The sequence below is a fragment of the Lissotriton helveticus genome, chromosome 2_1, assembly GCF_964261635.1.
Source record: "Lissotriton helveticus chromosome 2_1, aLisHel1.1, whole genome shotgun sequence".
NCBI classification, from domain to species: Eukaryota; Metazoa; Chordata; class Amphibia; order Caudata; family Salamandridae; genus Lissotriton; species Lissotriton helveticus.
Genome location: NC_136059.1, coordinates 2,109,962,500 through 2,110,106,678, shown reverse-complemented (window position 1 = coordinate 2,110,106,678; position 144,179 = coordinate 2,109,962,500).

Here is a 144,179-nt window from a genome sequence, read left to right as displayed (position 1 = left end):
GGAAAAACAAAAAGGATATTGAAAAATCAAGGAGAAAGTTAAACTGCATAATTAAGGAGGAGTGCAACAAGAAGACTTTCAGAGGTGGCATGGCAAAGTCATGTCTGTTTCCAGAAGTTACCTACAACAACAAGAGCATAGCTAAGAATTTGAGCGAGTTAGCACTGAGCACACACACAGCAACACAGCATTTTACAAATCAAGGTAAAAAAAACAATGCACCGCCGTCAGTCATATCACACTTGCCAACAAGTCTGGTGTTTTTGTTTAACTTTAGGTCAATTCATGCCCTGAGTTATTCCACCAATCATCTCCAATACTCCTGACTCCGTCTATGAGTGTGGTATGGTATACCAAAAGAATCCTGAGTGAATCAAGACCTGTCCCGACTCAAAATGCAATGGATCGGCCTGCAGTAATACAATTTGTTATTGAACAACAAGAAGGGAAAGATTGACTTGAGTCACTTTTTTGTGTGTAGAATAGTAGACAACATGCACAACATACAACTCAAGACTTCCGGCTTACGATATACGCCAAAGTTCCGGCAAGAACAAAGGTGAGCAGGATGATTCTCGGGTTGACCAAAACAGAGTTGGAATTGCGCTCAAAAGCTAACTTCTGTCCCCGCTTGTCCACACAGGGCATAATGAAAGGTCCCTGCCGACCGAATTGATTCACTCGTTTTTCGAGCTGTGCCACACAGAGTCAGGGTGGACCATTGGATGACCGCATTTAAGCAGCGCATCGTACTGTCACGCAATCTTTATATTAACATCCACCAGTTTTTCAACCGTTGTCTCCCAGGTGCTCATGACCCCTCACACGATTGGATGGGTGCGTGCCGGGCAGATTGAATTGGTTTAACAAGTGGGACAGGCAAACCAAGGTATATAGTAACACTATGTCTGGTTGTCTTTTTGTTTAGTGATTTGTGTCTACATAACCCGACCTCCCCCAAGGGACTTCATTTCCACATTAGATAAGGTACGATTTTGGAAGCCGTTTGGTGGCTGTTATGACAGAAACCTAATTTGATTTTTGAGTTGTCTTAATTTGGCACGTTTGTTTTGTTTTGTAGAAATCTCTTGTCCTGATGAGAACCCCGCAATTGAGGGTTCGAAACGCGTCGACCTGACCTAGCCTACTGTCAATGATAATAATTAGGACCTAACCTAGCTTATTGTCAATGATAATAATTAGAAGGACTGTGTAAGGAACTAAAGATTGGTTTCCAATCGACATTTCCTGCTAAATAGCATTCACAAATAAGACATTTTGGTTGATTGATTTGTACAACTAAATTGCGTTGACAAAGGCCCACATTTTATTTGTTCATGTGGTATGTGTGTTTTGGATTGAGTGAGGGATGGATGTATTGGCCAAAGTTTGGAATGGATGTGTTGTAAATTTGTAAATTTGTAAATAAATTGTATGTAATTGTAATTCGCATTTTTTTGTATTTTTTTTGTATATGCACAAAAAATTTTCAAGTTATTGAGAGAGAAAAAAAGTCTGACTAGTGAAATAAATGAATAAATAAACTAGTGACGTAATTCATAAAACGGACCGGGATGTTTTGTTCATAAAGGTCATAATAGAAAGGAGAAAGTAAAGTCCAGTATTGGCAATTGTGTTTCTTTTTTTATGTAGATGTTTAACAGCATCGAGCTGAGGGATGAGCCCTGGGGGATGCCGCAGATGATGTTGGTGGCCTCGGATCGGAAGGGCGGGAGGCGGACGCTCTGGGTTCTGCCCGAGAGGAAGGACGTGGTCCAGTCAAGGGCCTTCTCTTGGATTCCGGCTTCTAGGAGACGTGTCTTTAGAGTGCGATGGCAGACCATGTCGAAGGTGGCTGAGAGGTCCAGGAGGAGGAGGGCTGATTTTTCGCTGTTGTCTAGTTGGTGCCTGATGTCGTCTGTGGCGGCGATGAGGGCTGTCTCGGTGCTGTGGTTTCGTCTGAACCCGGACTGTAACGGGTCCAAGATGTTGTTGTCTTCCAGGTGGCGGTTGGCGCTGGTGGTGTTCACAGGGGAGGTGGGGTCTGGCGTAGTCGGGGTGGTCATGGTGTTGAAGCTGTCATGGATGTCAGCGATCTTGTGGTGGGAGAAGATGGCCAGTGAGTTGCACAGTTCTTGTGAGGGCAGTATGTTGTTGGCGCTGGGGTTGGAGAGTTCCTTTACGATGCTGAAGAGCTCTTTGCTGTAGTGTGCATTGTTATCCAGGCGGTCTTTGAAGGAGGATCTCTTGGCTAATCTGATGAGGTGGTGATGTCTGCAGGTGGCATCCTTTCGGGCTACGTGGTTGTCCGGAGTGCGTTCGCCGAACCATATCTTCTCCAGTTTCCGGCAGGCACGTTTGGAGGTCTGAAGCTCGTCAGAGAACCAGGTGGCTCTCTTGCTGGCGTGGTTGTTGGAGGGTTTCTTGAGTGGGGCAAGGATGTAGGCGCAGTCGTCGATCCACTGTATGAGGTTGTGGGCTGCGGTCTCTGGGTTGGTGGGGTCGGTGGGTGGGTTCTGGGCGAGGGTGGTGATCAGCTGGTCTTCGGTGACTTTGCTCCAGCAGCGGCGAGGCAGCTGTTGGGTGCGGTGGTGCGTGGTTGGTTTGTTGAAGGTGAAATGGATGCAGCGGTGGTCAGTCCAGTGGAGTTCAGTGGTGTGTTCGGAGGCGACGTGGGTGCCTGTGGAGAAGATGGGGTCCAGTGTGTGGCCAGTGGCGTGGGTGCGGTGACGCGTTGTCTGAGGCCGAGGTTGGCGAGGTTGTCGATCAGGGTGGCGTCATTGTTGTTCTCGAGGTGGAAATTCAGGTCCCCGAGGAGGATGTAGTCCGTGGAGGTGAGTGTGTGGGTGCTGGCGAGGTCGGCGATGGAGTCGCTGAATTGTGCTCGGGTCCGGTTGGTCTATAGAGGAGTGTTCCTCTGAGGGTGGTGGTGGGGTCGGTGTTGATCCAGAAGTGCAGGTGTTTGGCGGTGTTAAGGGTGTCGTCCGTGTGTGTGGCGACCTTGAGGGTGGACTTGTGGACGATGGCTATTCCTCCTCTGATTACGTTTGCGCGATCCCTGCGGGTGATCTTGTAGCAGTCTGGGATGGCTATGGCGATGTCGGGCGCGGAGGAGTCGTTCCACCAGGTCTCGGGCAGGAAGGCCACGTCTGGGGCGGAGGTGTCGAGCAGATCCCAAAGCTTGACGGCATGTTTGCATGCGGAGCGGGTGTTGAGGAGTATGCACCGTAGGTGTTTTGGTCCGGTCCTTGGAGGTTTGGTGGTTCTGTTGCAGGTGAAGCTGCAGGTGTGGCAGGTGATAGGTCCGTGAGTCCATTTCGGTGTGGCTTGGAAGCAGGTGTGGTTTCGGCCGGCGTTGAGTTTGTGAAGGGTGCTGGCGTCGTAGCGGAGTCTGGTGTTGTGGCGTTCGGCGGGTCCAGGGGTTCTGGTGGTGGACACGGTCCTGGCACGGGTGGGTGCAGACAGGCTTGCCTTTGGCACACCTTTGGCGCGCCAGCGGCGCGTCCACTGCGCGGCCACTGCGCAGCCTCCATGAGAGGTGGGTAGGGAGGGAGGAGCAGCTGGGAGGTGGGAACAGGGTGGCCAATGGGTGTCAGGGGTGGGGCTGCAGGGATGCAGCGGCGGGAACAAGGAAGCCGGAGACGGCGGCAGCAGGAGCAACGAGTCAGCTGGCGGCTGTGTGGTGGCGTGGGGAGCGACCTACCTGCGAGCAGGGTCAAAGGTCGCTCCTACACCACTATGTAGCCCCCTTAAGAGGTGGGTAGGGAGGGAGGAGCAGCTGGGAGGCGGGAGCGGGGTGTGCAATGGGTGTCAGGGGGGCGGGGCCACAGGGACGCAGCGGCAGGAACGAGGGAGCAGGAGACGGCGGCGGCAGGAGCAACGAGGCAGCTGGCAGCTGTGTGGTGGCGTGGGGAGCGACCTCCCTGCGAGCAGGGTCAAAGGTCACTCCTACGCCACTGCGCAGCCCCCTTAAGAGGTAGAAGTGAGGGAGGAGCAGCTGGGAGGCGGGAGCGGGGTGACCAATGGGTGTCAGGTGGGCGGGGCTGCAGGGACACAGCGGCGGGAATGAGGGAGCGGGAGTCGACGGCGGCAGGAGTAACGAGGCAGCTGGCGGCTGTGTGGTGGCGTGGGGAGCGACCTGCCTGTGAGCAGGGTCAAAGGTTGCTCCTACGCCACTGCGCAGCCCCCTTAATAGGTAGAAAGGGAGGGAGGAGCAGCTGGGAGGCGGGAGCGGGGTGGCCAATGTGTGTCAGGGGGGTGGGCCACAGGGAGGCTGCGGCTGGAACGAGGGAGTGGGAGACAGCGGCGGCAGGAGCAACGAGGCAGCTGGCGACTCCCCAGGCCTACTAAACTACACCTATGCTAAAGACGATAATTACTTCTTCCCACGTACTAGACCTAGGTTTGGTACATTGGGGTAGGCATATTTTAGAAGCACCAGTTGAGTATTTTAGTCTATGTTATTTATGTATGTATTTTTATATGGCTTAGAAACCATACAATGCTATTACAGTATTATTTTATAATACTATTCTCGCTGTACGCATTATACTTTGCATTCTGTCTAATGATTGTAGCAGTTCACCTCTCTTGCATGAGAAAGAAGACTGTTCAATAAACCTTTTATTGAAAACTCCCGTCTCACTATTTCTCTGCAACTCTGTAGAAACAAAGCATGCACGATTGACTGAGTAAAATAGTTATCTATTGTTTCCACGACTCTGAGAGATATGTTCTTATTCTTGGGGAAACAAAGTTGTCATGTTTGTGAGGTTGTCAATAACGAATCCCTTCTTGTGTATTTGAGAAATGTCTAGTGACCTCTGAGCTAGCTAGCACTCACTATTACGTTTAGTATATTCGATAGAGACCTATTGACTTAAGTCCTACGTCAAATATATAGGATATATTATTGCAATGCGCAGAGCCTATTGGGAATATAGGAACTACACTACATGGCGCCCAACGTTTGGTAAGGCACTAATTTAACTCTAGATGCTAAAGTAACTCAGTCGTGCTTTTCTCAGAGACCCTTTTTCCTTAATACTCCAATAGACGTCTGGAGTGGGTAAAAGGATAATATCCGCCATAGCTGAGAAGGACGAAAAGTCCCATGTATTAGCTTTTTGGTTTGTTCAACATTGAAGGATACAGTGTTCCAAAATATTGTGCACCTTATCTTTGTTTCCATGAAACTTGCTCTGCAAACTTTCAGTCAACAAAATGACGGATAGCGACACCGAGAACGGTGGAGCTGCAGCATATCCAGCAGCCTTTAGCATAACAGGTTTACAAGAAACCGAATGGGATGCTATAAGCATACCTCTAAATTTAAGGAGAACAATCACTATAAAACTTATGAGAAATGACCTATCAGCAAGAGGTGTTAGGGTAGTTTTAGTGATAGAGGCACATGAATATCATCTGACAGAGGTATTCTACTCATGGATAATCTTCCCCGAAGCAGATCCAAGAACACAGGTGTTTCACTTCTGCAAAGAAGATGAACCACCAACGGAATACATTCCTTTCGAGGATATTAAAATTCCACTAACTTACCAGGAGCATGCGCTCTGGTTCAAAGGCACCCTAAAACATATAAATCACATTACCAGGCTCGGTCCACTAGGTAGACCAGGAGCAGCATGGCCGGTGTTAGCCAGCTATACTCCACATCCTGAAATTAATGAAATGACAGATGTGGAACTACAAGCTCAACTCAAAGAGCTAATCAAAATCTATACACACTTGGTTCAATATGTCATGCAGACTCTTACAGTACAACCTGCAATAATGATTCAACAGCATCTCTCCCACCAGGGGAACACAAATAAAATTACACCACATACACTACATTCGGTCGCTGGTGAATAACCCGCAAAACGGAAACAAATTCCATTCTGGATAGCTCAAAAATTACTCAAATTGAGGCTGTATTTCCTAATACTACCCCTCATGAGAAACACAGAATTCTAACAATCTGCTTACCAATGAGGATCGCACCACACCTGGAGGACTACGATACTTGGGGTACAGTCTTTACTGCTATTTACACTAAAACACACGGTGTTCCATCTATGGCGGTAATACCAGATCTCCTGAAACAGATTCAAAATGAATAATGGGCAGATCCTGCTTTAAATCTAGGTATGAAATTACTGAAAGATTTCAAACAGGGCTCAACAATAATATTAGCCAATATTAAAGGTGAAGTAGCATCCGTGGCTATCCACCAGAAATTAAAGGAATTTGATTAAACTGAGCAACCACAAGAACTGGCCAGAATAATTGAAAACTCCTATGAAGAATAAGACAGAGACAGTTTGGGTGGGAAACCAGTTAAACCCCAGCTGTCAGAAAGTCCTGAAAAGGTCTTTACTCAATACACTCCTACTCCTATTAAAAAGAAGTAGGAGAACACTAAACAAACTTCTAAAGAGAAGCGTTCTTAATCCCGGGGTAGGTCTCCTCAAAAGGAGCACTCTGAAAGGAGGTATAACCTCAGGAACAGGGATAATTTGAGAAAACCTGATAGATAGCAAGATGCTGATACACATTCCTCTTGTACCTTTCAGACTTTGTCACAGAAATCCAAAAGAAGAGGACGATCAGAAAACAAGGAAAAACGCGTGCAGTCCAAAGATGATCAACTGGTTCAGAAAAACAAGAAACCTCAATTCACCAAAAAGAAGGTAGCAGGTCTAAAAATCTGACATGCCGAGGATCTTGAGGACACAACTCAAGAACAGGGAATGGGCTCAGACAATGTTGGACAGTGCAGCAGAAGTCACCATAGCTTGTAAGAACTTGGAGGCTCATCTGTAGACAGTGGACTTGAATGAATTCATTCAAGTTGAAACTGCAGATGCCAGGGTTAGTTGTCCACATAAGTTATGTGAAATAACACTCTCCGTATGGAGGGGGACATACCTAGAAAAGTGAAAGCACTCTTTTGGGAGCGACTTTCTAAGGGTTATGACATTCTTCTAGCTGAACAAGACTGGCCACCGGAATTTGTCAGGGAGTGCCCACATGCCGAAGACATCATTATGCCAGCCTTCTCCAACCATATTCAAATTCATTTAAAATATATCTACGCCAGGAAATGGGCAGTTTCCCAAGCTCCTGCATTATTCAAAAATCATGTAGGATCGGATGAGGACTCGCCTCACCATAAAATCCAGTTGAAAAATCAACCAACTGCACAAAGGCAGTACCCAATTAAGCAAGAACCTAAAAAACAGGTCAGGGAGTTCTTAGATCAACTTGAATAACAAGGGGTGACTAAAACATGCACCTCGTTAATGAACAATCCTTTGTTTCCTGTGTCCAAACCAGACAATACATATAGTTTAGTATTGGATTACAGACACTGTCCGTAAAAAGTATAAAACCACATTAGATATTTCTACAGCTTATTTTTACTGTGGACGGCTCTACTGCTTCTGTCAAGGAATTCCAAGAGACTATGTTACACATCTGTCATTGGATGGATTCGAACCATCTAAAATTGAATCCGGGAAAAACAGAAATCATTCTCAATGGCAATAGCAAAATATTCTGGGGCCCACATTATTGGCCCCCTGATTTAGGCCTCCCGCCCACCCCCTTTTCCTCAGTTAAGAGCTTGGGAGTAATTATTGACAGTGAACTTTCACTGAAGGCCCAGGTGAGCTCGGTGGTATCCTCCTGCTTCTACCAGTTACGTAGAAGAAGGAAGATCAGCTGGATGTTAACCCAATCGGCCCTGATCCAGGTGGTGATAGCGCTTGTACTATCCCACCTGGACTATGCCAATGCCATCTATTTGGGCCTCCCTCTCTATCTGGGTAAACGTCTCCAACTGGCTCAGAATCAGGCTGCCTGATTGATCCATCGACAGCCCCGCTGGCAGTCAGCTGGGCCTCTGCTGAAAAAACTCCACTGGCTCCCTGTTGGACAGCGAGTAAAATTCAAAGCAGCCTGCATGGTTTTCAAATCCCTCCACGTCCGTAGCCCTCAATTTATTAACATCCTTTTGCCTAGGTACGCCCCTTCCCGCAATCTTCATTCTGCTAATCTTCATTTTCTGGTAACGCCAATATTCAAACTACAACGCCAAGGCGGTCGCAGGATCGCTACTCTTGCATCCAGACTTTGGAATTCTCTCCCACTGGAATTGCGTTCCTGCCCCGACCTTTTGGCATTCAGGAAACAGCTTAAGACCTGGCTCTTTTCATCAGCTTAGGCCCTCCATTTTTTTCATCAGGATGTTCTGTTCTGTTGGTCAGCGCCATGAAGCCCCTGGGTGTCCGCGCGCTTTACAAAAAACTGTTAACATAACATAACATAACATGGTTTCTTCTGTCAAAACATTCCACTAGAAAGTAGGTATATGACCGCTTTCTCAATTATGGGGACACAGGTCAATTCTGTCGTCTCCCTCAGGGATTCAACAATAAGTCCTGGGTTATTTTCAGCAAGAGTAACACAGTTACTACAGACTTATAATGACAAAACATTGTCATATGTCGATGACATCTATCTAACAGACGATGACTTGGATAGGCACTTGAATAGGATGAATACAATTATAGTGGGATTCGCCTCTGAAGGGTACAAATTCAATTTAAAAAAATCTAGAATTGCCCATTTAAACATCCTCTTCCCAGGATATGGACTTGGATATGGACTTTCAAGTGAAGGCAAAAGCCTGGCAGATAACTTTCTAGAGAAAAGTGTGCTGCTCCAACCTCCAAAAACTCTGAAAAACTTACTGTCAATTCTAGGTTTCCTAAATTTCGGAAGAACATACATTCTAAACTACGCAGAAAGGGTTAAACCTCTCTACGAATTAATCAAACCTGATTTCAAAACAGTAAATTGGACACAAAAACACACAGAAAGTTTGCGTTCATTGCAAACAGACGTGTTAGCAACAAAACATTTGCAAACATGAGTAAACGTACGCAACTTAGTGATCTGAATCATTCCAGGACAATGCGGACGTAACTTTGAACAAAGGTGAAAAAGTACCAATAACTTACAAATCACACTTGTACACACAAGCAGAAATGAAGTTTATTTCAACAGAAAAAATTCTGACAGCGTTTCAAACTGCAGTAGCCAAAGAGAGAGCCCTCGCACAGGGTAAGCGCATTATGGTCGTTACACATGTACCTGCCTTAGGGGCAGTGATGAAAGCGAGTATTCCAAATGCTAAAGCTTTACATCCGAGATGGATACCATGGGTTAATTTTTTTGCTGCAACAGACGTTGAATACGTTTTTGACCCTTATTTGAAGACACAAGCATTTCTACAATACGAACAAGAATGTCCTCTGCCTATTGAAATTCTGCCTCTAGAGCAGTATGAACGTATAATTTATACTGACGGATCAGCTCAACCCGCTACGGGGGTAAACAAGCCTACAGTGCGGCATGCGCGATCGTTAAAGGTCATTGGCGCGATGGCGAATTCGGACCAATGGTCACTAAAACACAATCTCTAGGAGATTGTACAGCTCAGCGAGCTGAACTACAAGCATTCAAGATGGCACTTATAGTGTGCGATTCGTATTATTGTGTTCAATCTTACAATGACTACTTGCAAAACTGGATTCAAAATGGTTACAAAGATGAAAAAGGTGGCACTATCAAGCATAAATTGCTTTGGGAACAAGTAGTTCAGTTACGACAAGGGCTACAAAACACTCATCTGATAATAGACTGAGTCATCAATGTGATGTCGTTCACGTTGAAGGGAATTCATTGGCTGATGAAACCGCGAAGGCAGCTGTTCAAACGGCTTCCATAGCTGCAATCACTCGTTCAAAAACAAAAATAGACGGCAAAATAATGCTAGCTGTCAATGCTACAAGCAAAGACAGTGGTAAAACATTACCGAAAGGCTTTCCGCTCAAATATTGTATATAACTAATGCAAACAATGCTCCGTTTGCTTGTATCCCTAGAGTGGGGGATAGAGTAATTCCAAACATGGAACATAGATTAGGACTAATCTTAGCAGCACATGAAGGGCTCGCCTCTGCCCACGCAGGTGTTTCCGCCACAGTGTCATTATTAAAACAGAGATACTGGTGGCCACGCATGAGGAAACAGACCAGAAACTATGTTTTGGAATGTGAAATCTGCCAAAAGATGAAAGTCTCTACAGTGAAACGTCCTGCGCAGATGCCCGTGTTAATTTCAGATAAACCATTAGCTTGTGTTTACCTGGACCACTGCGGTCCCTTACAGAGGGATTATAACTATAAATATATCATGGTCGCAGTGGATTCGTGTTCAAGATTCATTTGGATGTGACCTCAGCGCTCGGCTGACGCTCAAACTGTTGTAAAAGATTTGCGAGTCTTTATCGGCACATACGCAGTCGGCACGCTACATTCTGACCAGGGTCCTGTGTTTAGCTCTCGAGCTTACAAAGAGGCCATGGCGTTGCATTGCGGTACTCTAGTCCATTCCATCCTGAGGGAAATTTGGTAGTGGTGAGAAAAAACAGGGACATAAAGCAATCTATAACAGCTAGGGTATTAGGCTCGGTTGACGTGTGGGTCAAACATCAAATAAGTGTTCAACGTAGTCTTAGCAATCTGCTAAGAAGTTCTCTGGGGGTATCACTCCATATGAAGTCCTTTTTGGGACCAGAATGTTAATATCGATTGTCAGACTTCAGTGGTAGACCAGAAACCCTTTGATATCAAAGATCGTTTGGCTGTTTTACAGGACTTAAATGAAATAAGAATGAAACAAAGTAACATGTTCCTGAAGCCAACCACCACTGAAGAGAAACCAACCATCCCAGCAAGGCCTGTCTGGATTCCTAAGGTTGGGGTTCTAGTCAGAGAAAAGATCGCGGACAAGAAGGAATTTGGGCCTTCTTACAGACAACCAGTACCTGTCCTAGCAATACACGGATCAAGAACAGTATTACTGCCGCCCCTTTCTGGTAAAAAGGAGAACAGAATCATGTGGCCGATCATAAGCAGTAGGCCAAGTGGACTCCGCCAATGTAGTAGACGCCCTAATCTGGCTACTATTCAAGAGGTTCAAACTGAGAGACTCATCACCTTTGAAGAATCTGCAGTGCGAAAAAAAAGGTCTATCAATAAAGCTATGGAACTTGTACCTCTTGAAACCCAAATAACAGTTTGTCAAGAAACACCTGTCTACAATGAAGTAACAAGTGATTGTGAGGTTCCAGCGATTTCAACGAATCCTGATGCAATCCCAACAATTGACAAAACTGCCTCTGGCTATTTCATTAACTTTGATACGTTTTCTGAGGATCCCAGTGAGCCTGAAACAACGCCAGTAAAAAGAACTTTGAAAGAACAAGCAACAGACCTTTTTCATAACTTGGAAAAGACTTATCTGGTTTCACCATGGATTGAACTTTGGATTGTGTTGGGTGTACTTTTTCTTCTACTTTGGTTGTCTCTGGTAATAACTTTGGGAATGCTGATATATGGAAGATATGTCAAAAAGGATACAGCAAGTAAGAACATCAATTTACTACTCAAGCCTCACAAATCCTCTTATCGTGAAGAAAGAGACTTGTGATCAGTGAACATCACAGCCATTCCTATACCTGGTGGTATAGCTTGGGACAGAACTGACTATGACATTTTTGGCCTGTCAGAGTTGTTGAAGATTCGACACCAGTTCAAGATTTCCTTGAATGACTTTGTTTCATCTAGTACCTTTAGTGATGATAGGGACTTCAAGACTGTTAATAATATGATATCAGACTTAGAAATGTTTGCTGTATTTACAAATCATGAATACTTAGAAGGTTCATCAGATTAAGAACAAATGCATTGTTATAATCACTATGGTCATCATTTCATGAACAAATCTGCAAACCCTAGAAATGTACTGATGTATAACCAATGGAAACATTGTCCTATGCCACCAAAGGGAAGCTTGAAAATATTTTTGGGAAAATTTCCATACCTTTCAGGTTTTAATGTTTCCAATCCAGAATCCCTTTACTTTAAACATGTTAATAAGACAGGAATGAAAAAGTATGTTGACAAATACCAAGCAAATTTATTCTGCAGACTTTTATGCTCAGCTGTCCTCACTAGGTTTCGACTTTTGGAAAGACAACATTGAGACAAAAACTGTCTGGGGCACAAAAGATTGGCAAGTGCAGGGGATAGAAGCTTTATTTAGAGCCTGCATCATCCCAGAGCAAATTATGTTTTTGAATGACACAGTCCAACAGACATCTTGTCTTGGGTTAGCCAAGATAATAGTCCTAAATATTCCATTCATACCTACACCTAAACCTGATAGCAATAACACTTCAGAGGGGGAGGTCGACGTACACACTATTTTGCATCACAACAGAACAGATCCAGATTGGAAAAAATGGTTAATATGGCCCACAGACACAAACAACTGTCAAGATATATTCCTGAATAAAGCACAGGGGTTCACATTCACTAGGCCAAATCCAAGATATGTTCAGAGACAGCATCCAGGAATGGTAACAACATATAGTGTAGGGAAGCTGTGCCTTGAATGGCTACATAGATCTACACTAAAGGATGTAAAGCAACACTTATCTTTACTTAAAGATGGTGCTGATATTAGGGAATTCTTGCTAGGACCAAGAACACCGCGTCATAAACGTTTTATATATGCCGGTTTCTATGCTGCTTATAATGAAGCATGGAAGATTACACAAGCAGAGACTGCAGAAATAATACGAGAAATTAATCGTATTAATTTAGAGAAAACTCTCTCTGTAGTTGACAATGGGTTAACGACTCTGTCATCTAGGATATATTCTTTGGACAGCATAGTATCCTCTGCCGTAGACTTCATGGAACAGGACTTGGTCATGTTGCAACATGGTCAGTCGCAATTACGTTCTATCATGCTATTAGGCTGGACATTACAAAAGCTTCGTTCAGGCTATGTGCCTTAGCATTTAATCAATACTACGTCACTGTTTTCAGAATTCAATCTCACTGATAAACAGATGAAACTGGCACAGTGTGGAGCAGACCATACGGTACTGAGCTTTGAAAAACTGGAAAGATTGCATCTACTCTCGCTGAAAAGCCTGCCACAGAATGGATTATACATGGAACAATCACTCTGCCTGTTACGATTTTCCATTTTCAATATTGCCTAAAACACATACTAGAAGGCACATATGAAAGGTTGGGTAAAGAATACATCAAGACATCCTGGGAATTTCCATACACACACAGATGTTGAGTGGGGGAAAAGAAGTGTTTCTTAGTGGTAAAAATTGTGAAAACGCACTAAGCGTGTCTCTCCTTTGTCAGGGTATTAATTTACATGGGGCCTGCGATGGTTCCTCTAACAACTTATCCTGCCACCTGCAAGGTTCACCATCTGCAGTGATTGATCCAATTTTTTACAGCTTTCTAATGGAAGTTACCTCATGTTGAACGATCACAGCTGCTGTGGCATGTTGCCAGGTTTACCCTATCTAGTAACTGTGTCAGAAAGGGTCACTTACTGTTGCAAGTATTATTTCCAAAAACCAAGACAGACCGGGAGTTGCAGTTATGGCCTTCACTGAACATCTCTTCTATACGAATTGATACTTTAAGCAGAATGAAAGCCATTCTTTAACAGAAAACTGTGCCACAGACCTCGGCCAAAGAAACCTATGATCTGCAAGTCCCAAGGACTTCTGCAGATACGTGCCCTCTTAACTACAAATTACCCAATACATTTCTCAGAAATTTTAAGTCGTTTCTTAAACATGTCTGATACGAGTGGTATTGTACATGTATTGAAGACAGTATTTTCGGGACTGTTAGCACCTTTTGAAGCAGTCCTAGGAATATTTCCAAACTTCGTGCACTCTGTGTTTGACGGATTGCCTCTCATTTTGGGACTCGCTGCAGGGATACTATTTTTGCTCCTACTGCTTTGATATGGCAAGCCAACCGACAAGCGATACCCAGTTCACCGTGGAGACAACTCTACTGGCAATCAAGTGTCGTGAGCACATCGTAAAAATTTGGGGACTACCTCGTCTAAGAGAATTGAATACCACATGGTTTCTATCATTCAGACCAATTTGGCAAGATTGCATCTTACCTGTTCTACGCTGCCTGCTATGCAGAGAAGAATGCGTGCTAGACACATGTCTGACACTCCCATCAGTCATGCCAACGGATGTTGATACTTTGCTTGAACCAGTAATGGCCCATGCACTGTGTTGTCCCCAGCGGCTACCAATTCTGATGATGGCATTCATTGAGATCTCACAGACGCAAAATGCTGACGGTGAGGTACAAGAGGAAAAAGGCACACAGGTATCATCCACTACGAACATTGCTAATGTTATCAATGCTGACGGCGATGCTTCACATTTATATGCGGTTGATCTTCTTAACGAGGTAATTCAACTTTCACCTACACTGGTAGACAAATTCTTTATAGACTTAAAAGATTTGATGTTTTCTCCAAACAATAACACTGATTTTTGATTTGGCACACCGTGTTCTGAGAGACTCTGAATTCAACCTTCATTTTATCAAAACAAAGTTCTAACTTTGGTAATCTTTTTTTCTATGATTATTAATTTTTCTAAATTTGTATTTTTCATTTTTTGGCACAAAGTAATCTGCTTAAAGTAGAACTATTCATTGAGAACTGGAATTCCTTGAAAAACTTCCAGAAACAATATTTGACCTTGTCCTCATAGAAACAGTTACATGTAATATGACATGGAACGGTTTCAGCACCTTTTTCTTCTGTATTTACGAGCCATTTCATAATTGTATTTTAGTGATTCATTTAGACAGCATTTACAAATTTCTACTTTATGCATAGAATGAAACATTGCTTTGAATGCGTACAGCACCAATGCTCTTTTCATGTACAACCAGTAACAATGCATTTTATGTGTTTTGGGTGGGTTTTTAACACATCATGTTTAGATATGTTTAACGTGTTTAGAACTTAGAAATGTGGTACATAAGTAAGTGGAGTGGGTGTTGCATGGCGTTTTAGATTCCAAATGGATTTTCCCAATTCATGCCCTTAAATAGGTAAAATTCATGTTGCTGTTATATAATCATAGAAATCAAGCCCTTATTTAGGCATAGCCCATGCTACCCAACTACAGGCATGGCTACTTCCATCCGTTCACCAAACGTCACAATGATTACTTGGAAAACCAGCTGAAGCTGTTAGAGAGTTCCTCTCGCTTGAATATTGATTTCTCCAAGAACTCGAGTAGTTATACAATGAACATCTATTCCTTAGGGGTTCATTCATGACGTTCATATGCCCGACTTTACGTCAAACATGGCATTCCTAAACACCTTCAAGGTATAAATATACCTTCACTTGCTATGGCAAAGCACGGTGGTTCGGAGCAGTTCGATGACCTACTTGCCCGACGCAGCTCTCTACAGCAAGTGTTGAAGTAAGCCGACTCTCCAGCTGATGCACTGATCAGGAGGCTGCCTTCCTCTGCTGAGAAATTCAGCTCCAGTGTTTCTGACTCCCATTGCGGGGTGTTGGGAAATCGAGTGCCGAAACAGAGATACCAGACCTCCTTCATTCTAAACGTATGGAGCTGATTAGAACCTAGAGAAACCTTTGGTAGGTTCTTGGCAAAAAACGAAACCTATGCTAAAGACCATACTTACTTCTTCCCACGTACTAGACCCAGGTTAGGTACATTCGGGTAGGCGTTTTTTAGAAGCACCAGTTGAGTATTTTAGTCTATGTTATTTATGTAAGTATTTTTATATGGCTTAGAAACCATACAATGCTATTACAGTATTATTTTATAATACTATTCTCGCTGTGGGCATTATACTTTTCATTCTGTCTATCGATTGTATGCATGAGAAAGAAGACAGTTCAATAAACCTTTTATTGAAAATTCCCGTCTCACTATTTCTCTGCAACTCTGTAGAAACAAAGCATGCCCGATTGACTGAGTAAAATAGTTATCTATTGTTTCCACGACTCTGGGGGAAACAAAGTTGTCATGTTTATGCGGTTGTCAGAAACTAATCCCTTCTTGTGTATTCAATAAAGTTTCTAGTGACCTCTGAGCTAGCTGGCACTCACTATTAAGTTTAGTATATTCAATAGAGACCTATTGACTTAAATCCTACATCAAATCTATAGCATATATTATTCCAATGCACAGAGCCTATTGGGAATATAGGAACTACACTACACAATGTCTGGCTTGAGGGAAATGGCTTTAGGGAGAGTCAGGAGTGGACTTACTTCTTCACTGAGTGCACAAAGTTGCAACTCCAATCCGGCAATAAATGAGTACGATGGTGGGGATTGATTTGTTGTGAACCAGAAAGACACTGACACACACAAATATTAAAGCAAATAATGTTCCTCAGCTATATCTTATTTTTGTTTTTCTTTTTTGGGGCATCAAAGAAAGAAAGAAAGTAAGTCACTGGAAAATAAAAAAGCCTAGTAGTTGTCAGGGAAGTAGAGCTCGTCCTCAAAATCTGGTGGTTTGCCCAGAAGTAGGTCACCTAACACACTACTTCCATGACCTGCGTTGCTGTCATTATCTTTCTGCTTTGCTACTTCAGGTATGGTGTAATCCTGTGGTATAAAGTGCTGATTATTTTTTATCATGGTTAACCTCTCCACATTTTGGGCGAGAGACTGGTCCTTCTCACTGTCAGAACAGCACCAGCAGCACTGAAAACACGCTCAGCAGAGACACTTGCTATGGGACAAGCCAGATAGTTTATTGCCAGCCTGCGGAGCACTGAGCACTGGCACCTTTTCCTACACCAATACACCAATAGGTTTTAATCAAAGTAGACCTCAGTTGGGTCATCCAGATAGGCCTGGACCATCCGCTCAATGGTCATTGTTAATCCGCTTTGCTTGGCCTCTTTTGCCTTTGCCTCAGCCCTGGACTTAAGCCCTGCCTGTAGAAACCATTCTTGTGCCGATTTTGGGGCTGATGCTTCTGTTCTTGTTGTTGTTGATGTTGTTCTTAGTGTTGTTGGTACTTTTGGCTGCTGTGAGCCAACCGCACTGCCCTCAGGCTCTGAAGTTAAACTTGAAGGCTGCCCTGCAGTACTTGTTGTACCCTGGAGGAGCGGGCCTCCAATTCCTGGCTGTTCTTTTTCTAGCTGATTGCCTTGCATAGCTATTCAAGTTTTGTAGCTGGCAACATACCTGTCTGAAAAAGGAATGAGAGTGTGAAATAATGGTTTGTACCGTGGATCACTAATTGTGGCACAAATGTAATGGTTGGATGACACAATGCCTGTTTGAACACTTGTATGTTCAGATAAGTGAAGTGTTAAGCTCTCCACTAACTCATATGCTTCTTTTGTTCCTCTACACCTGCTTACATTGCAAACACCTCCTTCAGCTGTTTCTGTAGCATGTGCAACAATGGGATAGCTTGTCCCATAGTACAGTCCTCCTTGCTGACTTCACATGTGAAGACCTCGAAAGGAAGGAGCATCTCTGTCAGGCATTTGACTAGGCCCCATTGGTCCATCTCAATGATCATGCCTTTCACAGTAGCATCCCCTCTTTGCATGACATATTCATTGATTGGTCTGTACTGCTCAACCAGATGTTCAAGCATGTTATATGTTGAGTTCCAAAGTGTTGGCACCTCCTGGATGAGTGCTTTAACTGGCATTCTATTATCATGTGGAATGATCCTCAGCTACTTTAGGGCTTTAAAAGATTGGCTGAAATGTGTGCAGATTCTTCTGCAGGTGGTCAGTAAGTTGCTGACTTGGTCTTCTTTTTTCAGAAAGTCTTGAACAATGATGTTAATGCAGTGCGTCAAGCACAGGACCCTGAAATAGCCACCATCGGCCATGGCCTTAACTATATTACTGCCATTGTACATGGCAACACAACCAAAGTTAAGCTCTCTTGGTCACAGCCATTGAAAGACCTTGTTGTCAAAGACTTCCAAAATGCTTGCAGCAGTATGAAATTTCTCCATGGCGAACATGGCTACAGTTGAATGTCTCAGAGAGGCTTTCAAAATCTCAGCAGTGTCAACACCTGCAGCTATCTTTTCTCTAACCCCCACAAAAGAGATCCAGTTTGCAGTGATGCACATGTAATAACATAACATAACAGGTGTATTTGTAAAGCGCACGTTCGCCCCAGCAACGGGGCATCTTGGCGCTGAAATAACAGATGTATATTGTTACCCAACTCATTAGTACTCATTTTATCGACTTCAAATGGATGAAAGGCTGAGTGGACCCACCTGGATTTGAACCTGTGACCATGAGGTCAAACACTGGCCCCTGCAGTGGATGCATTAGTCCACTGAGCCACCAGACCCGACCAGACTGTAATCAGTGGCTTTGCAACTGGTCCACATGTCTGTTGTCAGGTGGATAGGGTCAACAGCACTCTGCTGCAAAGATTGTCCAAGCAATTCCAGCATGTCGTGATGTAGTGCTGGAACAGTAACTAGGGCGAAATAGGACCAGCTGGGAACCTTCCATTTTAGGCAGATGGCTGCCACACATTGAGGAAAACCCACCCCTCCCACAAAGGAAAAAGGGGGAGGTCCAGCTCTAACATTTTAGCGAGCTTTGTGTTGTACAAACGTGCCGTTGGGTGTTTGCGTTGGTACTGCCCCTCCGACCTAAACATGCTGAGAATGGTAGCCTGGATATTTTTCTTTTCTGGTGCCACTGAATGGTGACTTCTTGATAACAGATGTTAGACTCAATGCAAGTTTTTTTCATTCCGGTACACTCTTGCCTTGAACCCCTTGGTGTCTCTGCCTGACTCTTGTGCCATTGAGATGTTGCTGATGATGATGTGGCCGTACCACTGCAGTGCTGGGGACAGTGCTGCTTTGTGTACCAGAAAAAATGTTTCCCTCTTGTTCATCTTCCACCATGATCGTACTTCTTCATCCCCTCCACCAACAACACTTGCAGTTTTTTGGCCACTAAGGTGTGCCTCCCACTGGATCAAGTGGTGTTTTCTCAGATGGGTTTTTGGCCTCTGGTATCATAGTTTGTACCAAGCTTACTCCGACTAACACTTCACAAATGGAGCATATAGAAATGTTCACCTCCTTCCTGCTAACCAAAAAAGGTCCCAAACTGGGAAGGTAAACTTTCTGACGCTGCTGGTGCCACTTGCAATGTCAGATGAACTGATAGGTGGACGTGATGTTTGACTCTCTGCAGTACCTCCTTCTACTGAGGTGGTCGTGGTGGATGTAGGTCACTGCCGGGAGTTTGTAAATATGGCAGCTGGGAGTAGTTTTGGTTGTATCTGTGGTGGTGGCATCCGTGCCACATCCCTCACAGCAATTTGGGATTGGGTAATGTTGGTCTCCACTGGGGCGGGGCTATTGTTCATGTTGACAGGCTTGTCATCATCCTCCTCCTCTTCTGCATCTACCTCCATAACTCTAATGCTTTCTGGAAACTTCCTTTTCCCTATCCTTGTATTGTGGCCTGTCTCACTCTCAGACTGAGATGGGACCCAAGTGACGTCTAGGTCATCACAAGGGGGGCTTGCAGAAGAAGTTGATGCACTAACCCTCCTTTTCCTTGCTTGGGATCTGGAAGACAAAAGATCTTCTGAAAGAGTGGCTAGCTCTTCTTCTTCCTCAGCAGGAAGCTCGAACTCCAGAACTGTCCCACTTTGGGATGAACAACTACTATTGGGAGTGGTTGCGGCTGTTGTTACCCACTTATCTGAGTTTCCTGCATTGATTGGGTACTCCTTGCGATGACGATAAGTCAATCTCAACATCACTGCTCATCAGCGTTGTCTGATGAGACTGGCTGCCTCTGCGACAGACATGGGCTTGGGCCTACGTTGGTGGGGTGGGTCCACTGATGAGGGGGTACTTCTCCCAGCGTGCTCCCAGCATGCTCCCAGCGTTCTCACCGGACACCGCTGCTATAGGCACACTTTTTGGTTTCCTAGAAAAGGTCTTGGGTGACATACCGGTGGTGGTAAGTGGCAGTGCCTTCTTGTTCTCACTGGCAACTTTCTTGGTACTGGACCTGGTACCTTTCTTTGGGCAATCTTGAAGATGTCAGCTAGCATGCAGGTGCACAAGTTGAGGAGGTGTCTGTCTGTGGTCACACGTCACGTGACATGGTGTGCAGGGAGCAGGCCTTCTGTCTGGCAGTACAATGGGTGATGTTGTCTCCTCCGCTTTCCTGCACCTAAAAGCAAAGAAGCAAGAAGAACATCAGTGAAACGTGGCATTGTTTTGTTTCAATTACTAGTACAAACAAATATAATATAATTTACTGTGTGTGGTCACACTTGTTAGGATTCTTACCTCAGTTGTAAAACAATTAACAATACAGTGTAACCATTTGTGAGACTTTGGGCTTTCATGGTGTACTGTGTACACTACACTCAGTAAGGATAGGAAAGAAGAAGAAGAAGAACAAAAATACAAATGTAACGGTTTGGCATTGTGCATCACGTGTGATGTAGCACTCGGGGAGCCCCAGCTAACAAATGACAACAATGGCAGCAACATGCCAAGGGGAATGAAGGGAAGACAGACATGCAGGCCTATATGGCAAAAGCAGACTAACTGCCTCCACCAAATGGCTGCCACCCACATGGTCACACAGCAACAACAAGCAGGAGGCCTGGAAAATTAAAACAATGAACTCAAGCAGGCCTACATGGAGTACGGACTGTGGACAGAGACTTTACAAAATTGCCCCTTGCCACATGGGGAAGCTCAGCCAAGGCAAATGATGGCCCACAATTAAAAACACACTCGCACACTGGTCAGACAAAGGAGGCATGCTAAACAATACATCTTTAATGCAACAATGCCAAAAACAAAAATCCACAGGGCTCAAAAGGTGTGCAAGTTACAACCACACATGTCCAACAAAGGCATTTAATTTAACAATACACATGGAAAACTAGGTGAAATAATACCACAAAAGAAACAAAGTATTTTTAATCCAATGCCATCCATGGCCAAAATTATGTTTAAATTCAACCGACGCCACAGAAACAGTTGTTTCATGCACCCATGAATAGTTCTGTGTCTATTGGTTAGGAAACCCATTGGCAGACTAGGCAATTCAGTGAATCCATTTAAATCAATATTGCAAATTTATTAAAAACATGGAGAAAATGTTATAAACTGTCCTACATTTATTGCTGAATAAAAGAAGAAAAAACCGCATGCAAAACAACGACCAGCAAGAAGACATGGCCACCACAAAGAAGGCATGCAGGTCTATTGCAGAAGCACACTGACTGCCTTTACAAAATGGCCACCAGCCACATGGCCAGGCCACAACAACAAGCAATAATAATCCTACAAAGGAAAGACAGGCAATGCAGGCCTATGGCAAAGGCACACTGGCTGCCTTCACAAAATGGCCACCAGCCACATGGCCAGGCTACCACAACAAGAAGCAAGAAGTCAAGAGGAACAAAGGAAAGACATGCAGGCCTATGGCATAAGCACAATAACTGCCCCCACAAAATGGCTGCCAGCCACATGGCCACATCACAACAACAAGCAGGAGGCCTGGAAAACAACTCAAGCAGGCCTACATGGACTCAGACTTTACAAAATGGCCCCTGGCCACAAGTTTGAGGCTCAGCCAAGGCAAATGATAGCCCACTATTACAAATTCCTGTTTTAAACGCTGCATTTCTGTTCATTTGAGCACTGCAACATTACTCATTAACGCTCAGTTTTTAAATGCTGCATTTTTGTCTATCTGAGCACCGCAGCATTGCCACTTACCACTGCACCCTCAGCACTAGGCCCCCGGTCCACCGCCGATTCTTCGGTTTGCGTGGAGGGGCCGGAACGTGCCACCGGAAGTGAGTACGACTTCTGCTCACTCCCCCAATCAGCTGCTCCCAGCTGATTGAACAAGCCAACTAGAAAAAGAGTGGGGTTTTGCGTATCGCGCTGAATACGAGCCGGACAGAGACAGAGCCACTGCGAGCTGGAAGAGCACCTAGGAAGGGCTCCAAGCACCGGGTCTGCCTTTTAAAAATTGTTTTATTTTACTTAATACGATCTGTTTTAAACGCTGCATTTCTGTTCATTTGAGCACCGCAACGTTACTCATTAATGCTCAGTTTTTAAATGCTGCATTTTTGTCTCTCTGAGCACCACAGCATTGCCACTTACCACTGCACCCTCAGCACTTGGCTCCCGGTCCACTGCCGATTCTTCGGTTTGCGTGGAGGGGCCGGAACGTGCCACCGGAAGTGAGTACGGCTTCCGCTCCCAGCTGATTGGACAAACAATTTAAATCACGATGCATCCCATCCCGCGCAGCGGACGTGCGTAATGGACGCGCGAAAGGGGAGCGCCGATGGCGCAAGCCTGTCTTCGCCCGTCCGCGGCCGGCCGGGGCCAGGGGCCAGAACCCCTGCTGGTTTCTATCCTAAAAGGCAATACAACTCCCAGCATTTGCACGCTTTATGCCCTACATTGGGGGAAAAATGCAAGCATAGCATGGAATCAAATAATCATGTCAAAAGATGCAATAAATCCACATTTGTAAAGCGCACAATCACCCGTAAGGGTCTCTAGGCGCTGGGGGCCGTCGGGAAGATTAAGCAAGCTATTGCCCAGAGTCACATGGGGCTTGGCTAATCTGCCGCCGGTGCCGGGGATCGAACCGTGATCCCCAGATTCTGGAGTCAGTCGCCCTGGCCGCGGCGCCACACCTCTTCCACCACTGCTCCTATGCCATAAATTGCCAGCTGAAGTTTAGAGACAGGGGTCAGACACTGAATCTCTCCCTAATTAATTGTTTATTTATCATAAATAACAGTTATTACAAAAAATATAATTAATAAAGAGAAGAGTTATTTATCATAAATGACTCTTCCCTTTATTAATTATATTTTTTGTAATAACTGATTTGTCCTTGTTTATGTATGTCTTTTTATTAATCTGTATTTTTGGTTAATTTGTATGTTTTTAATTGACTGTGAAATAAAAAGAATTGTTTTAATTACATTCCTTTTGGTGGTTTGACAATTGAATACTGTGCTCTTTCACCTGCAATTGGTCCCCTACCTTTCTATTATTGAATAGACAATAACTCACAAACTGCCTAGGTAGTTATTTTCTCAAATGTTTTTTTCCCTGACCTAGCAGTTAATTCATCTATTGTCCAGGGGGTCCTTGTTTTAAATGTAAATTGTAAATTGATACTTGTAAATTGATACTTGTATAGCGCACTACTCACCCGCAAGGGTCTCAAGGCGCTTGTACGAATACCGCTGTGGAACCCATCCTGGCTTTCCCTGTGAGGTGTCCACTCCTGGGCACCCTCAAGGTGGAGGCCAGGCATCCTTAGCGTTGTGGGGGCCGTTGTAGAGATTAAGCAAGCTATTGCCCAGAGTTGCAGAGTGGGACTCCATGATTGGAATAGGCACCGAGGCGAGAATTATCAGGTCCGTGGATTTTTTTTTTTTTAGCTCAAGACCCGCCGAGGCGGGGAATTGAACCCTGGTCCCGGGCTAGACCTCTGCATCAGGGTCTGCCGCTCTAACCATTGAGCCACACTTCTCCACACTTCTTGTTTTATACGTGATAATCTGTATGTTGCACCAGTAGCAGAGATCACGGACAAATTTGCGATGGAAGTCGTGTCCTATGCAGACGACACGCAACTGGTTGTGGCTTTGACACAGCCAGAGGAACAGGCCGCCAGCAACTTCTGTTCTTGCCTGCAGGAACTGGATGGCTAATAACTGCCTCAAACTGAATGGAAACAAGACTGATGTACTGATTGTGGGGAAGGTGTGGACCTCGGCTTGGTGGCCTCCAGCGTTAGGCCCTCTACCCACTCCTAGCGATCAAGTGAGGAATCTGGGAGTATGGCTTGATACCAAAATCTCATTCGAGCACCACACCAAACGGGTGGCAGGCACCTGCTTTGGCATACTGAGGGTTCTCAGGAAAACACTGGACTTACTGCCACTGACAGCCAGGAAAACCATGGTCCATGCCTTAATAACATCAAAGCTGGACTATGGGAATGTCCTCTGTTTGGGAGCCAATGCCAAGTGCACTCAGAGGCTGCAAAGCATACAGAATGCGCCCGCACGCCTGGTCTTGATGCTACCTAGGAGAGCGCCTTCGAAGAGAGCACTGAGAACACTACATTGGCTTCCGATTAAGGAACGTGTGATGTTTAAAGCCTTATGTGTTGGCCACCGAATCTTACAGGGAAAGGGCCCACCTACTTCCACAACCTGTTAACCCGGTACCACCCTACCCGACAGCTGAGATCTAGCGGGACGGGGCAGGTTCAGGTTCCAAAATTCAGAAGAGTGAGAATGGGAGGGCATTCCTTTCGTGTTTTGGCAGCCCAACAATGGAACAGACTTCCTCTGAATCTTCAGCTGGAGACGTCAGAGCTTGTATTCCGCAAAGATTTGAAAACTCACCTGTTTCCCAAAGAGTAGGGCGGGATAGGTTTTGGGGCAGGTGGAAAGCAACAGCAGCAGAGTTGCTCTGGCTCTGCCGTTGGTCTTTTATAGCGTGGGGACACACTAGTACAGTGTAACCAGACGCTTTATAAATTAAATTATTATTATTATTATTATTATTATTATTAAACACACTTACACACTGGCCAGATAAAGGAGGCATGCTAAACAATACAACTTTAATGCAACAATGCCAAAAACTAAAATGCACAGGGTTAAATAAAGGTGTGCATGTTAACCACACACATCAACAAAGGCATATAACACATATAAAAAAAAGTTAAATACCCCAAAAAAACACATTTTGTATTCCAATCCAATGCTGTCCATGCCCGAAATGATGTTCAAATTCAACAGACACCACAAAAACAGTTTTTTCATGCACCCAGGAGCAGCTCTGGGCCTACTGGCTGAAAGGCCTATTGGCACACTACTGGGATACATAGTGAATTAAATGAATATCACAAATTGATTTCAAAAGTTTAAGAAAATGTAGTGAACTGTGCAACATGTTTCCTTTATAAAAGAAGAAAAACTACTTACAAAACTTGGGGCCCGATGTAGGTAGCCAAATACCGGTCGGTAACGTCCGATTTCGGCCGTAACCGACCGGTATTTGAAGATGGAGATGTAGGGGCATGTTAAAATACAGAATCGGTAATTTTACCGATTCTGTAAAATACCGAATCAGTAAAATTACCGATTTTGTATTTTGACCTGTAGGTAGCACTTAAATCAGTGCTACAGGGGTTTAAGAAGTCGTTATTTACCACCAACTAGAAGTTGGTGGTAAATAATGAAAACCCGTACAAAAGCCTTTTTTCTGCTTTTAAAACGGTGCCATGTTGCAGACATACATGCCCTAAGGGCCCTAAGGGCATGTATGTCTGCAACATGTGCACCCATGCACAATTGAGGGGTGCAACAGGGTGTCAAAGTGACACCCTGCCACCCTTCAATGTTTCCCCCAATTACCGAATCGGTATTTACCAATTCGGTAATTGACATTCATTGCTATGGGCCTACAGGCCCATAGGAATGAATGGCAATTACCGAATCGGTAAATACCGATTCGGTAATTACCGAATTTTACCGATTCTGTAATGAATTCGGTAAAATTACCTAAATCCCGATTGCCAGTTCTTAAATACCGAATCGGTATGATTCGGTATTTAAGAATCGGTAATCTGGGATTACCTACGTCGGGCCCTAGGTCCCTACTGATACTACGGGACACTCACCACAATAAATTTATTTAAAAAATGATGAAAAGTACAAATAAATCTAGGTGCATGGCCTTAATAAAACAAACAACACCAATTTTCCAACTTACATGTGAAATCTCAAATTCAAAAGTCCTCAAATCCAATGATATATGATCCAGCAGACACAAAGAGTGATCCTTCCAGCTCCAAATCCAAATGCAAAATGACCAGGAGATGAACAAAGCATTGGGAAGAACCTGCTGGACTGGAACAGGAAGACACTGGGACACTAACTTTCTCTTAAAAAAACAGTGAATAAAGAAAAATGACTCCTTGCACAAAACAATATAGCCAAATGTCACTTTGAGGATTTTTTTTTATCCAAATCGGCATTTCAAGAAGGTTATGATGCAGCTCAGGGAGAGAACCTTCTCCAGATTGCAGTTGTGGTAGATTCTGTGCGTTCAGGATCACGTTCTTCACGAAAGCCCGATGGTGAGCCCGAATGAGGTGGCCGCCTAGCAAATCTTGTGGCAGTCGTGAATGGCTCGGGAAATCTCTTTGCCGATTGTAGGCACCCAGTAAGTCGCCCCAGCATGCGAAAACGCATTGCGGGTGCGCAAACAAAAAAAAATCTCTGCTGCATTGCTTAGTGCAGAGTTTTTCGGCAACTCAGCACTCTACGCGGAACAGGGGAGTTGCCAAAACTCTGCAAACTTAGCGAGCGGAGCGGAGTTCACGCCCAGTGTTAGTAATGGGCCGTGAAAATTGCAAAATTACCCCCTTGCCATGAAAGAAATCTCCCATGGTTAGGGAAAAGAAAAAGTTAAAACGTGGAAATATGACTCCATCAGTTTGTTGGAGTCACTCGTCAAACTTTCAAAGCATTACAGGAACCGCTTTGATGGTGTGTCCTGTAAATGCAATAGATGTCTGCTGGGCTGGCAGACACCTCAAAATTTGGTGGGTGTGTACTTCCTCAGAGCGACATAGTACTTTACTCCACCACTCTGACTGAGTAAATTCCCATCCCCAAACTCTAAACCATGCCCTTTGACTTAAAACTGAGTGTCATTAAAGTATTTGTGTGAGTTTCAAGGTATAGGTTGAATCATTGTAGAGAAAGGATTCTCACTTGAGGCATGCCACATTCTATAGGTTATGATAAAGATTTGAGAGAGCTGAGTTTCCCAGATTGAGATCTGGCCTTCCTCAAGGATTGAAACCAGTTTAGCACTTTCTTTTTTTTATGTAATTGTCATTTTTTAAAGTTGACAAAAATATTGCTACAATACAGCACAAGAGAGACAAGAGGGAACAATACATTTTATGCACAATTTCACTTCAGTTTTGTGCGTTATCAACAAGAATAAGGGCTAACACCACTCCACTCACAATCTTGTTATATTTTAATATTGTTCTTCTTAGTATGCACTCAACTGTTCATACCTTTTTAGTATTATTGGACATTATCGAATAATTTTGAAACGGTGTCCAAATGTCAGGTGGTCTCAAGGGTTCAGGCAGCAGTTCATTGTATACTTCAGTCTGCTCGCTGCAGTATGAAAGCTCTTGTATCCAATGTCCACTGGTCAGCACTTTACTCCATATTTAGCCACCAACCTCTAAGACAGCAATAATGCCAGGGCAACAACTTTGCAGTTGATATAGGGAATCTTTAGAACGAGCAATGCAATAAGTGTGGTCGGTTGGTTCATAATTTCAATTATTTCCTGTAGTAATTGTACAGTTGTTGAAAATTAGTACGTTTTGGTGAACATTATCTGCGCCATCTTGCCTCTTCCCCTGATGCCACACTTTTGCCGTGCGCGCCCGCCATTTTCTAAGATGCCCCGATCAGAACGAACCCTTTTGCATGCCGCTGGCCCCTGACATAGCCCTTCGCCTTCACTAAGCCTGCACGCTATCCACCCCCTGCTTGCACCTGCCTTGAGTCATAAACCCCTCTTCGGCGCTGCTCTGCCCCAGGCCCTCATCCTGTTCCCAGCGCGACACCTCCCTGCTTTCCTTTCATGATCTCCGGCCCTTAGATGCAAAACCCTTTTTCCCCGTGTGCCCGTTTTGTCCTCCCCGTTCCCAAGCCGACACCCAGCTCTGCCGATACCATCCTTGCCCCTCCCCGTACAATAGAAAGCTTCCCCCATCAAAGAATCCCCGGGTTGATCAAAGCCCCCACCCCATGAGATCCGATCAAACCCCCCACATTCCGTGAATCGGCGGATTATCCAGCTGCGCGATGCTCATCACCTGTTGTGACTAGGGTGGGGACTTCAACTGTAAATGTGTGTGGGAACGGGCCCAAAGGGGAGTTCCGAGAATGTCTTTTCCGTACATCAAAGCTTTAACATGTATGTGTAATCTACAATAAAGTCATAAATGTGTGTATAAGAGGCCAGGCCTCAGGAATACAGTTAGAGCACCTCAGAACGATACCTTCTGTCCGTTTCGTTGTGTTCTCCTCCGGAGAGAATAAAAACCCTTGTTTCCTGCTTTCCAGTCTCCAGCGCCTGCCTCTTCATTGATTTAAATAACTAGAGGGTCACAGAGGCAATACTGCCGGGCAAATGTCGATTGTCCCTGACCCGATTGAACTTTTTACAATTGGCGTCCCAAGCGTGGGGCCCATCAGCGACTCGTGGATCCAGTGGGAGAGGTCCCGACGACAGAGTGAACGACTGCAACGATCGGGAGAGCTCTTGCCCAATAGACCCTCATCTGGCAGCCGATCATCCGAACTTCACTAGTTCCGAACAGACCTCTCTCGAGTGATCTACGGTCCTGACTGGGAACCATCAGGAGTGCCGTGAGAAATACGAGAAAAAGAGGACGATCGGGCGCTGGATTCGGAAGACAAGAAACTGTCCATGCGGTCCGGGTAAGGTCGTGTTACCACGACAAGTTGCGAAAAATTTGCTTGATTGTTTGTTTGTTCAAAAATACTAGTATTGCTCTGTTTATTTTTATTTGGAGATTCACTGTCTGCAAACGGAGAAACAACAGGCTCTCTCTCTCTTTGCAAACAGTGGAGGATAGGTAGGGTAGCAGCCGTGCTTATTTTTTTCTCCCCCACTCAATAATTGCTTGAAACTGAACTGTTGTTCGCAAACTATTGTTTCCTGGAGATTCCCTGTCTGCAAGCAGGGAAGAGACCACCCTTTTTGCAGATAGTGAAAAGGGTAGGTAACGCAGATCTTTGCGGACCTACTCATTCTCCCCATTGTTATTTATTGGTCGTTTGGTTTTATATTTTTTTTTGATCCATGAGGTATTCACTGCCTGCAAACAACGTTGAATAGAAATATTCTGTACGGTCTTTGCACCTAGTGATAAGATAGGCAGTGCTGACTTTTTAGTCCCTCGTTACGAGCCGTCATGTCTGTCTTCTCCCCACTGATAAATAGCCTGTTTAGTCCGGACCGCGTATTAGAGGTGGACCATATAGCTCCATTAGAAGGCACCCCTAATAAGGACATGTTCATAAACTATGGGTTAGTCACCATAGCCTATAATAAATTATGGCACAGGTATACCGAAGAGAGTCAAGACAAACAGTGGCCACTGGCAGGATCCTTTGACCTTGATAAAATAGAAACGTTAGAAATAGCCCTTCGAAATAATAAGACAACGCCGATTATGCTCGACAGTCTCGGTATGTGGCGCAGAGAGGCTACGAAACGACAGAGAAAAGACGAGGATAAACCAAGTAGGGAAATATACCGACAGGACAACCCCAGGACACCGCTACCCACAACTTATCCCCCGACACTATGCAAAGGACGACCAGACTTAGGGTCAGACCAATGCGCTTTTTGTAGGTATGTCGGACACTGGAAAGCCCAATGCCCGACTCTACTGAGCGTGAGTAAAGGCAAAGGGCCGACAAGAACGACAGACCGACAGTACGAGAAAAGGCGCGAGACAAAGAAGAACCCGACTTACATAGACAGACCAGACAGAACCACCACGTTTGATTATGCCCGATGGCACAGATTTCGCCAGGAAAATCTCAGCGGCATGCTCACGTTCTCCTAGGTCGGGCAATGTCAAGACGGGAACCCAGCCTCGTTTAAAAATTCACAGACGGAAAGAGATAATTATGACCAATAACTGTTTTTATATTTGTCTTGGGTCTTTGTATGTCGTACTTGTACTGTCCCCCGTCTGAGTTTGTGTGTATGTAATGTGCAAATCTGCGTCATCCCTCTACACGTGTTTCCGTGTTACTCGACCTCTGTTAGCAGAAACTTAGCATAAAAGCAACCTGGAAAGAAAGAAATGGTGAAACAAAATCCGTAGACCATTAATGAACTTGAACTTTTAATTTAACACAACAAACAAGGAATAATAACGATAAACTGTAGAAAATGAAAGTCAAACAGAACATTCGCCCCCCCCCCCCCATTCTGGAACCTTCCAAAGTAGGGCAGGGTTACGGCTACGCCCAACCAACGGCAACCCATATAAGGCGAGCCCGGCCGCCAACTCTTGGTCAGGAAATCTTAACGTATGGGGGAGCCGGAGGAGAGGCAGGAGCCCGCAGCCTGGGCATTTGCAGGTAGTCCCGCCACATGTCTCCTTGGCCGGCCGCAACGGGCCTGGAAAGACTAAGGTAGTCCCGCCACATGTCCAGAGGAGAACGAGGCACCTCTTCCTTTTCTCTTCCGTCACAGCCGCAGCAGTCCTGGACGGCGGGATGTCCTGCACGTACCTCCACAACAATTTGTCCAAGTTGGGCTGGGAGGGAGAGGCGACGCGGACGAGCCTCTCCCACCTCCACCGGTAGGAGGTTTCCCAGCCCCCAGCCCGACGCCGAACACCCCCAGTCAGACGATGGTGCCAATACTTCCACAGCACCGAACGTACAATGGTGGCACCCCAGTACTTGCGCAGCACCGAACGTACAATGGTGGCACCCCAGTACTTGCGCAGCACCGAACGTACAATGGTGGCACTTGGGGAACACCGGATGTGGAGAGGCCTTCATGCGGGGCGATGAAAAGGAGCGGCATGGAGTACACCGGGAGAAGGAGACGAGGCGAACGAGTCTCCCTTGCCCCCAGGTGGGGGCATCACAGCCGCACCCCAGCCGAACATCCCGCTTTCACAAAACAGGGACCTCTTCCTTTCACTCCGAAGGGTCTCTTCCACTCTTGCAAACTCGACGAGAGTGGCCCCGGTAGGGCCTCAAAATGGCGTCTGGGTCCGCTGGAAGGTGGGCCCCGGCCACTAGAGTAACTTTGACCAGCAATATAACTCGAACATTTGCCCTCTGGAGCACGAGCCCCCATCTCCGACAGCATCTCCGCAGCCTTGAAGATCCTACAAGGGTCCCCGGCGGAACCTTCGGCCTTTGCAGGTTTCCGGTAAGGGACGGCTGCCTTGATCGCCAACGAAACAAACATGACATTGCCACACCTTCTGTTAGCGTGAATTCTAGAACTGCCGAAAGGGACTCTGGTCCAAACTGCCAGTAATGGAAACATTTCCCCCTGATGCTGCTTCCGGACTGAGCCGGCCCCGCCCAAAATGGCGCTGGTATCAATCGGAACTTACGAACACCTCGTGGTGTTCCTTCGCACTAATATAAACTTGATGTTCTGAGATTTTATATGATCCTTTGTACACTTGGCTAGAAAAGACAAGGAGAACTTACTCGACGAACAGTATGAAAAGATCCCCGTTACAAATGTTGATTACGAATGTACAATGTATTATATTTTTATAACTGATGTAAACCCCATTTACGACGCACACGTACGGTATGCATATAGGAAATCTGATTACAACTGTTATGATTATGCTTCTAAATTATGAAAATATATGCCCCCGAACCCCCAGCCAATTAATAGACGTTTTAGTCTCTTACAAATGAATGAGTAAAACTTTCCGATGTTTTTATTGCTGCAAACGACACCCCCCCACTGTACGCACTTTAGCCATTGCCACGACCGGCCAAATACGACCGCACCCTCATAATCCATATGCTGAAATGATTTTGCAAAATAAAGTCTTTGAAACTATGGACGGGTATTGCATGCTTTATTTTAAAAAAATATGGGATGGGTGGGAAAGTTCTTTTCTGTGCACCCTACTCTGCTCTCTCTTTAAGGTTAAAAGAAGATGGTTGCCCAGCCCTGGAGGACGGATCGGATCGACAACACGACACTCCGCCTTCAAGGTACGCGTCTGACTCATGAACTCTCGCGTAGAGGAAGACCTTGACTTCCAAGGATGGGTAAAACGAATGGTGTAAATGAGGGAATGTAAAAGGAGGGTGAAATGAAATAATGTAAATATTATAAAGTACAACGTTCCAAAGTAGCAGGGACCCAAGAACCGAAGAACCTTAGAACACCACAGCGTTGAAAGAGGTTTAAGGACCCCGATAGTGAGATACATCCTTTGACTAGATACCTCGCACTAGGCACCTCTGGTTTCCTTTTTATGTTTCCCCGCACACGCCCTACATGAACACACTACCCCCCCCGACTCCAGAAACCATATCCCCGGGGACCCTGCCCCAAGGAGGAAAGACGAGTAAGAGGTAAGTAAAGGACTTATGAATCCATGTATTTGAATGCGCGCGAATGCTGTCTCCCCCACCCCCCCCCCTTTTTTTCCTCCTTCTGCAGGTTACATCAGAGATTACAGCCGAGGTGTGGCGAAGATCTGAAGCCTTGCCACGTCTAATACACGAAGCGGACTAGCGCCGCAAGGTGGTGTCTAAGCACGCCTGCAGACTACTCACGTACCGAACAAACCCGAAAAATTAGCACAACCTGATAAAAAGTGATCACCCTTAAACCAGACCGGACGAATGAACCCATGTCACGTATGATGCGAAACTATGAGGGAATGTGTGTGTGTGTGACTGAGGCATTGGCCCAACTGGTCGAAGGACCGAGAATGCGAGAAAGTGCGACAACATGGTACCTCCTTTCTTCTTTCCTTTTTCTCAAGGCACGTCCCCTCTACCCTGTCTAATGCTCAAACTGCATGATTACAAGATTCTAACGCAGACTCGTGAATGCCCTTTACTGTGTAATGCACTAAATAGTCTTTCTTGAATACACTGCCACCCTCTCTGTTGCACGTGTACTATTTAGCCTGCCGTTGCACTCCCTCTCTCTCTCTCTCCCTCTATTTTTGCACTCCCACTCTTCCGAGTGGTTAGCCCCGAAATTGGCAGACTGCCACCCCTAGCACCCCACCTAATTGGCTTCAAATACCGTCAGTATTTGCACAAAAACTTGTCTTTAATACAATCACCCTGAGACCGCGTCATTACCTCTCCTTTTCCGCTAGAAGTCAATGAACCCAGGTTGGGCCGTAAGGGAAAGGACAGGTAAAACGACAGAGGTTCCCTAATCTGACCCGAAAATAAGGGAACTACATGTCAACGGCTCCTATAGTATAAGACAAGGACCTCAGAATACGCGACCCTCCCCTCCCCGAATTGTCGCAATACCCAAACCGGAAAAATGACCACCCCCGTTACCTCCCCTGTATATGTCCCTGGTTGTTTCCCATAAAACCCCTGTCCTTCCTAATTAAGTAATCGGGCTGTAAAAGGTTACGTAGGACCCAGAATGATGTTTTACAAGGTTAACAGACTAGTTCAAGGTAAAGAAATCATCGAAATGAACCCCGCAGTAGTTGCAAAACAGGATGCACCGATAGAAAGGAAATGTTTAGCCATGTTCGTCTCTCAGCAAAATACCTGTGTAGTACCATGTTGACGACTCACTGCACCCTTTTGTAAATGTAAAACTCTAGAGAACGGCATATCTTCGCCAGATTTGTCTCACAAGGGTGGGTTACCATCAGATGAACTGCCATGCCTGTAATAAATAATTATGAAGGAAAGTCATAGTAAATCCAACAGAACCCGTCACCGGTCATTCATATGCCAGTTGTGAACACTAAAATAACGGGCATTTTTCATTCTTTGCCTGGAGCTGGGAGAGAAATAGACTTTTTGATTATCTTCATCTGCAAATTTTCTAAAGACTGTCTTTTCAAACTTGTTTAAGGGTACCGCTGTTGGAGGAGAAAAGGACCGGATGTGGGAGCACGAGGCCCGACTGCAGACTAAGGAACACCTGCGACATTAGCCAAGGCGAGACCACGACTGAAAAGAGCTGCAGGACGAGGCACTGTTTTCGACAACATGAGAAGAAAGGGTCGACCTGATGCCCCTGCTCGATGTCCAATGCCTGTCGACAAGTCCCCGCTCTCTGAATTCGGTCACACGCCCGCCTATTTGAAGTCTCTCGTTCCCCTAGTTTGTTCCTAATTTGGCCTTGCTCCATCCCCCTTTCCCTCTGACCTACCCTATGGACTGTTTTGTACGCTCTTCTTCCATCCGAACTTTCTGACAATCACCTCAAAGGACACAGGGCGAAAAGGACCTTTCCGACCAGAAACGCGAGGAAAGGGTCGTGCCCTGCAACGCAGAACTTAGAACAGAGCTGGACTTGTAGCTCCACCGCCGGTGCTCAACAGCGCCAACGAAAGACCACAAAGAACAATGAGAACTCGTAAAACTTCGAACATTTGACATCCTCAATCACCGTTTTTTTATGCCTCATTTCTCTCCCAGCCGCCATTGTATTGATCCTGCTCCAATCCGAATCTGAAATATGTATTAACCTGCCAGTTCACGTTATGATATGTACTTGCTGCTCGCCGTTTTTGTATTACATTCCTATGACTTTCCTGCTGAACAAGTTTATCAAAGTTTATCAAATAGGCCCGCCTCCTGAAAACTAGAAAAGTTAAAATGTATCGTTTACAACTCTTTTTATCTAGGGTTCCTACCATTTTCCTTCTCATGCCCACCACAATAGAACCGAGTAGAAAATGAACCAGCAAGATGTCTTGAATATGTTAAAGGGAGGACTGTTGAAAATTAGTACGTTTTGGTGAACATTATCTGCGCCATCTTGCCTCTTCCCCTGATGCCACACTTTTGCCGTGCGCGCCCGCCATTTTCTAAGATGCCCCGATCAGAACGAACCCTTTTGCATGCCGCTGGCCCCTGACATAGCCCTTCGCCTTCACTAAGCCTGCACGCTATCCACCCCCTGCTTGCACCTGCCTTGAGTCATAAACCCCTCTTCGGCGCTGCTCTGCCCCAGGCCCTCATCCTGTTCCCAGCGCGACACCTCCCTGCTTTCCTTTCATGATCTCCGGCCCTTAGATGCAAAACCCTTTTTCCCCGTGTGCCCGTTTTGTCCTCCCCGTTCCCAAGCCGACACCCAGCTCTGCCGATACCATCCTTGCCCCTCCCCGTACAATAGAAAGCTTCCCCCATCAAAGAATCCCCGGGTTGATCAAAGCCCCCACCCCATGAGATCCGATCAAACCCCCCACATTCCGTGAATCGGCGGATTATCCAGCTGCGCGATGCTCATCACCTGTTGTGACTAGGGTGGGGACTTCAACTGTAAATGTGTGTGGGAACGGGCCCAAAGGGGAGTTCCGAGAATGTCTTTTCCGTACATCAAAGCTTTAACATGTATGTGTAATCTACAATAAAGTCATAAATGTGTGTATAAGAGGCCAGGCCTCAGGAATACAGTTAGAGCACCTCAGAACGATACCTTCTGTCCGTTTCGTTGTGTTCTCCTCCGGAGAGAATAAAAACCCTTGTTTCCTGCTTTCCAGTCTCCAGCGCCTGCCTCTTCATTGATTTAAATAACTAGAGGGTCACAGAGGCAATACTGCCGGGCAAATGTCGGTTGTCCCTGACCCGATTGAACTTTTTACACAGTCTGAATCCCAAAATTATTGGTCATTCACAGTCATGCGAGGTGTAGAAAATCTGCCTTCCTCCCACATCTGTTGCAGTTGGAGTCTGTCCTTAATCTCCACTTTTCTAGTTTCAAGGTGTGTGGTAGAATCGGGGGAGGAATCAGGAATGTATTATGCACAGCCTACTCCTAGGGAGCAGGTCTCCCGTGTGCGTGCAGTAATACACCCAAATGTCATCAGATATTGCTTCAGATCTTTTACTCAGGCAAATGTAGCAGGAATGGGGATCCCAGGAAGTGATTTCTGTATGGCACAGTATAGTGAGGAAATAAGTTTACCAGGAATGTAAGTTGCAGCCAGTATTCCAAATGGGCCCAATTTCCCAGGTTCTCCTGGAAAGTCTGGGATACGTTTTTACTAGTCATTTTTATTCTGTGGAGTAAATAATGGTTCAATTGTTTAGGAGAGTGTCGTGTGGTGAGTGTTTCCATTGTAATAATTTACTTGTCTTTGTAGAGATCTCCCTATTTAGTGATATTGACTTTGCATAGTTGAGTGCATGCTGTTTGCTCTGTTGTCATATTAAACTGCAGATGGGACCATAACGGGATAGTTGGGGAATATAGAGGTGGTAAAGTCAATTTTTGCCTTACCTTATCCAACGCATGAACTGTGCATTGTATTGTGTTTCTTTTATTTGTGAAAGGGGTTATTTTGGTCCAGAGGGTAACATTTAATGGTCTTGTATAAGCTACATTTGTTTCTATGGCTAAGTGGGGTAAGTATTTAGAAGGTTTTAACCAGTGGCAGGCAAAATGGACATGGGCACTTAGTATAATTCCATATCTGTTATAGCACACCAGCCCAAGTGTTACGGTAAAGTTAGGATGGTCCAGGCTATTCTTGGTTGTTTGCCTGCCCAGGTTAAGTGAATGAGCAAAGAGGTGAGAGTTATAAAGAAATATTTAGTCAATGTAATGGGTATGATTACAAAGACATAGAGGACCCTTGGTAACACTACCATTTATGTGAAGTCAATCCATCCTACCATAGACAGCGGGAGTTATAACCAGCAATTTATTTGGTCCTCTAGCTGAGAGCTGGCTCTGCTGTTGTTCAGAGATAAGATTTCAGAAGTGTCCAAACTAATCTATACACCCAAATATTTAATGGGGAAGTCTGCCCATGTCAGCAGGTATTCAGTCAAATTTGACAGTGCTAGGTGTAAGGAGAAAGGGAAATATTTTTGACTTTCCCCAGTTAATAGAAAGTCCCGACCATTCCCCCAAAAAAATACATTCTCTCAGGAGAAGATACAGCCCCTACTGTGCGTTCCTTACATTTACAGTAATATCATCCACATACAGGGAGATCAAAAGAGGCCTACTGCAGAATCCCTGAGAGTATTGGGCATATTTGTGGCATAGACTGGCTGACATGAGTTCCAGTGCTATTGCAAATAGAATGGGTGATAGTGGGCAAGCCTTTTGAGTCTCTCTGTTAATTGCATTAGGCACCAAAATGTACCCATTTAAGTATACCCTAGCCTCTGATTGTGTGTATAATAATCTAGTCAGCTATAGAAAGGGATGGGGTACTCCCATAAGTAGTAGTATAGCCATCAAAAATTCCCATTCTAGTTAGTGAAATGCCTTTGTGACGTCAAGAATTTTGCAGCCGCTTCTGTTTCCTGGGTTATTTTGTGCTGTAGTATGAAGAGTGTGTACAGATTGTATGTGGGCTATTTGGTGCTGTAGTGTGAAGAGTGTGCACATATTGTGTGTAGTTGATAATCCCCGTACAAAACCTGCTTGGTCAGGAAGTACCAAGTTTGGCAACAATGGTGAGAGCCTATTTGCAAGAACTTTAACTAGTATTTTAGCATCACAGTTTAGCAATGACAGTGGCCTTTAGGAATCACAATTGTTAACAGTTCGATTATGTTTAAGCAGGGTACCGAGTATGGCGTTGCGCATTGAGGTGGGCAGTTCTCCCTTTTCAAGTGCTGCTGCATAGAGTGGAGTCGAGGCACTAATAAGTAAATGCAGGTTTTGTATATTTCAGTGGGAAGACCATCTGAGTCCAGTACTTTATTGTTGGGGGCAGCTCCTTAATGACATCAGTGACTTTACCCAAATTATGGGCCATGCCAAGAATTCCCTCTGGGCTTCACTAAGCCAGGCCAGAGTGATCTTGCCAAAGTAGTTTGCAAATCTGTCAGGGCCGTAATGTTTTTGTGATGTATATAATGCTTCAAAATATTCTAAGAACACCCTCTCTATATCTATAAGGGCATATTGTGGTCTGCCCGTTGTATCATTTATTTGTCTCGCTGCAGTAGCTGGCCAAGGTTTTCTAATGGCATTAGTTAATGCTTTATCTGATCTAGCTCCCTGACAGTATGTATTCGCTGTTGTGTATTTGCCCAGGCATTTCGCTTCTCTCTCCCCAACCTCATTATATTCAGAGATCTTGGTGCGTAGTTCTTCCCTAATTCCCGGGGTATTAGTTCCAGTAATCCCAGCAACTAGCTGTTGAATTTCAATTTCCAAGTTAGTCAAGTGGGTTTGCTGTGTTTAAAGTACCCTATGCAGATTCAAGATGTGTTCACCTCTCAGCACAGCTTTGAAAGCCTGCCATAAGGATACTTGTGTGTCTATTGTGCCCTCATTTTCTTGGAAATTGCACCCAATAGTTGTACAGACGCCATCCCCAAGAACTAGGTCCAGGAGTACTCTAGGTGAAATCTGCCATATTCAGGCATGTAAGGGGTTGCCTGGGGGTTGGAGCAAGAGGATTGCTGGGGAACAGTCAGATAATGTATGAGCTCGATGTGTTACCTTCGATGTCCATGTGCTGACATATTTTGAAGTAAGCCACAAATCCAGCCATGACCACATGGTGTGTGTAATATGAGCCTTGTCTAAGGGTAGGGTTTCACTGTCTCCAGATGTCTGGCAAATTACATTGTTCCGCTATATTACTCAGTGTGGTACTTGAATTTACATACCCTCTAGCTAGGGCATGTGACCTGTTTCGCTGTGGATCCAGTGTTGTGTTAAAGTTCCCTCCCCATATTATTGCACCAGTATTGTTAGCTGAAATGAGACCCTGGATGGTGTTACAGAAGTCAGGGTCATCCACAGTGGGGTCATATGTATTCACTAATGTCTAAGGCTGTGATCCCAGCACATCTCATAGTATTATAAATCTCCCTTCTTCATCTATTTTCCTGCTCACGTGGTGGAACGGTATTCCACGTTCAATGAGGACTGCCACACCTCTTGCGTAAGATGAGTAGGATGCAGTGTATGCCAGACTTTACCATTTTTACTTAAGGTGTGTATAATTTCTGGGCAATAAATGTGTTTCTTAAAGGAATGCAATATCGATAGTATGTCTCTGCATGTAAGTGGTGATTGTCTGGTGATTTTTGGATTATTTAATCCCTGTACATTCCAAGTGAGTAGGAAGTATGTTCGCCCTTGGTCATTGTCACTTATGTGGTGGGTCAATGGTTTGAGGAGCCATATGGAGTGGTGTGTGTTGTGATGCCATACTATCCCCATCCATGCTCTTTCTCACGCCGTACCAGTATGGTACAAAAACATCAAAATTGAACATTTTACTTCATCTTAACACCAGCCCCTAAACTTCACTGACAAAATATAGCCCTCCCTTGTGGCACTAAAAGGCAAATAGTGGTGTCCTATTGGGACACAGTTTGTTTTTCAATGGATCAAATGTAGGGAACAATACAATCAAAATCCTCTTGAAAACCATTGTGTACCACAAGTACACTCACTCCACACTCACAACACTCTTTTCCTGGTCAGTCACATTTAAAAAAAAAAACTCAATCAAACTAGCACCACAATATTATGGAGAAACTCCAAATTTTTATGATGTGTTTTAAAGAAACCATATATTATTACAAATAGTTGCAATCTATCTCAGTATACATACTCTCATTCATAACTTCATTCTTATTCTGGTTCTTTTCCTTCTTCCTGTAAAGAGGAAAGTAAAATCAAGAAGGAAAATCGACTGGGTATGAATGTAGTTATGAATGAATGATATCTTTGAGAGTAGTACCTCTGCAGTATTGGAGACTGCAGTAAAAAGGTTTTCATGATATGCCTTGAATAGGTTTTATGAATTTCAAGAGCAATACTACTGCAGCATTGGGCAGTCTGCAATTAAATATGATGGTACAATGTAGTTGTACGTTTTTAGGTTTAAATCTTTTTATTGATTTAAGAAAGAGAAGGACAACACAAGATGCATCAAGCAAAAGTACCCAACACGTGGGCCGTAAACAGTCAAAATGCTATACAGTGCATCAAAGACAATCAAAAGAACCCCTACCAACCACCCCCCTCCCCGCCACCCCCCTCCCCGGTCCTACCCCTTCCCCCTCATCCCCACTCCCTTGCCCTCATTGCTCGTAGAAAATGGCTGGGCGTGACAGAAGACAGATCAGTGGTACTAAGGTTGGGTGGAGTTTTGCAATAGGCGCAGATACCTAGGACAGGTAAATTTGTGAAACTCAGAGCTTAAGAGAGCTACAAAGGGGCACCACAGTTCTGCAAAAGAGGTCCACTTGCCTTGAAGAGAAAAGGATGTACGCTCCATACCCAGCACGTACCACAACCAATGGAGCCATCCCTAGATCAAAGGTGCCTTATCAGAGCCCCAAGTGGACAGTATGTTCTGTAATGCCGCCCTTAGAGCTATACCCATTTGTCTCCCTTTGAGTGATTTGGGGGGAAGTGTGTGTCTTTTGGAGACGCCTAGAATGATATATTCGGGGAAGCGTTAAATAATAGTGTAGAAATGTCAGTCTACCTCATCCAAGACCTGTGTCCAGTAAATCTGAAGAGTGGGACATTCCCATAATGGATGCAGCAGGGTGCCTATGGCTCCACATCCCCTCCAGCAGCTCAGAGAGTGGCTTGGGTCACTCTTATATAGCCTGGGAGGGTTAAGGTACCAGTATGTCACTATCTTGGTAGCAGACTCTATGCTAGAGCTATTACGTGCTGAGTGTCGAGCCCTATAATGAAAATCATTCTACTCTTTATGAGTCAGTGTCCAGCCCAGCTCTGCCTCCCACCTTTTCTGACCTGCAGATTTGAACGCTTGTTCCGGGGGGCGTAGGATCGGATAGAGTTCTGTGATAAGTTGTTTGGTAGATTGCTTAGAAAGCAACCATCTGCCAATCAGGGGTAGGATGAATAGCTGGAATAGGGTGCCTTATCTCTGCCCAGTTCCTGGGGACACTACACTCTTAACAGACAGTTTGTATACACAGTTGGTCTGCAGTCTATTTTAATCATGCATTTTTGCTCAAGCAACATTTATGGGCAATTTGGATTTCGTAAATTACAAATTACTCCAGCCTTCTCTCAGCTGCCTGGCACACCTGAGGTTGCATCACCCAATGCCGAATCTGTTGATACTGGTACCGCTCAGTTTCAGGCATGGCGAAATTTGATGGAAAATCTTCAAAGGGCGTGGGATCCCCTTCATTAAAAAAGTGCCCTATAGATCTACGCCCATCTTAATCCCAATGGCCAAAAGCTGCTTGATCGAGGCCCGGGGTGAAGTCAGTGTTGTTGGTGATGGAAGTAAGAGGCAATGGGAAGGTGGTGAGGCCATTACGTGTGGCCATACCATCCCATGCATTAAGGGTTGCCTGCACTATTGGAGAGCCATACAAAACCGGGAGGTCTAGAAGCTTTGCAGAGGAAGGGAACCCTCCACAGAGGTTGGCCAGCAAGAGTTCACTCCATAAAAAGCCAGTGCTTCTCGGACTCCAGTTGAGGCCAATCCAACAAGCAGCAGATCTGAGTAGCCTTATACTAGTGGTCTAGGATGGACATCCCCAAACCTCCCTCCCCTGGGGAACTGAAGCTCAAGTCTTTGCTCAGCCGCGGTTTCTTGTCCGCCCACACAAAAGAGGAGAATTCCATCTGTAGCTGCTTCAACATTCCCGGGGCTGGCTCCACAGGCAAGGTCTGAAAGAGATATAGAATTTCAGGGAGTATGTTCATTTTAAGGGCTGCTACTCGGCCCAACCATGATAGACCAAACGGGCACCAGCCCCGTAGGTCCCGCTGAGTCTGCGCAATAAAAGGGTATCATTTATGGAGACCGTCTCTACAGTTGAAACCGTCAATAGTATGCCTAAGTAGGGATTGTTTTTTTGGTCCTAGCTAATAGGGCATGCCCGAACAAGGGCGGCTATGGTTGATGACTGTAGCGAGAAACCCAAGGCATGCTACTTGGTCACATTTACTTGAAAACTGGAGGCAGTGGAGAACTCCTCTAGTTTGGCGAGGAAAGCCCGGGACACACGACTCGGGGGTCTCCAACGTAGCGATAATATCATCTGCATACAGGCTGATGGCGTGCCTTTCCTCTACAAAGAGAACCCCTCTTATCTGCTGTTTTTCCCGGACCCTCTGACCCAATGACTCCATATAGAGGGCAAGCAGGAGTGGGGAGAGCGGGCAGCCTTGGCGAGTCCCTCTGGCAATTGGAAAGGGATCAGAAGTGAAGCCATTCACTTGGACGGTGGCCGAGGGATGGCTATATCATATAAGTACCCACCTGCGGAATCGACTCCCCATCCTGAACTGCTCCAAAGTGGTCTCTAAAAAGGGCCAGGGTACTCTCTTGAACGCTTTTTCGGCATTGGCAAATAGCAAGACTTGTTCTACTGATTGGCGATGTGCCTTGTCTAGAAGGTGAAGCAGCCTCCTAGTATTATCGCTCCCCTGTCTTGTTGCCACAAATCCGGCCTGATTTGGCATCAACGGGCCCAGCCTGGCCAACAATATCCCAGTAAAGATCTTGAGATCGATGTTCAGCCGAGAGATAGGCCTATATGAGGCACAATATCTGCCATCCTTCTCGGGCTTGGGCAAGACTACCACCTATATCATAACCATCATCTGGGGCATATCTGAGGTGTCTCCAATTGCGATGAAGAGCCTTGTTAGTAATGGGGCCAAGGTCAAGCAGAAAGTTTTATAAAAAATAGCTGTAAACCCATCTGGGCCAGGGGATTTAAGAAGCGTAAGCTGCTTAAAATGGAATGTGTTATACCCTGGAAGTCTGTGGAGGAGTTCTGCTCTGGTATTTGCTGCGCTGTACAAATATCAGCGTAAAAGGCCCTAAAGGCGCAAGAGATTTCCGCCTCTCGGATTAGTTCAGAGCCCCCCGCATCGCTGAGTGTTGGGACCGCCGCTGCTTGGCCCTGCCAAATGCACTAAGAAACGGCCGCAGGTGTCTCTTCCTGTATAGAACATATGTTTAAGATGGAGGGCCGCATACTCAGCTCGGTCCAGATCCAGGCAGGCTAGTTGAGCTTGTGCTATCTTTTGCAACTGTTCTTTTCTGGATTCCCTCTAATTCTGAGACCTGCCTGGAGAGCTCCTCCCTCTTTTCTCTACGTATTCTATTGTTGGCAGAGGATGTGGCTATGAAGTTACCCCTAGCCACTAATCTGAGTGTTTCCCAAAGGGATGTTATCGAAGTTTCTTTGGTGTCATTCACAGCTAGGTAGTCTTCGAGCATCTTAGTGAGGCGAGCAATGACATCAGGGTGCTGGAGAAGTGCATCTCTGAGCCTCCAAGAGAAGGATGGGCGAGAAGTGGGGGGAGATAAGTGAGTAGCGGTCAGGGCTGTGTGATTGGATAGCACCTGTGGTTCGATAACCAAGTCTTGTAGGAGAGGGAGGGGGGATCAGAACCACAGGAAATAGTCTAAGTGAGCATACGTTCTGCGGGAGTGGGAATAAACAGTGTAGTCATTTAAATGAGGGTGAAGGTGGCGCCACACGTCAATTAAACCCAGGTCGTGAAACCACTGCTGCGTATTTTCAGAGAGAACACTGGTCTGTCCCTGCATCTAAATCGAGCGATCCCGCTGGCCATCAAACACAATGTTCAGATCTCTCCCCAGTAGTATTAGCCTATCCAGAGAGGATGTGAAGTCTGCCACTGCTTCTCATAAAAACGCCTCCTGACCCTCACTGGGAACATAGATAGTAGCTAGTGTAAGAGTGAGTGACCCCAGTGGCAAAGCAAGTGCCAGAAGCCTCCCCCTTATCTTCAGCACCTTTGCTCCCACCAACCCAAGAATCTGTGGGAGATGAGGATAGCAACCCCGGCTCTCTTAGTGGGAAGTGAAGAAAAGTATTGCTGGGAAAGGCCTTAGAGTGTAACCTATGCGTGTCACTGTGCAATAGGTGGGTCTCTTGTAACAGGGAGATGTGAGCTGTGGAATTCTCCAGATAAGACAGGATGGCTCTGCACTTAGTGGTGCTATTAAGCCCCTTCACATTGAGGGTCAAGATTTTAATACTCATCTCGGAGGGTGGTGGGGGTGTGACGCAGAATGGTTGCAGCAGAGCCGGTCACGCAACCCCAAAGAGGGGCCACGTGAGTTAACATCACTAGGGGCCAGAGTAGGTGCGGGTTGCAGACATGCACAGCAGTTGAAAGGTGCGCGGGGAGGAGCGGAGAGATCCAATTACGTACAAAAAAGTCCCACAACTTAGCAAAAACATTAACGCCTTAACCGCTGTTGCCTCCTCGGTGTGGGAGTTCTAAAGGGTGGGTGGGGCTGCGACAGCCAATGGTCGTTCGCAGCAGCAGGGAGGGAGTGCTCCTGTCGGCCGTTGGCTGACGGGAGCACAGAAGGGGTTAATAATGAAGAAATGGCAAACAGTCAATGTCCGGAGCTTGTTACTCCCTGGAGAAGTAATGTAGGGTGTTGCGCCTCCATGCTCCCCCCAGGTAGGCCTATGTGAATGCTTGAGAAGTGTCCAGCGGTAAGCCAAGGTAATACCAGCCATTGTGAGAGCTTCTGCCTTGACGTGCCCAATTACTCTGAGGATGCCCCTGTGAGGGACGCCAGGAATGCCTGCCATTCTTTGGCCATTGTGTCCGAATCAGGGCACGTTGATGGGCTAGGAGGTTTGATTGTGGTCCACCTGTGGCTGCTACGGCATCTGCGTGTGTAGTTGTTCTGGAGCGGCTTGTCTGCGGTGTGGTCCTCAATGTCCAAGAGTTTATAAGCAGCAGAGAGGGATCAAATTTGCCGCAGCTCCCACTTAAAGTGGAAGATCAGTCTGAAGGGGTGCCCCAGGAGTATTTAATACCAGCATCTTTAAGAAAGGACGTGATCATTGGAAAGTTTTGCGCTTGAGTAGGGTGGAGGCTGCCAAGTCCTGGTATAACGTGGGTTTTGAGCCTTCATAGGTAAAGTCTGTATGGTGAAGAGCCTCACAAAGGAACCGCTCTTTTAGCTGCTGGTGGAGCCGGGGCCGCCCTCCTGGGGCCCACTCTGTGGGTGCGGTCCATCTTGATAGGGAACTCAGGGGATTCTCTCAGAATGGAGTGGAACAGGCCCACCACCAGCACCTCTATGTCACTGTCTACCTCGCCCAGAGCCATACCATGGATAAACATTTTGTTCCAACAGGACCTGTTCTCCAGGTGCTAAATGTGGGCCTGGAGGTCTTGGTTCTGTTCTTGTAGCTTGAGGACTTCATGCTGAAGGTGCTCGAGTTCTTCATCACTGCCTTCTTCATGCTCCTCTAGGGTGCTGACCCATTCCCCCAACGCATCTACGTCCCACTGAATTTCCTTCATGTCCGCTGAGAGCTCATGCTTCATGGTGGGCAAATCCTTGCAAAGCGAGGAGAACAGCAACTCCATGAACGATCGGCTGACTGGGTCCTCCGGCCCCTCGCCTTGCTCCGCCCCATCCAGATGCTTCACTGTTGATGGGCCCTCCACTTGCTGACCGCCGGCTTGAGCAACAGATCTTTCACTGATCTTTTTTGAATTTTGGAACCACCATTTCGCTGCCATTGTGATACCTTCTATGTGGGTGCAGGCCCAGAGCGGGAGGCCAGGCGGGCAGTTGGTGTGGTGTGGCCCCAACAGTAGATAGAAGCTATTGTGATGTGCAATCCCCACACACCCCTCTTCAAACACCAGTGGGAGATATATTCACTGTTCCACCAAGGGCTTTGCGCCGGACTCCTTGCCACACTGTTATCTTGTTCCTGCCCTGCCACCACTCTCACCTCTTGTCCGGATCTTGGATCTAGCTGTGGTCTTACCGGCCTGGTATGGTGGTGCGGGAGGTAAACTTGGTACTTTACCCTTGATGTAAACGCTGGTGCCACTAAGTATGTTGTTACTCCGAGTGCCCCAAGACCATCTGGATCAATGAGGTCTTTTGGCATGTTTCTCCTCCACTAGGTTCGCGGTCAGAATATGCTCCCCTGTGAGACTTCCAGAGGCTGCGAGACAACTTCCTGCAAGAGTCTTCTGTCTCTCCACAGTTCCGGGGGTGAGTGTTATGGGTGAAGGGGCTGCACAGACCCAGAGAGCAACCGGTGCAGGCAACAACAAGCGTGTCCACTGGGAGGCCGTCCTGTAGTTCGCAGTGCGCCAGAAGGGTGCGTAGATACGTGCCCATTTTTGGATATTCCGACCTGAGGGTCCGGCAGAGCCTGCGTAGCCGGACTTCCCTGCTGGAGCCTCACCACCGGGCTCTGTGTGCTTTTCTCGAAACTCTCCACGTCCCAATAGGCAGTGAACATTCCCCCGCTTAGTTCTTCACTCCTATGGTCTTAGGGAAAAGTCTTTATGTCCAGTCAGGGGTGCGGGCTCCCTGTGTAATGCCGTAGGCATTGATTCCTTTGATGCGATGCTGTAAGGGCAAAGGCCCTACTAGGCCCATCATGCCGGGCCTCCTTGATGAGTGCAGCCCAGGCTCCCCTGCATGGCCACAGGTACAAGCAGAGGAATTCACGCCCATTTACATGTTCTGCGAGGTATCGCCTGCCTAAGACAGCCCTCGCACAGCTGCTAAGGAATGTCACGGCGCCTGTCCAGGCACCTTTGCTTGAAAGCCTGCTGCCGCGGATCTCCTCTGGTGGGGCCCACAGTCTAGCGCATGTCACCCTGAGTCTCTGAGGGCTGACAGCTACTGCCACTCATGGGTCCTCACTCCAGAGAACCTGGGAGATTGTCTCTGTCAGCCGGGGGTTGAGGCGGACTCTTGACTTGCTAGGCTTGGCGTCTGCTCTCTTTGTAGAGGAACTACAGAACGAAAGCCCGGCTGGGCCCGACAAGCGAGGGCCTCATGTAGCCCGCAGCCCAGGCCCACCTCTATGGCTGCAGGTGTAGGTCATTGCGAACCCAGCTGGAATCGCTGCCCAGAGAGCATTGCGGAGCGGTGGCGGCACCCCTTATGCAGGTCTAGGGGACCACCAGACAGCCTGCCCAGGTGCACCTGCTGAAAGGCTCACCGCCGCGGCCTCTCCTGGGCTTCAGGCGCATCCTCGGCTGCTTCGTCACAGGCTCTGTATCACCTTACTACCAGGGATCTGGGTCGCTGAAGCCTCTCAACGTGTGCTGCGACTCCCCCTCGACTGCTCAGGCAGGCTCCGTGCACTTTCGGTGGCAGGAAGTGCAGAAAATGGCCCAGCGGGAGCAGAGAGTCACTAAGCAGCGTCCTATCGAGATGCCATCTTGGCCACGCCCCTCAGTTGTAAGTTTTCATTGCAATGCTTTTAATAGGTGTCATGAACTTTCTTAATCTCTATACTGTATTTACTAACAGGTTTTAAGTATTTTATGACTGGAGGGGGGTACAATATATATCTTGTCCTGAAGAAGATGTTTCAGTGACTCCCCACTGAAGCGCGATGACACACATGACTTACTAAATCTCTTGTTATATCTGAGTGTAATAGATGGTGATTGTTTCAACACATCATGAATTTGGCATAATATTTTGAGCAGATTGGTATCACCTGAATAGACAATTGGAGGAGTCTCACGTTTCTCCCTTTTCTCTTTCATTATATCTATAATCTTACATATTCTGTTAATGTTGCACCGTATTATTGAAGTGTTTTAATAGAACAGTGTTTTTAATCTATGCAATGGTGATGTATTCACTATATTAGTGTATGTATTGAGATTGCATCTCTTTGTAATTATATATGGTGTATTTAAAACACATTATTATATATGTTAAATTTCCCCCTAATGTTGTGGTACTAGTTTGATTAAGGATTTCTTTGAAATATGACTGACCTAGAGAAGGGTGTTTTGAGTGTGGTGTGAGTGTGCTTGTGGTACACAGCTCTTTTCAAGGGGCATTCTGATTTTTTTGTTGTATAACAGTGGTGCTCATCCCTTTGTTACATGGGGCCTCTCTCTTGCTACAGCAAATTTACAGACACAGAAAACTTTCCTTCGATGTTACCAGTGGATAGTGACCTGAGCATGGGGTGTCTGTTATAGGATGCCTGCAATAATATCAAAGGAAGTGCATGTGCGTAGGATGACAGGCAATGTCCAGCCATGCAACTGTAAGCATGACCAATTGCATGTCGCCGGGGTGTCCCTCATTCTGCATATTCCATTAATCACTCCAACAAAACGTGATTCCTAGGGACTTCACTGGATAGGGGGTGCCAGTTCAGTATCGAAGTCTGAGGGGAGCTGGCATCAACCTCCTGTGCTGCTGTGTAGTTTGAGACCGGATCTGCTTTAAGTAGGCATTTACTTGCTGGGGCTCTATGAATATTTTAAGTATGAGGTTATGTGTGATTCTCAGCCTGGCTAGGTACAGCATGGAGTATTGTATGTCAAAATCTCTCTGTTTCTTTTTAGCAGGTAGAAACGCTTGGCATGCTTCTTGCACTGCCAGCATGAAGTCTGGGTAGAGGGATATGTGGTCTTCCCTGTACTGAAGCTCTTTAAGCTCTCCGTCCATCTGAAGTTCTGTGTCTCTATCTTGATAATTCAGCAATTTGGCTATAATGGGGCATGATGTCACACCTGAGAGTGGCTGGGGAGCCAGAGATCTGTATGCTCTCTCTATGAGAAACATCTTGGAGAATGAGTCTGCACCAAATAGTGACGTTAGTAATGTCTCAACTAAGGCTTCAATTTTTCCAGTGTCGGTTGATTCGGCCACTCCTGTTATGCACAGATTGTTGCGTCTTTACCTCGCCTCAAGGTCTTCATTTTTAGGTGTAATCAGCTTTAGGACTTGATGAATTTTCAGTAATTTTTATTTTTCTGCTGTTGTGTGTCTTCAACCACTACAAAATACAAACCTAGGGGTCTAAAGAAGAGGATATCTGGAACCTCTAAGAAAAGAGTCTTAATGTTTATCTAATACATCAATACTGAGCCAAGGCTGACTAATAGTTTATACGGGACAAGAAATGTCAAGCAAGGGACCACCAGTGAATGCAGAGGAATATCATACAGTATTCCCATCAAAAGTACTCATGATGATCAATACTATCACTTGGTCATCCTTAAGGGTCTCGTGTCTCTAGATCATTGAGACCTTGATCGTACCCTTTTTCCAACCGGAATTCCGATCCGCAATCACTTTAGGACCAAGTGACTCTGATCTGATAGGATCAGGTGCAGTGCAACAAAAACAAAAGGGGTGGTGAAGTGTATTTTAAAAGGATAGAGAAACCGCCAAACAACTTTATTAAGAGGGTTTCTCCTCCTACTAAAATCAAGAACAGTGCATTAATATGTATCTGCAGTTCAAACAAATACCTGCAAGGGGGCCAACATGTTTCAGCCTTAATGGGAAAAAGGGACCCTAGGCTTTCTTCAGGGCCTCTGTTCTATCTCATATATGCTACTGCGTATGTTGTAAACAGTGTAAGGTGTATAAGCAAAATGTATAAAATTAAGTTATTATACAATCAAAAGTATACAATTATCCATCGTCTGATAGTACTCCACAGGTCACGTGGTGTATAAAACATCCAGTGTGCCCGGGGGACAGACCTCACCTCTCCTGGACCTAGCTCAGGATATGTGAGAACCCGCTCTGTCCGTCGTTGTCTCGAGCCCAATCCGAGTCAGGGGGAGCCTCCCCCTGACTCGGATTCGGCTCGAGACAACGACGGACCGATCGGGGTCTCACATATCCTGAGCTAGGTCCAGCAGAGGTGAGGTCTGTCCCCTGGGCACACTGGATATTTTATACACCACGTGACCTGTGGAGTACTATCAGACGATGGATAATTGTATCCTTTTGATTGTATAATAACTTCACTTTATACATTTTGTTTATACACCTTACACTGTTTACAACATACGCAGTAGCATATATGAGATAGTACAGAGGCCCTGAAGAAAGCCTAGGGTCCCTTTTTCCCATTAAGGCTGAAACATGTTGGCCCCCTTGCAGGTATTTGTTTGAACTGCAGATACATATTATTGCACTGTTCTTGATTTTAGTAGGAGGAGAAACCCTCTTAATAAAGTTGTTTGGCGGTTTCTCTATCCTTTTTAAATACACTTCACCACCCCTTTTGTTTTTGTTGCACTGCACCTGATCCCATCAGATCAGAGTCACTTGGTCCTAAAGTGATTGCGGATCGGAATTCCGGTTGGGAAAAGGGTACGATCAAGGTCGCAATGATCTAGAGACACGAGACCCTTAAGGATGACCAAGTGATAGTATTGATCATCATGAGTACTTTTGATGGGAATCCTGTATGATATTCCTCTGCAATCACTGGTGGTCCCTTGCTTGACATTTCCTGTCCCGTATAAACTATTATTCAGCCTTGGCTCAGTCTTGATGTATTAGATAAACATTAAGACTCTTTTCTTAGAGGTTCCAGATATCCTCTTCTTTAGACCCCTAGGTTTGTATGTTGTATAGGTAATCTCTTGAGGGATATAACCTAGGCTGGTCTATAAACATCCCTCTGGCCCTCCTCAATGTCTTTGTTGTTTATGTCTTCAACCACTGACATGAGGTATTCTGCTTCAGTGATATGACCTTTGTATGTTTGTAACTTAGCAGCAATGGTATCCATTCTGGTGCTCAGGGTGTCTATTTTCTTGACTATTCAGATGAGGCTAGTGTGGAGATTGTGTAAGAGTTGCTTTACCTCCAAAGTCTCCAGTTCATTCTGTGAATGTTCGTCAGCAGCCTAGGGATGATCTCCATATTCCACCTGCTTGCGTCCCTCAAAGGGAAGTTTTGGTTGTTTAGGCTTAGTGTTTTTCCTATTGTGCTAGGAACAAATTTCAGTCATACTGCCTATGGAGGAATTGCTCAGCAGCAGCTCAGTCATCACTATTTCTAGCCAGGCAGGAGAATATCAGGCTCAGCTCTAGAAGGTTTATGAGTTCCATTCCCTTTAGATGTCTAGTCACAACCTCCTTATTTTGGGATAAAGAATTCAGGCTGCAATCCCAACACCGGAAATGGGGAGCACCAGCAGTCTTCCCCTGCAAAAATCTCCCACAGTGCTGCTTGCTCGAATTGTGGCAGCACCGCTGATCCCACTCAGTATCACCTGTATCCTTTCGCAACTGGCACTCCACTCTGCCGCCTCTGGTGTTCTCCTCCAGGGGTCCTCCATCCCCAACACTCCATTCCTAGCCACACTAACCACCACCCAGGGTTTCTGCAGTCTCTCATGCACTGCATCTTCACTGGTTGCCTTCTATACCACAGCCGGCATTTTGCTTCGCCTATGGGCAGAGTATGCTGCCTCATTTTTCAGTAGAGGTTTTTGCCTGCCATGCTTAGAGAAGCAACCCACATGAGACTCCATCTGAGATTGTGATCAAGTCTGAAGACCCCATGTTGAGGATGATGAAGAAATGGGTCTGTGCTCACGGAACTCTCGGTCAACGTGGCCATCTTGGCTCCAGGCAGGCCATACTCCCTGGTGTAGCAGTTTACCTCCTATATACATTTTTAGATTGCTGAGGAGTGTAGTGTTGCTGACAGGTGTTTAATCCTGCTGTCAAATCCAGTAAGAATAGTAGGCAAGATTCATTGTCATTCATGTTCTTAAGACGTCATCAAGTATTTGCAGTGTGGCATTCTTGCCACTGTGTTTTGGCCTGAAGCCAATCTGGATTTCTTCAATATGTTGTTGCTGAGTTGAAGATATGAGACAATTGCTGTTTCAAATCACTTATTCAATAGTGTCTTTCCAGGAAGGTAGACTGATAAACCGTCTGCAGTTCTGAAAGTTGTTCATAGTCAGAGTCAGTTTCTTGAGTAGGAGGATGTCTTGGCAGATCTGAGTAAAAATGGAATTATGATTTAATCACTTTCAGTGGGCAGTGCTGCTAATTGCAGGTCAGGTGTACAGAAACCTCTTTATCAGCAAATATATTTATATTGATAATTTATATTCAAAGACACTGCCTGAATATATACAAAGAAAATACCAGAAAGAGGGTTGTTAGAAATGGGGGTCTTTACTTGGCAGTGGTATGCACCCTAACCAAGTAGGGACTCTTACTTCTAGTCAGGGTAAGGGCATTACACAGCTAAGATAAACCCTGCTCACCCCCTGGGTAGCTTGGCATGAGCAATCAGACTTATCTCAGAGGGAATGTGTAAATCATTTGTACAAAATGCACACAGTAACACAGGGAAAACATTACAAAATGGACAACACACCAGTTTAGAAAATTGAGACTATATTTATCTAATCAAAACAAGACCACAATGACACAAAATCCTCCTTACATACATCAAGATATCATTTAAAAACTCTTTCTGTAAAAATTGATTCCTGGAAGACAATCTCTCCAACTGGGGCTATTGCAGCATCGTGACAAACAAATCCAACAGTTCAACCCTACCCTGATGGAGTCAGGAGCTGGTCATGGTGTCGGGAGAAACCCACAAAGAGTACTTTGGAAATTGGAGAGGCCTCAGAGACATTGCCGCATTGCTGACGCTGTGGTGTCGGTGCCACAGGTCAGAGCAGAAGTTGATGAGTCCTCGGAGTCACACTTATTGCAGATCGAACTCTGTGAGATCGAAGTACGGAGTGCTGACATCGACAGTGCCGGGGGTCATCGTGAGCAGTGCGTCATACACTTCACAATGTGGTGTCTGTGGCTTTGTGCAGGTTGCTGCTATGCGGCAGTGCAGACTGCTGGCATCAGAGTCAATGACACTGTCGTCGACTGCCCGAGGGTGCGGTGTTGTCAAAGGTGGTGTGGCAAGGCAGTGACCATGGCTGCAGTGCAGACGGGGGCATCGATGATGGTGCTTAGCCGTCATCGTCGGTGACGCCAACATTGCGGTGCTGTCAAAGTCAGTGCACTGAGGTGGTGCCCTAGGCCATTGTGCAAGCAGCGGCGTCGAGTTCAGTGAGATGTGTCGTCGGGGAGACCAGGGCTGTGGTGTCATCAAGGTTGGTGCTGCACCCACCCAACGCGTGGTGATCACAGGCAGCGGCGTCAGTGACGGCATCGGGAATGCTTTTCTTGCAGTTGCAGCTCAGCAAACACCTCCAATGGCGCCACTTGGCAAGTTAAGGACTCCCACCAATGGATCCCAGGGACTGTAGATGAAGTGTTTGGTGACCCTGAGATGTCCAACAGAAGGCAAGCACACACAAACTCTTGGAGACACTTGGAAAGCAGGATCAAAACAGCAAAGTCCTGTTCCTTCACTGCTCACAGACAGTAGCAGCAACTACAGGCCAACTCAACAAAGCAGCACATAGCAGTACTCCTCCTGACAGCTCTTCATCTCTTCTTCTTGGCAGTCTCTTCAATCCAGAAGTGTTCAAAAAGTATGGAGTTTTATGTCCAATACTTTTACCCCTTTTGGCCTTTGAAGTTGGCATTCTTCAAAGGAGTTTCTATGTGGTGTACAAGTTCTTGTCCTGCCTGGTCTTGGGTCCAGACACACTCCAGGGGAGAGGGGCAACATTGTGAGAGGCCAGGCACAGCCCTATAGAGCCATCAGGATATGCAGGGCACACCTTGAAAACCTTTGTGTGACTGTCTAGAGTGAATGAACAGAACAAGCCCCTGTCAGTCTAAACCAGACATTGATTCCACAGGCAGGCAGAGGCACAGGATGGCAAAGCAAGAAATTGCTTGTAACAAATGAGGTCCGGAGGGATACTCCAGAGACCTACAAAATGTGGAGAAATCCTTTCACAACCGAAAGGAAAGTGGATACATACTCCCACTGGAACAATCTTAACTCTAAAAAATATCCTCCCTTCCAAATAGCAATGATTAAGGAGAGAGAGAAAAAGAAAATCTATACTCCACAACACTTAGAGGCTGGAAGAGGAGAACACCTCTTTTTATATATAATCCTTACCCACTCAAGTAGTGGCATGCTTCATGTACATGTAGTAAAAGGGAAGATTAGAGCCTGGCAAGTAGGTTCACTTGCCAGATCGACATGGCAGTTTAAAACTGCACTCACAGACACTGCAATGGCAGACCTGAGCCAAGTTTACAGGGCTACCCGTGTGGGTGGCACAACCAGTGCTGCAAGTTCACTAGTAGCATTTGATTTACATGCCCTGGACACACCAAGTGCACTTTATTAAGGACGTACCAGTAAATCAAATATGCCAATCATGGATATCCGATCAGAATTACAATTTACACAGGAAGCACCTGCACTTTAGCACTGATCAGCAGTGGCAAAGTGCCCAGAGTACCTAAAGCAGCAAACACGCAGTCCAGCATAACTTCAGAAGAAACAGGAGGTAGAGGCAAAAAGACAGGGGAAACCATCCCAAGGATGCCAAGTCTAACAGGGGCATTTCTGTTTGGCCTTCCTTTTATTAGTGTGTCCTTTGGTATGGCATTCATGACACAGTGTGGCTTAGATATTCTATGAATTTGTTTTTCTTCACCAAACAAGTATTACTGGAAATGCATGTATTTAAGCAAATGCCATAAATAGGTCCATCCACCTCATAAAGAAACTTTTCAACTTCAAGATAGATTACTGCTATTTCTTTCTGCTTGGCCTAAGCATTGAATAAGACTGCAAATAACATGTTTGTGCTTTCCACTACATGACATACCCAGATAAAATCATACTATTGAATGCTTAGCTTTTGAATTATCATCATCTCTACTCAGTTAACAAATATCTTAGAATGCATTCCCCCATCTGAATACTAGTAAAACATTTATGATTTGCTTAACTCGACTTTGACATGAATTGCCTATCAAGATAGTTTTTTCTGATATGCTTGCAGGAGTCTAAGATAATAAAAACACATACTCAAAATCTGACATAAAAGACTAGGGGTGGAATGGCCTTGGAAACATGCCCATTGACTCAACACTGTAGCAATGAAATAACTGTCGCTAGAATGCATCTAATTAATTTCAGAATGCCTATGTCATAACATGTGACCCTGCATGATGGTGTTTATCATTGCTTTCTGAAATATAACTATATAATCATACAAAAGCCATGTAAATTGCTCAATTCAGAGATGTGAAGAGTTTTATTGACAGCCATTACAAAGCACAGAGCTCCCAACAAGAAACAAGTGCATGGTTGCTCTCATTTGAATTTCTTGCGGCCGCAACCTAACCTAAAGAAAATGAGTGAAGGAATAGCTATGTTCAAACTAATTAGACAACTTATTTTGGCAAAAACAATTATGATCATTCTCCCGTTGGATGACATATTCTCTACATGTGGAATTGCTGAAATAATAAGGGATCACTACTCAATGGGAATGTGCTTGAGATATTCGTTGCACATACAGTAATGGCCATGTAAAAAAACAATTTTGAATGACTTGTGAGCAAGAATACATCATGGTGAGATAGAAAAGAGTAGAAGATGTTCCACTGAAGTGAGTTCCTAGTAAGATTCTGAAAACATTTAGGACCACCACTACTGTCAGTAGTATATCATGTTAAGTCAAAGCTGGTAAATTTAGATTTGAGCAATACAGACAAGAGAGGTGGTAGATGCTTTCAGTGAGCAAGATCAATAGAAAAAGGATAAGAAATAAGGTATATACTATATGAGTCAAATATAGAATAATCGAGGAGGATACCAGTTCATTAGCTGCATGGTAGGAAATCAGATTCCCCATACAGCAAGAAAACCACTCTTAAGATATTGAGAGGAAAATACATAGCATCACAACTGCAGCATGAGATTGCAAAAGAGCATGAATGTCTGGTACTTCAAAAAGTAATGTGACTCTATGAATAACCAAGCTCCTTTGCCCTGATGAATATACACAAAGCAGTTTGGGAGGAAAAACCTTAATCCCACAGTTGTCAAATATATTAGCCAATGGCTAAGTTCAAATCAAATTTCAAAGCTTTATTCGATTTTCACATGTAAAAAATCATAAAAGCAGTTCATACAAAAGATATATCCATACAAACATACATAATATTTAAAAAAAGTATTAAATCCATTGAGATGAGTCAATCGAATAGTAAATAGTTCCTAATAGGCTCCGTTGTTTCAGAACACTTTTTAAAAACATTGTCATAGTCATTATGCACAGAGGGTTTCCCAATTGTTGCAAGTTCAAATACGCAGGCCTACACTGCCGCCAGGCCCCATCTCTCAGATATTGTTTTATCCATCTGGAGCGTTCCTTATTATACAATTTGCAAAACAAAACCAGATGGAAAGTGGTCTGGGAAGACACCTTGTCACATGGGCAAACAGCCAGAGTTCTGCTCCAATTGTTTTTGTTTGGGAATGAAACTATATGGTGAAAAATATTGAACCTGAATCTAGTGAGGATAAAACGTTCAAACCCCAAAGTCACATGGTTTAGGTAAGGTTGTATTTTGTAGGTAGTCAGCGATAGCTGATGGTCGGGCACAGATTTTTTGCTGACTTCACTTCCAAACCTTAGTATATTAAAATGCTCCATGCATAGTTTTTTCAGAGCTTTCTTCGGGATTTCCCCAATAGATTCCGGGTTGTTGTACCATTCTGGCCTATCAATGTCCGTTAGAACTCTCCTAACGTACTCAAGCCAACTAATACGTTTTACGTTGTCTAGGGCCATAACGTCGCTGATTATTCCTCGATTTAGGCCCAATTCTGGTGTCACCCATACTCTGCGCCAGAGCAGGATTGGCTGAGGTGTAATCAGGTCTGTCAGGTGTTCCATTCCCAATTCCGCATGGCAATTGTAGACCGATGTACTCTTCGGGAGAGCCAGAAGATATCTTAAAAAGTTATTTTCTACAATTTGGAGCGATGTTACGTCTTGGTACCCCCATACACCTGCTCCATACAATGCGATACTTCTACATTTTGCCACATATATATTGAGCATAATTTCCGGGTTTTTTTTGCCCAGTTTACCTGCTAAATGTTTTATGGCCGCAATGGATCGCATGAAAGCTAGGGTTCTATTTTTCACCTCGGAAACCCAAGCCCCGGATGCCTCAATTTTGACCCCTAAGTATGGAAATGTTTTAGTGGCTTGTACTCGGAGTCCCGCTACGTCTAGTTGGTTAAATCTAGCTCCACTTTTACCACAACGCATCACGAAGGTTTTTTTAGCATTGAGTTTAACCACTTGGACGCTAAGGCATGCCCAACTCTCCCATTGACTTTCCATTGAAATCAATGGAAAGTCCATGACGAGTTACCCTTGTCATTAGCGCTGAAGGGGTTAAGGCCCCTTGCTTCCATGTAATCTACATATTTGATTAGGGCCCTTTGTGCTCCAATCTTCGTTCTAGCCATTAGCACGGCATCATCCGCATACAAAAGTGAGAAAATCTGCCTCCTTCCAAACTTTGGTGAATCAATATTGCAGGCTCCCAATTCCTTCTCTAAACTGTTGGTATACAATGAGAAAAGGAATGGGGCCAGCACGCAACCTTGTCTCACCCCCTTTTGTATGCGGAACGACCCGGTACATTCCCCCCCCAGTCCAAACCTGACTTTGGCGGTAGCGTTAGAGTATAATTGTCTCAAAAAGAGAACAAAAGCTGGGTCCACGTTCATCTCCTCTAGTGTTTCCCAGAGTTTGGTATGTATTACACAATCGGCAAAAATTGCATAGAGACAACCCTCTTTTGCTCTAGTATACTTCCCTTGTAGCAGGGTAAAGTTTAAAACTTGTTCGACCGTGCCCATCCCAGCCCTGAACCCATATTGTACAGATGTTAAAATGTCATTTTCCTCTGCCCATGACTGTAATTTAGTCAGAACCACTCTGCCTGCAATTTTCATTAGTGAGTCCAACAAAGATATGGGTCTATAATTTGATGGGCTTTCCCTGTCTCCCTTTTTGTATATCGGGATTATTAATGATTCTGGCTAAGTTACTATCAATCAGTCAATCAAAAGAAAGATGCAACCAAATCTACTTATGGACAGATGTGGTAAAAATAAAATATATCTAAACTATTTTAAGGCAATTCTCTTAAGAACCAGAGACACGCAATCTAGACAAGAGTATACGACCGTGGGAATGGGACATTTAGGAATGATAAGCAAGGAGGTCTTCATGTTCCACACGCTGGAAATAAGGCACTATTTTCATTTTTGGGCTATAAGAGAAGGCAGAAAGGCAAAGAGCCATTTGTTGGAAGAGTTGAATATGTGTAATGTACTGTTCCGTAGCAATTGTTAAAAAAAATCTGTATTCAGAGTACTTTCTGGCTGGTTAAGTAAGTAGATGTTCTAATTGTTGTGCATGGTTGTAAGAGTGTTAGTTGGTTTGTGACTGTCATAAAGTTTGGTGGTATTCAAGATGCTCAGCTGTGTGACCAAACATGTCACTGTGGCAAGTAGTAGCATTATATGCATGAAATGTAATGCAAAAGGAGTGTGGAGGAAAGGTTTGTAGTGTGTAAACATACCAATATGATTTTAGATTAAATCCAAATATTTTGACGCACTAATACTGTCACGTGGATATGTAGTCAAGTCAAGTCAAGTCAATACATTTATATAGCGCTCTACATACCCAGAGGGTCTCAAGGCGCTTGGAGAAGGGTGGGGAATTACTTGTCAAATATCCATGTTTTAAGTTGCTTTCTGAATGCTAGGTGGTTCTGAGTAAGGCGAAGGTGAGTGGGAAGTGAGTTCCAGGTTTTAGCTGCCAGGTAGGAGAAGGATCTACCTCCCATTGTGGTTTTGTTGATGCGAGGTACAGTGGCAAGGGCTTGGTTGGCGGATCGTAGTTGGCGGGAGGGGGTGTAGAAGGACAGTCTTGTGTTGAGGCATTCGGGTCCGATTTCGTAGGGTGCTTTGTGTGCGTGGGTTAGGAGCCGGAAAGTAATCCTTTTATTGACGGGGAGCCAGTGGAGGTTTTTCAGGTGTCCAGAGATGTGATCTTTACGCGGGATGTCTAATATGAGCCTGGCTGAAGCGTTCTGGATGCGTTGGAGTTTTTTCTGGAGTTTTGCGGTGGTACCGGCGTAGAGGGTGTTTCCGTAGTCCAGACGGCTCGTGACCAGAGCGTGGGTGACTGTTTTTCTAGTGTCGGTGGGGATCCAGCGAAATGTTTTTTTGAGCATGCGAAGAATGTTGAAGCAAGATGAGGAAACGGCGTTGACTTGTCTATTCATCGAGAGTGAGGAATCCAGGATGACGCCCAGGTTCCGTGCGTGGTCCGTCGGGATGGGTGCTTTTCCAAGGGCCTCTGGCCACCAAGAGTCATCCCAGGCGGAGGGGGAGGTGCCTAGGATGAGGACTTCTGTTTTGTCTGAGTTCAGTTTCAGACGGCTGTGATTCATCCATTCGGCTACTTCTTTCATTCCTTCATGCAGGTTGGTTTTGGCGGTGTTAGGGTCTTTGGTGAGTGAGAGGATCAGTTGAGTGTCATCAGCGTAGGAGATGATGTTGAGGTTATGTTGGCGTGCGATGGCCGCGAGAGGGCTCATGTATACGTTGAAGAGGGTGGGGCTGAGTGAAGATCCTTGTGGTACGCCGCAGATGACTTCAGTGGCCTCTGATTTGAATGGTGGAAGGCGGACTCTCTGGGTTCTTCCGGTGAGGAACGAGGTGATCCATTCCAGTGCTTTTCCTTGGATTCCGACGTTTCTGAGGCGTTGTAAAAGGGTGTTATGACAGACCGTGTCGAAGGCTGCGGAGAGGTCGAGGAGGATGAGGGCGACAGTGTCTCCATTGTCCAGTAGAGTTCGAATGTCGTCTGTTGCTGCGATGAGGGCGGTTTCAGTGCTGTGCTTGGCTCGGAAGCCGGATTGTGAGGAGTCGAGGGATTTGTTGGTTTCGAGGAATGCGGCGAGCTGGTTGTTGACCGCTTTCTCGATGACTTTGGCCGGGAATGGAAGGAGTGAGATAGGGCGGTAGTTTTTGAGTTCGGTGGGGTCAGCTGTGGGTTTCTTCAGGAGGGCGCTGAGTTCGGCATGTTTCCAGCTTTCCGGGAAGGTTGCGGAGTTGAGGGAGCAGTTGATGACGTCTCGGAGGTGCGGAGCTATAATGGAGTTTGCTTTGTTAAAGATGTGGTGCGGGCATGGGTCTGTGGGGGATCCTGAGTGGATAGAGTTCATCAGACGGATGGTGTCCTCAGTGGAGATTGGCTTCCAGTCATTGAGGATGTTCAGGGGGGGTGGGGGTCCTGCAGGGGGTTGGGTGGGTTGGTCTTCGGGTCGGTTGTTGAAGCTGTTGTGGATGTCAGCAATTTTATTGTGGAAGAATGAGGCCAGGGAGTCGCAGAGGGCTTGAGAGGGGGTGATGTCGTTGGAGTTGGCTGAGGGGTTGGTGAATTCCTTGACGATGTTGAATAATTCCTTGCTGTTGTGGGCGTTGTTATCTAGTCGGTCCTTGAAGGCGGCTTTCTTGGCATTCCGGATCAGTCGGTGGTGAATGCGGGTGGCGTTTTTGAAGGCGTCCTTGGTGCTGGTGGTTGGGTCTTTTTTCCAGGCCTTCTCCAGGGAGCGACAGAGTTTCTTGGATTTCTTAAGATCATCGTTGAACCAGGAGGCCTTCTTGCTGCCTAGTTTGATTTGTCGTTTTTTCAGTGGTGCTAGGATGTCGGCGCTGTTGGATAACCATTGGGTGAGGTTGGTGGCTGCTTGGTCTGGGTTTGAGGAGTGGGCTGGGGGGTTTTGAAGAAGCGATGAGGAGATCTGGTCGATGGTGATTTTGTTCCAGTTTCTTTGCAGAGTGGGTTGGGGGTGGTTGTTGGGTGTGGGCTTATTGTAGGTAAAGTGAACGCAGCTGTGGTCAGTCCAAAGGAGAGCTGTGGTGTGGCTGAAGGAGACATGTTTGCTGGAGGTGAAGATAGGGTCGAGTGTGTGGCCTGCGATGTGGGTGGGGGTAGTGACAAGTTGTTTAAGTCCGAGGTTGGCGAGGTTGTCCAAAAGGGAGGTGGTGTTGCGGTCGTTGTCCTTTTCAAGGTGAAAGTTGAGGTCTCCCAGAAGGATGTAATCCTCGGAGGGGAGCGCGTGCGGAGTGATGAAGTCCGTGATGTCTTCACTAAATTGTGCGCGGGGTCCTGGTGGCCTGTAAAGGAGGGTGCCTCTGAGTGTGGTTATGGGGTCGGTCTGGATCTGGAAGTGGAGGTGTTCAGAGTTGGCGAGATTGACGTCTGAGCTGGTAGAGATGCGGATGGATTTCTTGTGGACGATAGCGATGCCTCCTCCTGTGTGGCCGGTACGGTCCTTGCGGATGATCTTGTAGCCTTCCGGGATGGCAATGGTGATGTCTGGGGCTGATGTGGCGTTCATCCATGTTTCTGTTAGGAAGGCGACGTCCGGAGAGATGGTGTCTAGTAGATTCCAGAGGTCGATGGCATGCCTGTGGACCGAGCGGGTGTTGAGCAGGATGCATTGTAGGTGGTTGGGCTCGGATATCTGTTGTGTGTTCGTAGATGAGGAGTTGTTCTTGGTGGCGTCGAACTTGCAGGAGTTGCAGGAGAAGGGTCCTTGGGTGTGTCCAGGAGCGGCTTGGATGCAGTTGGGGGAACGGCCGGGGTTGAGGGCTAGGAGGGTGGTGGCATCGTAAGTAATGCGGGAGGGGTGGGTGGTACGAGGGGCAGGGGGTCTGGCGCTGGGCGCGGTCCAGGCGCGGACGGGCGTAGACGGGCTTACCTTTGGCGCACCTTCGGCGCGAATGGGGCGCGATCGCTGCGCGTGAACGCTGCGCGATGTGTCATTGGACATAAATGGTGTAAGGGGAGGGGCGAGGCAGGGTCAGCTGGGAGGCGGGCGCGGGGTGGAGCTACGTCCTGGGAGTCAACAACAAGCCACAAAATGGATGTTAAAGGGGAAAGCGAAACTCGGCGAGCCTGGGTGCAAACACAGTCCAAATGGAGCACTATCGCTTCAAAGCGCTACTACAATGCGTGTTCTTACAGCGCAGCACAAAGATGCATACAGGGACAATGCACAAATAGCGCTACAAATATCACAGATCGAACAATGCAGGCAGCGGAAGTATTGCGGGAGCGGACGCGCTGAGGAGTCAGCTGGAGGCGCTACGATACAGCAGGGTGGTTGAGAGGCGCTTCTGAGTCAGCACTCTTTTAGGAGCGTAGAGCGAGGAGGGGAGCGACCTCTTCCCAAGCAGGTCAGGAGAGTCACGGCGAGGGGAAGGAGGGTTACGGCTATTACAGTCTGTGGGAGGCAGGGTCAGCTGGGAGGCGGGCGCGGGGTGGAGCTACGTCCTGGGAGTCAACAACAAGCCACAAAATGGATGTTAAAGGGGAAAGCGAAACTCGGCGAGCCTGGGTGCAAACACAGTCCAAATGGAGCACTATCGCTTCAAAGCGCTACTACAATGCGTGTTCTTACAGCGCAGCACAAAGATGCATACAGGGACAATGCACAAATAGCGCTACAAATATCACAGATCGAACAATGCAGGCAGCGGAAGTATTGCGGGAGAGGACGCGCTGAGGAGTCAGCTGGAGGCGCTACGATACCGCAGGGTGGTTGAGAGGCGCTTCTGAGTCAGCACTCTTTTAGGAGCGTAGAGCGAGGAGGGGAGCGACCTCTTCCCAAGCAGGTCAGGAGATTCACCAGATATGTAGGCCTCAGACAGAGATTACCACCATTTTACATGTTCACGTTTAAAGTTTACATCTTTCTTGAATGAGGACTCTTGACACACATTTGCATGCGCGCACTTATGGGATAATGTTTTCTGAAATGGATTTGCTTACATTTACATTTATTAATAGGCATACTATCAGGACCTTGAGCATTCTGTACATGGCTTAAGTTCACTGTGACAAATGTTGATGTTTGTTCTTGTCCCCTCTGCAACAGCCCTGCAAGGATAGAATCAACTATGATAGCCTGACTAGAGCTCCGGCATGGTAACATGGGTGAAGTTTATTATATAAACTACACCAGTCCTTTGTTTAGTGAAAGGAGCATTCCACAGTCACTGTCGAGGTCGCCTCATACCGTCATTCCAGCCCGGCTGAATCCTGTTTAAGAAAGGGCTCCCAGATGAGACATACTGACAGGTAACTGGGGAGTCAGATCACCCTTAGGTATTTTGGTGGATTTCCACCCCCTAAGCCCACTAAGTTAGGAAGTGCAAAGTAGGAGTATAGATATGATTATATATGTATGCTTATAATCAGTGTAACAGTGTAATGATTGAATTACTTAACTTTTTTTGCCATTCTAATAATGCTGATTATTCTGTTGTTTTTCCTGGTATTAATCATTGCAGTGCATGTATTTTACACAAGAATCATAATGTTTCAACAAATAATTGAAGTGCCAATTCAAGTAATTTTTGTGTCTCCCTTTGGGCATGTATGAGTTATTAACAACAGGGACTGATATGTTCCCATGATTTCCCTTACGGAGACAGAGTTGCCATGTTCTGAGGTTACACATACTGTCTGTTATATTGAAAGGTTTTGAGGTCTAGATGGTGCAACGTGAGCTAACCAGAACTAAGGCCAACATATCTGATGGTGTGCGTGGACTCCGTTTCACTCAGTTTTGTTGTTTATGTTGTCCAAACATGCAGTCTTACTTATAAAGTATGAACTGTACGACAATATCGCTTAGCAAGAAGTCATGTCTTCACGCAAGGCTACTTTATTTATTTATTTTATCACCACTTAATTCCAGTCCAGTTTATTTTGAGCCAGAATATGTTTTGCAATTCATACCACTGCCTCTGATCTGTATGACCATGATAAATCTTCATGAAGAAAAAGCATACATTCTTAATAGTTGCAATTTATCATCAATTATTTTAAACAGCCCATGATATCTCACTGCTCTTCCTAATTGGTGTCACTTGTTACCATAAGTCAGTTAAATTATGATTTGAGAAATAGGCAGGTATTTAGAATTCTAGGTGACTGGTGAGAATGTTACATTTTCTTTGGATGATTATGAAGATATTCTAGAGTTGGAGAATGATCTGGAGCAGATTCATTTTAGAGCTCATATTTCTCATTTGAATATACATTCTTTTCCTGTTGATCATCTATTGAACAAACTAGACAACCTTGACTTAAATTCTTCCTGCGCTTGGTTTTGATTGTAGGGCCTTGAAGGAAGGATTAATGTGGTCCTGTCTGGTCAGCTTCAGAAATTGTCTTGTTGCAGCATTCTACATTTCTTTGTCGTTTGAAGGTGAGGTGTCTCGAGAGCCCAGTTTAATGGTAATTGGCATAGTCAAAGCTCTATAGGACTAGAGCTCTGGATGCGCATATGGAGTTGTAAAGACCTAAGTAAAGAAAACATGATTTTCTGATTATGTTTTCGGTATCTATCATTACTTTAGTGATTTGAATTTGGAGCGTCAGGTTGATGTCTCTGAGGCAAGCTCACAGAGAATTTAGAAGAAAGTTTTGTCTCAGCAAACTAATTGGTGCCAGCTAAACAAGACTTTGGACACTGCAAGGTCCCAGACATGCGCGTGTCTCAAAATATACACTGCAAGGTCCAAGAAGAACTGTGCCTGGCTCCAAGCATTTAAAAAGTATGCTGAAAATACATTCCCCCTAGAGTAAAATAGGCATCTCTTGAGGACACCTTTTGCCCACATAGTCACCTCAGACAGTCCATGATAAGGCCTGCTGAGGTGGGAGGTGTGTGATGCGCGCAAGAGTCAGCTACTGGATTTCTATTGACCTCTAACTGTGTTTCAAAGTTTACTCACAATGCCCCGGTCAATAGTGCATCACATCAGCAGGCAGGAATTTTGTGGGCTGCTTTCATTCTACATGGTGAACATTCTTCTCGTGATTAGTGAAGAGTAATCAGACACGCAGGGACGCTTTTAAGAGTTACTGTTCTGCGGACCTGATTAGCAGCGATAGCCACCCCGTAATGTATGATGCACTGGGTGATTCAACACATTGGATAACGTCCTCCAGGGATTTCAAAGAAGAGTCTCTCCCTCTGATAACTGATGCGGTTGTTATTGTGCATCGCGCAACACATTGTTTACGTAAAAGTGCTTTGTTACAGGTTTTAAATCTTCGGAGGCAGGCAGCTTTGTGCCAGCTGGCAGACACCGAGGTGCTTGTCTTCAGCTGAATTAGGTAATTATCAGAGAAAACTGTCAGAAGCTGACAGCAAGCAGAAAGTTCTTGCCCTCGGGTCACAGCTGGGCTACAGCAACGAGCTCCTGGTTTAAAAGTAAAACTAATAATGCAAGTAATATTGTTTCCAATTTTGAAAAATAAAGCTTTATACTGGGCTGCTTTTTATAACTTATTTTGTCATGGGTTTACTTCTATTAATCAGCGAAATACAATTGATGTTTCTTTCCACTCATATCTGGCAAACACAATCACAGGTAAATTATTCTCAAATGTTTCAATATCTGGTGTTTATGCATAAATCAGTTGCAGGTTTACTGAAAAATAAAATCAGTCACTAAAATGTAGAACGTTAGCATGCATAATACCATTTTGAATTGCTAGCTTAACAAAAATACATAGTTTATAAGTTGCTGAGGCGTCACTGTTAGCTCACAGGCTCCTAAATGAACGCTGCATGACCCCTTTATGACTTCATCCTCAAAACCAACTGTACTTGCCAATTTCTAAAATCTATAGTATGAGTCACTAAACATTTTCGATTGGCGCTATTTCATGTCCGTGGTCGTAAGTAAGGCAGCACTTGGTGCAACCAGCTTTTACCACTGTATTATCACAGGTGATTTCTAGAGATTTTAATGTGCGACAAGAATGGTTATGCATATTGACGTTGTGCCATTTTGTTGACGTGGTGGTGTGTTGTGCTGCATTTATGTTCTACACTACTGCAACATAATGTTGTTGTCTTTTGCTGTGTTTGATGTGTTCACTTTTTGACTGTTTTGTTGTCTAGGGCACTACTATATTTTAATTGCGTGGTCAACTGATTCAACAGATAAATCCTATAACTGGGCAAAATGATTATCTCACGACATGCTAAACGGGTCAGATGTCGCTATTAAATCAGTCTAGCTCTCCTATAAAAAAATAAAAAATTCATTGATGTCTATTTTATTTTTTAGCTTGCTACCCGCTTTAAGTATGCACTTTCCAGTTATGCAACCCTTCATTAAATCATGCTGTTTGGGGTTATGCTCTTTTGTGTAATGTAGAGGTACCAACAAATGTTGCTACATTTCCAGCCAAATCCCGAACATGACTCTGTAGTTTCAGGCACAAACAACCCTTTACTACTGTGCAAGGAGGTAAAATAGGTTACTTCAGCTCTTCCACTATCTCAGACACCTAACGGCCTAACCCTGTCACAGAAAGATGCCGTAAGTTAGCATCTCTAGTGCTCATTTTATGTGATGCTTCCCAGTTGTCTTTACAGATAGCTACAATAGCAGCTTTAAACCCTCACTTTTGTTTTGTTGAAGGGCTAGCTTGATAACACAACTCATCTAGTTTGTCTTCTAACAGATCCTGTTTCACCAGCGTGGTGTCTGATTTAAGGTAACCTTCGACCATTTGTGAAGCTGCTGCAAACCTCTTTACAAATGTGAAGCATCTTCTCAAAATATTTACAAATATCAGAGCGATGTATAGTCATAAACAGTAACAACTCAAAATGATGTTGGACAGAATGTTAACATTGCCAAACATTCACCCCCAGTGCAGAGATCTGGGCCTAAACTGTAGTGTAGTTCCTATATTCCCAATAGGCTCTGCGCATTGGAATAATATATCCTATAGATTTGACGTAGGACTTAAGTCAATAGGTCTCTATCGAATATACTAAACTTAATTGTGAATGCCAGCTAGCTCAGAGGTCACTAGAAACGTTCTCGAATATACAAGAAGTGATTAGTTTCTGACAACCGCACAATATTTTGGAACACTGTATCCTTCAATGTTGAACAAACCAAAAAGCTAATACATGGGACTTTTCGTCCTACTCAGCTATGGCGGATATTATCCTTTTACCCACTCCAGACGTCTAATGGAGTATTAAGGAAAAAGGGTCTCTGAGAAAAGCACGACAGAGTTACTTTAGTATCTAGATGTTAAATTAGTGCTTTACCAAACGTTGGGCGCCATGTAGTGTAGTTCCTATATTCCCAATAGGCTCTGCGCATTGCAATAATATATCCTATATATTTGACGTAGGACTTAAGTCAATAGGTCTCTATCGAATATACTAAACGTAATAGTGAGTGCTAGCTAGCTCAGAGGTTACTAGACATTTCTCAAATACACAAGAAGGGATTCGTTACTGACAACCTCACAAACATGACAACTTTGTTTCCCCAAGAATAAGAACATATCTCTCAGAGTCGTGGAAACAATAGATAACTATTTTACTCAGTCAATCATGCATGCTTCGTTTCTACAGAGTTGCAGGGAAATAGTGAGATGGCATTTTCAATAAAAGGTTTATTGAACAGTCTTCTTTCTCATGCAAGAGAGGTGAACTGCTACAATCGTTAGACAGAATGCAAAGTATAATGCGTACAGCGAGAATAGTATTATAAAATAATACTGTAATTGCATTGTATGGTTTCTAAGCCATATAAAAATACATACACAAATAACACAGACTAAAATACTCAACTGGTGCTTCTAAAATACGCTTACCCCAATGTACCTAACCTAGGTGCAGTACGAGGAAAGTAAGTATGGTCTTTTGCATGGGTTTAGTTTTGCCAAGAATCAACCAAAGGTTTCTCTAGGTTCTAATCAGCTCCATACCTGTAGAATGAAGGAGGTCTGATATCTCTGTTTCGGGACTCGATTTCCCAACACCTCGCAAGGGGAGTCAGAAACACTGGAGCTGGATACTCGGCAGAGAAGGGTAGCTTCCTGATCAGTGTGTCAGCTGGAGAGTCGACTTCCTTCGGCACTTGCTGTAGCGAGCTGCGTCGGGCAAGTAGGTCGTCGAATTGCTCGAACCACCGTGCTTTGCCATAGCAACTGAAGGTATATTTATACCTTGAAGGTGTTTAGTAATGCCATGTTTGACGTAAAGTCGGGCATATGAACGTCATGAATGAACCCCTGGAGAATAGTTGTTCACTGTAAAACTAACTGAGTTCTTGGAGAAATCAATATTCAAGCAAGGGGAAGTCCCTAATGGCTTAAGCTGGTTTTTCAAGAAATCGTTGTGACATTTTGTGAACGAATGGAAGTAGCCATGCCTGTATTTGCATGGGCTATGCCTAAATAAGGGCTTGCTTTCTATGCCTATATAAGGGCAACGTGAATTGTACCTATATAAGGGCATGAATCGGGAAAATCCATCCGGAATCTAAAATGCCATACAACAAAACCAATCTTTTTTTTGCTCACCACCTCATTCCTGGTGAGGCCAAGCCATAAACAAAGTCTTGATCCTGCTCCCCATAAGATTCAAAATGGATTATCACATAGGAACGAGAGGTAACTAACATTTTCCAAATAAGAACAGCCAAATCTCCTTCAGAATTATTCGAAACACCTTTGAGATCACATCTTGGGCAAACAAAGTAATCATAGCACCAGTAGCCCTAGTTAATTGGGAGTCAGGCGCCGGTCTTACCCAGTTTCCCTCAGTCTCCTTGGAGAAGTCACTGGCGATAATAAAAAAGCGCTTATGTTTGGCTACCGTGCAGACCCCTGCCCAGCTAAAGTTCTCTTCTCTATAGCTGGGATCATAAATCCAGCAGTTAATCAGATCTTGAACTCTTCTCTGCAAATGGGGCATGTCCCAGATAGATGGAAGGATGCTGACATCCTTTTCATACTTAAGAAGCCTGCTGCTGATCCTGCGGTGGCTTCAAATTATAGGCCGATTTCCCTATTGCCCTTCTTCTCCAAACTTTTGGAAAAAGTGTAAATTCTACACTCACGGAATACATAGAGGCCGATCATGTATTACACCCTAGCCAGTCGGGCTTCAGAGCCAATTTTACCACCGAATCTGCCCTACTGGAGGTCTCGGAAGCCATTAAGGAGACTCTGGGCAAAGGGGGAAAAGCAGTGCTGATACTGCTGGACCTTTCCGCGGCCTTTGACACCGTGCCCCATGACCGGCTCTTACAGAGACTCATCGAGTGCGGTGTTGGGCACACGGCATACAAGTGTTTTTTATCTTTGCTTGGTGACCGTCAACAAATGATCTGCTCCCCTCCCTTTGCAGCCCCCAATCCTGCTATGATAGGGGGGTCCCAAAAGGTTCTAATTTGAGCCTGTCACTCTTTAATGTGTATTTGGCTCCCATCGCGCTGCTAGCAGAGGCACACGGCGCAAAAATAGTATCATATGCAGATGATACTCAACTGCTGTTCACCGGCGATAAGGGCACTGATTTCAGAGGTGGAGAAATCAACACTTGCCTGACGCAGGTTTTCTCTTGGTTGAATCAAAAACAATTAAAATGTAATCCTGAAAAATTTGAGATCATTTTCTTTGGCCCCCTCAGTGCGAAGTATGGCATCAGTGGTGGCCGCGGAACAGGTCTTCCCCGGCATTTTCAGTGAGCCATGGTAAAAACTTAGGGGTAAAGTTAGATGCCCAACTATCAATGAAGGCCCAGGTACAAACAGTGGCCGGCACCTGCTTTGGCCTGTTAAAAATGTTTAAAAAACTTTTCTCCCCTGCTGTCAGATGCCCACAAAGAGAACAGCAGTTCAGGCCCTGATTGTGTCACGACTTGATTATGTTAACGTCATGTACCTGGGCCTCCCTGAGTACTTATTGAAACATCTGCAGGTGGTTCAGAATACGGCGGCTAGAGCTATCCTTATGATAGGACCAAGAGCACAAATGTCAACTCATTTGAAGTCCTTGCACTGGCTGCATGTTCGTAAAAGGATTCAATTTAAAGCTTTACTTTTGGCTTTCAAGGCCTTTCATAATACTGGCACTATCTATATCAGATATAGGATCCAACATTATGTGCCAAAAAGATCCCTTAGGTCTTCACAATAGCTTCTTATGAAGATTCCTAAGTTTTCCCATGAAGTACTGGGTTTTTCAGAACCGGTACTGAACTGGTAACCCAGCGGTGCCAGGGACAACACCCTAAGACTTCGGGTTCTTCCTGTTTCAGACTACAGAAACACAGAGTCTTCTAGGTGAAGTCAAAGATCGAATTTATTGGCTGCAACCAAGTAACAGGCGTCCTAGAAGTACAACTCAGTGTATATTCTCAGGAGACTGCTCAATCTTACAAAGCCAGCCTTCTCTTTTTATACAAAATATTACGCTTTAGGCAAACATTCTTTGTTTTACAGTTGACCATTCACATATTTTCACTACAAAGAAAAAGCAGAGTCATGATGACAAGCCCATATTTCAGTTTGTCCAGCCCACAATTAATTACCCGGCAAGGCCCAGAACTTCCATCAGATATCGGTGGACCCCCAATAAAAACAGGCACCTCCTCCTCGTAAAGCAAGCCATAAAGTAGGAAACAGGGACAGGTGTTTGTAAGATTAGGCATGGTTCGTGTGCGATGAAAGGTTTATGATATGTTGTGCCTTGATGCTAATCTCATTCGGCCACTGGGAGAGGAACTGACCGAACAGGTTTGGCCTTGGGCAGTGGAGACAGCTTGTCCATGTCGTAGAGAAGTCAGGGAAGGTGTGCGTGTCCTTCAGGATTGTGTTTGGCCGTAATCATTGGCCTATGTGAGGGCAACTCACAAAATGGCTGCCGTACACAAAATGGAACCCGTGGGTTCAGGACGAAAACTATGATTTCAGGGTGATTTCGTCACTCGAACATGACGAAAATGCTTGTGCATAGTCTACTAGTCATTCTCGGTCTGCTGATATCAAAATCGTCATGATATGACGATGGTTATGACACGGGTCTAGAATTTTCAGTACCACAGCCCCTCCTTTTGCCCTTACATAGGCAATTAACCTATACTCACGCTAATCTGAGTCCAGGTCTATATTTATAAAGTCATTGAGATGTTGCTGTAGCATCATCCTATTACTTAGCTCGTCCCTTGATACAGGTTTCCTTGCACACAATGTAGCACAGAGACCACATATTGCAGGAGCACACTGTACGCACAGACAGAACAGGACAAGAATGGCTAAGACCATCCCAATGACCATCAGAATTTTCCATCCCCAGCCGGATACCAGTTCCCAGAACCATTCCATTAACGACCAATCTCCTTTGTCCATATGAATAGATTTGGAAATCTTATGCAGCTTGGAAATGGCCTGGTACACTGTTGGAGCGTTATCTGGAATGAAAACACAGCAACTCGATTAGATCACTCTACATAACCCACCTCGGTCTGCAAGGATGACGTCTAACGTTAGCCTGTTCTGAAGGGGCATAAGGCGATCCGACTGGAGCTCAGCAGTCAAGTTACTAAGGGCACCGGCAGTTTCAACTACGGTGAACTCAACCACCCTTGTCAATTGCCTTATGTTCCTGCTGTTAACCATGGGTCCCCAAAACGGCAGAAAACCTTTTACGAAGTCTCCAAATTCTTGTCCTGCAGTGTCTTCTTTGCTGAGGACACCTCTAACTATCCTTGTCTTATGGTAATCTGCCGTAGCGGTGTAGGTGGGGGGCAACAGGAACTAAACAAAACATGTGCCTGAGAAGTCAGGGGGCAACCATGTATAGGCTCTATCATGACAGATGAAATAGTTACCCCTAGCTGCTAGGAACGAAGGGGAAGTCTGGGATGTAAAAACATACGTTTCAGTGCAGATACTTCTCCCTAGCTGAGCTCTGGGATTCTTGCCAACACCTTGCAGACATAAGTGACCCTGATGGGGTACAATCCAAATCGGGGAAGATCTCTTAGCTTGCTGTTTCTCACTCAGAGTAGCTCCATATCCGGTCACGTTCCATCCTATGTATACTAGTGTCTCATCTCTCAGGATAGTCTCATAGGAAATATCTTCCTTAATCATATCTACTATACCCTTAACCAGAGCACTATTCTTAGGATTGTCTGTCACAGAACGTAGGGGGTAGGTCTCATGTGCGTAGATGAACATTGTTCTGTATGCCCACACAGAACCATTATGGCTGAATGGCAGGACCAGATAAGGGATACATTTATGCGTTGTGTGAGACATGAGACCGCACACCCAACAGTTAGTTGTGTTCATTACTAGTTGGTGTTGGTGCAAAAGCTGAACGAAGGAGTTATTAATAAACTCTAATCTCCTAGCGGACTCATGTTCAGGAAGAGGTTGAAAAGAATGTGAGGAAACAGTAGGAGGAGGAGGTATGGGCGATGTAGTGGGTGCAAATGTCACTCGAAAAGAGAATAAAACATATCCTATTAAGAACATCATTACACTGAACAACATAAAAATGCACAGTATCAAAAAACGTTTCGTGGTCATCATTTTACATATTCTTGCTCTAAAGTTCATTGTTTTGGCAGGTCTCTCCATCTCGAAAAACTCCATCCTCTCTAAAATGCTGCTCGCGATGGTAGGGTGTTCTATGCTAAGGAATGCTTCTGTCAGTCCAGGGCAACTCCCTTAGACCAACCAGAACTGTCGACCTAACGTCTTCAGCTGCACCCCAAAGACTTGGGCAACCGCGACCCTACAGCTGAACCCGGATGGTGGTTCGAAAAACAAAAATAAAAAAGTTTCTCAGATGAGAGAGCTGCACTTTCAAAATTTAGCAAAGGAAAGGAAAATCTTTTATTAGTCCATAGTTCTCGGCCTCAGGTTATAACGTCTTTTTCCAGGTAATGTCTGGTCTTGGAACAAGAGTTCAGGTTCTGTAGTGTCCAATCGGATTGACGGTGGCACAGCTTCCTGTAAAATTTTGTCACTTGCTCATTCAGAAATTGTTTCAGTCTCTGAGTCAGTGACATCCTCCTGGACCCACCGGTCGTACGGCAGAGACAAAGGCACCCTCTTGCAGTGTACACCGTGGATCCAGTTCTTTTTCCCTTCCACTCGAACGGCTGATCTTGTTGAGAGAAGAACTAGGTGAGGACCGGTCCACCGGGGCTGGTCATTCTTTGTTCGCTGGAAATTTTTGACCAGCACCCAGGATCCAGGATCGATCGGATGTCCTGGAGCTTCAGAGGCCTGAGGCAGAGTATCGTGAACCTGTTGGTGTAAAACACGCAATTTAGCCGTCAATTCGTACAAATAATCAAGCAGTACAGGGTGTTCGATTTCACTGAATTTAGTTGGCCTTGGCACTCCCTATATGTTGGCCGGACGGCCGAACACTATTTCATATGGATTAAGTCCCACTCGCGAATGCACAGTCATTCTTGTTGATAGGAGTGCTAAAGGCAGAGCGTCAGGCCATTTAAGACCGGTGCTCGCTTGAATCTTGGCCAATTTTAGTTTCAATGTGCCGTTGTAGCACTCTACTAGTCCAGCTGATTGGGGGTGATTTGCAGCCTGAAATTTTTGTTGGATGCCTAGCCCTTCACATACTTTCTTCATCACTTGACCCACAAATTCACTCCCATTGTCACTCCAGACCATTCTCGGCATTCCAAACCTACTGAAGAATTCTTTGACAAGGGCTTCAGCTGTGGATAAGGCAGTGTTGTCTTTCAGGGGATATGCTTCTACCCATCTCGAAAAGGCACAAACAACAACGAGTACGTATTTCAAATCTAGCTGCAAAACCTCGAACGGATACGTAGGAGGCGCAAAATGACCAGCTGGAGTTGGGGTTCCCCTACCAGGATTGTATTTCAAACACACCATGCAATTCTTAACCACATTCTCTGCACACTTAGGAATTCCAGCATTTTGCCATACCGGGGCCAACAACTTACAAATCCCTTTCACACTGATATGAGCCATTCCATGAGCCATTGTAACCACTGCAAGCACATACGCATCAGGTAATAACCATCTCTGATGCTCTGACAATTCAACCCAACAACCATTTGCATCCAATTTACCCTTACTTTCTCTCCACACACTCAATTCTTTCTCTGTAGCTTCAGCTTGAATAGACTTCACGCTCTCTATTGTGTCTTCCACATTCCAACGTCACCAACCCATCTTGCAGGGCCTGCAACATACATTCGACTCATCACATCCCTTGCTGTTTCTTTTGCGACTTCATCAGCAAATGCATTTCCACGACCGACATCGTCAGTAACCTTTTTGTGTGCACTGCATTTCACAATCGCAACCTGCAACGGCACAGTAATGTGACTCGAGAAGCTCATTCACCAATTGACCATACTGTATCTTAGCTCCATGCGAAGTCAGAAACCCACGTTCTTTCCACAATCGTCCAAAACTGTGAGCCACTCCAAATGCATACTGGCTGTCGGTATATATAGTCACTTTCATTCCTTTCGACAACACACACGCTCGCGTGAGTGCGATCAACTCTGCTGATTGAGCTGAATTATGTGGGATACGTGCAGCTTCAACAATCGTATGCAAAGTCGTGACAGCATATGCTGCAGTCGTATCTCCATTCGGAATCTTGAAGCATGAACCATCCACCCATAAGGTACCATCACACTTCACAATAGGAGTGTCCTGAAGATCTATTCTCCCTTTCGTTTCTTCTTCTGTTCTGAGAAAACAATCATGCTGTTCAGAAGCATCTAACTCTGCTACAATTGGCAACAACGTAGCTGGATTAAGCGTGTTGCATCTTTTTATGTGCACATGACTCGCTAATAGGGTTAACTCGTAACCTGACAATCGAGCACTAGTTAAGTGCTGTGTCTTGGTCCTGTTTAACAATGTGTCCACTGCATGTGGAACCATCACAATCAATGTATTATTCATCACTAGACCAGCAGACTGTCGAATAGAAACAGCTGCTGCCGCTGTGGCTCTTAAGCAACTCGGCAACGCCTTAGCTACAGGATCCAAAGTCGACGAAAAATACGCGCATGGACGCTGTCTGTTCCCGAACAACTGTGTCAACACTGACAATGCACAACCTCCTTTCTCATGGACATACAATGTAAAGGGCTTACTGTAGTCGGGGGTACCCAACACAGGAGGCGAACACAATGCATCGCGTAATTCGGAAAAACTTTTCTGACACTCTTCAGACCATGGAACGGGATTCGGTGTATCTTTACAAGTTAATGCCACCAAAGGTTTGGCCAACAAAGAAAAATTCGGTATCCATTGTCTGCAATATGATGTAATACCCATGAAAGCACGCACTTCTCTCTGTGTCTTAGGCACACTCAATTTCGCTATTGCCTGAATTCTTTCTGGAGTCAGTTTCCTTCCCTCCTTCGATAAGAGATGACCTAAGTAGGTCACTTCTTGTCGACAATATTGCAATTTGGAAAGAGACACTTTGTGATGTAAATCAGACAAATGACGCAACAATGACAACGTTGCTTCTTTACAAATCTCCTCAGTATCTGCAGCGACAAGCAAATCATCAATGTACTGAATAAGGGTAGCGCCATCGGGTAAAACAATCGTTTCAAGCTGTGTTTTTAAAGCTTGACTATATATCGATGGGCTTTCACAGTAGCCCTGGGGAGCGCGTTTGAAGCGGAAGCTTCGGCCTCCTAAACTGAATCCGAAAATATCCCTACTCTCCTCGGCAATCGGGATGCTGAAGAAAGCATTCTTCAAGTCAATCACCGAAAACCAAGTGGCAGAAGCTGGAACCATAGTCAATAGAGCAGTGATGTCAGGAACAACTGGAAATTGTGGCACAACTATTTTATTCACTTCTCTAAGATCAATTACAAAACAACATTTCCAAACAACATGTCTATGTCTGCTAAATTCATAATGCAAGAGCCTGCGGTCTGTGACAATTCCTTGTAATACCCTGCAGGATTTTTACGGGGATCAGGCAATGTCTGTTTTAGAGCCAGAACTTCAGCTCGTTTCCATGGAACATGTACCCAAACACGCTGAAAATGTGGCGGAATGACTGGATTAGCATTTGGGTCCCCTTCTCTCCATTGTGGGGGAACCTCACTCATGGGATATTGTCTCACCTTCTTCTTAACAGAGGAATCAGACTCAAACAACAACCGAGAAACACCCTCACTCCTGAATGATAATAATGTTGCAACTGCTTTCTCAACATCAGAACCCACAATCGTGCCTTTTGCAAACTCAAACCGGACACGACACAACTCAGGCGGATTAGGCTCTAAATCATTTTCCTCCAAATCCTCACAAAGAAAAGTACACATTTTCTCAAAAACGTATCTCTGTTTCGGTGCTTCCCACTGATGGAAGACATCCATAACAGATTCCAGCTCATATCTCATCGGGTCAGTAACCCATTAATGTGCCAAATAATTCAATGTTTCCTTCTCCCTAGAATCAGGCAGTTGGCTACGTAACTGTTTACGCTCTGAGACAGGGGTTACACCTGTTGCTCCAAAGAGAGGATATAGAAGGCTAACCACAGTGCTAGTCATACTCTGGCGAACAGAGGGAGCAGTCGATGAGAGGACAGGCGGAAAAGCAGAGTGAGGCAAGGCGGATGCAGAGGCAGTGTCAGAAGGAATACCAGGAGTGGTAGTCGATATAGTTGTCAGAGTTGTAGGAAGTAAAGGCAGAGCAGATGTCAAAGTTGGTGGCCCTTGAGGAGGCTGCACCGGAAGAGTAGGAGCCAACTGAAGAGCAGCTGGTGGCTGTGGAAGAACCTGAGGCACAACAACCGGGGGTTGCTGTACAACTAAAGGTTGCGGAGGTGCTGTAGCACTCTGCGCATAGGGGGGTGGCGAACTCAATAAATGTGACATTAGGCAGTCTTTTTCAAGTTCTTTTGCTGCATCTTGCTGAAGAGGTGGCAAAACTGGATAACATTTATCGATTACCATTTTACGTTGCCTGTGCAACTGCTCACTTGCTTGTTCTTCTTCGTTATCTTTAAACTGCATAGCAGCTTGCATTATCGAGATGCCCTTTTCTCTTTTCTTTTTCTTCGCTAATTTAATTTCCTTCTGTTTGGCTTCCTTACGCCATAGGCGGAAAGAGTCAAACATCGCCGGCCGGGCTTTCTTCTTAAAAAGTTTAACCTCAAGATTATCTAAAACCTTTGTGTCAAAGCTACCATATTGGGGCCACTTTAAAACACCATCTTTGCGGGTGTATCGGATCCACACTTCATTGTATGTGATGGGGCCTACTCCATGTTTCACATACAATTCATAGGTTGGAGTTCCAATCAGAGGAACCGGACACGAGTCCTCCAATCGGGTATCCCTACTACAACCAAGACAAAACAAATTTCCAAGTCTGCTAAGACCAGGCATCTTCGCTCTCTAGTCTAGCTTCAAACTTCAAAGGATTATCGAACACGATAGTCTCGTGAATACACGAGTCCTTCGGCTTTGGTACTTGCAAGTTCCAAATCAAAGATCCCAAGAAGAATACCAAACTAAGAACCAACTAAGGACTGGGAGACGCTCCACTTATACTTAACTGATGACGTCACCAGAAGACTCGTCTATTGTTTCGCTCTACCAAACGTCAAGGGTCCAAAACAGGGCGATAGTCAGGGCAGCAGTCCTTCGTAGCCGTCGGGAAGCGGGGAACCTCGCAGCAAAGACTTTCGGACCACGTCGACATGCAGGGGTCGATGAAGTGGCGGCCTTCCTCCAGAATTTTCACACGAAGCTCCTCACGAACCTCTGGCTTGGACCGGTACTGCTGAAATCGCCCCTTGTTGGGCGCCAACTGAAGTACTGGGTTTTTCAGAACCGGTACTGAACCGGTAACACAGCGGTGCCAGGGAAAACACCCTAAGACTTCGGGTTCTTCCTGTTTCAGACTACAGAAACACAGAGTCTTCTAGGTGAAGTCAAAGATTGAATTTATTGGCTGCAACCAAGTAACAGGCGTCCTAGAAGTACAACTCGGTGTATATTCTCAGGAGACTGCTCAATCTTACAAAGCCAGCCTTCTCTTTTTATACAAAATATTACGCTTTAGGCAAACATTCTTTGTTTTACAGTTGACCATTCACATATTTTCACTACAAAGAAAAAGCAGAGTCATGATGACAAGCCCATATTTCAGTTTGTCAAGCCCACAATTAATTACCCGGCAAGGCCCAGAACTTCCATCAGATATCGGTGGACCCCCAATAAAAACGGGCACCTCCTCCTCGTAAAGCAAGCCATAACGTAGGAAACAGGGACAGGTGTGTGTAAGATTAGGCATGGTTCGTGTGCGATGAAAGGTTTATGATATGTTGTGCCTTGATGCTAATCTCATTCGGCCACTGGGAGAGGAACTGACCGAACAGGTTTGGCCTTGGGCAGTGGAGACAGCTTGTCCAGGTCGTAGAGAAGTCAGGGAAGGTGTGCGTGTCCTTCAGGATCGTGTTTGGCCTTAATCATTGGCCTATGTGAGGGCAACTCACAAAATGGCTGCCGTACACAAAATGGAACCCGTGGGTTCAGGACGAAAACTATGATTTCAGGGTGATTTCGTCACTCGAACATGACGTATATGCTTGTGCATAGTCTACTAGTCATTCTCGGTCTGCTGATATCAAAATCGTCATGATATGACGATGGTTATGACACGGGTCCAGGATTTTCAGTACCACACCCACTCCTGACCAGGTGGCTGCTTGTTTCAAGTGCTGGTCGCACGGTTATGGAATTGTCTGCCTTTGCTGCTTAGGCATGTCCAGGACTTGCTTTCATTTCGGAAACAGTTGAAGACCTAGTTGTTCCAGCAATAACAGTTGATAGTACTTTTCCGTAACACAACTGGTTCTTTCTCTATTTTTTTTTGTTTTTCCCGGTTTTGTGGTCCGCAGTGCCGGGACAATCTGCGGAGTAGCTGTGCGCTTTACAAGTACCCTTTTACGTTTACATTTACATGAAGTGTGAGGAGAGAAACCAGACGAGTTGATTTTTCATTGAAAATGTTAATTTTTTTCTTCTTTTCTTCAAACAGAAAAACACATGCAGCCAACGCATTTCACCTATGCATATGCTTCTTCAGTGCTGCAAAAATGGCAATAAGTACATATACATTGTTTAAAAAATGTAAACTACCTGTAAAAACACATTCCAAATGTACAAGTGCCTCACTCAATGCCCAAAAAATGTCATGTAAATAAGTAAATGTCCTGGTGATTAAGGACAAATAAGTCCACACAACATTTTTTTTTCCACATTACCCACGCGGTCGTAAATGGGCGCGGCCATCTTGTTTCTCATTCATTGCTATGGTTCTGGGCATGCTTTCTGTATCCTCTCTGAATCTCTGCCATCCTTTGCTTGTTTGAAGTTTATTTGATCTATTTTACTTATTATCTATCCCTCTATTTTTCTAGCTCTATATTTTTGTGTTTTCTGCTACTTTTTGTTAATTTTAAACTACTTTTTTAAACTCTTTTCTTTTCTTCTTCCCTATTCTATTTCTGCTTTATTATTTAACTTCATTTCTGCCCGTACCATGGTAAAGGGAGCCGGGAAGCAAGCACCCTGAGAAGGGGAAGGGTCCCGCACCCCGTGCCCGGCTCCCGTGCGGGCGTTTGAGGGGGGAGACAGTGACAGCCCGGGAGATTTTTAGTGCGGAGGAGGTGGCCGCACTAATATTCCACATCCAGCGCCTCCTCCCCAAGACCATCCTGGGAGGCGGCAAGATCGCAACCAGCTATGGCATCCGGGAGCGCCGGAAGCGGTGGGAGAAGGTGTGCCGGGCCATGTTTAAACTCTCTGGGGTCCGGCGCACCTATAACCAGGCCACCCACCGCTGGACGGACGTCATGGACCGGGAACGCGACTTGCTGGACGCGCTCGGCGTAGAGGTCCCCGGGCTTGGTGAGTAGTAGTAGCTATTTCTAGCTATTTCATCACTACTGTGTTTTATCCGGCTCTGTTATTTGCAAATCTTTGTTCTTTACCAAGAGCAATAATGCTGCCGATTACATTGTAGGTAAATTATATTTCAAAATCTTCTATGCATTTCAGGTGCACTGCTCTCCTTCTCAGTAGCCTTGCTACTATGCTTATTTGTTTTGTATTTTGTGTTCATTTCATTGGCCTGAGAAATTATGTATGAGTGTAGTGTAAAGAACTGCGTAATGCTAGACACTAAGGGTCATATTTTCAATTACCGGCGCATCCCTGCAAAGTAGCAGGGATGCGGCAGTAATTGTGCGCCATGCCACCACCACCACCCATGGGCCCAAATCGTCACAGAAGCCTTACGCATCTGTGCCGTAAAGGCGGCGCATTGCTGGAGTTGCGTGCCAACGATGGCGCAGCTCCAGCAATGCTCTGGGGTGCCCTATCTCCCCAATGCTGCATCAAGCTGTACGTCGGCTTCAAGCAGGCGCAGTGTTTCAGTCACGCATCATTGTCCTAAGAGTGACTGATTGACATCTTGTAGATTTCCCTCAGCCACTTTTAGGATTCGTTCCTGCGCAGGAATGCCCTCCCTTGCGCCGGAACGCCCCCTGATGGCGCAGGGCTTTACAACGTGATGCATCTCCCATATGCGTCATTTTTTTTTTTATATACGCCGCACCATGGCGCCTCTTTTGTTCTGCCGCTGCGTCACAAAAGTCACGCAACAATGGAGGAAAATGAACCGCAAGGGACTTCTAAATCAGCCCCAACAGACTGAAGTCCAGTACTTCCTTTAGACACATGGCTATAAGAAGAAATAGTGGTGGTGGTCGGTGGATTGATAGTTTGAGTATTCACTGATCTGCAAGCACGATGGACTTTGTCTGTCACTTCGCGTGCTGCGGACTGCTGCCTGCCAGGCCTAGGCAAACCTTTTTAGTAGTCTGTTTAGTGAGTTACATAGGAACTTTCAAAGTCAATGGTCCGCAAATCAGGCAATACGAATAACGTAGTATACCGCATGAGATTGGTCAATATATCCCGTGGGATAGTTGTCTATCTATTTGCTATTTCTCCAAAATATTTTGTTATTGTTCTTTTGAAATGTTTGATTTGGTTGACAAATCTCATCCATGTTTTCTGGTCTTTCTTTCTTTCATGTTGTACATCAGCTCCCCCCAAGGGCAAGAGGACACAGGAGGAGGAGGAGGGTGCTGTTCAGGAGGATGCAGGCCAGGATCGGGCAGGCGAGGGCTCCTTTGCTGGCCCCAGTAAGTTTTAATTTTAATATAGAGTACCTATTTTTTCCTAGCGTTCCTCATTCGATTTTTTCTAAATCGTCTTTGATCTTCTTGTAGACTGGATCTAAATTCTTATCCTGCCTCGACTATGACTCCCTGTGGTATTACTAGATTATTCTTATTAGTCTGTCTGTGTAGCTAACTAAGATTGCACATTTGGCAATTCCATTGGACTCCCATTCTAGTCAGCAATAGCTCTATGCACTGAGTGCAGTCCTCTGGGATTGTCCATAATGTCTTTTCAAGTCTTCTAAATGTTTATGCTTTGACAATTGCCAACAATAAAAAGGTGAATGACCTTTGACCACCAAGAAAGAATAAGATACTACTTTACTTTTGGTTTGGATAGGAGGACAATCCATTCTACTACTGTTGCAGGGACAAATCTGCACAAGCCGAACTATGAACACTAAATAGTGCATTGTTTATCAATTATAATAGGCGCAGGTAGACTTTCTTTCCACATACCTCAGTGATATCAGACTTTGAAGAACCCCCAATCTCCTTACTGACTAGATAGTGTGGCAGAGTCATTTAGCTCCCAAAGTCACCGATGATTGATCCCCAATGATGATTAGATTATCCAACGCAGGACTAGAGTACGGAGTCACAGTCAAGAAGTGTCAAAGGCACTCATGCTTGCAAAAATTCCAAAACCTTTAGCTCATCCACTCTAGTCTGGAGGACCAAAAACCACAGAGTCTATTTAAGTTTAAAAGCTTTATTAAAACTAAACACATTTATTAAAATCAACTTTGTCATAAAAGTAAACGTTTAACTGAAAATGGAAAAGTGCTTAGTGCTAACGATTAATTGGACACATTTCTTGTGGTCGAGCTGAGCTCTCACCTGGCTTGAACTTGAGCTTGACCCTGATCGTGTTCTTAGAAGTCAAGCTTCTGTTAGGAGAAAAAGTGGTGTGTGTTAAAAATAAAAAGCAAGCATTCATCAGTTGTGCCAAAAAGTGCTGCAAGACAACAGCCTTCCCTGGAAAAAGGGCCATTTTTACTTTAGAGTATACAGTTACAAATTATTACATTGTATTTCGTTTTTTTAACATTTCTTTATTCCTCCTAGACCAAATATTATATAGTAGTGAGTGGTGTATTTCTAACATTCTTAAATGTACTTTGTAGGTGTAACATCTGGTGGCGGGGCCAGCGCGGAGGTGGTGGTGTCTGACGAGGACTCTGGGGAGGATGCGGTGCAAGTGCCGGACGTTCCTGTGAGGGTTCACACGTGGTGGCGGGAAGAGGTAAGCTATATATTCCTTACTTATTGAGATTGAAGACTGCATAGTATGCTTTCTGCACGGGTGTATTATAAATCAACCAGGTAGTATCCTCCTCTAAACGTACTTCGACTTAGCTGTGAAGTTTTTGGTGAGAAGAATCACAATAAGATCTTAGATGAACTTGATGGATGGGATGATCGAAAAGCGAAAGAAGGGTGTAAGTAAGTGTGGAAGGACGAGAAATTTTATGATGGCTGGCAAAGAAGAATGATATGTGTTTGCTTGGTCCCCGAGGTGGCTGGGAAGGAAAGAATATGGTATGGTGCATGGATGGGTCAATGATGAAGCAAGGATGGGTGGAAGGAGAACAGCCTGGGTGGGTGAAACAGAAACTGTATGTGTGCATATACTTTGAATGGATGGATGCCTGGAGCATGGTATTATCTGACTCTTAGATAGCATATGTGTATCTAGAGAGAGTAGATGGTCACTGGATGAACTAAGTGTTACCTTGAAGAGCATGTAACACCGCACCCGCACGTCCGTTCCAGTGTAGGGAAGGCAAGGAAAAGAAGTTGTAAATTTGTCCAATACTACCATGAATAGTAGCAGTAGTTTGTATTGCAACTGCAAGCACAGCATATATCCGGTTATTACGGTGGACACTCCGTACCTCTCTTAATAACTTTAGTTTAGTAGTAGTACGTCATTCATGTGTGGGTGTATCACTGTTCACTCAATAATAAGCAAAGCACCTAAAGTCATCCCATATGTCATCAAATACATCCCATGTGAAGTGATAGATAATCAAATTATTTAGCTTCTTCATTTTCCTTTTCTAGTACTCATTTGCACTGTAGGGTGAAAGGTAAATTAATTAGGCAGTAGCCCTTGTAACAGAGTATTCTCAGTGCCAGCCGTAATAGAAAAGTAATAGCTTCACCACCTGCATGTACTGGACCGGTACAGTAACGCAAGTCTGTCTCACTCATCATGGTGTGCGTCTGTTTTTCTCAGGTGCAAGTTCACTGCGCTGGCATTATGCCGGCTTGCATAAGATAACGTACCAATTTTCCTAAACAAGAGAGAAGAATAAGAATAAGACTGGTGTACTGTCATAGTCGACTGTAATGGAAGTCCATAGTGGTCGTAGAATTTGTTCATTAAACTCCCACTAATGTTAGAGCAAGGATGCAGAAGTGGGAGGTTAGATAGATACTGTCCTCAATAGTTATGTACTGTGCTTTCAATTTGCTACTTGTACTGTGACACAACTTTCGGCTCAATCACTTTGTGTTATTAATGTTAAGGAGCATTGGTTACAGACTATGTCTTTCTTTCTTCATATAGTTGCTCCTTCCAAATCGACATCACGGAGGGAGCAGGCTCGAATGGCCCGGCAACGGAGGCTGGATGCCACTGTCACCGAATATCGGCGGCTGGTGGCCCTGGAGGAGGAGGACACGCAGTCAACCGGTGGAACCACAACATCCTCCACTGGGACAGCTGCATCCTCCTCCGTGCCCCCACGGGCTGCCAGACAGCGCAGTGCTCCAGCGGTACGGAGCCGGGCTACCAAAGACAACCGCCACTGCCAAGCAGCAAAGACATCAGCTGCCCCCCACAGGAGTTGCAAGGCACGCCAGCGCCGCTTATCCCTAAGAGTGTCCTACCTGGAGCAGGAGGTCCACAACTATAAGAACTTGGTGGAGGGCCTCCGCTTCGACCATGCCACCCTCCGCAAGGAGTATGATGCCCTGGCCGCTAAATTCAACAGCACCCTCCAGTAGTGTAGTGTCCCTTGCCCTTTTTTTAGAGACTTTGGGGGGGTGGGATTTGGGGGTTGGGTTCTTTTTGGGACTTTTGAAAGACAATCGTTGGGGTTAGGGAGGGTCTTGAGGGAGATTATTTTGTTAGGGCTACATAAATATACTTTTTTAAACTTTATCTGACCATACCTGTTTTTTACTGCTTTTGAGTCTGGTGGGTGGGGGTTTAACAGTAAGTTTGTTTTCCTGAAGAGTCCTAGGACTTTAGTAGTACTACCGTCAATCTCTCGTCTAGTACTAATAGTCCATTATACTACCTCCCACCAAACGCTTATCTTACCTGTAATTTGTGTTTGAAAGTAGGGCTAGGCCTAGGGCTGGCTCCACAGGAAATGGGGATTAAGGTTGGCAATCCTGGGCGGATGAAATGTCCTCATTGCGGTGGTACTAGTGGTGTGACACAGTGGCAGTTGCATGCCTATGGAAAAAAGGAAAACGAAACCTGGTTTGTCCTTACTGTAGCATTACAACGGTTACGGTACGATAGAGAATATAGCAGGTGACAGTACACTAGAACAGTGCCACAATGTAGCCTAACAAATGGTAAAGTATTGCAAGTATACCTAGTACTTGCGTTGAATTTATTTGACATTGGCTCCTACTACTACAAGAAATAGTACTGAAGCTGAGTAAGTCTAGAATATATCCTCGGATTCCTTCACCAGCCTGTTGCTATGACCTTATCCTCCCCAGCAAGTGTGTGGAATTATTGATGTCATTTAGTCACACATCAAGCAAAACCACACAGCCCGGGGGAAGAGGGTTAGGGTTTGGAAAATGGATGGGAATGGGGGTTTCTTTTTGGGTAGGTTTTGTTGAGAGAAGAAAAAAAAAAGCATAGCATGGACAAACAATAATTGAAGATAAAGAAATCTTTGGGTACAAACTAAAGCTAACCACAAATCTTTTAAGTGACATAAAGGAAGTGCATGCCCTACTGCATGCATTGTTAGTTACTGAAAAGTAAGTAGTACTAGAATGCGACAGTACAGGGCTGCAGCGTTTTGACTAGCCTATCTCTGCACTCAGAGAAACACTTCTTACATTAAATTAGGTTTAAAAATTAGCCGAAGTAAAACCTATAGAATGGCTGTAGGGATCAATTTAGAAGCAGAGAGAGATCCAAGAAATGCAGTCACACTCATAGAAGAAAACAATGGATACTGTATCTGTATGTTGTTGGAGTTGTCCTGTTGAATTTGGTAAGTAAGTTGCATGCAGCAAACAATTCCTCTTATTAGCGGCACTCCTCCATTCCAGCTGATGCTTCGTCCATCAATGTTGGTGACCACTGACAGAAGACACCCTGTCCACTGCCTGCCTGGCGGATGTTGAATTGCGGCTCGTTAATGTGAAGCCTGACTCCATCTTTTTTCCCCATTGCACAGACTGAAACCCGGCCTGTAATTATTGAACGGAAAACAGTAAGTGCTATTACAATACCACTGATAAATCAATATAAGGTATGTACGCTGTGTGGTGCAAAAAGTCACACTTTGATTTTCCTAATAGACAGTACAATATTTTTGAAATTGCGTACTCTGTCTGAGTCACCTTTTGAAGGATAAATAAGTATGGCCAAATTAATTTAGCGGATCTTCCCCTCAAGCTAGGTGTACTGTAAACTGTGTTTTAGAACAAAATTAGACCTTCCCAGCAGTGCTCCCACCCAGACCCTTACTAAAGCCAGTCGCAAAAATGTAGAAGACCCCCAATCAGATCTCAAAAAACGAGGCCTAGCAGAAAAATGGTGACAAAACGTACTTTGAAAGTAAAAGTAGGCCCAAATACCCCCTTACTCACCGTGGATTGTATTCAAACCACTTGCAAGCAAGCAAAAGTATCCATAGCCAGCATCGCTCCAAGAGTGCTCTAAGACCCCAGAACTCAGTTGCAAAAATCTAGAACACCCCGAAACACATGCAATCCTGCTGCTAGGGCTAACCCTAACGAACCCTAAGTTACAAAAAGTGCCAAAAGGATTTTCCTTATGGATTTTGTCCAAACCACTTCTATCCGGTATTAGACCTTCCCAGGAATGCCCCAAGAGACCCGCCAACCCACCCGCAAAAAAGCACGCGACAACACCCCCAAACAGCCAAAAATCAAAATCTCATACTTACAATATCTCTCGGCCTTCGGTCCAAACGCGCTGTGCAGCTAGGTCATCATCATAACTCCTGTTTTCCACCACGGATTTCCTGAAAAGCAAATGCAATCAAGATTAGACTGTCGCAGCAGTGCTCCGACAGAGACACCAAAACCCACCCACAACCACCAGAAAGCCCCCCAAACAGGACCCCGAAAACGCTACATTGAGCAAGATGTCAGAAGAAATAGCAAAAAAAAATTCTGCATGGATTTTGTCCAAACGACTTCTATCCGGTATTAGACCTTCCCAGGAATGCCCCAAGACCCGCCAACCCACCCGCAAAAAAGCCCGCGACAACACCCCCAAACAGCCAAAAATCAAAATCTCATACTTACAATATCTCTCGGCCTTCGGTCCAAACGCGCTGTGCAGCTAGGTCATCATCATAACTCTTGTTTTCCACCACGGATTTCCTGAAAAGCAAATGCAATCAAGATTAGACTGTCGCAGCAGTGCTCCGACAGAGACACCAAAACCCACCCACAAACACCAGGAAGCCCCCCAAACAGGCCCCCGAAAACGCTACATTGAGCAAGATGTCAGAAGAAATAGCAAAAATAAATTCTGCATGGATTTTGTCCAAACCACTTCTATCCGGTATTAGACCTTCCCAGGAATGCCCCAAGACCCGCCAACCCACCCGCAAAAAAGCACGCGACAACACCCCCAAACAGCCAAAAATCAAAATCTCATACTTACAATATCTCTCGGCCTTCGGTCCAAACGCGCTGTGCAGCTAGGTCATCATCATAACTCCTGTTTTCCACCACGGATTTCCTGAAAAGCAAATGCAATCAAGATTAGACTGTCGCAGCAGTGCTCCCAGACCCCAAAACTCACCCACAAACACCCGGAACCCCGCCAAAGAGCACCTCAAAGGCAAGCAAGTCAGCAAAAACGGCAATAAATGTCCGCCTCATATTTGGTCCAAAACACTTTTATCCGTTATTAGAGCTTCACAGCAATGGGCCCAGAGCCGTCAACACACCCGCAAAGAAGTAGAACACCTCTACAAGTGCTGAGTCTTTCTTCATTGGGCGTAATCCAGCCCTCTGCTTTGAGGGAAATAGGAGTCTGGAGGAGGAGGATAGAGGAGCATGTTCTTCTGAACTTGTGAACCTGAGGAATGTAGACTGCGGCACCTTCAAATCAATAAGCAAACAAGTGAAGACAGTTCTGCTGATGGGCTTGTTTTTGTGATTAGGTGATTAAAGTTTGAATTAAATTAACTGTGCAAAACAAAGAAAGACAGACACACAGGAATAAAAGTGAATAATTAAGGACGAAAAAGAAAGTTATTGATTCATTGTCTCATTTTCAGGGCTCGGTGTCATGGAATAAGAATAAGAGTTCGTCCTCATACTCTGCAAATTCAGGCAGGATGAGGTCAGCGTCACCGAACAGAGAAGAAATTCCCTCATCTACGTTGCTGTCCTCCTCGTCTTCATGCTGCGTGCTTTCTCATACTTTGTAATCTGGTGGTATGAGGTGCTGATTCATCTTGATCATTGTTAGCCTCTCCACATTTTTGGGCGAGAGGCGGCTCCATTTGGGAGTTACAATGCCACCAGCAGCACTGAAAACACGTTCAGAAGACACACTTGCGAGTGGGCAGGACAAGTAGTTTATAGCCAGGTTGGAGAGCTGTGGCCACAATTGTTTTTTCCCATGCCAATACTGCAATGGATCATCATTAAGAAAGACCTCTGTTGAGTCATTCAGATAGTCCTGCACCATCGACTCAAGGTCCTCAACGGTTCTTCCACTTTGCTTACTTTTTGCTGTGCTTGTGACCTTTTTTCGAGAACCATACCCAAGACAAGTTAGCCGATCCTCTTCAGCAGCCAATGTTACTCTTGTGTGTGGTGCAGATGATCCGGTTGCCGGTGTCTTTAACGGCTGAGAGGTCACTTGTGCCACAGCCACAGGTGCAGAAGTGGATTCTTTTGACTGGGGATGGCCTGCTGATGCTGATGCTGATGTACTGCCTTCTCCTTCAATATCCTGCCGTTCTTTTTCAAACCTCTTGGCTGACCAGGCTAGCCAACGTTTGTACTTTTTAACATCTTCATCCGCAAAAGGAAAGAATGCTTGGCCTGCCAGCGCCTTTTTGTAGCGTGGATCCAGAATAGTAGCACAAATGTAATGCTGTTCTGAGTTGATCATTTTAAGACGTTCATCACCACGTAGGCGCTCTAATAATTTCTCCGACAAAACAAAAGGGTCTTTGTTTTTTTCATCTTTTTCTAACTCAGAAGACACCGCCTTCAGTTGGTGCTCCAGCATGCACAACAATGGGATAGCTTTTCCCAAATTACAGTCCTCCTTGCTGACTGCACGTGTGAAGACCTCAAAAGGACGAAGCATGTCTGTCAGGCTTTTAACTATGTCCCATTGCGCCGCACCCATCCTCAGGTCCTTCTGAGCTGTACCCTGTTTTAAGAAATAGTGATCGAGTACCGTATACTGCTCATACAGACGCTCAAGCATGTAGAAGGTTGAGTTCCAACGTGTTGCCACCTCCTGGATGAGTGCTTTCACTGGCATTCGACGTTCATGTAGCAGGCTCCTCAGATGCTTCCGGGCCTTAAAAGAATGGCTGAAATGGTTGCACATTTTTCGGCAGGTGGCCATTACCTCGCACGCTGGACTGTCTTTATCACTCAAGAATTTTTGAACTACCAGGTTGATACAGTGCGCCAAACACGGCACTCTGAAATAGTCACCCAGCGCTATGGCCTTAACTACATTGGCGCCATTATCCGTGGAAACATAACCAATCCGGCGTTTTTTTGGGGACAGCCAGTGAAAGACCTTTTTGTTAAACTCGTCCAAAATGTTTCGTGCTGTGTGACTTTTCTCCGAGCCAAACATGGCTAGTGTTGCATGTTTCCGAGCAGCTTTAAAAACTTGGTCCGGGTCAACACCTGCGTTTAGCTTTGCTTTAACACCTGAAAAAGAGACCCAGTGTGCAGTGATGCACATGTAATCCGCGCCTGCGCCACTGGTCCACATGTCTGTTGTCAGATGTATAGTGTGAACAGCACTCTTCTGCAAAGCTGCCCCAATCACCTCCAGCACATCTTCATGTAGTGCTGGAACCGCAACTCTGGCAAAATAGAACCGGCTAGGAACCTTCCATTTAGGGCAGAGCGCTGCCACTAATTCTAGAAAACCTACCGCTTCTACAAAAGAAAAAGGGAGATGGTCCACAGCTAGCATTTTAGCCAGCTTAGTGTTATACAGACGCGTCAGTGGGTGGTTGCGTTCATATGGCGCGTCTGAAGGAAACATGGTTCTAATGTTGCCCTGGACCAAGCATTTACGGGATGATAATGACTTCATTGACCCAATTATGCTCGCTGGTGAACTTTTTCGCGTTGGTGCCTCACTCGCTCCAACACTCTTAGTGTGCCTCACATGGGGTGTGCTGCTGACAGGGGTACTGGGTGTAAGTGAAGTGCTTGACACGTCTTCTTCCTCCTCGTCATCATCAGATGAAACATCAACGTTTTCCTGACTTCCAATTCGGGCTTCCTTGATCGCATTTAGGTGCGCATACCATTGGACAGCGTGCTGTCTCCTAAGATGACCTCTCTGGCTTCCGGTACCATAGTTGGTACCAGACTTACCATGACTAACTGCAAGCTTACAAATGCTACAAATGGCGTACTTTTGCCTTTTTGGGCAAACACTAAAGAAGTTCCAAACTGGGGACTTGAATTGTCTGTGGGGGCCGGAGGAGGCGGCGATACTGGTGGTGGTGGTCATGCTGCTAATGCCAGATGAAGTGGAGGATGTGGATTGCCGAACTTTAGTACGTTGTGCAATTTCACCACCACTAATTGAGGTCGAGGTGGATGGAGGTCCCTTCTGGCGAGGAAGAAATATGGAAGCGGTACGAGTTGGTGTACTAGTTAACTCCAATGATTGTGGTGTTTCCACTGCCTCCTTGTCGACAACATCATCATCATCACGCTCAGCAGCTTTTCTGGCTCGGGTCAAAATGTCTGTTTGCTGCATGCCCGCTGGGGCTGCAGTGACCTTTATGATGACTGGGTCGTCGTTGTCAGAGTCTTCATCAGTAGCAGTATCCGCCACTTCTTGTTGAGCCTCATCATCACACTCCATTACTCTGAGACTTTGGACGAGCTTCCTTTTACGCTTAACTACCTTTGTCAGATCATGGTGTGCCTCACTCTCAGACGGCAGTGGTGCAGGTTCCCAATTTTGATCCGTATCATCAGAAGGAGGTGTGCTTGAAGAAGATGTAGACACCACCCTTGATCTCTTCCTTGCTAGGGGTGTGGAAGACAATGAATGATCATCAGGAGGAGTGGCTTCCTCAAATGATACCTCGCCTTGATTGTCGATTTCCTGATGTGCCCCTACTTCGGGAGGAACAACTATTGTGGGCACTTGTGACCCTCCAGGCACCTCTGCTTGCGCATCTCCTTGCGCTGCCTCTCCTTCCACATGTACTTGGGATTGTACTTGCACATGTGGTTTTTGTTGCGGCTGTGGTTGTTCAACACTCGTCAGATGAGTTACAACAACCTGTGTTGATTGAGGGACATTGCTGCTACTTTCTTGCGATGAGCCAACATCACTGGTCGATGGTGATTGAACAACTAGACTAAGTGCCTCTGCAGCAGTCAAGGGCTTGGACTTAAGTTGGCGTGGTGGTGGTGGTGGCACTGAGCCCAATGGAGCGGGGGTGCTGCTCCCAGCTTGGTCCCCAGCAGATTCCGCTGCTGTTGCAGGCGTACTTTTTTTTTTCCTCCCAAAAAAAGAGGCGGCCGGCACACCAGTCTCCTTGGTAACTTGCTTCTTCTGCTCCTTACTGGCAACTTTCTTGCTAGTGGAGCTACGGGTAACTTTTTTTGGGGCCATCTTCTTCAGAGCAGGTCAGAACAGCAGGCAGCAGTTGCACGAGTTGCAGAGTTGTCTGTGTCCAGACGTGACGTCGCGTGACGTTATGCTGCACACACACACCGCTGCAGGACTTCTTCCTGGCACTGGTGGTTCTCTTGAGTCTTGTGCACCTAAAAGCAATGGAAGACAGAGGAACATCAGTTCAGTTATACACCCCAAAAAATCGAAAAACACAGAAAAATCAGCACAATCCCATGCCATCCATGATGTTTACATTCAAGACACCACACAGAAAGACTAGGCCCATGCAACACTCACTACCCCTGGGGGTAATGGATGAAAAGTAGGCAAAATAAGTGCAGGCCTCAGACACTGCCTCTCTTCAAAATGGCCCCTTGCACCCCAAGCGCATGTTGCCTGTACCAGCCAGCACTCAAGATGGCCACCACCACCACCCACATGGCCAGTCCACATCAACAGTACACCCCAAAAAAAACGAAAAACACCCAAAAATCACCACAATCCAATACCATCCAGGTTGTTTACATTAAAGAGAGTGAGACCCCACAGGCACACTCAGTCCATGCACCACTACCCCTGGGCAAAAGGCCACACCAGCAGCCCCAAAAAAACAACAAAAAACACAAAAATCAGCACAATCCCAGCCCATCCACGGCCTCAATGATGTTTAAATTCAAGAAGACACCCCACAGAAAGACTAGGCCCATGCAATACTCACCACCCCTGGGCAAAGGGCCCCACCAGCAGCCCCAAAAAACGACAAAAACCACAAAATTCAGCACAATCCCAGCCCATCCATGGCCTCAATGGTGTTTAAATTCAATAGGACACCCCACAGAAAGACTAGGCCCATGCAACACTCACCACCCCTGGGCAAAGGGCCCCACCAGCAGCCCCAAAAAACGACAAAAAAACACAAAATTCAGCACAATCCCAGCCCATCCATGGCCTCAATGGTGTTTAAATTCAAGAGGACCCCCCACAGAAAGACTAGGCCCATGCAACACTCACTACCCCTGGGCATAATGGATGAAAAGTAGGCAAAATAAGTGCAGGCCTCAGACACTGCCTCTCTTCAAAATGGCCCCTTGCACCCCAAGCACATGTTGCCTGTACCAGCCAGCACTCAAGATGGCCACCACCACCACCCACATGGCCAGTCCACATCAACAGTACACCCCAAAAAAACCGAAAAACACACAAAAATCACCACAATCCAATGCCATCCAGGATGTTTACATTAAAGAGAGTGAGACCCCACAGGCACACTCAGTCCATGCACCACTACCCCTGGGCAAAAGGCCACACCAGCAGCCCCAAAACAACGACAAAAAACACAAAAAACAGCACAATCCCAGCCCATCCATGGCCTCAATGGTGTTTAAATTCAAGAAGACACCCCACAGAAAGACTAGGCCCATGCAACACTCACCACCCCTGGGCAAAGGGCCCCACCAGCAGCCCCAAAAAACGACAAAAACCACAAAATTCAACACAATCCCAGCCCATCCATGGCCTCAATGGTGTTTAAATTCAAGAGGACACCCCACAGAAAGACTAGGCCCATGCAACACTCACTACCCCTCGGCATAATGGATGAAAAGTAGGCAAAATAAGTGCAGGCCTCAGACACTGCCTCTCTTCAAAATGGCCCCTTTCACCCCAAGCACATGTTGCCTGTACCAGCCAGCACTCAAGATGGCCACCACCACCACCCACATGGCCAGTCCACATCAACAGTACACCCGAAAAAAAACGAAAAACACCCCAAAATCACCACAATCCAATGCCATCCAGGATGTTTACATTAAAGAGAGTGAGACCCACAGGCACACTCAGTCCATGCACCACTACCCCTGGGCAAAAGGCCACACCAGCAGCCCCAAAAAAACGACAAAAAACAGCACAATCCCAGCCCATCCATGGCCTCAATGGTGTTTAAATTCAAGAGGAAACCCCACAGAAAGACTAGGCCCATGCAACACTCACCACCCCTGGGCAAAGGGCCCCACCAGCAGCCCAAAAAAACGACAAAAACCACAAAATTCAGCACAATCCCAGCCCATCCATGGCCTCAATGGTGTTTAAATTCAAGAAGACACCCCACAGAAAGACTAGGCCCATGCAACACTTACTACCCCTGGGGATAATGGATGAAAAGTAGGCAAAATAAGTGCAGGCCTCAGACACTGCCTCTCTTCAAAATGGCCCCTTGCACCCCAAGCACATGTTGCCTGTACCAGCCAGCACTCAAGATGGCCACCACCACCACCCACATGGCCAGTCCACATCAACAGTACACCCGAAAAAAACCGAAAAACACCCAAAAATCACCACAATCCAATGCCATCCAGGTTGTTTACATTAAAGAGAGTGAGACCCCACAGGCACACTCAGTCCATGCACCATTACCCCTGGGCAAAAGGCCACACCAGCAGCCCCAAAAAAACGACAAAAAACACAAAAAACAGCACAATCCCAGCCCATCCATGGCCTCAATGGTGTTTAAATTCAAGAGGACACCCCACAGAAAGACTAGGCCCATGCAACACTCACCACCCCTGGGCAAAGGGCCCCACCAGCAGCCCCAAAAAATGACAAAAACCACAAAATTCAGCACAATCCCAGCCCATCCATGGCCTCAATGGTGTTTAAATTCAAGAAGACACCCCACAGAAAGACTAGGCCCATGCAACACTCACTACCCCTGGGGATAATGGATGAAAAGTAGGCAAAATAAGTGCAGGCCTCTGACACTGCCTCTCTTCAAAATGGCCCCTTGCACCCCAAGCACATGTTGCCTGTACCAGCCAGCACTCAAGATGGCCACCACCACCACCCACATGGCCAGTCCACATCAACAGTACACCCCCAAAAAAACGAAAAACACCCAAAAATCAGCACAATCCAATGCCATCCAGGATGTTTACATTAAAGAGAGTGAGACCCCACAGGCACACTCAGTCCATGCATCACTACCCCTTGGCAAAAGGCCACACCAGCAGCCCCAAAAAAAAGACAAAAAACACAAAAATCAGCACAATCCCAGCCCATCCATGGCCTCAATGATGTTTAAATTCAAGAAGACACCCCACAGAAAGACTAGGCCCATGCAACACTCACCACCCCTGGGCAAAGGGCCCCACCAGCAGCCCCCAAAAAACGACAAAAACATAAAAATCAGCACAATCCCAGCCCATCCATGGCCTCAATGGTGTTTAAATTCAACAAAACAGTTGTATCATGCACCCATAACCAACCCTGGTCCTACTGGATACTGTGGCTACCCACAATATATTTTATTTAATGTTCTGAAAAAGTTCCAAAATTGTAGTTGCAGCAACTGTAATGCCCCAAACAAACTTACTTGTGAAAGTTGATTTCTAATCCAAAAGTGATCCAAAGAAAGTCAAAAAGGCCTCAAATCCAAATATCCAGCAGCACCCACAAAAAGTAATCCTTCCAGTTCAAGATCCAAATGAAAGTGACCAGCACATGAAGAAAGCACTGGGAGGAGCCTGCTGGACAGGAACAGGAAGTTGGAGACTGTGGGGCACTTCCTTCCTCCCCCCCCCCCAAAAATGGACTCCTTGCAAAAAAAAAGGCCATGCAAATGTCAACCTGAGGAGTGATTCTGATAAAAATCATCATTTTCTGAAGGTTTATCCTGTTTGCTGGTGGACTTCTTGTGCAGAATTGCAAAATCTCTATTTCGCGAGTGCGAGATTGTTCCTGTCCGCCGCAACTACGTGTTCGCAATTGCGAACTCTCGCGAGGCGTGCTGTGCAAGGTGGCAAGCCGCGATTACGTATTCGCGGGCGCCAAACTCCCGCGGGATCCCGCAGCAAGATCCAAAATGGCGCAGCACTCGCAAAATATGATCGAGAAAAACAACTCAGCAAACGCTTAATGACGGAAAGTGAACGCCGTGCACCACGCCGCGCGGCGCAATATTGTATCACCAAGCAAAAAATCCGCCGCGAGCGAATTCACGGATTTTCGACAAATTCGCGAGAGTTCGTGGATTGCGAATTTGCCGAAAATCCGCAAAATCCGCGAGCGGAACGGATTTTACGCCCATGCTTAATATCCATTATTTTTTTTATATATTTGGGAAGCCGAAGGGAATTACTTAAAAACTATGTAGTAATAGGGGATACAGGAGTAGGAGTGGGAGAAGTAGAGAGAGAATTATAGAGGATTGAGTAACTGCTGTTAGAGATATATATTTGGGGTGAAATGAGGAAGGAAGAGAAAAATGAGATTGCAATACCGAAAATGGTACACAAACACTATCTTGAAAAAGTTGCTAAGTCCATTTGAGACCATATGATAACCATTCTTTCCCAAAAAATATATTTAATATTGACTTTAATATGCTTATTGTACCAGATGGATGAGTTTAGAAATTGTGCATTTTCATCTAACGCAGATGAAAAAAGCGGTTGGAATGGTTTCCGTGCGTTTTTAAGAATGGGTAAAGAAAACAACAATGGTACATGAGAAAGGGAAACAAAATCTTCGAAAGAGAAAGGATGAAAAAAGGCTCTCTCAATGTCTAACCACAAAGGGAAAAGTTGTGAATCTGTCTCACACTCACATAATAAAAAAGAGGAATTTCTAAGAGTGGTAAGAGTAAAAATCCGGAAAATTAACCCCACCCATGTGTTTAGGTTATTTAAGTTTACTAAGAGATATTCTAGGAGGTTTATTATGCCATACAAATTTTGAAAGAATGCTATATATAGTTTTGTAAAAAGACTTAGGAATATTAATGGGTATATTTGATAGGTAGAACAATATTACAGGGACAAGCATCATTGTTATAGAATCTAATCTACCCCACCAGGATAAAAATAAGGGGTGCCGGCGAGAAGTAGAGGAACGCAAAGTGGTTTGCAACTCTTTCAGATTTGGAGCAACATTATCCTTAATGGTGGGGGTAAACCAAATTCCAAGATATTTTATTTTAAATGGATTCCAATGAAAAGAAGAAGATAAGAAATCAGCGTGAAAGCATAGTTTGTTCAGAGGGAGGATATCACATTTGTCAGCATTGAGCTTGTAGTCGGAAAAACAGGCAAATTCATTTACTTCGGATAAGAAAGCTGGCAAAGAGGATTGTGGATTTGATATGAACAATAAGAAATCATCTGCGTATGCAGAGAATTTTTAACTGATTGTTTCCGTAACAAAAACCAGTAATGTTTACATTCGATCTAATTTTCGTTAAAAAAGGTTCTAAACCTAGAATAAATAAAAGTGGAGATAAAGGGCATCCTTGCCGAACTCCTCAAAAGAAGGGGAAAGAAGGAGAAACAAGGCCATAAGCTAAAATAAAGGACCTGGGAGAAGAATAAAGTAGAGAAACATAATTAATGAATTTAGGGTCAAAACCAAACCAAGTAAAGGCAAAAAATAAAGGATCAACTAACCCTATCAACAGCCTTTTCAGCATCTAATGAGATTGCTGCTAATGATTTTTTATAAGATTTAGGTTTACTTAGGACATTAAAAAACAATCTAGTATTATCTGATAAATGACGACCTTTAATGACACCACATTTTTATTTTCCAATCAATTGAGGTAAAAAGGAATCTAAATGAAGTGCAAGAGTTTTTGCAAACATTTTGTAATCCAAATTAATTAAAGAAATAGTTCTGTAGTTCTTACAGAATGTGTGGTCTTTATTGTCTTTTGGGAGCAAGCAAATCAACGCTTCTTGAAAAGATCCTTCCATTATTTGAGCAGAAATAAAATGTGTAAATAACTGGTGTCATTTGGGGAGAAGGAAGGAGGAAAAATGTGAATAAAACTCAATGGTGAATACCTCTGGGCCAGGGGCTTTGCCTTTTTTATTAGCTTGAATAGCAGTAAGAATATCAGTAGTCTGAATATCTTTTTCTAAAAGGGAAAAATCTACATTAAGGGATGAAGGTGGAGGAATAGAGGATAAATAACGATCAATATCAGCCTGTTGAAAAGGAGATTCATGGGTATACAGTTGTTGATAAAAATTGGAAAATATCTAAAAGAATATCTTCATTTTTATGAACTATAGTATTAAGTGAAGTTGAAATAGATTCAATCTTGCTGCGCTCTTTTTTGATTTTGAGATAATTGACAAGAAGATTTCCTGCTTTATTTTGTGCACTATAACATTTAGCACTAGACTTAAGTAAATATAAACTGGCAGATTCAGTAGAAAGTTTATTAAAAGTAAACTTAGCTTTGATAAGTTCAGTTAAATCAGAGGTGGCTTTTGGAGAACAGCAAGAATATTCTAGTTGTTTAATACATGAAGTAAGTTAATTTCTGATTTGGGCAGAAGCCTTCCTCTTTTGGGCTACATATGAAATAAGGACGTCTCTAGAAGCAGCTATGAATGTGTCCCAAATGAGAGGGGGAGAGGTAAGAGGAGATTCATTTTCTAAAAAGGTGTCTGAGAATGACTGAAAGGCAGGAGTAAATTTAGGATCAAGGAGAAGGGCATTATTAAATCTACATTGTTCAGTTCCTTTAATGGGAGGGAGTAAGTCTAAAGCTAAGGTTATAGGGGCATGATCTGAAATTAGTATAGATCCTATGTTGGAGTGTGTAATATGTTGAGTAAGGGCTTTTGAGATCAATATGTAATCTACACGGGATTGTGAAGAATGAACAGGTGAAAATAATGAATATTCTTGGAGAGTTGGGTGACATAGTCTCCAAGAATCAAGTAGGGACCTTTGAGATATGGTATTGTAAATTGAGTATGCATGGTAGAGGGAATACATTTAGATTTGGAACATCTATCTAAGAAAGGGTTGATAACCATATTACAATCTCCTCCCAATATTAAGTAATCATCAGCACATAACATTCATTTAGATTAAATGTGAGGCCAGAAAAGTTTATCCGGAGTGTTGGGTGCATATACATTAAAAATAGTTAGAGGAAGTTTCTTAACAAGTAATGAAACTGAAACCCATCTGCCTTCAGAATCAGCATCCTGATGAAAAGTTGAAATCTAGATGTTTGTGACAAAGGATAGGTTTGCCTGAACCAGGGGATGCATAAACATGACCTACCCATTGCCGCTGAAGTTTGGAAATGTCTTTGTCTGTTACATGAATTTCTTGAAGTAAAACTATATCACCTTTCAGTCTAGCAATGTGTGATAAAACTTGTTGGTGTGTGATGGGGGTACCCAAACCTTTCACATTCCAGGATACGACTTTTAACGACATTTACATAAGCCAAAACTTTGAATAAAACTTAAGACGAAATGCAAAAAGTAAAATATCAAAACATATGTAATGTAATGTAATGTATGTATACTTGTAAAGCGCACTGTTACCTTGTTACGTGGCGTCCTGGCGCTGTATATCGCTGGGGAACCCGTCCTGGCTTTCCCTGTGAGACGGCACCCCAAGGTGAAGCCAGGCATCCCCGGCGTTGCTGGGGCCGTTGTGGAGATTAAGCAAGCTATTGCCCAGAGTTGCAGAGTGGGACCCATGGTTAGCGTAGGCACCTAAGCGAGAATTATCGAGTCCGCGGACATTGACCCAAGACCCAGCCGCGTCGGGAATTGAACCCTGGTCCCGGGCCGACCTCTGCTTCAGGGTCTGCCGCTTCTAACCAGTGAGCCACACTTCTCCACAACATATCATGAATATATACCAAAAAAAAAGAGATCAATAGGAAAATACTATGTATAGAGCGGATAGAAAGAAGATAGGAACATCATAGTGGAGCAAGAAAATAGTAATGGTAAGAAAAGAAGGAGAAAACCAACAATAAGTATGGAGAGAAAAAATGGATGAAAAGGAGAATATAGCAATTGTATGAAAGGAGAAAGATAAAAACCAAGGGTTCAAAAGGAAGGAAAAAGGAAGAACAAAACAGTAGGGAAAGAACCAGAAACTAAGAATATAAGCAAGAGAAAAGATCATAAATAGATATGAAGATGAAAAAGAAATAAAAAATAAAAAGGCGTACCACAAACATACAATGGGTGGTGGTGCCACATAATGAAGACGGAACAGCCACTCGAAACACCCCAGGATGAAGACGGAATAAGGAGGCGAACAACCAGATTGGGGAATGCCCATAAAATCAGGGGGCCTTAGAAATTCTACCTAGTGATACAGAGAAAGAGAACACATTATATAATTATACGAACAGAAATAACTAATAGTTAACATTTAATATTTAACAGTTAGAGGGGAACGGATAACAACCAATTAAAACAGAACATCAATCCAAAGAACTGGAACCAATAAAACAACATGTCATATCATCAACAAGCAAGTAAATTAGAAAAATATGCAAATAGAAAACCCCCAAGATTGAACCACAACAATCAATTCAATGAAGAGCGGGGGATTTCCATATCTTCTTCCCTGCATGTATCTAAAAAGCATTGTAGGAGAACAGAATCTTCGTAATTAGTAGTTTTGTTATTGTAAGTCACTTTAAAGAGACAGGGGCGAAACAAACCATATCTGACATTCAGGTTACGAAGCGCAGGTCTTATATCTACAAACTGTTTTTGATAGTCTGCTGTTGCTTTTGCATAGTCCTGAGCAAAAAACAGGTTGAAGCCTTGCCAAGAAATGTTTCCTTTAAGTTTAGGTGCTTGTAACACCCTAAGTAAATCAGTATACTCCAAAAAGTACGGATAGTACCTCTTGGTTTAAATGAAGCTGAAGAACTCTGTGGAATATGACCCAGGCGATGAGCTCTTTGGATATTCAAAGGTGGAGAGTCTGAGATATTTAGGAGCTTTAGGATAAAGACTGAAAGAAAACAAGAGGATCAAAGCCCTCAAGACCTTCCACAAGGCCATAAATGCATAGATTATTACACCTACTTATATTTTCCAAGTTTTCCATTTGATGTTGTAGACATGAGATTTCCTGATGGATGGAAGGTACTTGGTCGACAATCTTTTGAACAGGCTCCATTGTATTCTCCCAATGTATAACTTTTTGATTGGTATGGGACCAATTATCTTTGATACTTTGGAGACGGACATATACGGTTTAAGTGAATGTATTTCATCCAGAAGTAGTTCCATAGATACAGATGATTGAGAGCTGGATGAAGAAGGAGGATCTTTCTTGATCCGTTTCCCTGTTGCCATTGATGAGGCAGAAGGTAGCTTAGAGATTTGCTTAGGCACGACTCGTGCAGCAGCATGAAAAGCTCCACTTACAGCTGAAGAAATAGAGTTGGAATCAGATTCCTCCATATTATCTTGCAGAATATTGAAGGGAATATAATCAACCAAAGAGGTTGGTTCAAGTGAAGAGGATGCACCACGGGTAATTTGGGCCTTCACCATTAAAGAAGTACTCCAATGATGTTAACAACCTCTTTAAAAATTTTGAGTGATAACTTTGAAGTGTTTGAAAAATTGGAAAAATAGCTGGGTAATGTTAGATGGGAAAAGAGACTTTTGGATAAAGATGAACTAAAAGCGAAAGTCCCAAGATAATAAACCAGGTGATTAAGAGTTACATATTACTCCAGCGCTGAGTATAAAACAATGTTCAAAGAAAAAGTATCATTCAAAAAGATGAGCCAATTTCAGACATTGTTCATCGTACCATATTCCGAATTTACCATGCATAGGCATATCAGAATGAGAAATAAGGGCACTCTTCCTCAAGAAAAAATTTCAGAAAGTCCAATATTGGTAATGGTACTCATTACTCTTATGGTAAAAAATAAAAAAAACATGAAGATACACAATAGATATGATGAAAATCCAGGACTCCAGAAACAGGGACAATGTAGCCAAAAATGACACAAATAGCGAAAATACTGGTCAAAAACGGCTAGGAGAAGCATTAGCCAACTGTTAGGCAAGGGGAGCATCCATTCTGTAAGGATAGCGCAGCGGCCAGGCTTAAAACAAAAAATCGAGCGAGCTTAGCGCTCAAACAGCATTCAAAATGGCGGCTGAAAGCTCCAGCTTACTGAAATGAAGTCAGCGTACAAAAGTATGCAAAATGCTCAGCCCCGGTAAAAACAAGCGCCGTACTGGAGACAGGACAGCTTCCCTTCAACTCGCTGACATTTTGGCAGCAAAAGAGGTAATGGTGATGCTAGAAAATCGCCTCCTCTCGCCGATCCACCACAGAGCCTTAGGGAGTGGCGGCCATCTTCGTAGGTGCCAAAGCCACGCCCCAGCGCCCGTCATTTATAACCACAAATGTTGTGTTTGCCTTAAAAACATATGTAGGTAATGTGTTATGCCACTATTTGTTACACAATCACAATACCCCCAAACACCACAACAACAATATATTTTTTTAAGTGTCAATACTTTTGAGTTCATTTTACCTGGAAAATCAATGCTACTGCATTTCACATAAGAAAAACTTGCATGTAAGAGCAATGCAATAATACACAAGGCTACAGCAATTGTCAACACATGATACATAGTAAGACAATTGTAAAAGTTGCTTACCTTAGATCCCAGGAACAACAGAGTCATTTGGCATCATGGTGGAGTCAGAGCTGCAAAGAAGGGACCTGGACAATAGGGTTCAAGATGGAAAGGGAAGTGGAAAACAGTAAAAAAAAACGTAAGTTTCCTTCGATTCCACAAACTCAAAGTGGGAGGTATTCCCGCCAGATTTGTCTCGATGGCAAGCCAAATCATGATTAGCTTGGCGGTCTTCTTGGCTGGACACGAGCTGACAGCCTGTTCTGCCGATGACACTTTTGATGTGGATCAGAATTCCTGGTAGAGTCAGTGGGACTCTGCCAGTCTTTCGTCCATGGACCAGACAACGTCTAATTGAAGCGGGCGGACCGCCAAATAGGCATGCAGAGAAACCATCTAAAAAGTGATGGTGGGACCTTTAACATCAAGATCTAAATCAGGCCTGAGCCTTTCTACCATGCTGGTAACTGTAGGCCCAAATCAAACTAGCTCACAGGGCCTCACCCAAACTCCTAGCCTTTAAGAGTAGCAGGTGATTTCAGCACACCTAGAACATGAACTTCTAGTCCCCAAGTGAACCATGGAAACAGATCATCACCTTTCGTTTGTCAGTCATGCATGTCCATGGTAAGACACAAAGGAAGTTTACAATATATTTATTGAAACTATCGTAGTCTATTTTGAAGCAAGTGTGCTGCAATGAGAAAACAAATACAACTAAGCAATGTAATGAACATTATTAGAAGGCTGTATGCAGTAAATAATGCTGTATACAATCTGGGAGACCAGTAAAATACATGGCATCCCGGCCTTCATGACGCAACAGTCTTGGTCACTTAGCATTAAATAGCTTTCATTTGAAATTCCTTTTAGAAACCAGGCCAAATTCCCTCCTAAAGCATTGGAAGCACCATGAACGTTAACGTGTTTAGAGACAATTGAGTGACTAACAGAAGAAACACATTCCTTTCCACTAAGGAGTATCTCTTTCTCAACCTGCTCACATCAATAAGAGAATAGTAAAGACCATAACATAAATAAAGCTCATTCCTGGGGTTTCATTTCTACCCACTGAGAAATCTTTCAATCAAGTTGTGAACTGAAATGTTGAAATTGGCAAATATATTGCACCATGTATTACCCACACTGTGGAGGGTGTCTCTGCTGTTGTGAATGCGAGCTGTTCTAACTTCTGAAGATGTAACATTGTGTCAGTGGAGTCTTTCTTGGCCATAAGTCATTGTTTACGTGTCAGGTTGAAAGGCAAATGATAGCCGCGTAGAGTTGACAAACACATGGCACATGGCCACTTTTGAGAACCTGAAGTGTCCAACTAAACTGCTTGATAGATCTAAGCTGACTTTGCCCATGGTATAACGAAGACATGTCTTTTTGCGTTAAATATTCGGTGGAAGGCATGGATCTCCATGATCTTTCAGCTGCCCTCAGCTTACGGTGTTCCGAGTTCCGAGTTTAGGTCGGAGTTGAACCAAGGTTTGAAATTTTTTTGGGAGGTGTTTTTTTGCTGTAGATGGGCAATAGTATCTATGATATTAGAAATAGAGGAATTATAAAAATCAGTGAGGAGTTGTACATCCTTCAAGTCTGCTTGTGGGGACAAGGCATTTTTTCAAAAGGAAGCTAGTTCTTCAGTGTTTATATTTTGTAGGTTTCTTTTCAATTGCTTTGTTTTCATGGGCTGGACCCCCTTTACTGACACCTTCCTGTTGATGAAGAAGAGGATGTAGAATTGGTCAGACCAATCACAAGGGTTAATGGGGTCCAGAGAGATGGTGTAACCTTTGGCTATTATGAGATCCAAAATGTTACCTTTATTGTGAGTTGAGCTATCACAGAATTGTGTCAGTTCTTGATCCGAAAGGAATGATTTCAGGCAATTCACTACATGATCATTATGGTTAGACCTGTGTAGGTTAAAGTCTCTTAGGAAGATTTGGGACACTAGAGGGTCATCATTGGAAGAGATGATTTCCATTAAGTGATCAATGAAGGAAAGATTGTCCCCCAGGGGTGGAAAAATGTATGTAGTTTGCCGACCGGGCGGGCTTTGCATGATAAAGTGATGCATAGTTATTCACTGGAGATTGGAGTGGGGGGTTTTGATTGTGAGACGGAGAGTGTGTTCCTGTGTATACAAACCATTCCCCCACCCTGTTTAACACATGCACTCATGCAATCACACATGCACGACCCATACACTTCTCCATATATCACACTTGCCACAATTCATACAACACTTACAAATGTGTCTATTCTTAACCAAATAGGCGGTTTTAAAAAGAACTATATTTCCTTCTTTTTTCCTTGATAATGTTGCGTTTTTTCAACTCTTTTTTGTGTTTTTACGTGTTTTAAAACAAAATGAAAAATTAACAGAACTAACGGTGAAAACTTTCAAAACATTATACAATTATAAAGTCATTGTAAAAAAAAAAAATTAGCAATGGTGGTTTTTAATGGCAACCACAATGGCATCCACTGGTTGTTCACCAAAACATAAACATTTTTTGCATTTTACACAGTGTTGCTCCACTCTAACAAATTCAGGAACTATGTGAGGTCTTGTTGTTGCTGAGGAACCAAATGAAGTACTTGGTCCAGCAGCGTCTTCCTGACTTTCCTGCTTCTGTAGGTCTCGTTGCTGCTGTTCCCTTGCTAGACGCCGTGGATGCATTGTTTGTAAATGCTTGAGCATTGAAGAGGTGCCACATGAATACTTCTTGTCAGATCCTCAAGACAGGACCTTCTCACATATGGTGTACGTAATCTTGTGTGCATTTACCTTCTTCTCCTGAGCTGGTATTGGGAATAAAGCCCAAACGATATTCTCATATTTCATCTTCACCGGTTCTTCCAACTCTTCTTCATCTTCAGGTAGAAGCTGCTGTGTTGGATGGAAGTAGCCATTTTCTGATAAGGAAAAAAACACACCAAAGAAGAAGAGCAAAACACAAGAGCTGTTTCTCCTGAGATACATTTGAAAGAATGAAAAAATTGGGTGGGGTCCTTCAAGTTCTAGAATCAAAAGCTTCTTAACCAATGAAATACTTTCTTTTAAGTCACATGGGATTCGCACGCCAGGTGTGAAAGGAGCGTGCACCTGACGCGCACCCGACGCAATTTCCGAAAACTATATTTAACAACAATATATCTTTATTACACTTACAAATATATGATATTTACAATTATGTTAAATAATCTCTTGGTATAAAATACATACTAAAGTCATATATATATATATATATATATATATATATATATATATATAAATATATATATATATATATATATATACTTATAAAACTTAAAAATTTGCTGTGGATTTGCGCACCTGGCACGACCCCCTGAAATACGTCCTTGCCGTTGCATGGTCCCAAGAACTGCGCACCCTTCACATACCGAAAGCACATCGTACACAACTTGACCAATACGGCGACAAAATTCTGGGATTCGTGCACCCACCGTGACTGGTACATGATCGGTACGGGAACCTACTTTTTAAAAATAAATAAATAAAAATGTAAATTCATGTATTAGAAAAGAGAAAACAACACATTATTTTTATAAAAGTTAAAAAATTTAGGAAAAGCATTTTTTGGACATAACAATTAGAAATTAACATTTAAAAAACATTTGAAATTTACTGAAAAAACATAGGTTTCAAGGAGGTTATAGTTAGAGATTAGCATTCAAAAAACCTTTGAAATTCACTGAAAAAATTATAGGTTTTAGGAACGTTATAGTTAGAAATTTGCATTTAAAAAACCTTAGAAATTCACTAAAAAAATACCATAGGTTTTAGGGACGTTATAGTTCGAAATTAGTATTTAAAAAACCTTTGAAATTCATTGAACAAATCGCAGGTTTCAGGGATGTTATAGTTAGTTGGACATTTCAGTATAAAACCAGAGAAATTCAGCCGTTAGAGCTAGTTGAGCTAACTATAACTGGTGCGCCTGAAATGCACTGCTGATGAAATCACATATTACATTACTCATGACATGGTCAGTGACATCACTGATGACATCTCAAATGACATAACTGATGACATCACTGATTACATCATCCATGTAGTAAACTGGTGAACCACATAAAAAAAAACAATGTAAGGCTTGTAAAAACATATAACTAAGGTCCAGAGTAACACAATGGCAAGACTATGTAAAGAGAATGGCCAGAGGTGTCAGCAGCTATGTCAGTTGATTATGGAAAAAGAGTAATTCTTCAATTAATGCTGCAGAATCCCTCTCAGTGCTCCTATTGGTTGTCATAAAGGTTGTATTTAGGGAGCCTCTTTTGTCATCCTCTGGTGGAAACTTGGTGGTTCCTAAATGTAAAAGATCGAAGTGGGGTGGCAGGCGTTTTGCTAGTCCTCTTCGGTCATCGTCCAGAGGTAATTTCGAAATGGGGTGGCAGAAGTCTTGTGACGTGCACCGCCAGGTAATGGAACTCCCTGCCCCATAAGTTTAAAGAGAAATATGTCCTGCTTGCATTTAGAAAATCTTTAAAAACCTGGCTTTTTAATCATTAGGTAGTTCTCCCTCTTTTGGGGATAGTGCCTAGATACACCCAGGTAGTTGTGCGCTCTACCCACAGGTGACTATTGAAGAAAAACTGCCAGAATCCACAAGGAGAATCGAACCGCCTGTGTGTGGTCACATACATTAGGGACTGTGCAAACCAAGGTGAGATTAGGAGCAGCCAAACCAAGAGCTTAGATGAGAGGTTAGAGTCTGTCCTTAGCCAAACAGGTCATGGTGTAGGAGCTCTGCTGTATTGAAGGTGTTCATTTTCCCACTTGCCCAGCAGGGAGGAGAATAGTCCATGTGCATGAAGTATGGTGATGTGGTGCAATGAGGCGCTCCTGCAGTGGAGGCAATGACAAAGTAACAACAAGGTGGGAAACTATGAAGGACCATAAAGAAAGAATCGTGGGATGCAGGATATGACTGATGATGGTAAAGGTTTGAAGTCTGGCTTGAAGAGGAAGGATTGCACCAAAACACTTAGCTGTGAAGGAGCCTGGTAAAAGATCAACTGTGATGATAGATGGCACAAAAAAGGGGGTTTGAGAGAAGTCTATTAGAGGTCAAATGTTGTGTTGGTTGGCATGTGCAATGAAATAAAGCATATGGAAATACAGGAGTGATGCTGAAGGGTGAAGAAAACTATGACGATGTGTGAAAGGAAGCAGGTGTTTCCAAATGGCAATTTCCAAAAGGAGCTTAAGGGAGGGAGAGGGGATTGTTATTACAAGGGTTACAGTAAGCTATGAAGGTGCATTAGGGTGCTAGAATTGAATACAAACTATATGACAGTGGGAGGAAAGCTAACCTGGAAGGGGTGGCCATGTTGGAGTCCCAGGAGAGGTTGTATGTGTTGCTATGTATGGGGTATCGAAAATGAGGTGAGGCTGTGTGTAGAGTAAGAAAGGCGGCAACATGATGGGGCTTGGAGGTTAGCATGAAATCAAGAAAGATCATAGGAAGGGGTAGCTAGGCACCTAAATGAGAAGCACAGAGAGCTGAGAGAATCTATAACAGGGAGAGGAAGAGGGGAGGTTAAATGTGAGAGAAGACAATGACAGGATTGAAAATAGTTAAATGAGAATTTTAGCAGTGATCTAGGCAGATCATTTAGCTATTCTGATACACTTTGAAAACCCTACCACACTATCATTTCAAAATAAAGTCCTACCTGAGATCATTAGATCTCTAACATGGAGGAGAACAAATCAAGAAAATGTAGGTAATGCATTAGATTAAGTAACTCCACATGGTTCTGAGGGCATAACTGTTATAGCAACGAGATCCATAATTGGCTGACTGCCAACTTGGAGGAGATCATTGCTAGCCATTTCCTTAAGCTTAAGAGATCTATTCCTTCAGCACCTTTGATCACTGAATTTGTATACGAACAGAAAAGGATCTGTAAGAGAAAAATAGAAATAGAGATCAGCCAATTAAATTACAAAAAAGGACCCTCTAGTGACAAGTAATTTGAACATAGAAAATGCATATGAGCTGAACATTATGGCAAAAAAATGTTTATCTAAAAATCTTGCTTTTTGCCTTTTCTCAATTTTGAACAACCTTATTAAGCCAGAAGCCGAAGAAAGTTCCACTTCTCCTTCACAAATATTTTTTAACAATCTTTCTATCTTCTTTAAGGAGAAAATTGAAAAATATACTTAGGTGTGCCCTTTGCCAACTTGAGGAATTGTTCATATGGATCTAACCAAGACCTTTTCTCCCGTAAAGGAACCATCCTTAGGGAATTTGTCATCCGGAAAGAGGCCCATATTATAGAATATGTCATGGGCACCCACTGATCCCTGTCCCCCTCATATGATGCAGCTAACCAATATTATGATTGCCCTTTCCTTACTGATCTTTGTAATCTTTTACTCAACTGTGAAAAGGTACCACCTAGCTGGAAAAGAGCCATGGTCAAACCTCTTCCAGTCGTTTGTTGTCCTCTAATGATAGGTCCATATCATTGCTTCCTCTATCAGCCAATATTCTAAGGGATGTTAATATTCAACTTTCAAAATATTTGGAAAATAATTCCTTACTGGATATCATGTTTTTATGCTTCAGAGTCAGCACTATTGGCTGTAGTGGATGAGCTCAGAGGGTACCCGGACCAGTGATGTTCTGCAGTCTTAGACTTCTCTGCAGTGTTCAAAACAGTATTTCATTCAGTACTTCTAAAAAGCTTGCAAACTTTAGTAACTGTAGCCAAACACTGAACTAGTTCAACTATTTCTTCTCAGACAGACTCAGACCTTTTCTAGTTCTCCCTTTCAGTCCTTACCTTTGACTGTGTCCTGAAATGTCCCAAATGGGTCATCCCTTAGTCCCAGAGACTTTAATATTTATATACCTATTTGGACTATATTGTGGTGTAAATTTTGAAAAATACAGAAGTTGTCAAAACCAGTTACAGGCAATGCATGGTAGCCAATACCAATTGGCTGATTGAATTGCTGAATCTGAATTGCTTGAAAGTGAATCTAGAAGAACATGAGATTGTATGCCTTAAAAAACAGTCACCTCAATGGTATCCATACTAACTACCTGAGGAATTGGAACTATATACTTTGCCTGCCAGTGTGGCCAGGATTTTGGATGTTCTGCTAGACAACCAGCTCTCCTTTGCAACTTACATTAAAAATATATCTGCCACTTGCTTCTTAAGTCTGAAAACTCTGTACACGCTCTTTATGCTGCTTCCACAGTCTTCTCATAAGACTGTGGATCTGGCACTAATCATTTCTAGAATTGACTATTCCAACTCTCCCTAACTTGGCCCACTGAAATCTTGATTAGGTGTTTCCAAATCGTACAACATACAGTGGTGCATCTCATTTTGATAATACCTACGTTTATCTCTATTACTTCTCGCTTATTCTTCAGAAAGTTATACTGTTGTATTGTGCACATAAGTATGTTCTGCAAGACCTTTTGCCTGACACACAAAGCATCTAACAATCTGGGCCCGATTTATCTGAGGAAAACAATAGTCATCATGTTCTTTCACAACTTTGTGAACGTCCTCCCAAAACCTATTAGCTGTTACCAGGTTCTGTCCCCTGCACCTACAAGCCATTCAAAACCATACTTTTTTTTTTTAAATCCTTAAAACCTGACTTATAAAAAATCTATACCCTTGAGTCCCAAACTTCTGCTCTATGACCTAATTGTGGACAGAACCAGGATGCCCTCTGGGTAACTGTTTTATAAATCCACTTCATCATCATAATCATATGTGTTACAAAGGTGAATACACTTCATAGTGTACTTTACACTTCAATCTATAATAGCAAGTGCGGGCAAAGGAAGATTTGCACAGGAGAGAGAAGATATTGTTTTTATTGGCAATAGCACCAAATTTCAATTTTAGTTTCTTTTCAAAATAAGGGTGCAAATCTGATTCAAGGAAGAGTGGAGGACTGGAGAGGCAATAACAAGGCACACATGAGAGTGGTATCTCATTATGAAAAGGTATTTTCATAACTTCAAAAGAAAAACAGAGAATTAACTGTCTACTAAACATTCAGATGTAGCATTTCTATACTACCTTGGTGTGTTTTCATAATGAACATGTGTATGCTAGGGGTGGGAGTAACTCACATAATTTACTATAGTGTAATTAAGCTCAATTACCACAAAATCATGCAAGATTCTGTGTAATTATGTACAAAGAATAATTTGGCATTTAGTGCAAAATTACCCATTTGCGTCCAAAATGGGCCTGAAGATGCATTTTGCGAGGTGCGCGGTGCGAGGGGGAGGGCAGCGCGCGCCGCCGCGGTACTCATGACGAGTCAAGCTCGTCATGCTGCACAGTGGAGCTGTGCTTCTGACGAGCTGGACTCGTCATGACTCCGGCCACTCCCATAGAATGCCCACACAGTCGGGGAATTAGCCTTGCCTGGGCTGGCAACAGAACAGGAATAGCAGTGTAATTTTTCCCCAAGTCACTTCTGATATTTAGTGCTATTTCCTGAGTGTAAAATGCACCCTCGCATCCAAAATGGATACAAGGATGAATGTGTTTGCACTAAGAAAACAGCACGAATACAAAACAACATGAACAGCAAGGCATGGTCTTGCACTCACTAAATTCATTATTTCAGTGCTAATTTCCCCCCAGATTACTCATAATTATGCAAGCAGGTGTAATCACAAAATTAGGGGCATGCCGAACAGTGAGACAGACTTACCAAATTACTCATAAACAATTAAAATTACTCCTAGGCCTAGTGTACATCCATACTGCTAAAAGGTAGCAAAGTTGCCATGTCAATGTGAAATAGGAATTCTACAAGAGGCACATGTGAAAGTTGCAGGTTGAGACACTTTAAAATGAGACCGAGTGAGCACATGCCTACACTGTCAAACAGAGTGGTCAAGGTAAACAACAAAAAGTTAATGTGAAAGTACAGAAAGGTTGCACAAGGACAACTGCAATAGCAAGTGGAAGATAAGGAGATGGTGGGGAATTTGGTACATGCAGTAACTCTAGATAAGGCTGATTTTTATACACAGTTAAATAGTTAGTTGAATTGGGAGGCATGCCTTTGTGGCTAGGAGGAGATTGGACACAGTATTGGGTATGCTAATGGACAGGTTTAGAGGACCAAACATAAGATGGAAAAAAGAAAAGGAGGTGCTTCAGAGACTAATAAAGGACTTAGGGCTGGCTGGAAGATGGATTTTGTGGCACCCCACCAGCAGGGAATATTCATTGCAATTGCGTACAGAGGACTCATTTCATAGGCTTTACTTTGCGCTGGCAAGATATTCATTACTATTAACACATGTGAGTATTTATGAAATACATAGCAGAGGCAAGGAGAAGGGTCTCCCCCCTATTGGATATATGTTTTTGCTTTTTTCCACCTAACCAGGGGCATATTGTCCACTGTTTATGCTGTTCTGCCCCAGGTGGGACAAAACTCACTAGACATGAGGGTATATTTATTTTTTGTATGCCCAGAAGCAGCCCCCAATTAAGTCATATGTGTTCTCTGTTGGAGCAGGTCAGCCATGATATCTTAACAGGGGGGTGAGGGGGAGGTGGCTGTGTCCCACTAGACATTGGGACATTATTTATTTTATATATGTATGCAAGTGGCCCTTGGGTTAGGGTCACTCTCCCAACTAGGGCACATATTTTATCTGATTTCACCTACACCCCGAGATGGATTGGCTGTGTTTTAGACCTATCTGCCTCCTCCTGCTACAGAAGGGGGGAAGCCCTCTAAACACCAGGTAATTCATTATTTTATGTATATAGAGGAGCAAGGGTCACTCCCACAACTTGGGCATGTGTCGCCATTTTCTGATTGCTGGTGGCAGAGCAGCTGTTTGTAGGCTAATCTGTCCTGGAGGGGCCCACTAGACACCAGGAAATTATTCATTTTATGTGTGTATGGGAGCGGCTCCTAGGCTAATGTCACTCCCCCAATTGCGGCATATATTTTCTGTTTTCCATGCCCCTCAGGGGACAGTTTGGCCACTTTTTTGTGCAAAATTTACCTGCGAGTTAGGAAACCCACTACGCACCAGTGATTACGTTTCTATATGTTGGGAGAGCTGTCCCTGGTGTAAGGGTAGCTCCTCTCCAGGGGTACTAATTTGTGGCCTCATTGGGGCAGATCAGCCTTTCACAATTTCATCTGCCCCCCTCACCCGAGCAGACTTTATAGTGTTTTATAATGTTCACTGCTTCATTTCTTATCATGTGCATTTGTGACCTTAAAGTTTTTTATTCCTTTATATTGTAGTGCAAAGCTGTTGATGTTGTTGGTGGCAAATCCTGCTTGAAGGTTTGCCATTGGTAGATGCTGTTTATGTAGCTGCATGTGTTTGGTAAGGAAAGCTTTTTTGTAAGGTTTACTTCAAATGAGTATCATTGCCCTACTTGAATGTTTTTTTTTACAGTTGTAATAATTTTAGCATATTTATCTCATGTTTTATTGTCTTTCAAATTCAAATTCATATTCAGGTTGGTGCAGAATGTATATTTGTTTGTTTTTCCTTTCTAAAGGTACAGCAATGGTACTTGCTGTGTGTATGCAGAGTAGGTACAGTTGATGCTCAGTAAAGCTGTCTGTTGCAAGTGAGAGGCATCTAGGCTTCTTTTGTAGTAGAAAAGTCATTGTGCAGTTTATTTCCACATCATTATATCATCATTATATTTCAATAGTTTTATTTACTATATGATACAGCCCCAGTTTGTTTAGTTCTAATTTGTTGTAGTGTTGTTTATAGTTGTCTGTTTTTATGACAGTTTTAATAGTAGGCATTTTGGCTGTTTTCATGCTGATCAAACAGGATGTTGTTTTTTTTTGTCTGCCCACGAACAAGTCTTTGAGACTGTGCCTGCATCTGAGACAGAGTATCAAGTGCAAGGTTCTGGCAGTGAGTATTTATGTTCAAGAGATGATGAATCAGCATTGATGAAAGGCCTCATTTAGGGGAGAACATTGATGTGCCTGTAGTGCAGCATGAATACGCTGGGTTGCTGCCTGTGGTTGGAAGGCTTCCTATTGAAAGTGCTGAGCCCTGGGTTGCCCCTAACATGGTGCAGCCTGTTTGCCTGCCTCTTGTGGCGTTGCGAGTAGAGTTAATACAGAGAACTTTTTGCCTATCAATTTCCTCCAGTTTTTTTTATTGATGGTGTGTTTTTGGATGATAGTTTTTGAGGGACAGTGTCACACAGTTACCCCATGGACTCCTACAAATCTCCATGAGATGAAGCAGTTCTGCGGTTTAACTTTTTTGATGGGAATGGTAAGGAAGTCATCATTGCTTTTATATTGCTAGTCCCTTTATGACAACTGTTATTTTTCCAGTGACCATGAGTAGAGATAGGTATTGGTTTCTGTTGCAGATGACGTGTTTAATGGATAATAATATAGCATTGCCACAAGCTCAGCCTGATTGTGAACATCTATTCAAGGTTCAGCATGTCCTTGACCATTTAATTTCCAAGAGATCTATGTTCCTGGTCAAGATATATCTGTGGGTGAGTCTCTGGTCCTCTTCAAGGGCCATTTGTTTTTCAGAGAGTAGATACCTAGAAAGTGAGAACATTATTGTATTAAGGTGTATTTGCCACTGGGTATGAATATAATGTCACTGTGTAAACTGGTTGGGATTCTTCAAGATACCCCCTTGATTGCCTTCCACTTTTTAAGTCAGTGCAAAAAGTGTGCAGGACTTGCCAGGGCACGATTTGACTAAGGTCAGCATTTATACATTGACAATTTCTACACAGAAGTGTATTTAACGGCATTTAAAGAATTTTTCAAAAGGGCACGGTGGCACAATCCGCTCTAACTATAAAGGTTACCCTAAAGAGCTTGCACGTAAGAAACGTCAAAAGGGACAGTAACAATTAACTACTTGTTCAACATTTTTAGACAGAAGAGATGTCCACATGCTTACAGCTATTCATGATAAAAGCAATTCACCTGTGACTGATTGAGGTCAGGTATCAGAAGTGCACAACCCAGTGTGCATTCTAGACAACAACAAGGTTGGTGTAGAGACAGTAGATCAAAGTTTGGACTCTCACAATGCTGGCTGAAAGTCATAAATAGGTACAAGAAAGTGGCTGTTCATTTGTTTCATGTGGCATCTTTCAGCGCTTATGTTGTTTTCAAAAGATTGTTCTGCAGATTCCAAGATGACTTTTGTACAATTTCAGCAGTTTATAAAAAGAAGCCTTGTTGCAGGAGTACTTGCACGATTTGTCGATGGTTGATTATGTGGCTCGATTGTAAGAATGTCACTTTCCTGAATGTATACCTCCGAAACGCAAAAAAAACTTTCCTTGTTGGAGATGTAGAATCTGTGTCCAAAGAGATATATGAAAGGAAGTTCTATCAACTGCCCGAGTGTCCTTCTCTTCCTGGCCTATGTGAGCCCACATGTTTCAACTATACCAGTCACAACACAAGCATTAGGTGCAACCATGAGAGTAAAAGGCAACTGCCATTATGGTCTGTATTGGTATATATTTTCTGTTTTATATATTTTCTTTGCAAGGGAGCTCCCATTGACACTGGTTTGATCAGTTCCTGTTAGCCCCAGCCACACAAGTAGGATAGTGTGTTTTTCAAGAAAAGTAGGGGAATGTTGGGTGGTAAGAAGTTTGTGGGTCTCTGTGGATTCCTGAAGTTTACTTCACGGAAATGAAAATAAAATGTGTGAGTTTAGGCAAAGTTTGAGGTTTGCAAGGTGTTGTGGGTAAGAAAATGATATGTGGCGCAGAAGCAACAAACCACTCGGAACTACCCTAAGGGGCATATTTAAAATAGAAGTGGTGCTGCATGGCATTAGCCCCCTAGGCTTAATGCTGTGCTCCGGCACTTCTGAAACGCAGGCCTACACCATATTAACAACAATATGGCGCAGCCCTGCATTTCCCCCTGCGCTGGTGCTAAATTTGTGTGCCTAGGGCAAATGCAGGCACCCTTGTACCATAACGCAGCATACATAGAAACATCAAAAACAAGGAGAAATTAAACATTTCTCCTCATTGCACCAGGGTAAGTCCATTTTCCCTGGTCTTGATTTTGGTACTGCCCCATATTTACGCCACCCTTGTTAATATGGGGCAGCGGCAAAATCAATGGGTATTGTGGTGGAACCTTATTTACAAGGCAGCGTTAAACCACAATGGAGTTTTAAGCCACGTTTCAAGTTGCCTTGTAAATAAGGTGAAGCTCCCTATGGCCACCACAACATTGTGAAAAGTGACAATGTGGTGGCGATAAGGGCTTGTAAATATGCCCCCAAGTGTCTAGTTTTCAGAAATGTCTGGGCTTGGTAAATTTGCCCGGGTGGCAGCCGAGCCTGGGCTCAAATACCACTACTACCCATGTTGCCAAAACACGTCAGTTTTTGGTATAAAAAGTTGATGTCTCCACATTAAGTTTTGGGACCTCTCCTGTCGCAGGAGCTGGGCCAACCCACACAAGTCAGGTACTATTTTTATTGTTAAACACGGAGGAATACTGTGAGATAGTAAATCTATAGTTCCTCAGAGATCCCTCAAGTTTTCCCTCAGACAAATGAGTAGAAAATCCATGATTTTAGGCAAGGTTTGAAGTTTGCAGGGCATTGGAGGTAAGGAACATTGTGGGATCCACACACTCCACATCACCCTAGACTCCTCTAGGTGTCTACGTTTCAGAAATATGCAGTTTTGTAGGCTTCTTAGGAAATGACAAGGCAAGGGCTCAAAATCCACAGCTAAGTTCTTCTGTAGTCTAGTCTGCTGGTTATGAGTGTGTGGGTGACGGTCCTTCTGCAATCGGGGGGGATCCATTTGAAAGTCTTGCAGAATATGCGCAGGTAGTTGAAACTGGTGGAATCGACAGCGTTGGTCTAGCAGATCATGGAGAGGGAGGAGTCGAGGATGATGCTGAGGTTTCGTGCGTGTTCTGTAGGGTTGAGTGGGTTTCTGTGAGCGGAGGGCCACCAGGAGTTGTCTCAGGAGGAGGGGGAGGGTCCAAGGATGAGGACCTCGGTATTCTCTGAGTTGAGCTTCAAACATCTGTCTTTCATTCAGGCTGCCACGTTCTTCATTCCTTTCTGGAAACAGAGTCTGTTGTCTTCGGGATTCTTTGTGAGTGAGAGGATGAGCTGGGTGTCGTCGGAGTAGGATATGCTGCTGACCCCATCCTATCTGACAATGGCGGCGAGGGGGGCCATGTAGATGTTGAAGAGCGTGGGGCTGAGCGATGATCCTTGGGGTACTCCGCAGTTGATGCCAGTGGGTTTGGAGACGAAGGGAGGGAGTCTGATCCTCTGGGTCCTGCCGGAGAGAAAGGATTGGATCCAGTCGAAGGGTGTTTCCTTGTATCCCTGTGTCGTGAAGTCTGTCTGTGAGCGTGCGGTGTGAAACGGTGTCGAAGGCTCCGGAGAGGTCTAGGAGGATGAGGGCTGCAATGTGTCCCTGGCCGAGTAGCATGCAGATGTTGTCAGTGGCGGTGAGGAGGGCGGTCCAGACTGGGAGGTGTCTAGGATGGAGTTCATTTCGATGAAGGAGGTCAGCTGGGCGTTTGCGAGTCTCTAGGTGACTTTGGCTGCGAAGGGGCGGAGAGAGATGTGCCGGTAGTTTTTCAGGTCCTTTGGGTTAGCCATTGGTTTCTTGAGGAGGGGTTTAACCTCTGCCGGCTTCCAGTTGTCTGGGCAGATGCTGGATCTAAAGGAGGCGTTGATGGTCCGTTCTAGTTCGGGAGCGATGGCGGCGGCCCTGTGGAATATGTGCATTGGGCAGAGAACACAGTTATGAAGCTTCAAAATTGGAATAAGTGTCAAGCATCAATTTAGAAAGAGTTAAATTACTGCTTTTTGAGGTTGATAATGTAGGTACCAACGAACATACTTACAATGTGCCTTAAAATGCCCAATCTGAATGCTCCAACACGTATTGGAGGACACCAGCTGATGAATATGAAACTTTTATTAGTCAATTCAGTAGATGTGCATCAGTAGAAAGTGAGGGGCATTTTGGGGCTACTTCATACTAGAAATACGATATGGATCAAGGTATAACAAGGTCCACCGGAGTTTGTTCAATACGGGGAAAATGGGCTAGATCACACACACACACACACACAAACCAACTAAGTATTCATCTGGTGGTGCTAATTAGAGCATTCAAAGCCATTTGGATAGCTCAGAAGGTAACTCATTGATGACTTGGGAAAATTAGAGACATTGGGTAGTTCGGACATGAGCGAAAGCTTGAATTGTTTCTACACTTACAGGATGAGATTGATATGACAGGAAACCAAAAGTTGAGGCAACTATAATTAATGGACTATGCACACAAAGTATACAGAGGGCAGTGGTTCACAACACTGCAAAGGTCAAGAAATATCAGTCAACAAAGTGTACTGGGATTGGTGCTGTGTGCACACTGATAGAGGTGCCCTATTCCGAAGAGACTAGCAAAGGACTAAAACAAGAATAGAAAAGAGGTTGAGCATATCAAGGTGATAAATAGTGACTAGGAGTGGTTTCTGCACTGAAGGAACTAACGAGAGAGGCAAGACTGATGGTTAAATTCACAAAACTTTGTATGGATGGTTACACAAGGCAGTAATGGCAGTGCACCCAATATGTAGAGGTGCAGTTATATTGATACAGACTTACAATACCTGCTATGGGCATGTCCTCTGAGAACAGGCAGTGAGTGGGAGAACATTTGGAAGCACATTAAACTGGAACCTTACGGAAAATCTTAAATGATCTACAGAAAATTCCGAAACTCAGCAAGCATTTTGCGTGATAAATGATAGTGGGATTTGTGGCATCTAAAATCTGTTTGTGGTTGGTGTGAAAATAGAGAAAACCCCCAGGGATAGATGTTTGGACCATGGTGTGGTATGGAAGGTGAATGTTCCCGAGTGCATACTCCAGTCTACAGAACCTGCTGTTGTCAAAGAAAGAGGATAGGAAGGCAATGATAAGTACAAAGATTGGGTCGTGGGTGAGGGGTAAAACATTGCCCAAAATATAGACTACTTTCAAGACACTGAAAAAATGTAGGTAAGAGGGAGACAGTCGATGGAAAAGTAATGAAGAAAAGTCTGAGTTGGTCACTAGAGTACTTATTACAACCATATTGGTCAGTTCAGTTGTTAGGTGATTTATTTGTTTTCCTTACAACCATGTTTATGTGATTTAATATTGCCATGAGTGATTCAAGACAGTCTGTAGATGAAACCTTGCACTCCGATTTAGTTAAAATTCAGAGACAGTCTGTAGATGGAACCTTGTACTCCGATTGATTTAAAATTCAAGGACAGTCTCTAGATTGAACCTTGTACTCTGATGGATGAAAAATTCAGGGACAGTCTCTAGATGGACTCTTGTTCTCCCATTTATGTAAAATTCAGGGACAGTCTCTAGATGGAACCTTGTACTCTGCTGTATGTACAATTCAGGGGCAGTCTCTAGATGGAATTGTGTACTCCCATTTATGTAGGATTTAGGAACAGTCTGCAGATGGAACCTTGTACTTCCATTTAAGAAATTTTCAGAAACAGTCCCTACATGGATTTTTGTATTCTAATTTATGTAAAAATAAGGGACAGTCCTAAAGGGTACGCTTTACTCCCATCTCTCTGGCTTACTTATACGTTTTTCCTAATTCTGTTTTGTACAGGACCCATGTTTGTGTGTGAGATTGTGAGGTATACCTCACAGGGATAAGGTGTGATCCCTGCTGTCAGTATTGCCCACATATGTAAAAAAGTGGGGAAATTGATTAGCAATTGGTACTCTCATGCTAACATGAGGCTCGGACATGTGGTATGTTGGAGTCGCTGACTGTGTGGTGAACAGTTGAGACTTCTCTAACATAAGGTAGAAAGGTTGCTGTAAGATGTAAGAGAACAGGCTTTTTGCAGGTTTCTCCCAACTTTTTGCCCCCATTTAGACTACTAGCTGCTTTTTTTTGACTCGGAGAGTGCATTGAGGCCCGCTAACCCGACCTCAGTGCCAGTGCTCTTACCCATTACAAAGAGTATGTAAAATTGGCTATCACCAATTGGCAAGTACTGACTTACATATACACCTCTAGTATATGGTACCATGGGCCTGTAAGGCAGAGGGTTCACCTAGGGCTGCCACACTGATTGTGCCACCCTATGTGTGACAAAGTACAGAATGGCTCCCAGCCTGCCACTGAAGTCTGGAGTGCAGTTGTCACCCTGCCAGTTTGAATTTGCCATTACCATTAATGTCAAAGCACCCTTTCTCTTTAACAATATATGTGAGTCTCCCCTAAGGAAGGCCTAAAGAGCCCTAAGGCAGCGAGCCAAGAATTTTTAAGTGGGACATGTATGCGTATATATATCCTTGCAGCCAAACCCCATAATTGTCATTTTGTTGTAGAAAACCTAATAGCCCCATAGGCTAATTCAGGGTTACAGGCTGGTACCCGAGCCTGGCTAACTTCCGATTGGGACTACCTAACTGGGTACTTTCAGCTGTACAGTCCTTCCCAGCCTCAGTAACCGCCAATGACTACGCCGCACACAGAGCTTTGTATTACTTGTTTATATTCATCTGCATGTACATGCAAACTCAACATTCTAAACCAACCTTCATTGCATTCTGCTCTAACACTTATGTCACAGTTCTATGGAGTCTATCAGGAGCCAAAAGGGTTCCATCATTTCTAACTTGAAACACACTACATCTGACCCCAGGACACCCCCACGCCGCTCGGCTCACCAGCTGAAGCGCATCTCTGCCCCGGCACCACAGGCTCGCTCCTGACCTCGGCGCCCCTCGCTGCTGCTCGTTCCCTCTCTCCCTGCTGTTGCCCTTATTTCGTACTTGTCGTATTTGTACTTCTTTTATTCACTGTTAACTGTTCTGTGCCTCGTTAGTTTTATAGTGTTGCCCTCATTCTGTGCTTGTAATTATTTTTCTCTTAATTTCTGTCCAATTGATTGTGCCCCTGGTGAACCCCCCGCTTCCTGCCACTGCTCCCTCGCGGCCCCGCCCCTTTTCTTTTCTGTTAACCCCATTGGCCGCCCCGCTCCCGCCTCCCAGCTGCTCCTCCCTCCCACTTCGCCTCATATGGAGCCCACGCGTACGCACAGCGTTCACGCGCCTCGGGCGCGCCGATTGTGCGCCGAAGGCGCGCCAAGGGCAAGCCCGTCTACGCCCATCCCCGCCTGGCCCGCGCCCAGGCGGGGCGTGGTCCTCGACGATGCCAGCGCACCCGACGGACCTACGACGCCGCCACCCTCCACGCCCTCCTTTGCCGGGCGAAACGCCGCCTGCTACCAAGCTACCCAGAGGCGCACACACGGCCCCTTACCTGCCAAACCTGCCGATTCATCTGCCTCCGAACCTGCACCGCACCCACCAAGCCGAGCACCAGCAACAACCACCTCAAGTGCATCCTGCTCAACACCCGCTCCGTCCACAGGCACGCCGTCGAACTCTGGAACCTCCTCGACACAACCTCACCAGACGTCGCCTTCCTCACGGAAACCTGGATGAACGCCTCCTCAGCCCCTGACATCGCCATAGCCATCCCGGACGGCTACAAGATCACCCGGAGGGACCGCGTCAACCAAACCGGCGGAGGCATCGCCATCGTCCACAGAAACACCATCCACATCACAACCAACTCCGACGACACCCTCAACGCCGCCGAACACCTTCACTTCCAGATCCACACCGACCCCAAGACCACCCTCAGAGGCACTCTCATATACAGACCCCCGGGACCACGCACCCAATTCAGCGAAGCCATCGCAGACTTCATCAGCCCGCACGCCCTCACTTCCTCAGACTACATCCTCCTAGGGGACCTCAACTTCCACCTGGAGAACGACAAGGACTGCAACACCGCCGCCCTGCTGGACAACCTCGCCAACCTCGGACTCAAGCAACTGGTGAACACCCCCACCCACCACGCCGGCCACACGCTTGACCCCGTCTTCTCCTCCAGCAAGCACATCTCCTTCAGCCACTCCACCTGACTACACTGGACAGACCACAGCTGCGTCCACTTCAACTTCAGGAGAACCACGACCCACCACCACCCGCAACAGGTTCCCCGCAGAAGCTGGAGCAAGATCACCGCCGACCAGCTCACCACCTCCCTCAGCCAGAACCCTCCTACCAACACAACGGACCCCAACGAAGCAGCCCGCAACCTCACACTGTGGCTCACCGACTGCGCCGACGAACTCGCACCACTGAAGAACCCTCCCAGCAGACCGGGCAGCAGGAAAGCCTCGTGGTTTACCACCGACCTCAAAAATTCCAAGAAAACCTACCGCACCCTCGAGAAAGCCTGGTGCCACGACCAGACAACAGAACACATGACCGCCCTCAAGAACGCCACCCGCAAACACCACCAGCTGATCCGCACCACCAAGAAGACAGCATTCAAAGAAAGACTGGACAACAACACCCACAACAGCAAGGAGCTCTTCAGCATCGTCAAAGAGCTCTCAAATCCCAGCGCCTGCAACACCGACATCACTCCCTCGCAAGACCTCTGCGACTCTCTTGCCTCGTTCTTCCACCGCAAGATCGCCAACATTCACAACAGCTTCGGCGCACAAACCACGCACCCAACCGCCGAACCAGCGCCCCCAACCATCCACCCTCTGCAACTGGACCCCGGTCAGCACCGAAGACACCACCCACACGATGAACACCATCCACTCCGGCTCCCCTACCGACCCATGCCCACACCACATCTTCAACAAAGCCGACTCCATCATCGCACCCCAACTCCGGAACATCATCAACAGCTCCTTCGCATCCGCCACCTTCCTTCGCCGAGCTGAGCGCCCTCCTCAAGAAACCCACCACGGACCTGAAGAACTTCCGCCCCATCTCGCTCCTTCCCTTCCCAGCCAAAGTAATCGAGAAGACCGTCAACAGACAACTCTCCGCCTTCCTCGAGACCAACGGATCCCTCGACCCCTCACAGTCCGGCTTCCGAGCAAACCACAGCACCGAGACCGCCCTCATCGCAGCCACCGACGACATCAGGTCCCTGCTCGACAACGGGGAAACTGCTGCCCTCATCCTCCTGGACCTCTCAGCAGCCTTCGACACGTCTGCCACCGCACCCTGATACAGCGCCTCAGCAACACCGAAATCCAAGGAGCGGCCATGGAGTGGATCATCTCATTCCTCGCCGGAAGAACCCAGAGAGTCCGCCTCCCCCCATTCCGATCCGCGGCTACCGAAGTCATCTGCAGCGTCCCGCAAGGATCCTCACTCAGCCCAACCCTCTTCAACGTCTACATGAGCCCTCTCACAGCCATCGCCCGCTGACTCAATCTCAACATCATCTCCTACGCCGACGACACCCAGCTGATCCTCTCCCTCACCAACGACCCCAACACCGCCAAAGCCAACCTCCAGGAAGGAATGAGAAATGTCGCAGAATGGATGAAGATCAGACGTCTGAAACTGAACTCAGACAAGACGGAAGTCCTCATCCTTGGACCATCTTCCTCCGCGTGGGACGACTCCTGGTGGCCCTCTGCCCCAGGCAGCGCACCCAAACCAACGGACCACGCACGCAACCTGGGCTTCATCCTGGACTCCTCCCTCACGATGACCAAGCAAGTGAACGCAGTCTCATCATCCTGCTTCAACACCCTGCGCATGCTCCGAAAGATCTTCCGATGGATCCCCACAGAAACCAGGAAGACGGTCACCCAGGCCCTCGTCACCAGCCGTCTGGACTACGGGAACACCCTCTACGCTGGAACCACAGCCAAACTCCAGAAAAGACTCCAGCGCATTCAGAACGCCTCAGCCCAACTCATCCTGGACATCCCTCGCCGCAGCCACATCTCTGCCCACCTGAAAGACCTGCACTGGCTCCCCGTCAACAAGAGGATCACGTTCAGACTCCTCACCCACGCACACAAGGCTCTCCACGACACGGGCCCGAAGTACCTCAACAGACGCCTCACATTCTACACACCCACCTGCCAGCTCCGATCCGCCAGCCTCGCCCTCGCCTCCGTCCCACGAATTCGGAAATCCACCGTCGGAGGAAGATCCTTCTCCTACCTGGCAGCCAAGACTTGGAACTCCCTCCCCCCTCACCTACGGCTGACCCGGGATCACCTCTCCTTCAGGAAACAACTCAAGACCTGGCTGTTCGAGCAATAGCGACTCCCCCCTTCACCCTCTCAGCACCTTGAGACCCTTACGGGTGAGTAGCGCGGTATACAAATTCTTGTGATTGATTGATTGATTGATACATCTCCCCCTCTGTTAAATAAAAAAACTACAACATGTACAAAATATAAATATGTAGATAGGTACAATTAAATCTCTTCAATCAATCCTTTTGACGCTATAATTGTTCCACCTGATCTTGTTCTTGGAAACTGGGACTGTCACCACCAATGTCTAGAAATTGTGTCAATGGTTTAGGGTTGACAACAGGGGTTGAGGATTCACACCCAGTTCCTCCTTCCACAATAAGATCTAGTTAATGATTAGTAATAGACTTCCCAGGGCGCTAGGCAGTCATCATGTGTCCCTTGGTTGACACAACTTGAAAAGGTTCTGCATCGAATGGAGCATCAGATTTTCTTCTGCACATTTGTCGTGCAAGCACAGGATCTCCTTTCTTAAAGGTGATGTTTTTCGCATGTCGTATTTTGTCAACATACACTTTCATATTTTGTTAACCAAGTCCTTCTCATGAGTTGCTTGCTCATCTTCTCTCTCTGATTGTTCCATTGAGGTAATTTGGTGTACATTGCTCTCCCGAACATCAATGTCACATAACATTCCCTTGTAGTCGCGTGAGGTGTTGAATGATAAGCTTTCATGGTAGAATTCAGCACAGTCTTCAAGCCAAGATTCTGAAGAGTGGCACGCTGCACTGCTTTCTTTAGCATACTCATGAAACGTTCAACTAGTCCATTGGCCTGCGGCCACAGTGGTGTGTTCTTTTGATGATTTATATTGAAATGCTCCAATAAATTTTTGAACTCTTAACTATTATAAGGCGGGTCATTGTCAGGCTTCATTATGGCTGGAACATTCTATGTCACAAAGATGCCATTTAGTCTTTCAATGACTCGTTCTTGAATGGTAAGTGAAATATCTTCAAGTGATGGAAATCATGAGTATTTATCTACAATCAACATAAGGTGATATCCATTGTTGAGTGGACTGAAAAAGTCAATAGCTACCCTCTCCCATGCATGCTTTGGGAGCTCTGATATGTTCAAGGTGTGGTGAGTAGGTTTTATAGAAAGACAATTGCAAAGTTCCTTTTCTAACCTTTACCAATATAAGGAAGATAGACTCGTCTTGGAGAGATCGTTTTGTGGCAACGATGTCCTTCATGGGCCACTTCAATAACGTTCTGTCACAGATTCTCTGGAATCCGGATTCTCGACCCTCGTAGTATAACTCCTTCCTGAGTTATTGACAGTTCATTCTTGACATTTTTGCATTATAGACATTCCCCATCACTGGTGAGCAGTCAAGGGTTTTAGGGGCATAATATCAAGAAGGGCGTTAAAATGATCGCCGCTTTAGCGGCAGGAAACTGCTGCTAAAGCAGAGATAATGGGCTTGATAATATGCTCTGGAGAATTCCCAAGGAAGCCCATGTTCACACCAGAACATGGGCTTCTATAGGAATTCACAAGGGCATATTATCAAGCCCATTATCGCCGCTTTAGTGGCAGTTTCCTGCCGTTAAAGTGGCGATAATTTTAATGCCATTTCTTGATAATATGCCCCTTAGTTCCATGACTGATGTGCAATTATGTCCTTGAACTTTAACATGTCACTATCATGACACATGGCAGTGTTTATCTGGGCTAACGAAATAGGAGCTGGTGTGTCTGCTCTTGCAATGAAATCGATATAGGCCTCAGCCGTATTGGATGGAGTACCATGATCTTGTATAGGCACTCTGGAAAAGTAGTAAGCAGGGTTCTGACCCTTCCCTAGATGATGCAGAATGGTACATTTGTATTCTTATAACTGTTTTCCACATTGTTCAATGCGTGGAGGCATTTTGGCCTTCGGATTGCCAAATAATCTGTAAAGCTTGATGATCAGTTGCAAGTGTAAAAGGTTTTCCATGCAGAAATTCGGTGCCGGGAAACCCTTTTTGGGTAGCTGTAGCGCCTTACAAATTGAAAAAATAAAATAAAATAAATAAATTCAGATTGAAGTATGCCATTTCAGTAGCATTCTCTATTATTTATTTTTTTGTCCTCATTTTGCCAACTCTCATGTTGAGTCTCTTCCTATCTCTCTATACTGAGTGCAAAGGCCATCAGAGAGAGGAAGGAGTACTCCTTAAGAAGAGCGCTATTTCTGAACCCATCTCCATTTCTTTGTGTAGCCCTGGGAAGGATTTCTGGAGACACCAGAGCTGCCGGCACATTTGGCTTTATCATTGGACCCACTTGTTTTTTCTCTTCATTCCATCAGTAGAGTCCAGATCTTGTCCCTACTTCCTGAATCACAGGCCATATCAGATTCACTTGTTAGTAGAACACTCTTTAGGCACTTAACAAAAGATGGGGGGGTTTCTGATTTCTACTTCTTTCAGATCTCACGTCTTGCCAGTACTTCCACATAAAAGGTAAACTTGGAGCCAACCACCTTCCCCAGCTCTTTGTCTTGTGAAAGCCCAAAGAATACCAAGTACGGGCTTACCTTGATCTGTTTACCTCAGACCTCTCCTAGGAAATTACAAACATCCAGCCAATATTGCGTAATTTGTGGGCATTCCAGAAACATGTGCAGATCGTCCGCTACTGTGTGCTTACATCTTGGGCAGCAATACTTATTGCCTGTAACCTTTGACAACTTCATCGGGGACCAATAAACTCTGTCAACAGTAAATAAATGGTTACGCTTGAGTGAAGCTGGTTTTACAACCACTCGTAACATAAAAAATAAATCAGCCCATAGGGTCTTTGCTTCCTCCTCTTCAAACTCTTTACACCATAGATTTCTGATATTGATCTCTATTGTATCTTCTGCCTTTACGAAGGCCCAATACCAGAAAGAAATTTCCTTCTTCCAGTTATCTGTTCTTGTTAGCTGATCTTACTTGGGATTTTCCTCCTCCAGTGTCCAGTCTTGTGCTACCCACCAGGAGCCCAATTGATAGTATTTAAACCTTGTCAATTTTCCCCTAGTCAGCTTACTAAGCATTTCCCAGCTCACTAAACTGCTGTCTATCATAAGATCTGCCCAGTAGAATAAGCCCCCAGCTTTTAATGGTTGGCTCAATTGGGCTTTCAAACATTCTGGGGTGCCCGGGGATTCCCAGATTGGTGCCCGTGCAGAACAATATGTATTTTGCAGTTGTTTCCGGACATACATCCATGTTCTTAATGCCGTACTTAAAACCTTCAATCTGACCTTTTTAAAAAACTTCGGGTCCCCATATTTAAACAAAACATTATGCTGGACTAACCTCCCCAAGCATTGCTGAAAACAGTAAGCCCAATGCTGACCTGTCTGGCTTATTTTCTGGCTTATTTGCTAGCATATGAACGTTTTTTAAATAGAAAGCATGACAGTAAACAAGCCGATCTGGTAGTGTTAATTCCCCTGCCCCCAGTTTCCTCCTCAACTTCCTCCAAGCTATCCTTGGGCCCTTTGATGCCCAAATTAAACTACCAATTTTCCCCTGTAACTTAGCTTTATCCTCCTTCCTAAAAGTTAAAGGGATGGAATTAAAAAGGAATGTCACTTTAGGGAGTATAACTTTATGAGGTTTGCCCTGGCATAGATATTTATCGGTAAGTTTTCCCATTTCAGCAATAGACACACTATCTCTTGACTTACTTTCTTCCAGGGATATCCTCCAACTTCTGCGTAATTATCACCCCTAGATATCTCATTTGAGTTTTGGCTCCCTTAATGTTTATTCTCCGGTTCCATTGCATGATATCAGTTTTATCTACATTAACCTTGTAGCCAGAGATTGAACCAAAACCTTCCACTTTTCTTATCAAACCGGGTGTTGCCTCTTGCGGGTTAACTGTATAGAGAATCAGATCATCTGCGTACAGTCCCAGTTTTACCTCAAACCCATTAGAGTTAAATGGGAGAATCGTAGTATCTACCCTGATCGAATTAGCAAAAGGCCCCATATATAAATTAAATAGGAGCAGAGACAGGGGGCATCCTTGTCTTGTGCTTATTGTTATGCTTAACCAATTTGATAACTCTCCATTGGTCAATACCTTGGCTCTAGGGTTCTTGACCATATTAATCGGAAAATTGAAACTGGTTAGGACCTCCCAGATATACTTCCAGTTCGTTTGATCAAATGCTTTGGCAGCATCTACTGCCACTATAGTCAAGGGGATATTTCGTACTTCCGCCATATCTACAACTCCTATCATCTGGAACGTTAACTCATTCAATTGCCTCCCAGGGATAAAACCACTTTGATCAGAGTGCACAACCTCTTTTATTACGTTAGCTACAATTCCTGAGTAGATCTTGTAATCAGCGTTTAAAGGGGATATAGATCTATAGGAGACTACCTTCTGTGGATCTTCGTTAGGTTTTAAAATTAACATGATCGTAGCTTCTGACCAAGAGCTAGGAATGTTTTCTCCCAGACTACAATCTATTACACATGGAAGTTAAAGCAGGCACCACTTTATCTAAAATGCATAGGTATACCTCAGTTGAAAGGCCATATGGTCCAGCTGCTTTTCCCCTGACCATTTTTCTGCACAGCATCTGAACCTTCTCTTCTGTTATCTCCCTTCCCAAAGCTCTCTTTTGTTCTTCAGCCAACTTTGGAATCTTTTCCCGTCTTAACCAATGCTCTCTTGGTCTGGCGATACAGTCTCCTTATAAAGCTCACTCATAAACCCTCTGGCCTACTGGCATATATCTACATTTGCACACAACACACCCCTTGGTTCTCTACTTTTTAAGTTTCTTATTGTGTTTCTGGCTCTGTCTGCTTTCACCTCCCAAGCCAACAGAGAGCTCCATTTTTCTCCATAGGCGAAATGCTGGTGTTTACTCGCCTTCCATCTCTCAAGTAATTTTTTATACAGTTTGGCCTGAAATTTAGCCTGCAAATCCTCTAAGTCTTTAGCAAAAATAGACAGATTACTTGCACCATCTAGGAAGGCCTTCTGTAGATCCCTCTCTTTCATTTTGATCTACCTTATTCTGTTCAGCTCCTCCTGTTTCGCTGTATTTCTTTTCCCCCTATCATAGACTTCAGAATTCCCCTTAAATATGCCTGGAAGGCGTCCCTGATCAGTTGCTTGTTTGCAGATTAATGTTTATCTGAAAATATTCCTCAGTTTTTTCCCCAAAAACTCTTATCACTTCCTCATCCAGTAACGTAGTCCTGTCTAACTTCCATAACCTTTGTACCTCCTTTTGGTGGAGGTTCGCGGACATTACTACTGCAGAGTGTTCAGATAAAATTGCTGGAATGTGCGATACCACTTCTATATCCACATATAAGGTCTGGTCTACCACAAAATATTCTATGCAGGAATGATGTCTATACTTTTTGCTATAATAAGTGAAGTCTCTTATTCCCTCATTCTTGCTACACCAGATATCCACAAAATTAAATTCTTTTATCATGCTTTTTAGTCTAGCAAATGCTTTTGTCACATATGACGTTCTGTCTAATTATTTGTTTAGGACCAGATTAAAATCTCCTCCTAAAATTATGAGAGTTCCTGTTTCCAATAAACAGGCTTCAAGCTTTATTAAGGGTCCCTGATTATCCTCGTTGGGCCCATAATAGACTGCACAAACCAAAGGCTTATACTGTATCAATGTAGCGGCCACTAACCATCTCCCCATAGCATTGGTCTCATATTTCATCACCCTGATTCCTAAATTGCTCCTTATAATAATGGCCACACCTCTAGCACTCCTCCTTTGATCTGAACACAGCACCTCTTGGACACAATGTGACTTACAGAAACACTGTCTACACTCCTGCCTCTCTAGATTTGTCTCTTGTAAAAAGATGATTTGTGCAACACTTTCCTTTAAAAATTATAACACCCTATGTGCCTTTTTTGTACCCCTTAACCCATTTACGTTCCATGTCAAAAAGCTTATTTTTTTAGAATTATCCATATTCTGCTTTACTTTCCCCACAACATTCCATCTCCTTTAACCTGTAACCTAGGTTATATTTATTCACCTTCCTTTTCAGATTTAGCATCCTGAGGACAATTTGTTTCTCTTTTTTCCCTATGCTCCCCACTCCAGGTGGCCCCCCTCCCCCATGGGAACCCCCCTTTTTACTCCCTGGGCACTGCAAACTGCCCTTCATAATCCCCCGTTCCCAAAGAGAAAGAATTCTAAAATACCAAAATGAAAAAAGAAAAACGCGGAAACAGCACATATATACAAATTTTACAACCTGCCACTGCACCCCCTACGCTGTATTCCAAGACACTTATCCCTCCATCCACACTAGAAAAGTATCAACTTCTTCCAGATTGTAGAAGTTGTACACCTTATTGCGCCATATTATTTTTAGAAGTGCTGGAAATTTCATCTGCACCTGGGCTCCCTTGCTCCGAAGCTCACTCACTCAAGATCACAACTCTCACTGCCTCTGTGCTGTTCTTTCATCTAGGTCTGACCTTATTTGGTAGCTGAAATCCTCATAGTTTATTAGTCCCTCCTTCAATGCTCTTCCCAACACCAATTCCTTCACTGCATATGTTTGGAAATTTAGCAAAATTCTCCTTGGTGCTGGATTAAGTTTAAAGGGATCCCATTGGACTCTTTGAATCTCCTTTTCCAAGTCAATTTCCGGTCTATCTTTCAAGATTCCTTCTCTTTACAGCTTACAGATAAAGGCTTCTAAATCTTCCTTCTTAGACCCTTCTGGTATTTTAAGGACTCTCAAATTATTGCGTCTAGCCTGCATCTCCAGCCTCTCCATGTCTTCTTTAATTTTTCTAATTCCTTTGAGTTCTCAGTCACAGCTTCTGACAAGACCTTCACTTCCCCTTCCAAGATTCCAGTTCGCTGTGCTATGTCATCGAGTTTTCCTTCCAGAGTCTCGCATTTGTCCTGAATCCCTCTCTGGTTTGTCTCTGATATCTCGAATTTTGTCAGGATGTCTTGCCTCAAACTCGATAACATCTTTTCTATCTGGCTTTCCACTCCTCCTGTTGCTTCTTCTACAGTTCCTTCTATGCCCATACTTGATCCTGTGCCTGTGCCTGTGCCTGTGCCAGCACCTTGCTGACTCTCTGAATTCTCCTCACTTAGAATACGCCCTTGAGAGAGAGGAGGAGACACCCAATGGGTGGGAGATTGGGTAATACTAAGACAACCATCCGCCTCTTTGTTTCCAACCCCACTCATATTTTCCACCTGAACATCCTGATCATGGCTTTCAGATAGTAGAGAAAATCTGTTTTCCAACTGCATTGGCGAAGAGGGCAGGGCACTTTTATTTCTCCCTCCATGCAGTGTTGTAATCTGTTCCATTATCTCAAAGTAGGAACTAAGGGATGGAAGGGGTTTTATAAGGGTATGTGACACCTAAGTGCCACACCGCTTAGGTTTCCCTCATGATTTTACCCGTTTTCTCTTTGGGGAGATTGGGACCTGGACCGGCACCCCTCCAATTTCCCCCCTTTCCTTTATTTCTTCCTCCTCTTCCTCCTCCTTTTGGCTCAGGTATCGAACACAGCAGGTATCCGATTTTACCTTGGGTGCCTTGCGTTCCTTGCATACCTTGCACACTTTGCCCCCCCTCACTTGAGGTTTTTTCCACCACAGCTACCCATCCAGGTAAGTCACACTCATTGCCTGGACGATCCGCCTCCCTTTGCTGGTCGTCCAACTCCCTCTGCAGGTTACTACTTACTACAATATCGGTAGTGGCGGGTAACACAGTTCCTCCTCCCACTCTCTTACTACCATCAGCCAAGATCGATACCTCTGGAGGGCCCTCTTCCATCTGCTTCCGCATGCTCCAGGCCGATGCCTTAGCTCCCACTCGAGCCCCGACTCGGGCTCCTCTCCCAGCTCCTCCCGCAACTTCGCCAACTCTTCACTGATGCCCACCAGCCGAGGGCCTGCTCATCCACTGTACCGTTGCGTTCCACATGCCTCTCCCTCACCGGCTCTCAGCGTCCGGTACTGGTGCTGCCTCCACTAACCCAGAACCCGACTAACAGAGAAGCAGCCTGCGTCCTCCTCCAGCGAACCGCCACTCTGCACCAGGGTCCTCCGTAGAGTTCCACGTCTACGCCCATGAGTAGTGAACTAAACTTTCCTTATACTCTAGTTTTTCGTTTTTCTCCTCCGGAATCTGTTTGAATCTGCTTGCAAGCTAATAGCTAATAACTGTGTATATTTGCGTTTTAGCTGCTAAATTGCACCATTTCCTCGCCTACATTACACCCATTCTTTCCCTTCGTTCCCGGGAGATTGTGCGACAGGCGGCAACCTGCCCCCATGTTTTCCACTCGTGTCTACTTTCCTTGAACTTGTATGGTACATTGTGAACAACCCGTGTTCCACTGTTTACCTCGGTAGCATTGTCAATGGCTTGTTTGCTTTTCTTAAATCTTTTCTCACATTCATGTGAGCAATGAAATGAAACATTCTTTTTTGTCAAGTCTCTCAACAGAGCATTTACAGTGGCAAAATCTTGTATGTATCTAGAACAGTAACTGGTCATACCAAGGAATGAAAGCAACATAGAAACATCATGTGGGGGATCAGTATTTCACAGCGTGTGTACCTAAGCTGGATCAGGTGTCATACCCCATCAGAAAATATATGGCCAAAGAACATTAGCTTTGTCTAATGAAACTCATACTTACTGGTATTTGAAATCTAACCTGCTTCAGCAAGTAAATGACACACCGGAGTACGTGCTTTTTCATGCTCTTTTTGTGTAGCTCCAAAAACCAATATATCATCTCTGTATAATTGAACACATTCATGTCGGGCTGTATGGTATGTCGAATGGCGTCTTGAAATAGTCCTACAGCGGTTGACACACCAAAACATAGTCTTTTGTATAGAAACAGACCAACATGTGTAGAAAAGGTTGCAATGTACCTGCAATCTTCTTGAAGTTCCGACTGATGACAACCCTCATTTAAATAATGGTGAGAGAAGACCTTTGCACAATTTAATTGCATTATCATGTCAGCAACGTGTGGACCTGGATGTTGTTTGCGTTTAATTAACTTGTTTGCCTGACGCATGTCATCGCATATGCGTATAGCTCATTCACTGTCCTTATTATGCACTATTACTATCAGAGAAACCCATAGTGTTGGACTAGGGGAACACTCAATAATATCACGCTCAAGTTATAATTCAAGTTAATTTTCAACAGGTTCTTACAGATGAAAAGCAATTTGTCTATGTCTCTGAGCAACAGGATGGATGTCCTCATTAATATGCAACTTAACTTTCATAGCCCTAAACTTTCCAAACCATGAAATAGCAAAGGGAACTGACTTACTATTTCGTGGTGAGCATTCATGTTGTAATTCATGTAAATCAGTACCATATCAGCAGCTGTGCTGAAACTGAGCAGACAGGCACTTGATGCTGTGCCTTGAAACACATGGATGGGTGCCTGTACCTTCATTTTCTTGGGTTTCATTGTCGCACAAATGAACCTTGACTTTTTAGGGGCATTGATGCAGTCCATGTATTCACTTTGGTTTTTAATGGCATGAATTGCTACAATGGAGATAATATCACTGTATTTCTACTCAGACATGATGTTTATTGATGTCGATAATGAAAGGTATTGAACAACCATTTACCTTCAGTGTAATCTTCGGACAATGTTTGAATGAATTTGCTGCTTTGGCATGTCGATCTTTCTTTGAATGTCATGTTTCTTCACAAGTGGCCAAACCAACATGTGCACGCTTTGCTGAGGTAAACATCAACATGGCACTATCATTTTCTTCACTTTCTCTTGATACTGATACAGAAGAACTGTTTGACAATGATTTAAATGATTAAATGATCATCAACTTTATTCAGTGTCGATTTGTCTTTACTGATGTCGCCACTTGGCCTTGTGGGTGTGCGTTGAACATTGCTTCTGGAACTTTCAAGTAGCCACTTTGTCTTCGTGCTGTGACGCACTTACTTTGCAAACAGACACAGAATGGTTTTCCTTCCCACAGTCTTTACTTATCTTATCTATCCAATGTCAGGGCATTTACTTTTGTGTGGAAATGAAAATCCCCATCTAAAACACAACTTCTTTTTACTTGTAGATATCACTTTGTGTCCTTTAGTCTTTTGTTTTGGATTACTTTTCTTACTCATGACTGATTCATTCTGGGCACCTCCTGCTTCCACATCAGCAGCTTGTCTGTCAGCATGCTCTTCAGCTCTGGCAGCCATCAACACTCGCTCCAGACCAAGAGTTTTGTCCCAGCATTTGTTTTCTGATTGAATCTGACATAAATCTGTCAATAACTCTAATATGCATAGCCTCTTTATCATTAAAATGGTTCACTGAGAATATTGATGTTCAAAATATCGATGTTCAAAATATCGAAAAAAAATAAGACTAAAAAATATCGACTCCCATACCTACACAGGTAAGTACAAAAATACTGAATCAAGAATATGTGTGTGGTTTGGAGGATCTAAATGAACAACCCCTGATACACTTTAAGCACACACCACAGGGGAACGCACTAAATAACATCATTGTTTTAAATGATCTATGCATAGTGGAGCCTTGGGTTGCCCCTAATGTATCTCCAATACCAACCTTTCAGGGAACTCGAGGTTCGATGAGTGTCATTGATTTTGCCATTGTGTCTAGTAGCTACTTCCATTATGTTGACAAGCTTGAGGTAATTGCAAACGCTGCAAGTGATCACAACCCCCTAATGTTATCTTTGTGTTGTCCTGTTACTATAAAACATCCAGTTTGGGAGCAACCCATAAAATATAACAGGAACCAAGGTGTCATCCTGAAGTGGGGGAAAATAGATGCTGTTGGCCTAGAGGCAGAGATCTTAAACGCCCATAGCTCTGAATTCGAGTCATGTTTATCGCCAACATCCGATCCTGAAAAGGTCATTAGGAATTTCGAAACTTTATGTGGGCATGTGGCTGACCATCTTAAAAAACCAATTGGGAAAAACAACCCTAAGGGTTTTAGATGGTTTGATGCCGTGTGCTCTGCATTGCACAAATCCCTAAAAATGGCACTACAACAAAAACCAAGGAATAAAGAGTTGGTAAGAACGACTAGAATGTCCTATAAAGAGGCTATTAGAAAAAGAAAGCAGGAGCTAAAAAACCTTGCTTGGGAAGATCTAGAGAAGGCCTCAGAGTTAAAAGATAGTAGGCTTTTTTGGGAAGTAGTGAATCGTCCCCTTTTTATGAGCGATAGTAAAGATAATATAGTGATGCAGATTACTGGTGAATCGTGGGAAGCCCATTTTGGAAAAATCTTTAACCCAAATGCAATATCACCTCTGGGCTTGCTGGATGACACTAGGGAGTTGGTGGCCCCATCCACAGCTTTTTCTCTAAGTTCCTCGCTTACATTGCAAGAGGTGGAGAGGGCCTTGAGGAAAGGTATACTATTAAAAGCTCCTGGTCCTGATGCTGTGCCTCTGGACTTTTTTAGGCATAATATTGATGTATGAGCACCATTGTTACTGAATGTGTTTAGGGCAGCTGTTATTGGCCGTATCCCTGCATCATGGAAGGAGGCAGTGGTAGTGCCGATTTTTAAGAAGGGGGATAGGTGTGATCCCCGATGCTATCGCCCTATATCATTAATTGATGCATCATGCAAATTGTTGGGAAGGGTTATCCTGGCCAGACTGGAAACATGGGCAGACTCTGTGGGCCTTATTGTGAATTCCAAATACGGATTCAGAAGAGGAAAGGGGACGGTCGAACAGTGTCTGAATCTGGCACTAATTATAGGCAAGTACATGAAGGCAAAGAATTCTTCCATCCACCTTGCCTTCATGGACTTGTCAAGTGCTTTTGACACTGTTTGTAGAGGTAAGCTGTGGCTAATGATGGATGACATGGGCTTTGAGGAACCTTTACTTACATTGCTCCGCAGATTGCATGCGGCAACAACTGTGGCTATAAGGTTTGGACCAGGGGGGGAAAAAACTAAATCTATTCCCTCAACCGAGGGTGTGCGACAAGGTTGCATTTTAGCGCCTTTCTTGTTCCTAGTATATACAAACGGCCTGGAGAAGTACTTGTTGGATCACTGCTGTGACTTTCCAAAGGTAAATAGTAGGAGTATCCCCATGCTTTCTTATGCCGATGACACTGTACTAATGACCCTTACAGGAAATAGTATGCAGATTTGCCTTGATGCCTTTAATACCTTCATGCTGGACCTGGATCTGAAGGTAAATTTCGCAAAATCTTTCGCAATGGTCTGTGGTCCAAAAGGGTCAAAATCCAGGAAGTTCATGGTAAATTACTTTTCCATTGAAAAGGTAGACAACTTTAATTACCTGGGAAATCTCTTTAATAACAAACTGAGCTGAGCCCCATTAATGAAGGCTCGAGTCCAGAGTGCCAGTCGATCCATAGAGGGCCTGTTCCGTTTTTGTGGTAAGCTGGGGCAAAAACCGGTGGCACACCTAAAAACCCTGTATAGATCTAAATGCCTATCTGTGGCCACTTATGGGGCAGGGGTATGGGGGACTGAAATCCCTGCCACGATACAGGTCATGGAAAACAAATTTTTAAAACGCGTATTATCAATTCCACCGGGTTCATCAAATAGTTTCTGCCATGATGAAATGGGAATGAGTTATGTGACTGATATCATTCATCTCTCGCCTTTATTACTATGGGGTAAAATATGGCTATCTGAGGACCTCCAGCTTTCCAGAGATATTCTACTAGACTGTAAGAGCCTTGATAATGCAAAGCAGATCCCTTGGTTGTCATATGTCAGTGATATGTTGTATAAAATAGGTTTGGGTCATGTTTATGACAACCCTGAAAATATCCAGGGAGACATTAAGGCCCAAATTAAAACAAGTTACCGGAAATCCTTAAACACACTATGTTCGGTTAGGCCAACAGGTTGTGTGGATAAATTACAGCACCAGTTTTATTTAACTTTTACAACCCATGTGCAATGGCGGTTTTATCTCACAAGGTTTAGGCTAAACATTCTTCACTTTCTTTTCGCCTTTCCAAAACAAGGGGGTTGGTGTGAGAGGCTGCCCCCTTGTCCATGCAATAACAGAGTTAGTCAGAATACCATACATGTTGTCCTCTTTTGTTCTTTATGTCAGGAACCAAGGATCAGATTTATCAAGCCTATCCTGAAGGGGCGGCAACCATGTAATTACAAAGAAGGTTATGACTACCTGTTATCGCTATCATCTTCTGGAGTATGTTCCGCCATGTTAAATTTTATACGAGTGTCACTCCAGATTAGGAAACGGTATGGCTAATTTGGCCTTAGACTTGTACATTGTTGTGGGAACCTGTATTTATTTGTTGCCGTATGATGTCCACTCAATTATAACTATTGTGTGTAATAATACTCGCTGACTTAGGGTGATTAGTATGGGTCCTATTGTCTGTATGTTTTTATCCTGACAAATGTTTTGTGGAATGTATCAGTTTATGTTTTTAATTTTCTTACTGTGTAAATTATAGATGGTTCATTTTAAAATTGTAAACATGTTTTGTAATTTAAAATGTATACTTTTATGATTCTTTGTTTGAATCGAATAAAGTTTTTGAACCGAACCGAATCAAGAATATTGATGTACAAAATATAGATGTTAAAAATATTGATTTAAATATATATATATATATAAAATAAATAATATACATTGAATATATTAAATATTGATATTATTTTAACAAAATAAATTAAATTTAATATACATTTTTACCAAATACGAAATATTACACATAAACTTAATTTAAAAATAATAATTTATACATATATATTATATATATATATATATATATATATATATATATATATATATATATATATATATATATATATATATATATATATATATATACCTTGAAACAGTTAATAAACTATTATCTTTAATTTTGTTAGAACATTTTAAAATTATATAAAAATAAAATAAATACATATAAATAATTTAAAATATAAAAAAATTATAATTATTAAACAATGAAAAACTATTTAAACTTAAATTGCCAATACAATTAGTGCAATAGTAGGAAAAGTGTTGGAAAGCAAAAAATGTTTTTTACTTTTCCAACTCCAGTGAGTGCAACAGTAGGGAAAGTGTTGGATAGCGGAGGGGTAAAAATTACTATTCCCACTCCTATGAGTGCAACAGTAGGGAAAGTGTTGGATAGCAGAGGGGGTAAAAATTACTATTCACACTCCAGTGAGAGCAACAGTAGGGAAAGTGTTGGATTGGGGATGGGAAAAAGTTACTAATCCCACTCCAGTGGGTGCAAAAATAGGGAAAGTGTTGGATAGTGGAGGGATAAAAATTACTATTCCCACTCCAGAGAGTGCAACAGTAGGGAAAGTGTTGGATAGCGGTGAAGTAAAAATGACTATCCCAACTCCAGTGAGTGCAACAGTAGGGAAAGTGCAGGATAGCAGAGTGATAAAAATAACTATTCCCACTTCAGTGAGTGCAACAGTAGGGATAGTGCTGGATAGCGGAGGGGTAAAAATGACTATTCCAACTCCAGTAAATGCAACAGTAGGGAAAGTGCTGGATAGCGGAGGGGTAAAAATTACTATTCCCAATCCAGTGAATGCAACATTAGGGAAAGTGTTGGATACTGGAGAAAAAAGTACTATTCACACTCAAACAAAATATATATATATATATATATATATAGATTAAACATTTAAACTAAAATAATAAAAATGAATAAACAATATTTTAAAAATATAAATAAAAAATGTAACATATAAAAGAACACATATTATATTAATTACATATAACAACAACCTACAAATACCATTTATAATAAAATAATAAATACACTTACAAAAAAATTCTGTTAAACTAGAAAATAATTACAAACAAAAATTAATTAAAACATAAATGTCTTTATTTTATTTCCTACTCTATAACACCACACCAATAACAAAACACTTCAACACTTTTTATTACATTTATTTACATAATTAACATAAATAATAACCAATTAAAAAATTATATCAATAATAAAACTAGTAAACATTAATTGACTACACACACTTCAAGACTATAATTTCCACAACACACACCTAAATTAAACTAGCAAATAATAAAACACAATTAAAAGTTATTTTAAAATTAAAAACTATTACTATTAACAACTAATAATTGAATAATAAAACATTATGTAATACCCAGCCATTACTCATTTAAAGGTAAACATAACACACACAAAAATAAACAATTACCCAAAATAAATATCAAATAATTAACATTAATTAACAACTTTATATTAATAAATTAAACACAAGTTACTACCCTCCCTTTACTCATATAAACACCACAACACACTCCTAAAATTAATTACACAAGTACCATAATTAATTACCAATTAATTAATAATTAATTTAAATTAATTAACAACCAATCTTTAAATCATAAATTAAAAATAAATTGCTCCCCACCCTTTACACCTATAAACACCTCAACACACACTTAAAAATTATTTACACAATTACCTTAATAATTGCCAATTAATTAAATAAAATTAATTAACAAACAATTATTAATGATTTAAAAATAAATTACTTTACACATTTAACACTATAATATCTCAATTAAGAAATATTAAAAAATCTAAATGAATCAATACATGTAATATAATTAAATCACTTCTCACTCTATTCCCTAAGAACCCACAACCCGCTACAAAACTAAAAGTGCAAAATTCTAATAAAAATAAATTCATAAAAGTAATATAATTAAATTACTTCCCACCCTATTCCCCTGTAAACTCACAATCCGCTAAGGAACTACAAGCAAAAAATGTAAATACAAAGAAATTCATACATTTAATATAATGAAATTACTTTCCACCCTATTCCCCTATAAACCCACAACCCTCAACGGAACTAAAAGCGCAAAATTTAAATTGAAAAAATTGAATAACTACTAAAAATGTAACACATAGATTAAAAATACTAACAGGTCTTATACAAAAAAGAATACATCACACACATATAAAATATATACTAAAATACATAACAATAATAAAAACCGATATTTTTATCAAGTATATTTTTGCAAACGATAATAAACACTTCAATATTTTTTAAATCAATATTACTTACCTTTAGTCTATACTCTTGACCACAATATTCTTGCTATCGATATTTCTGACCCACTATATTGTTGACTCGATATTTGTGCAACTTGATATTTTGTACTCAATATTCTGTCTCTACACCAATTAAAATCATTGAACTTGCAATGTTTGCGAGTGTATCGAGTCTCTTCTCAAATTCATCAAATGTCTCACCGACTTTCTGGCATTCTTAGTTGAAGATGTATCATTTGTAATTAACATTTGGTCTTGGATTTCACTTGAGATTCAACACTTCCTTAATCTGGCTATATGTGACTTCTTTGTCAGTTCGCAGCATTTTCTTTATAACTTCTTTTACACCATCATCGGCAAGATTTTTGAGATACTTGATAATCTTTTTGTTATCAACCTCTTGAAGTACATCAACAAGACCATCAAATGTCTCTAACCAAGCAGTTCATCTATCACCGAAATTTTGCTTTTTGGTTGTTTCAAACGGTGGTGGTGGTTTCAGGAAAGCGGCAGCATTGTAACCATTTCTGAGAGAGGCAGACGTTGAGGGTGGAGCTCTCTCCAGCTACCTTAGCTGTTCATCTTGAACCTGTTCTGACTGCCTTCACGGCCTTTCAGTCGTCTTGACAGGACTCACCAGCATTATAAGCACAATCCTTGGGCTCTGCTTGGGTTATGGCACCTAGCACTGAAGTTGCACTGGCTCACTTTACTCGATTTTCTTGAGTTAATGACTGCTTTATCCTTTGGCGTCTCTTTGCACTTTCTGCTTCTTCACCACTTTCTAATTGTAATGTTATCTTGCAACTTGTGATTATCAATATCTGCTCTTTAAACAACTGGTTGTATTTGCCTTCAGTGTTAAAATTCCATATTGCATATGGCTGATATATTATGTAGCAGCGCAATGATTTTATGTCCGGTCTCACCAGCAGATTCTTGGCCACTGACGTGTAGATTTCTTGGCAATGCTTTAATTGTTTCAAATTCTTTACATTGGCTGGAGTTGTGCTTTGACTCCACATGTGTTAAGTGTTGGTTTCGTACTTCGAATGCAGCACATGAGGCACAGGCGAGGAGTATGCTTGGACCACGGCCAACTGCCTGAGAGATCACTGTCAATATATAGATTACTTATCCCGATCTTGTCGCCAGTTATAGCATCCTCCCCAGCCATGGTACCCCCCAATGACTACGCCACACATGGAGCTTAGTATGACATGTCTTTATTTAACTGCATGTAACTGCAAACTCAACATTCTAAACCAGCCTTCATTGCATTCTGCTCTAACACTAACACTTACAACACAGTTTTAAGGAGTCTATCAGGAGCCAAAAGGGTCCCATCATTTCTAACTCACAAGACACTACATAATGTATCAAATTCGTTGTGGCATTAAACCCCACCTGATGCCCAGGTAGAATTTATTGTCACTATTAAAGTAGGGCAACTTATAGAAAGTTGCCACTCCGTGCCACAGTGATCTAGTAGACTCACATTGGCCACGGCCCACAGACAGCTTTCTGCCTGCCTGGGAGTCGTGAGAGTGGCTCCCAGCCTTAGACTCAAACACAAACTGACGCATGGTGAGGTGCTACCTCCCTTCACAGGAAGCCACATGGGGTATTAGCCCAAAAGACTATCTTCAAAAGGGAAGCTGCCTTTGATGGGTAACTGAGATAGCATTCTCCACAGGCTGCTTGTAGTTCCTATTGACTAGCTGGAGACAGTGCCAGAGAGGGAAAACCTGTCCCAAACTGGTTTGCCTATAGGCGTGTAGACCCCAACTAGTCACACCTCTAGGGTGGGCTACGTAGCTCCTAACATCCAAGAAAGGGTCCTAACATGTTGAGAGTGACCGGAATAGTTCACTCTGTGATCGCCAGATGCCACAAATTGCCAGAAAGTCATCACCAAGAAAGAGGAGAACCGGTAGCCCATTGACTAGTGATAGCATTGCCCCCTCTGCACACTTTAACAGGATAAATAGGGCACCCCTGGCACTCTATGCTCTTAGATAATGCTGGATTTGGAAAGAGGACCAAAGAAGGACTGACCTGCTGCCCTTTGAACTGTCTTCTGAACTGCAACTACTGCACTTTGGGGATAGCAAAGTTTGTTTTATGCCTGTTGCTCCTAGCTCAGGGAAAATTGATCCCCAGCCCCTGAACAAAGAAGTGACTCAAAGGATTAGACTGCTGATCCCCTGGAACTTGCTCAAGAGACAAAAGAGCTGAAGAAGCCTTCACCGGCAAGTTGCTAGCCATTGGGGAAGATTCATTTCTAGCTGGTGCTTGGTGCCCAAGAGACCAATCCTCGATGGCCAAGAGTTGCAGCCAAGTCAGTCAGACCCGGGAGTGCCGTCAGAGCCTAGATTGGTCACCCAAGAGGGACACTAGCCCCTACAAAATAATTTTACCACAACCGCTGTAGACCTGAGGCTCAGCTGTCACTGGCCTACTACTGTCACGAAGAGAACTTCATGAGACCTCAAACACAGTGGCCAAAGTCACCCACATCACCTGTGGATCGAGGAGCCACCACAAAGACCCGTCAAGAACCGTATTTCAATCAGAGCATCTTTTCAACCTGTATCCCCAGCATCAGGAACACTACATTAAAGTCTATGGTGTTCGTGTGGTAAACATTAGTACAGGACTGGAAAACGTTCTAGGGTCTGGTAACTGTCCAAATCTACCCCACCGCCCCCGCCCCGACCTTCAAATTGTCGGATTTGATTGCTCAAGCTGTGCCAGAGTAGTCGAATTGACTTTCACAAACTTTTGAAAAGTTTACAATCTTTTTGATGACCAATGCTTGTTTGCGGTTACATTAAAAAGTGCTAAAACCTTTAGAAATCTGTATCTCTGGAACCCTCTGTTGGATTTCGATCATCAAGGTCTCTAAAAATCCATAAAAATATAATCTATGTTTAGAAATTGATGCCTTGTTTCTTTCATGTTGTGTGGCTTTCCAATGTTATTCTGTGGTACTGTTAAATGCTTTACACCGAGTTCCTTTGTCTAAGCCATTCTGCTGGAAGCCACAGCTATACAGGGTTGATCTTAACGTCTACAAATGAGCCTGATTGGACCCAACAAAGGTTTTGCGACTGTACCCAGCCATATCATTTAATCCACTCAGATCCTCATAGTTGCACTTCCAGGTTCTTAAAATCAGAAACTCATTTTGCAAAACGAAAAGCAAACATTTTATACAGATTTCCTTTCAAAATAGGGCCGAATGTTTCCATTAAATCGATATGAAAAATAATTACGATATTAACTCCTCTCAATGAAATCTGCCAAATGCTTTTCTGCCATATTATTGACCTCGTAATGACGAGGATTTGGGCCAGACCCAAAGCACAAGTCCTCTTTTATAATTCGACAATGGGAACACGTTTAGATTGTGTGATTTTAAAGATGAATTATACAAGTTTTTCCTTGACTGTAAAAGTACGGAATGTTGTAGCACGTGTATTTGTTTTGCTTGCGTGCTTGATATGTACTTACAAATCAAGGTTTTAAACGTAAAAAGACGAGCATGCCCATTTTATCCTCAGTAAAAATTTGAAAAGGAGAGCCATAAAAGGCTGCTATCCTCCGTCCTTGCTATTCCTGTCATGTTACAAACTTCCCAAATGAGGACACAGCACCCAGGGCCAGTTAGTGATGCTTTTTTCCTAATTGCAGTGGGAAGCATCCTGCATGTTTAAATAAATATTGTTAACTCTGACCTCTGGGTTTGCCAGGACTGATAAGGCAATTGCTTGGCCTACAGGAAGCGCATACAGTGTGCATGGAGCCGAGCGCAACAGGAAAACAGGAAACGATAAATCAGAAATTAAAGCGCTGATTGCTGGAACTAATTGCATCAGACTCCTGCTTAATTTCTCACTCTGTCATCCTAACCTGATTTTCTGCCCAACAGACTTTTCAAATTGCTTGTGTCACGTAGAAGCAGCAAATAATAATCGTTAGTTAGGATGACTGACAAATAAATGAGAGATAGAATACAGTTTGCAATAGAAGGATGCGCTTTGACGCTCGCCAGAAACGCGCACAAATGAGTTTCTAATTCACTTACCCCGAGGCTCAGCAGGGAGTATTTCACCAGGTGCCTGGGCTCTGACAGTATGACTGATACTGGCTTGAATGCCAGATTTCCTTGATAACTGTTGATAAAGATAAAAAGGCAAAGGAAGATTACGACGGCTTGTGTAGGGAGTCTGAAGAAGGTGCAATCAACTACACACAGGGGCCTATTTATGAGTCATTTTGTGTCGCTCTTGCACCATTCAACTGGTGCAAGAGTGCCGCACACCTTACATCTGATTTATGAAGCCCCACAAGCACATTTAGAGTGGTCCTGAGTGGCTTCATACATCTAGAGTGAGGTAAGGCGGTGCAATTATCTGCGTTGCCTTACTCTGTGTCCTGGGAAGGCCTTCTATGGGCTTTGCATGGTTGTTCCCATGCAACTTCAATGGTTATTGACACATTCCAAAATTTGCCAGAACTGGTACACCTGGGAACATGCCAGAAGTATATGCCTTCCCAGGAGAGGCGGAATGAGGAGAAATATCCTTATGTCTCCTCATTCCTTCCTCTTTCTATGGGGCTGCATTCTGCAGCACACATAGAAAAAGAATATGCTTCTCAGGATTGCTTTTATTCAGGAGGGTGTCCCTTCCCGCAAAAAAATAATCTTGCATGCAACACATGATGGCTTGCTCCATGGTGCAAGGGTGCCTGCATTGGTGCCAGGCAGCCAAAAGGGTGCCAGCGAAGGGGAAAAGGCAGGAATGAGCCATATTGGCTTAAATATGGCTCATTCCTGCCCTCTCACTCACACAGTGCAGCACAGCAAAGTGACTTGCTGCGCTGTGCGACAAGTTCATACATAGGCCCCCAAGTTCACAGATAAAATTATTTTAAGTATGCATTATTAATCAAAAAGTACTTTATTATGATATTTACAGGGTCATTATTGAGTCTAGACAGGTACAAGAACCCTACACTAAATTTGGAAATAATTCTCCTTAAATTATGCATTATCAACCATAACATTCTTAATCTAGTGAGGTTCAATGCAGCCAGAACACAAATTTGCTAAATTAACAGTTTAGTGCCACCTTACCTGAATCTGCGCAGATGCTGGATTATGAACTGCTGGTTGTACAAACCCTAAAAGAAGATTGCACGGATCTCCCTGAGACCCTCCCACGGGAGATACAACCTTGCTGGGATTTCCGTGTCTAATATGTATGGGATTTCATAGAATTGTCTTTGCGTTTCCTGTACATTTAGGTGGCCCACCACTTGTCACAGTGATATGGTGTCAAAAGAATCCAGTGAGGTGGCAAATGAAATGGTCTCCATGTGAGTCTCTCCATTGGTTCATTGCTCCTTGTAAAACTAGCTGAGCTAATCCTTAAAAGCTTTTATTGAAATCACAGTATAGTAATGACCCCTAGCAAATTCCAAATAAGTTTGTAATAGCTCTATGCATGTAGCCTGATTTAGAGGAAATTGTCAAAGGAAT